Source organism: Garra rufa, chromosome 5 (assembly GCF_049309525.1).
Source record: "Garra rufa chromosome 5, GarRuf1.0, whole genome shotgun sequence".
In the NCBI taxonomy this organism is placed as follows: Eukaryota; Metazoa; Chordata; class Actinopteri; order Cypriniformes; family Cyprinidae; genus Garra; species Garra rufa.
In genome coordinates, this window is record NC_133365.1 from 3,552,749 (window position 1) to 3,676,331 (window position 123,583).

At 34.8% G+C, this 123,583-nt stretch overlaps 1 protein-coding gene across 2 annotated transcripts; it reads left to right on the plus strand.

Moving 5' to 3' along the window:
* Positions 1-9,590: 9,590 nt before the first annotated feature.
* On the plus strand, positions 9,591-80,968 carry LOC141334322 (disks large homolog 4-like). Of its 2 annotated transcripts, none has more exons than XM_073839375.1 (20): positions 9,591-9,720; positions 36,885-36,938; positions 37,616-37,666; positions 39,401-39,525; positions 48,127-48,296; positions 49,722-49,858; positions 52,890-53,064; positions 53,163-53,301; positions 60,378-60,534; positions 61,890-61,992; positions 64,029-64,143; positions 66,686-66,862; positions 69,253-69,295; positions 71,815-71,845; positions 71,960-72,007; positions 72,258-72,359; positions 74,044-74,216; positions 74,306-74,418; positions 75,795-75,886; positions 77,536-80,968. In XM_073839375.1, the coding sequence occupies exons 1-20, from the start codon at positions 9,631-9,633 to the stop codon at positions 77,640-77,642; spliced, it is 2,202 nt and encodes a 733-aa protein (XP_073695476.1). In that variant the 5' UTR covers positions 9,591-9,630; the 3' UTR covers positions 77,643-80,968. The 2 variants fall into 2 exon arrangements, with proteins under 2 accessions (XP_073695476.1, XP_073695477.1); XM_073839376.1 differs by having other exon boundaries at positions 52,890-53,034.
* The last annotated feature ends 42,615 nt before the right edge of the window (positions 80,969-123,583 follow it).

Genomic DNA, 123,583 nt, shown 5'->3' on the forward strand with positions numbered 1-123,583 from the left:
TCATTTTTTGAAAAATTTAATTGTACTTTTTTCTTTTCCACAATAATCTGCCATGTTTTTCCTCGAAAACTGCAAATGTATGTGTTTATGTGCATGCTTCTTTAAATGCAAATGAGCTGCTGCTCCCCGCCCCCTTTTCAAGAATAGGGCTGTGCCTTTACAGCTCGTAACTCAGATCTCTGTCAAAAAACATCTGTTTGGTTTTGATTATCGTTTGTTCATGTAAATGGACAACTCTGGTCACATTGTATGTTTGTTTTGAGTGCAGTCAGAAAAAACAGCAACAAAAATGAGTTATTTCCCTTGAACAAAGATAATAATTTGTTCATGTAAATAGACAACTCTAATCACATTGTATGTTTGTTTTGAGTGCAGTCAGAAAAAAAAAACAGCAGTACAGAAATGTGTTATCCTGGGGTTATCTCCCTGTTTCTTTTGCCATGATTTAGCTAGGCTAATGCCAAGGAGCAATAAGCAGTCAAATGAATTAGCAGGTGTGTGTCTTACGCATATGAATATACGTGTGAGTCTGTGGGTGTTGTGATTGCTGCTCTAAACATTATACAGACAGACGCAGCTCTGTTGCATAACCAGCTCCGCTGTGACTCCAGCTCTAATTGGCTGTTCGATCATTTGCATATCTGCATAGGCACAAATGTCTTTGCAGCGGTATATCCTTAAATTACAGCAATATGTGCATCTTGCAACAATGTAATTAATAAATGATCTTCTGTTCTCTTATAAATGATAGCGAATAAACGCTGAGATAATGAAAAACAAGAAATGAATTGAAGGAGAGGGAGACGCGAACGGACTACAGGGGAACATGATGTTAGATGAGAAGAAGGAGAGCAGGAGGAGCTGAAAGATAGAAGTGAAGATGAGTCTAGAGGGAAATCCGGGGAGTTAATAACCGGATCTAATTTACAGAGCCCCGATACTGTAGACCGCTGTTTGTACCTGAATTTAATTTTGCCCTCTCTGAATCCCACAAAGGTTTACTGGATTCAGAAATTAAGAAACCACTGGGTTTCAAACTGATAATTCATTGCATTCATTATGTTATTTTTAGTTATTTTTAGTATTTGTTGGTCAGGACAGTTTGTTTTTAGAGAAAAAAGCTCTAAATTTCTGAGGGAAGATGTAACCTCAGGTACCTTTACCTCTGTCTGTCCCTTCTTCAGAAGTGTGTCACTAATGGTGTGTGCAGGTGGCTAAACGCTCGAGTCTGGCCATCAGTTCAGCAGTGTGTGTGTGTGTGTGTGTGTGTGTGTGTCTATGCCAGCACGGCCGTCTGTGTGCCAGTGGGGGCGCTGGAAGGACTCTGCTATCCAGAATGCTCACATGAGCATCAATAATGCTTACGGATATACTGCAGAGTACAATACTACCTGTACTACTTTTACCAAAAAGAAGGATACTTCAAGTATAGTTAAGTAAAGTTCAAGTATATTTTTAAGTGTGCTTTATGTAGTGAGTATACAAATATCAGTTTACTCGTAGTATACTTTTAAGTGTACTATTTCAATACTCCTTTGGACTAAATTGGCCCACTTTCTAGTATATAAAAGTATACTTTGAGTTCACAACTAGTTTACATCTATGTTTTCAGTTTGTACTGCAAGTATACTAAAAGGTATACTATAGATTACTAATTAAATAAGTTTTATGCATACTTTTTATAGTCTCAGTAAACTACTAGTTTAGTCATTTATACTGTATACTTGTAAGTTTTCTTGAGTGAACTTTACATCATACTTTAGGTATACCACTATGTCTCTATTTAGTTATTAATTTGTATATATTTTGTTATATGAATATCTGAACAAAACATCAACACAAAGAACAGGGTATCTGCTTGCAAACAAAAAACATTTTATTCTAGCTTCATGCATTTTTTTTTATCAACACATGAATGTGGGTAAGTTTCATAAATAAAAAAACAAACAACATTTTGGACAAAAAGCTATTTAAAAAAAAAAAAAAAAGACTATTGATGATAATCAAAACGTAGATGGAGTTGATCAACACCTCAAAGCTTGACAGTCATTATTACCTCTTCATGGGTCAACATTTTATTCCATTACATTACACAGTTTGACATATCTATGGTTTTGATGCTGTTTTATGTCTGATGATTGTGTTGGATTACACGTAGAAGCATCTGTTGTTTCGGTTTCTTCTTCACTTGTGTTTTTGATGTGTAATAGCGCATATAATAATGAACACGCAGATTCTAAAAGCACAAGTAGAACTTAAGTATATTTAGACTTAAATATACTTAAATGTCACTTAAATGTCATTTTAAGTATATTTCTGAGACTGAAAGTATACTTTCCTATTTTTTAGTTTAAAAGAATTATACTTATAGCACACTTAAACTTTTTCTGTAAGGGTATCCTGCACTCTCAGAAAAAAAGGTACAAAAGCTGTCAGTGGGGAGGTGTCCTTTCAAAAGGTTCACCACTATACCTTATTTACCTCTAAAAGGGTGCATAAGACTACCTTAAACGAGAAGTCCACTTCCAGAATAAAAATGTCCTATTAATTTACTCACCCCCATGTCATCCAAGATGTTCACATCTTTCTTTCTTCAGTCAAATAGAAATCTGTGCATTGCAAAGCTAGTGCAAGATGAGCACTTGTGGTTAAAACGTATATACAATTTTATAAATATATATTTTAGAAAATGACTAGATAAGACCTTTATTTCTCAGCTGGGATCATTTAGAGCTCTTTGAAGCTGCATTTAAACTGCTGGTTTGGACCTTCAAGCCATGGCGCACCATTGAAGTCCACTAAAGTCCTGGAATGTTTTCCTCTAAAAACTTTATTTCTTTGCGAATGAAGATAGAAAGACATGAACATCTTGGATCACAAGGAGGTGAGTAAATTATCAGGAAATTTTTATTCTGGAAGTGAACTTATCCTTTAAAGGCAAATATTAGTACCTAAATGCTGACAGCTTTTGTACCTTTTTTCTAAGGGTTGTGATTATAGCAGCAGTATTATAATAGAATTATTTATATGGTATTTGATAATATTTTCAATATTTATTAATATTTTTGTATGCAATCATTTTTGTTAGTTTTTTTATATTTATTTTTAGCTTTTATTGTTTTAACTTTTTGGAATTTTGTTACTTCAAATTATTTTACTTCAGTTAGCTACACTTTTTAAAAATAAAGGTGCTTCACGATGCCATAATATCTGAAAAACCCTTCCGTTTCACAAAAGGTTCTTCAGATTATAAAAAAGGTAAGAGATGGTTCTTTAAAGAACCTTTGACTGAATGTTTTTTTTTTTTGTGAAACTAAAAATGCTTCTTCTATGGCATCGCTGTGAAGAACCTTTTGTAGCAAGGCAACATTTGACAGTTTACTCATCAAATTTTTATTTGTTTAACTGAATTTCAGTTATTATTTTAATTATTACAGTTAACATTTCAATAGTTTTTGGTAACAGCAGAAATATCATAGGGGAATTTTAATAGAAACTGCTATTTAGCTACTTTTGCTTTTATAGATTTAAAAAAAAACATTGCTATAATTTATCCATGTTTCTTCTGAACAACTACCTGAACACCAGTTTTACAGTATTTTATTATCATTGAGGAACTATTATAGTTTTATTAGAGTTTATGTAAGTAATTTTGTTGCATGTTTTTGTCGTTTTTATAATTTTTATTTACATTTTAGTTTTAGTAAAATTTAGTAAAACTAAATTCAACTATTTATATGTCCACTTTTGTAAATAGCTGATTTTTTTTAAAATTAATATTATTTAAATATACAATGAAACCAAATATTATTCAGACACCAGATATCATTTTTTAGTGGGTGCAGGGTGATAATGTGAGAAATGTTGAAGGTGTCTGAATAAATTTTGGTTTTAACCCTCCTGAACACCCTAGCAACCACATTCAGCCATAGCAACCATTCAGAATACCTTAGCAACTGCTTAACACCATGGCAACCACTTTAAAACAGCCTATGTCAAACCGCTTTTGGACAGACAAGCAGCTCTCGTGTTTTCTAAAGAAAATGTTGAAATGCAGATACCTTTATGTTTTGTTCTTCCCGTCCTGTGTAGGGACGTTATGCTGTGTTTGCGTGTGTGTGTTCATGTGCTCAGTATTCCCTCCTGCTCGTCGCCCACCACAGGTTCAGGAAAGCTGTTTATGTGTGTGTTTGGAAGTGATTCGATTACCTTTTGCTACAGCGATCTCCTCTAGGCACTCTCTCCACCTCTTTAGCATTTTCACCACTCCTTTTACAAAAAAAATACTCTGTGTGTGTGTGAGAGGCTTCTATATCTATTCAAAGTTTCTTGCTCACTAATGAATGTTTAAAGTTGTCCCTGCAGCTCTGAGGTAATTACTGAACAGACTTTCGCTGAGACAAATGGTCTGGGGATCCAACGCAAGAGAGAGAGAGAGAGAGAGAGAGAGAGAGAGAGAAAGAGAGAGTGGGTGGCAATGGAGGCAGAGAGAAGGACTGAGATATAGAAAGGGGAAGGAAGGAGAGAGAGGGGAGTCCATGTGATTTCTCATTTAGGTGTGCCTGTCAACTTGGAGTATCTTACGTAATACTTGTGTGCGCATGGAAAACACTTCTGTGGTGAAAAGCATTGTGGGGCATTTGTGTTTTCTTAGCTCAAAGCGGTTCGGCTGGCATGCGATTTATATTGATTAATGTCACATGACTTCATTACAATTCATGTTCACGTTGACATCATTATTTTGCATTTTTATCCAATTTTGTATAAAAAGATTGTGACTTTTGTGATTGTGATTCATTTTAAGTGCATCAGTACAGTATATTGGTTTAATAAAAAATGTGGTTTTGATGCATACTAAGCATCAAGGTCTTTCAAAGTCGTTTCTTTCATAAACTAAATTAAATATTGACTAACAAAATATTTTTAGTTTTATCTTGAATGGAAATTCTACTTTATAGCTAATTTCGCTTTTATTTATGGTGAAATCAAGCCCCAATTGCATTAAGTAACATTTTGGCTTGCGTCTAAAGAAAATATATTGATTAAGTATACGTTTTTTATAATAAATAATTGTGTTAGTTTGTATGAAAGTTTTTGTCTTTGAAAAATATTTAGGGGTTCAAGCTCGTATAAGAGGGACAAAACATCAAAACGGTTATAACTATGCAACCGTTTGTCCAAGTGACCTAAAAATTGGCATGCAATGTCTTTGTCCAATGTGTCACAAGGGTCTATGAGGACATTGGCATATCTCAGAAAACATGGCTGCCATTGACCAATGAATTTTGAGTACCTATTAGACAAGATTAACAAACTTTTAACGATCGGAACGAAACTCAGTGGACATGTTCGACTCTTGGTCCTAAAGGTTTGTAAGAAATTTCAAAGAAATTGGCCACTAGTTGGTACATGCATATCATCTGATAGATCTCCTCATGCTAAGCAACTTTCCATATCTGTCAATCAAACCATTCATTTATTTTCAAAAGTGTGAAAACCCTACTTTTGTGAACTATAGTCCTAATTTTTTTTTTTTTTTTTTTTTTTGCTAAATCTTGATCAAACCACTGCAGCACAATTCTCTGGACTCTCCAGATCAATATTTATAAAAAAAAAATATGTTCAGTTGTCTTTTGGTTGGCTGTAATGGGGTCATTTAGAAAAGGGGTGTGGCCAAGTATACCCAAAAGCCTATAAAACCTAAACAAAAACTCCAACCTTTATGAGACTTGTTGAAAACATGTGTCAGATAACTCTTAACAAGCATTGAAATTTAATGGAGTTCAGACCATAGGTGGCGCTATAACAGTTAAAAAGGCTTCAAAAACACACAAATTCAATGGTAAAATGCCTCAAATTGCTAAAATAATGCTCATGTATTCACACAAACACTAGATGTTCATATCATAAGATAGATCTCCTTATTCTAAACAACTTTGTTTCTTGAACCATTGCTGTCATTCCAGCTGTTCTTTAAATATTTGATATTATTAAAAAAAAATACTTTTGTGAATAAGTCCTAGGTTTTTAACTCAAAATTGCTACAGTACAATTCTCTGAACTCTATGTCAATAATTATCAAACAAACAAAAAATGTTGAACATTTGCATTTAGACTGTTTTAACAGAGCCATTTCTTAATATGCAAATGCAACCACTAGATGGCAGCAAAGGATCACTCATTGGCTCATTCTATCACTTATATAGTACTTTTCTCAGGTTTTATTTTGGTACTGACATTCAGATAGTTTAAAATCATAATTATTACATTTAAAATCACATTTTTTTAAAGTTTACCACTTCATTTGCATTGAGGGATCACATTTTGCAATTATGCCACATTATGATTAAAGTGAGACCTGAAAATTGCATTATAAAGAGAAGACTTGCAGGAAGCATTTTGATACCTACAACAAAATGTCTTTGCATGTCTGTGTATATGTATGCTTACTTTGTATTAATCTTTCATTTCAGGTTGAGTATGTGTGTGTTGCAATATTTTTCATCATGGATGTGTTGTGATTTCCCAAAATTTCAGGTTGGATGCAGTAAAGGCCTTAAACTGTTTGAACCCCGATAACTGCTGCTTGCAGCTATATTTTTTTTATATAATTTGAGAAAAACTATAAACATAGGTTTTTTTAATTGGTCCAAAGTATATATTTTTTCTAATGCTCTGTTCCTTAAAAAAACAGTTTTCCATTTTAGATCCTTTGTTTCATTTTCATCACGTTCGTTTCATCCTTCTTTGTTTTGACCTTTGCTATTACCCTTTACCGTTGACCTCTGACACGGCCATCATTACGCGTAGTATACTAACCATTGTGCATCTGTCAGATAAGCGTACAGAGATGATGCATTGCATCTGCTGACGCTCGGGCCTCGTCTTCAGCACAACCCTCCAACCTTTAAGCAATATTTATGTACGAGGGGAGGCGGTTAAAAGCAGGTCATTATCGTAGATCTTATTTCCCAGAGGACATCTCTGTTGTGGGCTGGATAATTCAGCGCTCTCTTGGAGTACTGCGTGTCTCCTCAGTAGTGCATATTAGCGGTGAGGATAAAGCCGAGCGTCAGTAGATCTGGCTGCAGATGTGCCGTCTCAGCACTCTCCTGTGTCACACACACTCTCCACAAATGAACCGGAAATACACAGTCGAGTATTGCTGAGTATTTTAGCACACCATTACAGAAGTGCTGTAATTGAACACAGAGGGTAATAGGGTACTGCAGGGATGATGGATTTTTATATGCTAAAAACCTGAAAATTGGTTAGCATTTTAGCATTTCTGGTTCCATCGTCCTGAAGTCAGTGGGTTTTTTGAATGGGTTTTTGGTTATATGTTTGAAATAGTCACATAGTCATGTTTTTTCTACATCAGTAAAACCCCTTTGTGGCTTTTGAAAGCTTTTACTTGTAAAAGTCAATTGCTAGCAAGTGGCTAAATGGGACTACAGAGGTTGTCGGGACATTAAACGTCATCATGCCAAACAGATAAACTCATCCATTCATTAGTTGCTTTGTGTTTATAGTCATGCTCTTGCAAACTATATTAACTCAAACTTTTAGGGAAAGTGATTTAAAATAAACACTGAAAGGTTACGTTTGATACGTCTGGGAAATAAGGTACGATGGCATTTTTTTGTTCCACGTTAAAGGATAAAAAATCTAAATTATGAGATTAAAGTTGTAATATTTAGAGAATAAAATCGAAATTATGAGAAAAGGGTCGAAGTGTTTCAAGAATAAAGCTGAAATGTTTTGACAATAAAGTCAAAATGTTTCCAGAATAAAGTCGAAATTCCAAGAATAATGTCAAAATTACAAAAATAAAATGTTTTGAGAATAAAGTTGAAATTACGAGAATAAAGTCAAAATGTTTTGAGAATAAAGCCAAAGCTACAAGAATAAAGTTTAAATTATGAGAATAAGGTTGAAGTTTTTCGAGAATAAAGTTGAAATGTTTTGGATTTCACTCGATATCTGGGCGCATTTAAACTCTTTGTGGGGAAAATCGAAGGTACAGCATTTGGTTTAAACCTATGCTTATATCCATCACCACCTGTAAGCTCTTTCAGTATGTGGTCATCATATCAATATTTCATTTTCTGAGTTCCCTGCTAAAAAAAAACAGCCAAAACCATCCTAGGCTGGTTGGCTGGTTTTAGCTTGTTTTAGTTGGTCTCCCAGCCTGGGAAGGTGGCCAAAACCCCTCTAAAACCAGCCTGTTGACCAGCTAAAACCAGCCAACCATCCTAGGCTGGTGTTAGCTGTTTTTTTTTCAGCAGGGTTGTGTATTCCGAGTTGTGTTGTGGTAGAAATGGCGTAGCTCAGTGCAAGTATCTCACTGAGTGCAAATGTTTTACGTAATCAAAATAATGACGCCCCCCAAAGTCCAAAATATGTACACAGTGATGTGGATTTTTTAAATAAAGTAAATCTTTAATTGGTTTTCTACAACGTATTTAAGTGAAAGACGTAATTTACCGTATATTAAGCCATACATATCTTAATACCTGGGTTCCCTTTAAGTTAAACTGGATGTGCCCCGAACCCTGCTGAAAAAAAAAAAACTGCTAAAACCATCCTAGGCTGGTTGGCTGGTTTTAGCTGGTTTAAGCTGGAAGTAGATGGTTTTAGCTGGATTCCCAGCCTGGCCAGCTAAGACCAGCCTGAAAAAAAAAAAAATCTAAAACCAACTTGCTGACCAGCTTTGACCAGCTAAAACCAGCCAACCAGCCTAGTCTGGTGTCAGCTGTTTTTTTGTTTTTTTTTCAGGAGGGCTGTGTATTCCAAGTTGTGTTGTGACAGAAATGGCGTAGCTCAGTGCTAGTATCTCACTGAGTGCAAATGTTTTACGTAATCAAAATAATAGCGCCCCCCATAGTCCAAAATATGAATAGTGATGTGGACTTTTAAATAACATACATCTTTAATTGGTTTCTACAACATATTTAAGTGAGAGACGTCATTGCCAAATATATAGCACAAAACATATCTTAATACCTAGGGTTCCCTTTAATTCTAGGCTGGTTGGCTGATTTTGGCTGGTCAGCAGGGTGGTTTTAGAGGGGTTTTGGCCACTTTCCCAGCCTGGCCAGGCTTGTCAGGCTGGGAGGCAAGATAAAACCAGCTACTTCCATCTTAAACCAGCTAAGACCAGCCAACCTGCCTATGCTGGTTTAAGCTGTTTTTAATTTTTCAGCCGACGCTATTTTATATTTAAAATACAGACCCAGTAAAATGACCACACATCATTACAAATAAGCGTCAAATCCCTCTCCTTTCCACAAATGAAAAATCCAACCGCATTCATAATAGACGCCCTACAATAACGATTGACCACTTGAAGTCGTTCATATTGATTTTACCGCTCCGCGTGACGCAATCCTCTCGTGGCTTGTTGCTTTATTAACTTTGCAACACGCTCCTCGAGATCCTCGCTTGTTTTATTCCGTGTAGCTAAACGTCATGCGTGAATGTCTTATTTTGCCACTGTCACATTTAAAGCGCAAGCGTGTCTCTCCTCCTCCTCTGCTCTGCTCTGCTCTCCTCCTTCCGCGCGCTCGTCTTGTGGAGAGGCGCGCGCTGTCGGTCTGAACGCTCGTCGGTGTTCAGCGCTCGGGCAGGATGTTTGTGTCCGTGTGGTACGCCAAGAAAATGGGCCGGCGTTTTATCAACAACGTCCGGAAAGCTAAAAAGCAACGCCACCGGATCATGGTAGGAATTGACGGCTTTCTAAATGTTCTGTCATTTGGGTTTGGAGGCTGTTCATCCCTGTAGTCATAAATTCTTGACGTAGTAGTAGTGTGTGCATGACTTCTGTTGGCATTTCTGATCTGATTTGGAAACAACCCGAGAGGAATCTATACTGTAACTCATTCCTACAAGATTTAGCCTATATTTGATATTTGTAGTGTGTGTAGACGAGTCCTGGAATAATAATGTATTTATTTTTTGAACTCTGTGTTCCATCTGAGTCTTACAGAGTTAGAGGAATCACAGGGGAGCTTTTAAACGAGCATTTTTGTATCCTTGTGGAACCTACAGGGAACCATAGCCTTCTTTCTAGTCTTATATATGATGTTAAAGATAAAACTGAGCTTTGAGGAGCGCCACTAATCAGATCCATAGTCTGGTCTAGTCTCTGTTCACAGCAGATGGACGCCTAGTGCGTCAGAAGTTGCAAAATGTGAAAAGTTAAAATTAGGGTGTCTGTGTGTGAAATGGTGCTTCTGACAAATGGCCCAGTCGCTTAAATAATAAATGAGATCATTAATGAAACTGAAGGGATTAAATAAGATAAAAATGGGGCACCTGGACTTGCCAACGCTTTATGATGTTTTTGGTGTTACTGCTTTTTGCAGTTTATTTTAAAGGGAAAGACCATTGTGTTCTAGAGTGTTCTTATTTTTTTCTGCGAAACACCGAGGGGACAAGAGAATTTTGAGACGCAGACTATATCATTATAAAGAAACTTGTAGTACTCTGTCGGTGGATGATGAAGAGAGACAAACACAATAATAACTGCCAAGAACAGATTGCTTGTGTGTTCCTGCCCTGGAGTGTGTGAGGGGGTGGATGCGTCTTCTCCTCTCATTGCTTTGTATCGTAAATTGTCGGTGTCACTTCTGTCTGATTGTTTTTGTGAGACGTTCATTTATTTATAATACACGCAGTCAGAGAAACAGAGAGAGGATTTACTGCCACAGGTATGTGTCAACTTCAGGTACATTCAGTGACAGTTGGACGGCCCAAAACATACTTTACGCAAGTAGGCAACATCTGTGTTTAGCTCTGCAGTCTTCACCCGTTATCGCATTTTGTAATGTGCCAAGCCACAATTTATAATGCAATGCAATTTGAGTAAGACCAACATAGCTTAATGTCATATGCACTACCAGTCAAAAAAAAAAACGTTTTTAAACAGTAAGATTTTAATGTTTTTAAAGAAGTATCTTCTGCTCAAAAAGCCTGCATTTATTTGATCCAAAGTATACAGCAAAAACAGTAACATCTTGAAATATTTTTACTATTTAAAATAACTGTTTTGTATTTGAATATATTTTAAAATTTAATTTATTCCTGTGATCAAAGCTGAATTTTCAGCATCATTACTTCAGTCTTCAGTGTCACATGATTCTTCAGAAATCATTGTAAAATGCGGATAAAATTGCTGTTCAAACATTTATTTATTATTATTATTAATATTTAAAACAGTTAAGTAATTTCTTTTTTGATGAATAGAAAGATCCAACGATAATCTTTTATCTGAAATCCAAAGCTTTTGTAACATTATACATACCATTCAAAATTTTGGGGTGAGTATCATATTTATTCATTTTTGGGGGAAAGAAATGATAGAAATTAATACTTTCATTTAGCAAGGATGCTTTAAATTGATCAAAAGTGATGATAAAGACATTTATAATGTTGCAAAAGATTTCTATTTCAGACTTGAAGTCTTGAAGTGCTATTCTTCTGAACTTTCTAAAAAACCTTAATAATAATAATAAATGTTTTTTGAGCAGCAACTAAGTATATTAGAATGATTTCTGAAGCATAATGAAATCACAGGAATAAATACAATTTTTAAATATATTAAAATAGAAAAAAAGTTATTTTAAATAGTAAAAAAAAATGTTGGCTATACTTTGGATCAAATAAATGCAGGCTTGGTGAGCAGAAGAGACTTCTTTAAAAACACTAAAATCTTCTTTAAAATTTTTTTGACTGGTAGTGTATATTTCAATTTGACTATCACCTAGAGAACAGAGATTTTGTTCGTAGCCTCTCAAGAGTGCCTGTTAAGTTCAACAGTTATTTTGTGAAGAAGGAATAGTATATAGAGACCTAAAGATCATTTAACTTGATGCTTATAGTGCAAGATGCTAAAAAACAATTCTCAGTCAGCATTCAAAAGACATCCATCTAGTTATATGAACTGAGAATTAAAAAATGGTGCACCGCTTTGATGTGAATGTCCCTAAACACAATTCAGTGCAGATTGTTTAGTGGACTTGGCATAGAGGCTGCTATTGAAGGATGAGGCTGTGTCAACTCCTCTGTATTGGGCACAACAACAAACCAGTGCAACAAATGCCTTCAAGTGGTTATTTATTATATAATGAGCTGAACTGCATTTAAGTTGGAAAAGTAATATAAAAGCTTTCTAAACTTAAAAAGTTAGAATGCAATCCCCAAATGTCAATCATTTATCCAAGTAACTTCACTCTCATTACATGTACAAACTGGGCAAATTAAATTTCTCAGAAAAAAAGAGACATATTTATAAATGCATACAATTTTAGTTGACCTAAAACGAGTGATGTATGGACCTCCAGTGCATGTTATTATGTTTTATTTTAATAATGATATAATTTTCTTTTTCACTTTTCCATTATTTGTTTATTTTTATTCCCATTACATATTTATGCAAACATCTATTTTGCATAAAGGAAACCACAAACTGTGAGCAATTAAATTTGCATGATTCTATAGGGTTTTTAATCATTATGCCCTTTAATTATTAAAACACAGCATGGCAAAAAAAAAATTAACTATCAAAACTACCATTCCCAGCAGACTTGTTTGCATCCATGGAGCATATCAACATGCCTCTTCCAAAGACACAACTCAGCAACTCATTTAGAGTTCATGCAGTTTAGCATCATTTTCCACTAGTTACATAAATACTGTATGATTTTTCAGACTTTACTTGAAGGCTGCAGAAATGCTGTTTTTAGCACTGAGACAAACATCAGGTATAGCACAAAGAAAGAGTTTTGAGAGATAAACTAAATTTAGTATGCTTTGTTGTGAAACACTTTGACTAACATTATATATTGACACTTGGAAGAAACATGCATAAAGCCTCTTTTTTAAAAATGTTATTGCATGCATTGCAGGTTTATGTTAGACTTTAGATTACAGACTTTTAAGTTAAGTAGTTTACCCCAAAAAATCAAAATTTGCTGAAAATGTACTCACCCTCAGGCCATCCGAGATGTAGATGAGTGCGTTTCTTCATGAGATTTGGAGAAATGTGTCATTCCATCACTGGCTCACAATGCAGTGAATGGGTGCCGTCAGAATGAGAGTCCAAACAGCTATAAAAACATCACAATAATCCACAAGTAATCCACACCACTCCAGTCTATCAATTAACATCTTCTAAAGAGAAAAGCTGCTTGTTTGTTACAAACAAATCCATCGTTAAGATGCTTTTAAATTTAAACCATTGCTTTTGGCTAAAATACATCACCATAACCCATAATATTGATTTATCCACTAAAAAGGTTGCCTTGTCTGAATCAGCAGCGAAATCTGCACAGCTCAAGCAAACCTAAACAGCTTTAAACAAATATGTGGATAGATTTTGATGTAAGAGGACAATGGGGGGTGAGCTTTTTCACTGGAGGCCTACTATTGATTTTTGAGGGTTAGGATTTAGGGTTAAAAGCGCTTTAAAGATGGCTTCAAAGATTTTTGCTTCACAAGACATTATTTGATGGACTGGAAGGATTGAAGTATTGTGATGATTTTATCATTCTGACGGCACCCATTCACTCCAGAGGATCTGCTGTTGAGCCAATGATTTAAAGGAGTAGTTCACTTTCAGAACGAAAATGTACAGATAATGTCCTCAACCCCTTGTCATCCAAGAGGTTCATGTCTTTCTTTCTTCAGTCATTAGGAAATTATGTTTTTTGAGGAAAACATTTCAGGATTTCTCTCCATATAATGGACTTCTATGGTGCCCCCAAGTTTGAACTTTCAAAATGCAGCTTCAAAGGGCTCTAAACGATCACAGCCGAGGAAAAAAGGGTCTTATCTAGCAAAACGATCGGTTAATTTCTAAAAAGAATTACAATTTATATACTTTTTAACCTCAAATGCTCGTTTTGTCTAGCTCTGTGTGTACTCTGTTTAGAGATGAAAAGTATATAAATTGTAAATGTTTTTAGAAAATAACCGATCGTTTCGCTAGATAAGACCATTATCATTTAGAGCCCTTTGAAGCTGCATTTAAACTGCATTTTGGAAGTTCAAACTCAGAGGCACCATAGAAGTCCATTATATAGAGAGAAATCCTGAAATTCTTCCTCAAAAAACAGAATTTCTTTACGACTGAAGAAAGAAAGACATGAACATCTTGGATGGCAAGGGGGTGATTATCTGTAAATTTTTGTTTTGAAAGTGAACTACTCCTTTAAAGCTACATTTCGTTTTTCAGCAAGTTTTTGTTTCATTTGAACATATGCCTAACATAAAAAAATATTATCAACCCTTGAGATCTTTTGATCTGTATCCTGTTATTACTCAGTAAGCACTAGCTGTGTTGAAAACATTCATTAAATAACATGGGGTTGTGGTTATATAGAGTGCTTTTCTAATTGTTGCATTTCAGTGGCAGTTTCAGGTGCTTGTGCGAGGTGTGGGAGGGGATTTCGTTCATTTTTTCCACACACGCACATCATCTCTGAGTGGGAGTTTATATAAGTAGATTTTGTTGAAATGCGTGTGTGTTGTTTCTGCCCACTGCTGTGTGGCAGCCCCCTCAGGTTTGCATGTGTTTCCAGTTTTAACTTCCAAAACAAGCTTGTCATTCAGAAGAACTCAAAACATCCAATATTCATGCACAAGCAGAGCTCGATAATGTCACGCTCTCAGGTCTGTGGGTTTGTGTAGTATCCTTGAAGCAAATACAATAGCAGTGTGTTAGTGTGCGTGTAATAGGGTACATGTGCAGCAGCACAGTTTGTGTGTGTGTCCTGTTTTCGGTTTTGACGAGCAAAATATAAAGAGCAGGCTTTTAGACTGATTATATTTTAATTAATTTTGTGCATCTAATTTTATGGATTAGTTGCTCTCTGACTTTGGATTAATTTGTTGAATAAATGTTTATTGAATATGAATGTTAATCATTAACTGTTCCTGTAAACGCTTAAAGTGTGTCATTTTTCCAGACAGTGGAGTGGTTCTTTTATGTGTTTCTCCTTTCCAAGCTGTTTATGCAGAGACAAGTGAGCCATTTGAGGTTGATTTCCTCTAAACAGTACTATTAAATGAAACATATGATAGTTAAAATATACATATATACAAATATTAATTGTTTTCATTAACGTTATTTTTTCTGCTACTACTTTTTAATATACCTTAAGTACTTGAAGTGCATATTTAGTACAATTAAGCTTGTTTCTGTACAATTTTATGATGTTTTTACTACACTCTTAAAAATAAAGGTGCTTCACGATGCCATAGAAGAACCTTTTTTGTCTAAATGGTTCCATGAAGAACCTTTAACATCTGAAGAACCTTTCTATTTCACAAAAGGTTCTTTGTGGTGAAAGAAGGTTCTTCAGATTATAAAAAGGTAAGAAAGAGATGGTTCTTTAGAGAACCTTTGACTGAATGGTTCTTTGTGGAACCAAAAATTGTTCTTCAATGGCATCGCGGTGATTGTCAGAAGTGTACTCAGACTCTAAAATGTGAGTAAAAGCATGCTAACGTGCTGCCACAGTTCATCAGTGTGCTATAGCGTAAATGTGTAACTAGCTGGATGTTAGCCATTTTGGGATGAGAGAAGGACGGCTCCATGGTGACCAGCTTCCCCCTCACTGGGAAAAGTACAATGTGCTTCTGGAGCGAGAGATGATTGATGGCGTAGATTAAAGGGAGCGAGCGAGAGAGTGGGAGGAAGTGTTGATACATAGAGAAAAGATGAGGGAAGATGTGCGTTGTTGAGAAAGACTGAGCCGGTGAAGGAGCATGTGAGCTTATCAGAAATGTATGCAAGGAAAGAACCAATAGATTGTTTTACAATGAGCAGTTTCTGTGATGCACAGTGTTTGTTAGCGTCAGTGTTGGAGAAGGCACCATAAAATGATCATAAAAGTAAGTTGTTTTAGTAAAAATGAATTAAAAATCCATGTAATTGCATTGTGTGAGGAAGAAAATGAAATTCCAGTTTATATTTAGCGATCCTCGTAACCGTCACATGACCATGAAGATTTACGTCAGTGATATCAAATGCTTTTTGACTCTCACCTGATTGGTCATTTAAAAAAAATATGCAACGAAGATTTTTCCAACACAACATTTCTAAACATAATCATTTATTTAGGAAGCTTGGAGTGTTTGTACTACAAATGGCAACAAAATCTGAACCAAGAATAAAAAAGTCTGCAGGTCAAAATTATTAGCCCGCTGATTTTAGTAGTCAATGGTTGCTTGATAACAGCCTTTAGTCGTTTGTTGTAGTTCTCAAGAAGTTCCAGTCGTGTCTACTGAGAATTTGCAGCCCATTCTTCCTTAGCAAATTTCTCAAGCTCCTTCAGATTTGTTGGTCTCCTGGCATTGACTCTGGTCTTCAGTGAGCCCCACATATTTTCTATTGGATTCTATTTCTTTTTGCAAGCCAGTCAAGGATGTTCACTTTGCTCAGTTGGAGGTAGTTCTTCACCAGAAATGAGGTATGCTTTGAGTTGTTATAATGTTGGAAGACAAAACTTCAACCCAAACCAAATTTTGTTGCAGACTGCCTGAGGTTGTCTTTCAAAAATCTTCTCGTAGTCTTTCTTTTTCATGATTTTTTTCAACCCTGATGGCATTCCACTGCCATGTTTCACTTTGGGAGCGGTGTTCTTTGGGTTGAGTGCCTCTCTCTTCTTTCTCCAAACATGGGCAACATCTCTACGGCCAAAGAACTCTAGTTTTGTCTCATCGGACCAAAGGACATGTTTCTAGTATGCATACCTTTTGTCCAGGTTGTCCTTCAAATGTCAGTCTAGCTTGGAGGTGTCTCTTCTTCAGAAGTGGAGTTTTTCTTGGTCGGCAACCTCACAGTCTATTCCTGTGTGGGCCTCTATTGACTGTCTTTGTTGAAACGTCAGTCTCGGACTTAGCTAAATCATCCATTTGTGTCTTACAGTATCTCACAAAAGTAAGTGCACCCCTCACATTTCAGCAACCATTTTAGTATACCTTCTCAAGGGACAATACTATAGACATGAAACTTTGACATATATTTAGAGTAGTCAGTGTGCAGCTTGTATAGAGGTATAGATTTACTGCCCTCTGAAAATAACTCAACATACAGTCATTATTTTCAAAATAGCTGGGAACAAAAGTGCACACACCCTAAGTGATAACAGCAGTATGTTGTTTAACCAGGCAAAGCCACATGTCCTATTCATCATGTTTATGTTTATGTCTGCTTGGCAGGACCATACAAAGTTGCTTTAAGTACAATTCTCTCATACTGACCAGTGGATGGTTCAACATGGCATCTCATGGCAAAGAACTCTCTGAGGATTTGAGAATTAGAATTGTTGATCTCCACAAAGATGGCCGAGGCTATTAGACGTTCAGTAACTGAAACCGAGTTACACTACAGTGGTCAGGGTCCAAGATGGGTTCCATTCGGAACAGGCCTTGCAAGGGTCAATCAACAAAGTTGAGCACTCGTTCTGTGCATCAGGTGCAGAACATGGCTTCAAAAAACAGATGCATGAGTGCTGCCAGCATTGCTTTAAAGGTTGCAGAAGTAGAAGGTCAACTTGTCAGTGCTCAGACCATACGCCTCACACTGCAACAATTCGGTTTGCATAGGCGTCATCGCAGAAGGAAGCCTCATCTGAAGCTGGCTCACATGAAAGCCCGCAAACAGTTTGCTGAAGACAACCAAGAGCTTGAATTACTGGAACCATGTCCTGTGGTCTGATGAGGCTATAAGATAAACTTGTTTGGCTTAGATGGTGTCCAGCATGTGTGTTTATGCCCTGGTGAGGAGTACCAAGAAAACTGTGTCTTGTCTGCAGTTAAGTATGGTGGTGGTAGCATCATGGTCTGGTGCTGCATGAGTGCTGCTGGTTCTGGGGAGCTACAGTTTATTGAGGGAAACATGGATTCCATTATGTACTGTACATTCTGAAGCAGAAACTAGGCCGAACAGCAATTTTCTAAAATGATAACGATCCCAAACACACCACCAAGATGACAACTGCCTTTCTGAGGAAGCTGAAGGTGATGGGGTAGCCAAGTATGTCTCCAGACCTGAACCCTATTAATCACATGTGGGGCAACAACAACCTATGCAGCTCTGGTCAATTCCATGTCCAGGATGATTAAGTCAGTGCCAGATAACAATGGTGCTAACACAATATATTCACACTTTGGACAAGTTAGGGTGTTTGACACTTAGGGTGTACTCACTTTTGTTGCCAGCTATTTTCACAATAATGACTGCATGTTGAGTTATTTTCAGAGGACAGTAAATCTATACTGCTATACAAGCTGCACATTGACTACTCTAAAATATATCCAAGTTTCATTTCTATAGTATTGTCCCTTTAGAAGATATACTAAAATGGTTTCTGAAATGTGAGATACTGTAGCAGTTGTTCTTGGGTTCTTTAGAAACTCTCATTAGTTTTCTTTTCAAAGTTTCTAAAATCTTTCTCTTTCTTCCTGTGCTCTCAATTGTGTGGGTCTCTTCAAACGTCTTGATAATACTTCTCGTGTTAATTCTTGAGACATTTTGTGTGTAATTCAATCAGAAAAAGAAAGGAAAAAACACTTAAGCGTCTTTAAATACTTACGTTACAACAGTAGTTGGCCTCATGCACTCCACTTCATTTTCACCCGTATACCATCTCCTCTTATTTTGCTGCTCCTCACATTTCCCTGGTTGGCTCTGAGTTCATTTTGCTAATATCCACTGCACTCCCTTCAACCTTCATATTCCTCTGAGGATCTCGCCAGCGCCTGCTGAATAAAGGCTGATGCTCAGCAATATTTGAGTGTGTGTGTGTGTGTGTGTGTGTGCACTGCATTTAAATGTGTATATTCAGATTTTGCATTGTAGGATGAATCTGCATGAAGATCAAGTTATTTCATGTTTAAGTTAAACATTAGTAGTAAACATTTAGTCGGTGTATTTGATTCTAAAGAAAACAAATGTTTGTCTTTGTAATCTGTGATCAGAATATATATAACCTGTTTAATCACTGGTCCAGACCACTTTTTATAATCAAAGTCCCATTTTAAACAATCCTGTCCTGTTTTACTCTGAAACATTTAACATTACGAAGTAATATGAATCGCAGACAGTAGTTACAGTGGTTATGTACTTGTATTTGCATGCTAAATTTAGCAGTCAGTTTCTGACCGGCGCCTCACCTTACCTTGTTCAGCCGACTGAAATAATGTTTTTGACAGCAAAACTGCCCTCCACAGACACGCACACACAGACACACAAACACATTATTTTTGACAGTGGCTAATATAAATGCTATATGTTGTATAGTATGTTGACATTGATGTTCCACCCACCATTCCTCGCTTTCATGTTGTGCAATAACTCCTGGGTAATTCAAGCTCTCCCGTCACGTTCCTTTCGACTACACACTCTTTCTAGTTTATTCACATTCAACAGTTTCCCTCACTATACTATACCTCTCTAACTAGCTCATTACCTTTTCTTACTGTAGGTTCTGCACTGATTCCCATCCCTATAGACTGTGAGGTTGTGTCATTATATTTGTATTCAATGAGCAAGTTGTTTTAGATACTTGACTAGAATCAAAGTGTAGCAGCAGGAATAGATGCTGAATTCATGTCATGACAGAATGATCATGTTTTAGACAATGTGAACCGCACAACTGGGATGTTCTTGAAGTCTGGACTCTTTGGGTTGGCAGCTGAAGTGCAGCTGAATGAAACTGAAACTTTATAGTCTGTACTATTTGGAATACAACTGATTTATCATTTAGGGTGCATGTTTGCCCTTTTTAATGTTAATGCCATGTGAATAAAGGTTTCTTCGAGTGCCTTGGTTTGATGAGTTTTTTTGAGGACATAAAAAAATCCAGTAACCAAAGAGCATTGATTTATAGATTTCACACCCCAGCAGCATTTGGCATACTTTTGGATTTACAATTTATTTATGATTTGGAATAAAAGAAATACAAACTCTTTTTTTCTTAGAGCTCTTAATCAATGACATACAGAACTTTCTTTCTTTCTTTCTTTCTTTCTTTCTTTCTTTCTTTCTTTCTTTCTTTCTTTCTTTCTTTCTTTTCATTTTTTGTTTGTTTCTAATTGGAACTCACAATTTAAAATTTTAAAATTTACAGACTTTTCTTTTAGGCCACATTTTTAGGATCTTAAGTAAAGATCATGTTCCATAAAGATATTTTGTACATTTCCTACCTTAAATATATCACAAATTCATTTGGACAACTTTACATTTAATTTTCTTTAGATTTTTCTTAGATTCCTGATTTTCAAATGAGTAAATATTGTCCTACTCCAAAAAAAAAAGACCATTACGATTGGTTTTGTTGTCCAAGGTCACATATTATTTTAAACCTATTACTATTAACATTTTACATAACATTTATTTATTTTATCTCACAATTCAGATTTTTTTTCTTGCAAATGCAACACTCTTAAAAATAAAGGTGCTTATAAGGTTCTTCACAGTGATGCCATAGAATAACCATTTTTGGTTCCACAAAGAACCATTCAGTCAAAAGTTCATTACAGAACCATCTCTTTCTTAACTTTTTATAATCTGAAGAAACTTCTTTCACCACAAAGAACCTTTTGTGAAACAGAAAGGTTCTTCAGATGTTAAAGGTTTTTTATGAAACAATTTAGGCAAAAAAGGTACTTTCACTTTGGCATCGTGAAACACCTTTATTTTTTTAAGAGTGTAGTTCAACAATTGTTCAGACTTTATAACTAGATTTAGCTCGACAATAGTACGTTTTATCAATTCTCAGGGGAAAAAAGCCGAGCTGATTAGAAAAATTGAGAGATTTTATCTTGGAATTTCAAAAATGATGTCAGAATTTTGAAATATAAATTGTATCTTATTTATTCTCATATGGCTCTTCAATGGCTCCATAGACTGCTACTTGAAAACCAACCAGATAAGCTCCGCCCACAAAAAAAAAAAACGTCATCACTGTTTGTGAACACTGAATTAGTCTATAGGTTATGGGAGGAAAGTTCATGTATTGTATTTATTTATTTGTTCACTGTCACTATTTAAAATTCCAAGTTTTCCATGACCATGTGAAACCCTGTCTCACCCGAGTTTTTTCCTGTTCAAATTGATTGCAACACTTCCGGAAGCCTCTGTTGAGTCCTACAGATGAGCGGTTGCGTCAGTGTGGTTTTTGACGTGGGTGCGTGTGGCTGAGATCGGCCCGTCTGTAACCCACTCGAGTGTGGGAGTACCTCGTTACCATGCAAACGTATTCATCTCACACACAGAGAGACTCAACCTTTTAAAGTCCTCTTGTGATTTACTAACATACTGCCTGCAGTAACCGTTCATATGTTTACATTGTCCAGAGAACTAATGATAATGATAAAGATGACCTGGTATTATAATAACAGAGAAATCAATGTCTTAGTTAATGACTACAAAGCAAATATTGAAGCTGGATACAGCACTTAACTTGAATAATCCTTGTTAACTCAAGTTTCCTATATACAGAAGGTGCTGCTTTGTGATTTGCGCAATGACTGACAGGCAGAAAGATTGGTTAAACGAAGAAAAAAAGGTATAATCAAAAAAAAGGTATAAATCTTCAAAGTCACTTAAAGTATAAAAGCTAAATGGTATGTTTTTGTACCTTTTTACCCCTAAATTGTACATAATATCTTATAAGGACATTTTAGTATTACATATTAGTACTTTTTGAAAGCCCAATGCTCAAGTGACAGTTTTGTACCTTTTTTTGCATGTGCAGGTGCAGGGTGCATGCAGAAACGGGTGGAAATTTTTCAGAACAGTTCAGTTAAATCTTTAATATCGTAGCATTAGTTTCTGAATGCCATTTTTACAGTAGTATAAGAAAATATTTTGGAAATAAGTATTTCATTATAGCAGTTTGAACTTTAAACTTGAACGCACTTAATGTATCAAAAGTGAAAGTGGAGACAGTAAAGATATTTATAATGTTAAATTATATTTCAAATAAATGCAGTTCTTTTGGAACTTTGTATTCAGAAAGCTCAATGCGAAAATTATCCTAAAATTAACATTTATCACAGTTGTCACAAAAATATTTGGCAGCAACTGTTTTCAACATTGATAATAATTATAAATGTTTCTTGAGCAGCAAATCAGCATATTACAATGATCTCTGAAGGATTGTGTGACACTGAAGACTGGAGTAATGATGCTGAAAATTCAGTTTTGCATTAGGAATTTGCATTTACACTATATTTATGAATTTGACAGGTGCTTTTATTCATTCAAGTTACTTTATATACATGTCGTTTAGTTCATGCATTCCAATTTATTTTTTAGAGTGTAGTTTATCATGTAACTGTTGGCTCATTGCTATTTTAACACATTGATATTTTTAATAGCAACTTGCCACAAATATTAGTGCATATATTGGCTATTATATTCGTAATAGGGTGTAATGTTATCACAAAGGTACGGTATGGTATGATAATACCTTGATATAAATTCCATAAAACTATTTTTATTGCGATATTTAAACTGTCAGCAATTTATACTAAACTTTTAAGCTTTTATTTTGATGGAAACTCCAGCTTCAGTGAGCTTACAAAATGTGTCTCTACTAAATCTAGGGAAATGCTGTAATAATCTGCCCATTAAAATGTTGGGAATTACTCTAATGTGAAAATAAAGCATAACTGGTGGCCGTTGCATTCTCAAATGTGCACTAAACTCACAGCACATGCAATAAATGTGTTCACTGCATTCACTATGAACAGAGCCAATCTGAGGGAAATGGAAAACACTGGAACACAAGTTTATTGCATGAACGAAGTGTGCACTTTGCTCTGAAATGCACAGTGAAAACAGATTTGATGAAAAGCCATCAAGTCTGTTTCATTGTGCTTTCGGTTTTAGTTCATTTGACAGACACTTCGCCAAAGCATAATGACCCAAAACACAACTTAATTTTATTTTTATATCGTCATGTGACCACAATGATGTTTTCATCATGATGTCAATTTTGCTATCGCGATACCACGATATCGATAATATCGTTACATCCCTAATACCTAAGGTTGTGCATTATGATTGGTCAATACAGTGCAGTGTTCCAACCATATAGCAACACCTCTATATATTCACAGTGTACTTTATTGCTTAACTTTACCACAGCTTTGAACATTGATTTTCTTGGAGCCAGAACTGTTTGTTTTATAAAGGACAATTTTAGACATGTTTAAATACTATAGTGTGGTGAAGCTAACACAGTTCTGAGATGCCCTGACCCACATTCTGCAGGCAGACTCTCCCTGAAGCCAAAACACAACTGAGATTATAAGAGTTAAATGGCAGTCAAGGCTGCTGAGAAACCAAGGGGCTGCTAAGACCTTTACTAGATGAGTCCACCGCTGGACTGTTGAAGAAATCAGTCAAGCAGAACAAAAAATGATTATGCAACTGTTCCCATTTTTAAAAGTTTAGTGCACTGAGTTTGGGCATTAAACATAAAAGTATGGCTTGAAGTTGTTTATGTAAATTGTTTGGTTTAAACTTTCCATATGCATTAGTGGTTTAATGAAGTGAAGTTTTTAGAATTCTGGTTTGGGTGGCCGTCAGCGCAAGCAGATTTCATTATAATAATAGTGCATAGAAATGATGCTTGAAGTTAAGGTCTGGATCAGGAAATGCTCATGTATTGCACATGCTTTACCACTATTTTACTAGTGCTTAGTGCTTACGTTTTAGTATCATTTTGGTAGTAAATAAACAGGTAAGATCCAACTTTTGTGAAATCCATGCAGTGCAGCTGTATAAGCTCTGCATTTCACAACCCAGGCCATTGGCAATATGGGCTTGAGGTGACTTTTCTGCAACACCAATATTATGTACCTACTGTACTTTTTAAATTGAAATTGTCAAGTGGGTTCAATGCATGGGTAAAATATGCATTCAATGCATGACCATGACATGTTTTACTATATTGGTTCCAACACATTCTCACTCATCAAGTCACATATTGACGCTTGGTCAGGACCCCATTGGCGTAACTTTTTGACACACAGTTTAGTGTCATTTTGTGATGTCTTTTTTCGTCTTGCAAAAGTTTGGGAGTATCTTTTTGATTGTGATTATGTGTGTGATATGTGATATGTTGATTGTGATATGTATTTTATATGTGACCCTGGACCACAAAACCAGTCTTAAGTAGCATGGGTATATTTGTAGCAATAGCCAAAAATACATTGTATGGGTCAAAATGATTTGTTTTTATGCCAAGAATCATTAGGATATTAAAGATTATGTTCCATTATTTACAACCATAAATATATCAAAACTTAATTTTTGATTAATATGCATTGCTAAGAACTTAATTTGGACAACTTTCAAGGTGATTTTCTCAAATTTTGGATTTTTTTTTTTGCACCCTCTGATTCCGGATTTTCAAATAGTTGTATCTCGGCTAAATATTGTCCTTTCCTAACAACAAGCTTTCCATACATCAAAGTAAAGCTTATTTGTTAAGCTTTCAGATTATGTATAAATCTCAATTTCAAAAAATGGACCCTTATGACTGGTTTTGTAGTCCAGGGTCACATTTGGAAACTGGATTTGAAATGAATAGGGATCAAGAAATCAATACTGATACAAATAACATAACAAATGACATTCAAATAAAGACATTCATTTTTATGATTGATCCTATTTGACATGCACAACACAGAGTGATGCTCACAGCACTGTTTAGATCCGGTTTGTGTTGAAGAGCCACTAACAAAGTCATTTATTCACATAATGTTCTTTTTCCTAAAATGTAAATGAGTGTGAATATTAACATCATCGTCATTGCCTAAAGGACTGAAGTCTGTCAAGTCTGCTATTTTATTCTGTTACTCCGTCTGTGAAGGCTTCTGTAAATGTGTAATGGTGCAACAAAAGTATTTAAAAGTGCGGAAGTTATGTAACTTACTGCACCTTTATGTCAAAACTAACATGCACACAGCTGATCACAGGCTATCTAGACCTGCTGTAGTTGTTCTATAGACACAGTCTATAGAGACTGCTCAAGTCTGATCTTCAGGTGCTGTGGATTACGATTGGATTTCCTGGAATTTGATTTCTTTCAGTTCTGTGTGAACTTCATGTTTAGTCCTAAACTCATGGGGTATACACTTCAGTCTCCACAGGGAGAAATGAAAGTGACATACCTTGTTTACCCATTAAAGGATGCTTAAAGGCGCGCACACACACACACACACACACACACACACACACACACACACACACACACACACAGTGCTTCAGTTTGCTCTAATTTTAGCACTGAACGCTGGCTTTTATAGACTTGCATTACATCATGTCTCCTTGATGTGTTTTCTTTTTTCTAAAAGTTTCCCTCTGTCTCTTTATTCTTCTGTGACATGGATAAATTGCAGGCTTATCAAGCTGTCTTAATAAGTGAAGAGAGGTGGAGAGACAGCGAGAGAAACAAGGCTGGAGAATGTAGAAAAACGAGCAGATGTTTCTTATAATGAGAGGACGAGTGTGAGCAGCAGACAGCTGTGCTGTTCTTACCCTCCCACAAACAAACGCTTCATCTTCACGCTACCACAAAACTGACCTTCACTACAGCTACACTTTGACTAAATAATAGCTGTTTTCTATATGAATATATTGAAAAGTGTAATTTATTCCTGTGATCAAAGTTGAATTTTCAGCATCGTTACTTCAGCCTTCAGAAATCATTCTAATATACTGATTTGACAAACATTTCTGATTATTATCAATGTGGAAAACACTTGTGCTGCTTTATTTTTGGTGGAAACCTTCATACTTTTGTTCTTTAATGAATAGAGTACTTATCGAAAATTTATTTTGTAACACAAATTAATTTACTGTCACTTTTGCTAAGCCATCAAAGCAAACATTTATTTATATAGCACTTTTCCAAACATGTAAATGCAGTTCAAAGTGCTTTTACAAGCAAGAACGAATCAAAAACTAAAACAATAGTATACAACAAGTACGAAATTGAAATAAACCCATTAAAATGCTAAGACTTGAAAAAGATTTAAGGAAAGCCATTTTGGTCAATTTAATGCATTCTATTCTGATTTAAAGTATTAATTTCTTTAAAAAATGTGGTCCAGGTATTTTAGCAAATTTTGTCGGATTAAAAATCACCAGCTGATATTAATTCCTCTGAGAAATACTGGTTTAGGGACGAATTCTCACTAATAACCAGTTGCTTATTACCATGGATATTTAATAGTGAGAATTGGTCCCAAACCAAAGAGTGACTGAAACATTTATTAAATATAGCTGCAAGCAGCAATTACGGGGCCAAGCACAAAATGGAAAATGAAGAGCTAAGCATGGCATGAAACACCAGACCAACTGCAACAATGAGTAAAAGGAAGCCATTTTAAGACGATTTTAGTCAAGATGACAAAAAAATAATATAGAACTGTTAGTAATGATTTAATGTCTTAGCAATTTTGACTAACAGGTGGTGCTGTTATCAAATCGATGTGGTGTGTTTAGTGTGAGGAGACAAAGGCACACACAAAGTTTAGTGTCATTATGTCAAAGCTTTGCAGAGATAAAGCCTCAGGGTCATTTTGGCATCACGCCTAAAATTTGTAGCAGTGCTGTATGGAAACGGTTTTATCTATCATCATGAAATTTATAACTTTCTGTCAGCACAGTCTGAAGATGATCTGACTTGAAAATCGGAAGAATGGTCTAGGAAATCAATATTGCGGACAGGAAGTTTGGCCAACAATGGTATAATTGCTATGTTGTCGGCATGACCCAAGGAATATTATGAGACCATTTTCATTACAATAGGCTAAAGCAGTCAACAGTTATTAGCTTTTTTGGACATTTCATAATTATTGGTTAATAAATGGTTCATTACTCTTGACCAATAGGTGGCGCTGTTACCAAATTGATGTGGTGTAATCAGTGTGTGAGGTGATAATGCCACATACAAAATTTGGTGTAAATATCTAAAAGTTTTGCAGTAATACAGCCTCAGATGCACTTTGGCATTTCCCAGCAAATTCGTTGATGCGTTAAACAAAAAAGTTTAATATATCCACTTAAAATCCATAACTTTTTGTCAGCATGGTCTGAAGATGATCAGAGTAAAACAACAGTCTAGGAGGAATTCGAAAAAGTATGTTTTGGCATAATTGGTATCAATGTTCTTAGCATGACCCAAGGAATATTTTGAGATCACTTTTATTACAATAAACCATTTTCATCAGAAGTTATTAGCATTTTTCAAAAATTCTTTATAACTATTGACCCCAAAAGCGCTGCCACCAAACATTTTGAGAACTGTCAGGGCATGGTGCCGAAGACAAATACTGAGTTTCGTAACGATACGTCAATGCGTTCATAAAATATAGCATTTTGGCTGATGCCCAAAATGGCTCACATGGGATAATTAGACATGGGAATTGCTGACTTTTGGATATGGTTTGACTTGGCATCAAACGAGACCAGTTTCAAGATTTTTGTCCAAACCATTGAGAAGTTATAAACAAAGATAGCCATTTTTCATATCTCCTGACCACTAGGTGGCACCTTGCAGAAACACAGCAGGTTGCCTCAGGTCATGCTTATTATAACACACACCAAGTTTGGTCTCAATACGCCAAATTATTGCGGAGATAAAGCCTCACATCCATTTTTGCATGCTTTTCGTAGAATTTGTTTGTGCGTTATTCAAGAACGGTTTGACGAATCAACTTGAATTTCTTAACTTTTTGCCAGCATGATCTGAAGATGATCTGAGCCAATTTTGGAGAAAATCAGACAAACCGTCTAGGACGAGTTTGAAAAAGTAGGTTTTTCAAACAATTAAAAATAGAAAAAAACTAAACCTTGCGATTTTTGAAATTTGGTGTCCATTCGACTCGGCATGAGCCAAAGATTCAGAGGAAGAAAGAATTTGAGTTTGGTGCCTTACGGTTTTAAAAGTTATTAACATAAACATGAGTGAAACTTTAGACAAGTGGTGGCACTAGAGAGTTTGATAAAATCATCATAACACACAGTCTTTTGGGACTTAATCACAGGTAGTTTGCTTCTGCATCAATAAATCTTTTGAAAAATACCAATAGTAATGATATTTAATCACTGTTGGATTATGTTTTGCATCATGAGAGACAGATGTGTCTGCTGCGTGAGGCCGTGTCAGTGTGTTAATGAGTGAATATGCGCTCGTTCTCCCTGTAGCAAGATAGAAATACTCTGGTTACGTAACCCTGTGGAAATCCTTGTCTGCTACATCTTTGTTAACATCATTGTCGTCATCGTCATCTTCTTAAAAGGCGTGTTTGAATAGAGCGCTTGGTGGAGGAACAGACAGAAAAAGCGGATTGAAACGAGAAGGAGAGAAGAAACGGTGTGAGAGCAGGAGGCTGATTTCATGCTTTAGCTACAGAGCATCTTCTCATGCTAATCAACAGACTACTGCGGCACAACAAATCACCAGAAACCAGAGATCCAACCAGGACTATGAGGGGGAATAAGGTGCAGAGAAACCCAATGAAAAACAGAGCAGAGCTAATGAGAAAGAGAGAGAGGAGAGCACAACATTACCGCCCACTCACTGAGATTCAATCCAGCTTCTCACTTACCCGTCATCCTCTCTTAAAGAGACAGTTCACACAAAAATTAAAAGGCTGTCATCATTAACTCACCCTCATGACTTTCTTTCTACTGCTGAACACAGAAGAAGATATTTTGAAGAACGTTGACGATAGCCATTGACTTCTATAGTGTGAAAAAAATGCAATGAAAGTCCAACCGCCAACTCTTTTATTTACCAAGATTCTTTAAAATATCTTCTTTTGTGTATTAAAAAGAACATTAAAGTCATAGAAACGCACAGCAGATTTTGTGAAGCAAGTGAGGCAGGTTTAAAAGCAGAAACATGAAGGTAATATTTTATTAATGGACTTACATGAATTCTTGAGTAAAAGTGTTCTTTGAGCATGGCTTTTCCAGGTGGATGAATGTCTGGATATGTGTTACCAACAGAATTCCTGTGGGTGGTGTTTGCACCATGTCAGCCATGCTTTACAGATTCTTACGTCATGCATGGAAGTTACCAAGTTGACTCTTTTAGCTTAAGTAAATTTTATTTTATCTAAGCAATCTTATATAATTTTTCAGTAGCCTTTTGAAACGTGATAGTTTTGAATGTTTTATCCATTGATCTGGTAGGAATTCCAGTGTAGGTGTATTTACTGTAATCGTGATTCCCATTGGTTTACACACGTTGAGACATATGCATGTGCTATGAATTACTGGCCATAAGTGCAAAATATTGAAATTCTGAAGACATTTAGAGACCAAAATGGTAAAATTAGCATTTTCAGACAATGTCATATTAATCATTTAGTGTATTTTGAACTTAAACAGTTCTTCCCTTATGAGAAACAAGTGTGCTTATTTGTATTGGAAGTGCTTTTGCTATGCACTTAATATCTTAAAAGTATATATAGAGAGAGAAAAAACTGTAGTTGCAGATAATTTAATATTAACCTGTTTAATCCCAAATTTTTCCTAGACGTGAAAATACCCAAATCATGTGTCATTAGTAACCCTTTGAAATAATAATATTTTTTTTGGAAAAGTGTTTAGAAAAATTGTGTTTTAAAATCGGGTGGGATAATGTATAAACTGAATTAACATATTTCTCCAGTCGTAAAAATTATTATATATCTTAGCCCAGCAAACTGTTTGATCACATTCTAAGGTACTACAATGCATAAACCCTTATGCAGCATTGATAGGAATACTGAGATCATCAACGCATTTCAAAATTTTTATTTTATTGTAACACACATCATCAGATTTTTATATTAGTGCTACCAGTATTGCAACATCAATATTGTAACTATTTGTAACATTTGAACTTTTGATTTAGTGCAATATTTTGTCATTGCAACATTTTAAGTGCAGTCTTCATTAACTAGATAAAAGATACTAGATAAATTTATATATGCTGTCTGAATAATTTTTGGTTTGACTGTATTTTAAAAGTACTAAATTGCAACTTCAACATAAATGTGTAATTGTAAAAATATTTAAATGCATAACATAAGTTTCAAAAGGAAATTAAATTACAGTTTATTTTAGTTCATTATGCATATTGTCAGTACATTCATCAGTACACTCTTAAAAATAAAGGTGCTTCATGATGCCATAAAAGAACCTTTGGTTCCATAAAGAACCCTAAACATCTGAAGAACCTTTCTGTTTCACAAAAGTTCTTTGTGGATAAAGATGTACGGAAGGCCTGCTTCAGTGAGTCAAAATCACTCTGAAGTTCAAATAATTGCATATAAATAAATACAGATTTAAACCATAATACATTATTATTTAATTGCAAATGGCATGCATTCACAGTAAGTGTCCAAAAACAACACAAATATATTCTTTTTAAAATCTATTATTTTCAAGTACTTTTTAAAAATGTATGCTGAAGTCTACTTGTTTTTCAATATGGTAAAAAATTCAGTGTTTGAATTTGGCAACATTTAATAGTGTGTTAAGTCACCTCTTGGTGTCCACTGTAACCTCAGTTCCTGAAGCAAATTCAGATGAGAACTACTGACATAGAAATTAGGTTAAAACTACTCTGACACCTCAGTGCTCATCACTGTAATCTCACTCACTTTCCATTCCACCTCTGTAATCTAGGGTTTTACTTTTAGGTTATAAGTGATTTCATGCCCTGCTAATACACTAATGCACTGCTTCACACATTTCACCATGATTTCTGACCTATCATAATGAAAATATTGTTGGATATAGTAAGCTTAAAAATATTTACCCATTGATTTCAAATAAGCTGAAGTAGTATTTCTGATAGAGTAGGACATGATTTTACATGTTTGGGGATTTTATCTCCCTTCTAAGCAATTCTCATTTTTTTTGCCCATTTTGTAATTTGCACAAGAGCGCTGCAAATGACATTACGGCTAATAAAACAAGAATGGTTTTGAATTAAGAATTTGTTCCCATGACTTATTAATCTGTTTCCTCATTTTAGTTAAATCATGGCCGTGATTTAACTATATTAACAATTTCTTCAGTTTAAAATCATTGCCACGATTAAGATAGAATGAATAAATGAACAAATGAATAAAATGTGGACACAAATCAACTTTGGATGGCCTGAGTAAATATTTAGCAAATTTTCATTTTTGGGTAAACAGTTCATTTCTGTCTGTCTACTTCTTTTCTTTCTTTCTTTTTTTTGTGTGTGTCATGTACTGAAATACTATCTGTTCATCTTTTTAGATTTCAGTCATAAATCTGGTGCGAATCTTTGAATATTTTATTTGAAAATTCATTACATTGCTGTGTTTACCACTGTGAAAATGCACAATTTTAAAGTACAGAAATAATATACTTAAGAATAATATACTGAAACACTTAATGGTTTATTTACGATAAATTGAAAATGTTTTATAGCTAAAATGTAGTACTTTTTAACTCACCTAAGTAGGACTTAAGTACGTTTATATATACATTTTATAATACTTTTAATGTCATTATGTATGTTGTGTATTATTACACATTTGCACCGATGAATTTAGTACATTTAGGCCTATATATTAATTTGAAATGTAATATCAAATTAGTTAAAATTACTGAACATTGTTAAATGTGTAGCGTGCTGGACGGACGAGACACGATACACAATAAACACTAATTTTAATATAATCTTCAGATCAACAGGCAGGAACATCCACACACGTAAACTTCAACAACGAATAAAGACCGACGGTGTAATGAACTCAAAGACAGACTTATAAAGACAAACTAATCATTAAACACAGGTGACGGGGATCAGGACAAACGAGGGCAAAACCAAAGCAGACAGATCGACGGGGGGAGACAAAGGGAGAAACCAAGTAGACAAACAGACAGAACTGTGACAAACATGTGCTTATCACATCAAAATGAGCTTCTTTAGAGCACAAGATTGTTAAAACACTATTTAAAATGTCTCTTAATTTTTAAAAGCACACTATTGGAATGTCTCTTTAAGTACAATTAAGCGGCCTTTTATTTATTTATTTAATGCTATATTATCTGCAAGTACAGATTAATATATAGATTGATGCAGGGAACAACAGGGCTAAAGGCACACCATAAGAAAAAAAAAGTGGTTTATTTAGTTTAAAAATCGTATAAATGAGGTGGCAAGCATGGGACAAAAGGCACACACTATTGATACAAATGTTTTTTTTTAACAATGTCTAAGTTAAAACTTGTTCAAAATAATCACTTTAGCAAAGTTTGTACTATTTTCTGCTTATGTTGATATATAAAAGATATATTTTGTTCAGTATATATACTGTCATTAAAATATGTTAAGATCAAAATATATATTTAAAATACAAACACAAAATAATTTTAGAAAATAAAGATTCTGAAAGCATTGTCAGAGACCCCACAGTAATTTAATATAGATTTACAGTAGTAATAACAAATTATATTTTATTTTATTATATGATATGATTAATAGCATGTTTTAAAAATGATAGTTTCATTCTAAACATGGTGATCATCTCATGTCAACAAATGGAAAAGTAAGGCATCTATGAATTATCATGTTAATTATTGTGGCTTTTAGCCCCAACAGCAGGAGTGCTTTTTACCCCAAATACCATACTTTTAAATATTCCTTCGCTATTTAAAAACCGTTGCTTTAATTATCTCAAACAAAACTGAAAATCATTTAGAAGACTACTTTAGAATGTTTAAAAACATCAAATATTAGATTAAGTAAGCACAGAATCAACTTTGCGCTGCTGCCAACAATCGCATCAAGGATCAGACAAATTTGCACGTGCATCTTGAAAAGCAAATGTTTTAGAAAGCACCACTTTTTTCTGCCATCAAATGATTTAAAGGAAAATAAAATCAAAGAGCCATTTTATCTTGGGGCACCTTTAGACCCATTGTACCCTCAATACAATACATTCTTCTACTTCTTTTACACAAGGGTAATGTGCAATTCACACACTTGTCTTTGGTATACGAAGGATGTATATGTGTATTGGATTGGACAGCCATAAATATATGTTGGGTTTACATGTTTTATGGGGACATTCCATAGGCATAATGGTTTTCATACTGTACAAACCGTATTTTCTATGGCCCTACACCTAAACCTAGCCCTCACAGGAGATTGTGCACACTTTTACTTCCTCAAAACTTAGGGGTGATATTTGACAATGATTTAAAGTTTGATAAACAAATTAACGCAGTTGTTAAAAACAGTTTTTATCATCTTAGATCTATCGTGAAGTTGAAATCATTTTTATCGCCTAAAGACTTGGAGACTGTGATTCGTGCATTTGTTACGTCTAGGCTCGATTATTGTAACTCACTTTATCTTGGTGTGTCTTGATCTACTTTATCTCGTCTGCAACTGGTACAGAATGCCGCTGCCAGGTTCCTTACCCGAAATAGGAAGAGGGATCATATATCACCGATTCTTGCTTCTTTACACTGGCTGCCAGTTGAATATCGCATTAAATTTAAGGTGTTGCTGTTTGTTTACAAAGGATTACATGGTCAAGCTCCTGAATTTATTACAGATCTCCTCCTCCCTAGAAACTGTGGTAGAGCATTACGGTTATCCGATAGTAGGTTGCTTTTCGTGCCTCGATCAAGTCTGAAATTAAAAGGTGATTGTGCCTTCTCGATTGCTGCCCCTAGATTGTGGAACGATTTACCAGCATATATGTGACCCTGGACCACAAAACCAGTCTTAAGTCGCTGGGGTATATTTGTAGCAATAGCCAAAAATACATAGTATGGGTCAAAATTTTTTATTTTTATTTTATGCCAAAAATCATTAGGAAATTAAGTAAAGATCATGTTCCATGAAGATTTTTTTTTGTAAAATTCCTACTATAAATATATCAAAATCAAATGTTTGATTAGTAATATGCATTGTTAAGAACTTAATTTGGACAACTTTAAAGGTGATTTTCTCAGTATTTTGATTTTTTTTGCACCCTCAGATTCCAGATTTTCAAATAGATGTCTCTTGGCCAAATATTGTCCTATCCTAACAAACCATATACCAATAGAAAGCTTATTTATTGAGCTTTCATGTGATCTATACATCTCAGTTTTGTAAAATTTTACCTTATGACTGGTTTTGTGGTCCAGGGTCACATATTAGGTTGTCTTCAGATATTGTAAGCTTCAAATCTCATTTTAAGACATATTTTTATTCTTTAGCCTTTTAATTTGTTTTTGTGTAAGTATATGTCACAGTCTGGCTGGGTTGAGGAGTGGAGATGGAGGAGGAGAACCGGAGTAAATGAATGAATGAATGAATGAAGTTTATTAAAATAAAAACTGCAAAATGAACAAAACCGGGAGCAGGAACATCAACATTGACCGACAAACGGGGTGTGCAAACCCAGACTCTTAAATACACTGAAACAGGGGCGTGGTCACAAACAAGATAACAGGATAACGAGGGGGAAATACAAATATGGGCAAGAACAAACCAACTGAACATGAACCAAAAGGGGGAGACAAGGACTAAACCAAAATGACTATGAAACATAAGGGGAGAAAACACTGGGAGAACAGAACAGAACAAGACATAATCCTGACATATAAGTGTATGCATGTGTGTAATTTTTGCATTGAAATTGTTGAATATTGTTTTGTGAAGTTACGTTTGAATTGTACAGCACTTTTCGCTGTTGTAAACGTGCTTTAGAAATAAAATTGCCTTGCCTTGCCTTGCCTCAATAAAACTCATTGTGCATGATTTATAAGCCTGTTTCGTCATGGGGACCTAAGAAATGTCCTTGTGGGGACATTTGGTCCCCATAACGTGATGAATACCAGGTGCACACACACACACACACACACACACACACACACACACACACACACACACACACACACACACACGTTCTTCCTGTGGCTGCTCATCTCTCTCAGATGTGTCTCTCCTTGGGCAGTGGAAGCCATGGGGCAGTGAGCACTTGAATGAGTTTCTGTCGGCGTGTGTAGTTGAGTGTGTGCTAATGTGATCATGTGGGCGGCTGCAGCACCCTGTAATAAAAGGCAGTAGTTTGGTACTGAGCTGGAGGCAGTACTGCTTGTTTGTGTGTGTGTGTGTGTGTGTGTGTGTGTGTGTGTGTGTGTGTGTGTGTGTGTGTGTGTGTGTGTGTGTGTGTGTGTGTGTGTGTGTGTGTGTGTGTGTGTGTGTGTGTGCCTCTAATCACATTTATTGGAAAGCAATAGAGGTGCTAGCAGATGTTACAGCTTTAAATTGCTTGTAGTGTGTGTGTGAGTTGTAATAGAGGGTTGTGCAAGTTGTAGTACAGCTTATCAGTTGATGTATGTGCTGTTTGCTACCGCATTATTTCAATGGAAAGACCTGCAAAACTGTTGAGTCTTCTAGAAATCTTGGCTGTTTTAAAAGAAATACCGGTTTACTGCTTATATATACAATAACCATTCAAACGTTTGGGCCAGTAAGATTTTTATTTTATTATTTTATTTGGCAAGGATGCATTCATTTTTATTAAAAAGTGACATTTATAATGTTAAAAAAGATTATGTTTCAAATAATGTATCACAGTTTTAACACAAATATTGGGGAGCACAACATGTCAACATTGATAATAATGAGTAATGTTTCTTGAGCAGCAAATCTGCATATTAGAATGATTTCTGAAGGATCATATGACACTGAAGACTGCATGAATGATGCTGAAAATTCAGCTTTGATCACAGGAATGAACTATGTTTTAACATATATTGATTTGTTTAACATATATTGAAATGAAAATTCTTTGCAAGCCGAAGTTAAAATTACACACTGGGCCTGAAGGTTGATTACTGAACATGGTTTTTCGTGTTTTTCCGCCATGCATTTTGCCAATTTATTTCACTATTGCATAAATCAAATAGCCAATATTTGCTTTTTACAGTTTTGTCTTGCTTTTCAAAGATAAAAAATTACGATTACAAAACAACAATTTAAAAATATTGATTTAACACTGAACATTTTATAACATTTTAGTAGAAATTGTAGCTTACCAACAAACCACAATTGAACTTAAAATGAATAAGTTAGTAAAATAATATTATTTGGCCATTTTTAAGACCCCCTTCTTGAATCAGGCATGTGTTTTCAATGTACAAATAAATACAGCCTTGCTGAGAAAATTAGAATGTTATAATAAATGTATTAATAGAGCTGTTGTTATGATTGTTATCATTATTTTTGTCTTACTTTTTTATTTTATTTTACAGAACAACAGTAAAATAATAATACTAACATTTATGAATGTTGACTTTTATTTTGGGTGGAAACCCGCAAGAAAACCTCAGTAGCAGCAGATTTATGAATGATTCTCATCTTTGGACTTTGAACCCCGGCTAATTCGCTGGTGCAGCGCTGAAAGAATAAATACAATTGGTGCGTGTATTAGACAACATAACATTCTGTAGTTTATTTACTAATGGTTTAAGGCCATTTGGAGATTTCAGTCACCGAAAGAGCTTTCTGCTATTTTCAGCCGAATAATTTCAGTTGCCAAACATTCGGTGCATCCCTATTGATTTGTACTGTGTTTTTGATCAAATGAATGCAGCCTTGGTGAGCAAAAGAGACTTACCAAGCCCAAACTTTTGAACACTACTATAGTAGGCCATCAAGATATTCAGCATGCATACCGAAAAATTGCTTACTGTGCACAGTGTGCATACTGCGTCCAGCAAATTAGGTCCAAGTAGTAGCGTTGTGTATTCCAGACATAGTCATTATGTGTAATAAGCACTGCGCTGAACATTCCCTCTCTCTTTCCTCCTGCAGGCGAACTCTCCACCGGTAGTGGTAAATACAGACACGCTGGATGGCTCACCTTATGTAAGTATTGTGCATATTTTAGTCTTTGCATCTAGAAATAATTAGTGGTGCAGACAGGAATGATAGCTCAAACCAAGAATACCCTGACAATGATAGTAATAATGCCCTGGCAGACACCTACAGTGCCCTTGTTGGAGCTCACAGCACCCTGGCAATCACATATCAAGTTCTGGGTTATGGGTTGGTGTGATTTTGCCACATTTTCTTAATCCTGAAACAGCATTTCTATCCAAAAACATATTCATAACTCACTAAATTGAACTTTAACCATAACTTACCCATTAACAGGTGAATAAGAATGGTGTAGAAGTCAACTGACACAAGTTTTGAACAGTAAAACAACATTTATATTTTCTACAGAAAATGTAAAAGCCTATTTATGCATCATAATGGCTGTTGTGGTCTCTATAAGGTGAAACGGACCACTTGCAGGAAAATAAATGCAATGCTCAATATAGAAATTGTAGGAATTCATTTAAAAATGCCAGTCGGGTTTGATAGCGGTATCACCTGTTTTTATTAGCTGGATCAGCCTAAAAAATACATTTTTAGCATGAAAGGAAAAACATTTATGATTCAGTTGTTGTTTTACTCCTGATTAAAAACTGCATGTCTGTTATATAATACATGTCTTGAGCTGACGTCTTAATGGTTTTGACTCTGTTCTTGTCTTGTAGGTCAATGGAGCAGAAGGAGAGATTGAATATGAAGAGATTACGTTGGAAAGGGTAAGTACAAACAAGTACAGTCATGTATCATAGCATTATCTTTTTTAACAGAGGTCATTCTATGTAATGGGTGCCTTATCTGCTTTGACAAATGATATATATTTTTAATTTTTTTACATAATTACATTTTAGTACGATTTGTACGATTTTAAATAACCCTTGTGAAAAAGAAGCATACTTATTAAATTAAATGTGCATTTGTTGTGTACTTCAAATCTTAAAAGTGCATTTTTTAAAATTAGAATATAATATAGATATAGAAAAAGGCCACTTAAGTGTGCTTAAAAAGAGACACTTTCATGACTTTTTAAAACACTTAAGTGCAAATGTAATCAAATTAAAAGACTTTTTGTTTTACTGGCTCCATTTTAAATAATTGTTTTGTCATGATTAAAAGAAGTATATTATGTAATATACTTTAAATGTAATAAATTACAACTCTATCCAAATCATAATTACATAATTACGTTACATAATTACACATACAGTCAAACCAAAAAATATTCAAACACCAGATATAATTTTTTTATATTTTTTTACCAGTGGGTGCAGGACACTATAGTTTATTTATGCAAGTGAAGATAGCAAAATAAAGAAAACTTTATACCCATAAATAGTATAATGGGTATAAAGTTGTATATTGTACAAATTTGAGACCAAATAATAGATTTGACACTTTGACCTGATTGTTTTGTTACATAGTTTTCTATCAAAGTTATCTAACATTATCAAGATGAATTTGAGTTCTTGTCATATTGTATTACCGTTTTCTAAACTATAGCAAATAAACTGTGATAATGTGAGAAAAGTTGAAGGTGTTTAAATAAATTTTGGCTTCACTGCATATATAAATGCTATACAAGTTTCAATAGAAATTATATCAAAGAAGTTTACCATAAATGCCTGTCGGTGCATTCAGAAGTACACTTTAACAAAGACAATGGAAGTACTTATAAAATCACACATAAAAATATACTTAAGCAGATTCAAAAAAGCACTCCAAAGGTTCATTAATGGCATTTAATATCATTTAATTACATTTTCATTGAACTGCAATTAACATGCAATTAAGTGCCTGAAAACATTGCATTTAGTTTGCACTTACATATATTTATTAATCACTTCCAGAACAAAAAAAAAAAATAAAAATACAGATAATTTACTCACCCCTTTGTCATCCAAGATTTTCATGTCTTTCTTCATTTGTAAAGAAATTGTGTTTCAGGAACATTTCAGGGTTTCTCTCCATATAGTGGACTTCTATGGTGCCCCTGAGTTTGAACTTCTAAAATTCAGTTTAAATGCAGCTTCAAAGAGCTCTAAACAATCCCAGCTGAGGAAGAAGGGTTTTATCTAGTGAAATGAAACACTGGGTCGGTATTTCTGCAGTGATGTAGGATTTTGAAGTTGGACAAGAAAATGAGATGGGAGTTTGACATACCCTAACTGTACTAAACCGAAATACACAGAGGACGCAGAGCTAGACAAGACGTGCATTTGAGATTAAAAAGTTATAAATTGTCTTTTTTTTTTAGAAAATAACTGATCATTTTTGCTAGACAAGACCCTTTTTCCTAGGCTGGGATCCTTTTGACCTCTAAAGCCAAGTGAACGCATGTGAATATATGTTGGCACCCATAGCAGAGCTTCAGTGTATGTAAATTAGAGACTGCCATTCAGTTGTATGTGTGTGTGTGTGTGTGTGTGTGTGTGTGTGTGTGTGTGTGTGTGTAGGGGAACTCTGGGCTCGGCTTCAGTATCGCCGGAGGGACTGATAACCCTCATGTCGGAGACGACCCCAGCATCTTCATCACCAAGATCATTCCAGGAGGAGCCGCCGCACAAGACGGGAGACTCAGGTAACGCACAGACTGTATGCAGAATGCATATAAAGTGACCCTAACATTTATTTATACACTTAAAGGGGTCCTATTATGCTTTTTCACTTTTTGAATTTCAGCCAGTGTGTGGTATGTATGTTTGGGCATAAAAAACATCTACAAACATCTATTTAAAACATTAGAATCACTTTACTAAAAAATCTAGTTTGCACAGTTATACACGGATCCTGCTGCTTTGTGAAGGGGCGTGGCAGGACTGAAACACCGTCTAAGCTGTCCACCAATCGCAACGCAGTAGCACTGCTGACCAATCACAACACATTTCGTTTTACGGAAGACGGACCTTCATCAAACCCGGAACTAATCGAGCCATTAGTGCCAGCCTGGGGAGAAAGCTATTGTAATAATGTAAATTATGTAAAAAATAAAGCATGCATGAGAGCATGTGCACAAAATAAAGACTTTGTATTAGAGCATAATAGGACCCATTTAAGTCACATTGACAAATGTATAAATGTCATTGCATTAGGTCATGCACTTTTTGTAAAATATGCCTTTCTTTAAGATTACTCCCACTTGGATTGACAGTAAGTTATCTAACACAATGACATTTATATATTTAAGTTATGACTTAGGTAAGACTGCACAATGAGTCATATTTGAATCATAACCACAATTTCTACTTCTCTCGATGTATTAAGCATGATTGGAAGACTGGTTATTTATACTGAAAATGTGCTAATTTAATTTAGAATTTGTGTTGTTTTGCATTGGTAACAAGCCTCCACAAGCTTTCATTATTTGCGGTTGCCAAATATCAAGAGTTTAAATCCCCCAATTAGAAAAGCTTTTTTCTTTAACTGTATCCACTGGCATGTAGCGAGCGAGGTGGAGTGTTTTCAATTCATTCCTATGGAAGTTGAGCTAAAACGCTCTTGTGGTGTATTATGGGATTGAAAGCGATTCTGAGAAAGTGTTGAAAGCGAATGTTTGGCATTTCTCAACTTTATGCAAATCACGAGCGCTAAACAACCAATCGTTGTGAAAAGTAGGCAAGGCAAGATTTTGACAAGTGTTTGCAGAACTGGTGGATTACTGAGCTGAAATCACATATCATTGAAAAAATCATGCAAAAGTAAATGCACTTTGCATGCTTTTATTACATGCCAGTGTTTCCTTGGCGAACCGCCGTTAAAAGAAGACAATGAAACGCAAACAGGGTGTTTTTCAGAGGCATGATCTGCCCTAAATTTGACACACCCCAAAGCAGTGGCGTTGTAGCGTTGCCAGCGGCACTGAGCGCGGATTTGACGCTGTGATTGAAACGCACCGTGATGAATACATTTTCTGCCTTGTGATTTACTTAATATTCCCAACCTGGCAATCGCACATGCTCTCTCACATTACAGAAAAAGTGCTGATGATCTGAAAACACTGCCAAATATGCAAGATGGAGTTTAATGATCTTTATTGAGATATTCTGCTCAACTAAAAGTCTAATACAGCCAGTGTATTTCTTTCACACAGTGATTTGTGCTGTTTGCTAAACTAAATCTGTGCAATTCAGTGCTTAATTTGAGCCAGATCCTGCTCCAGAAAATGTCCGATTTTGGATTTCTGCGTTCTGGTGTTTGTTTTTAAAGATTTGGTATAAACAAGTGCATTAGATCGTGACAGTGAGTGCGTGCATACGAGACAGAGCTAGCGCAGATATATGTAGATGTATTTAGAGGATTGGTATTCGACCAATCAGCTTTCTTAAGTTTTGATTTGTGTCGTTTTCTTCCTTCCATGTGACGACTTGCCCCAAAGTCAATGAGACAACTTGCCCCAAACTGACATGTATGCTAATGTTGGCTAAATGTCAGGGTCAGCTCAACATAGCACGTCAGCTAAAGTATCAAAAGACTCGTTACTGTCTCCTCTAGTTTGTGCAAAATAATAATTTTTAACATCTATACCTAACAAAGTTGTACTGAAGAAAATTTAAAGTGATTTGTTTTTACTTTTTAGGTCAAAAAATTTTAAAATTGTGCTCACCTCAGATTAGAGCAGTCTTGACCACATGTGAACAGGAGGTTGACTATAGAAGAAGAAGTGACACAAAGTGGCTATTTCATTTTTGAGATAAAGCCTCTGGTATTGGAGTTATGAACAGTGTGACAACTTACCCCGCTCTCCCCTATATTTAGTGAGCAGCGGAATGTTTACAGAGAGAGTGTAATATCAGAAATAATACCAAATCAAGCGAAATATTATAATGTATAAACATTATAAACACTATAAACATCACTATACGTTAGCTCCCCTGATTCCAAAGCAAATAATTTAAATGTAACGCTATTCAGAACAGAACAAGAATTAAAAAAAGCTAAGAAACCAAAACAAAGCGAAACTGAAAGTGCTCAATTGCGCTGTAATTCGGCACAAATCCAAACGTTTCCATATTTGCATTAAAACAAAACAAAACATTTGTGCTTTTGTAAAATAAAGCAAATGAACAGGATGCGCATTCTGTCATCTCGGTTCTGCAATCTTATGTAAAAGTACAATAGTTCTGAGTACAATTCAGTGCTTAATTTGAGCCAGATCCTGCTCTGGAAAATGTCCTATTTTGGATTTTTGCGTTCTTGTGTTTGTTTTTAAAGATCTGGTATAAACAAGTGCATTAGATCGTGACAGTGAGTGCGTGCATACGAGACAGAGCAAGCATGGATTTATGTAGATGCATTTGGAGGATTGGTATTCGACCAATCAGCTTTCTTAAGTTCAAAATCGCTCTCATTGATTGGTGCTTAGTCCTTAACCACTCTCTCCAAACGTGCACTGCTCGCAAAATATATTTAGTGAGCAGCGGAATGTTTAGAGAGAGATAATAATACCAAATCAAGCGAAATATTATAATGTATAAACATTATAAACACTATAAACATCCCTATACGTTAGTTCCCCTGACTCCAAAGCAAATAATTTAAATGTAACGCTATTCATAACAGAACATGAATGGAAAAATATATATATAAAGCTAAGAAACCAAAACAAAGCGAAACTGAAAGTAGCAGGCGTTATTTGCAATGAAACAAAACAGAACATTTGTGCTTTTGTAAAATAAAGCAAATGAACAGGATGCAGAAAAAAAATAGTGACTAATAATTGTGATTATATTTTAGAGCTAAATAATCGTGATTAACCGTTTAACCACTGTCGCACACCCCTTTATTTAATTTTACGGTCACTGTATGTGCACTGTATATGCTCACACTCATAATCGCATTGTCGCAGTTAAATATCTCAGTGGATGTACTAGTGATGCATTTATAATGGGACCAGCTGGGGTTCCTGCTAACAAACGCAGTTTTACCCCAGAGCTTTCCAGCACATCCACACACTGCAGGAGAAATTAAGCAGACAGAAATAGCACAGAAAGAAAGAGAGACAGAGAGACAGAGAAAAGGAAGAGATGGACAGAAATAGCAGATCGGTAAGTTCACCCAAAAATGAAAATTCGGTCATTATTTCTTCACCGTCATGTTGTTCCAAATCTGTACGAGTCGGATCTTTTCAGTGATCCAATTAACACGGCAGTCAGAGCGATCGCTGCTGGAGTGAAACAGCTCACTGGAGGTGAGGACTTTCAGTGAATAATGACTTATTTCGATCTGTTCATCAAATCATACAGGTTTGTAGTGACATGTTGGTTGGTTAATGATGAGAGAACTATTGGCTTTAACCACACAGCTGGAGTCAAACACACACACACAGTGTCAAAGCTGATGGAGCTGTTTTATGCTGTCCTCTGCTCTTCTCTGCAGACAGTTGAGGTTCATTACTTATGGCAGTGCTGGGACCAAACGGACTGTAGTTTAGAAAGACAGAAACATTTCTCTTTTCCCCCTACAGTGTGATTTTACAAGCGAATGAGAATACTCGCCGTTCCAGAATTAATGTGATACTTTGAAAAGATACTATGTGTATCTTCATTCTCTGCACTGCAAGTACACTCTTAAAATAAAGATGCTTCAGGATGCCATAGAAGAACCTTTTTTGTCTAAATGGTTCCATAAAGAACCTTTAACATCTGAAGAACCTTTCTGTTTCACAAAAGGTTCTTTGTGGCGAAAGAAGGCTCTTCAGAATCTAAAAAGGTAAGAAAGAACCTTTAAAGAACCCTTGACTAAATGGTTCTTTGTGGAACCAAAAATGGTTCTTCTATGCATGGCATCGCTGTGAAGAACCTTTTAAAGCACCTTTATTTTTAAGAGTGTTACACTACCAGTTAAAAGTTTTTGAACAGTAAGAGGTTTAATGCTTTTAAAAGAAGTCTCTTCCACTCACTAAGCCTGTATTTATTTAATCCAAAATACAGCAAAAGCAGTACATTTTTACAATTTAAAATAACTTTTTTCTATTTGAATATATTTTAAAATGTAATTTAACTCCAAACTTTTGCAACATTACAAAATGTTTTTATTTCAAATAAATGCTGATCTTTGGATTATTCTATTCATCAAAAAATCCTGAAAAATGCAACTGTTATAATAATAATAATAATAATAATAATAATGAAAATGTTTCTTGAACAACAAATCAGCATATTAGAATGATTTCTGAAGGATCATGTGACACTGAAGACTGGAGTCGATGATGTTGAAAATTCAGCTTTGATCACAGGAATAAATTTTAAAATATATTGAAACAGAAAGCAATTATTTAAAATAGTAAAAATATTTAACAATATTACTGCTTTTGCTGTATTTTGGATTAGATAAATGCAGGTTTGGTGAGCTGAAGACACTTCTTTAAAAACATTCAAAATCGTACTATTCAAAAACTTGAGTACATAGTACACATTATAAAATTATAATCAAATAATTGAATACACGTGATAATAATGATATTTCACATTCGTAGTAAACACACATATAACGTATAACACTGCATAATTGTCACATTTCACAAAAAATGAACTCTTTTTTTTAATGGTATGGATAAATTATATGTTTTCTTTAATGTGAAATATTCCTTCAATTATAGTATAAATGAAGTCCACACAGCAAAAATGTTTGTAATTGTTATAGAAAATGCTACAATTAAAACATGGTAATTAGTTAACTGTTATAATATACAGTGAAAAACTTAAAATGGTTTCAAATTGCATAATTTTACTGTAAAATAATGTCAAATTTATATGTGCATTAAAAACACATGCCTGATTTAAGAAGGGGGTCTTAAAAATGGCCAAAGAATATTATTTTACAATCTTATTAATTTAAAGTTAAATTGTGGTTTGTTGGTAGGCTATAATGTCTACTGGTATGGTAAAAATGTTCAGTGGTAAATAGATATTTAAAATTGTTGTTTTGTAATTATTATTTTTTTCTTTTAAAAGCAAGATAAAACTGTAAAAAGCAAATATTGGCTATTTAATTTATGCATTGGTGAAATAAATTGGCAAAATGCATGGGGGAAAACACGAAAAACCGTGTTTGGTCAGCTTCGGCCAAGAATTTCCATTTCGGTGCATCCCTATAAAATATCTTAATTCTATTTTTCTACTTTCTTGGTGATCAGTGGTAATTAGAGGGCTTTGTGATTAATATTTCTGAGCAGTTATTTCCAGAAATGTGTATTGACAGTCAGTCGTCACAGTGGCTCTTATACTCCCACTCTCTGTAATCTCTGCTTTATGTTTCTGCATGACAGCACAACGAGTGCTGCGTTTGCATTTCTGAAAGCTAAGGAATATTTGTGATGTTTTGTCGAGTTGTCAGTTTCAGTGAAATGTCTTTTGTCAGATGCTGTTGAGCTCTGTGAGAAAATGCTCTGCTTTAGAAAAGAGCAGGTAAAAAGAGAACATGGTGTAGTTTACTGCACCGTAATAAACATAATATTACTCTTGTATTAAAAAATTCATGTGTGTACTCACCCTCAGGTTATTCTTAACCCGTATCATTTTTTTCTTCTGTGAAACACAAAAGAAGACATTTTGCAGAATGTCCTGCCCGCTCTTGAATGAGGCCTATTGTGGTTGAACTCTACTAAGGACAAAATGTACTATAAAATGAGTCATGTACTGTAAAACAAATCTTCTGAAGTCATACAATAGCTTTGTGTGAAGAACAAGACATTTAATCCTGCTCTGCTCATAGCTCTCAAATCTCAAAGCATGACATAACTAGAATTATCCTGAAAAGGCAAAAACAAGACAACAAGAACAAATGTCAGAATCAAATGTCACGGGTGTGCACTCACTGACTCACAGATTTTCAAACAGTTTTACAGTATGTTATACTGTTTCAAAATGCATATATATATTTTAATATTTTGGTGGTTTATCACTAAGGTCAAAGTGTCAAATGCATTATCATAACAAAAGCATTTTCAAAATTGTGATCTGATAAAGCCATGAAGCTCATCTCAGTTTTGTAATGTTGGTTCAGTTTTATTAAACAGACATGTATTATAAAAAACAGAACGTGATGTATTTGTTTATACAAATCAATAAAACACAAACTATATTATTTAGATGATATTTAACACAAATTATACAGATACATCATATTTAACCCTGTATAGCCTGACTTATAAGAGTTTAAAAGATGATAAAATCTCTGGATATTTTATGGTGGAGGACAAACATACAATACAGTGCATTAACAAATAAGCATTGATTTATATTTGATGTATTCTATTTGCATTTAAACATGAAAAAAAAAAAAACATATGGCTTCATATGGTTAATGATTTGTACATTGCTGTTAATATATTTAATTGACTTCCTGCTCTTGGTTTGTACACAATTATTTTGCAATTGGTTTAGTTGTTTCAAAATTTTTACAAAACGTAGTCTCTCGTATCACTGTGATTTTTAACTGAATTAATGAGATTTTTTTGCAGGCCAGCATAAATGGTTGAAACAAATTGTTAAGAAAGTTATGTTTCCTCATTGCTAAATCAATGTCAGAACAATGAGAACTTATGAACAGAAGAATAGAACTTAAGACTTAGGAACCTGAACTTTCAGAATAAAAAGCATATCAAAATACATGTACTCCATGAAACCAGTGAAAAACAACTCACTCTGAAACAGTAATTTTTTCAGCCATAGATGCTAAAATATGTCTTTTTTGTTTTCACTAACTAGCTAAAAAAGTTTGTCAAGACCAACTTTAAGTTGGCTTGAGAAAGCTGGACCTGGAAGTTTGAAAAAGTGTATACGTTTTAGGTTTGATGGTTTTCAGTCTAAAATAGTTTGAAGTTTAAAGTAGTTTTAAAAGGTTAAAGTTTGAATATTTTGAAACCAATACAGTCTGTCAGAGATAGATAGATGTAGTTAACATGATTCTAGCATTAGCATGTTTCTAGCATGATTAGCATGTTACTAGCATGTTGTTAGCATGATTTCAGCATGATAAGCATGCTACTAGCATGTTTATAGCATGTAGTTAGCATTATTCTAGCATGATTAGCATGTTACTAGCTTGTTGTTAGCATTATTCTAGCATGATAAGCATGTTACAAGCATGTTTCTAGCATGTAGTTAACATGGTTCTAGCATGATTAGCATGTTTTTAGCATGACTAACATGTTACTAGCATGTTGTTAGCATGATTCTAGCATGATAAACATGGCACTAGCATGTTTCTAGCATGTAGTTAGCATGACTCTAGAATGATTAGCTTGTTACTAGCATGTTTCTAGCATTATTCTAGCATGATAAGCATGTTACTAGCACATTTTAGCATGTTTTAGCATGTTTCTAGCATTATTCTAGCATGTTTTAGCATGATTAGCATGTTACTAGCATGTTTCTAGCATGATTGGCATGTTACTAGCATGTTTCTAGCATTATTTTAGCATGATAAGCATGTTACTAGCATGTTTTAGCATGATTAGCATGTTTCTAGCATGATTGGCATGTTACTAGCATGTTTCTAGGATTATTCTAGCATGATAAGCATGTTTCTAGCATGATTAGCATGTTACTAGCCTAGTGTTTCTAGCATCTGAATATCTGGGCTGAGTTTGTAGTTTGTAGAGTTAAAGCTCTAGAAGGAGCAGCAGTCAGAAATGTTAGTCTCAGAATAAGAATAACTGTAAGTTTGAATAGCATTTCAGTAAGTTGGGTTTCTCAAGTCTACTTAAATATATCGAAACCCATGAAGGATCCAGTAACATAATCTCTGGCGTGGAGAAATAGCAGCATGCGGGATGAAATTGGAAACAGAACTTGTTTATTATACATTGACAAGCCTGTCATTGGATTCAGGAGCTGATGCTGACAGTCAGCCAAAGGCCATGGTTATTGCCTGATGTCCATAATCTCAGAATGGACAAATATCAGCCGATTTGTTCCAGTGTGAATACATTTCTACTGCCTCAGTGTGCTGCATTAGAAAGTCTGTGTAAACGCAGTGTATATTAACCGTGTGGTTGTGTATTCTGTGAGGAATTAATATAATTGAACATCTTTTATATCTTGCACATCAGAAAATAATGCCATTTTTAATTCAAAACTTCTAATTTTGTGGCAGCTGTCAGTTCAAAGGTTCATTTATGGCTGAGCACTGACAGATGTTGCCTTAATAACTTTTTTTTCCATTTCTCTCTCTCTCTCAGAGTAAATGACAGCATTCTCTTCGTGAATGACGTCGATGTTCGGGAGGTGACCCACAGTCAGGCGGTGGAGGCTCTGAAGGAGGCGGGCGCTATCGTCAGACTCTATGTATTACGCAGGAAACCCATCGCTGAGAAAGTCACCGAGCTCAAGCTCATCAAAGGGCCAAAAGGTAAAGTCTCTATTTATCATTCACGTATCATTCAGCAGATGCTATTATCCAAAGTGACTGACAAATGCAGAATACAGCAGAATGATTCATCACAATGACTTATAAACCTACTGTGAGATAGATGGTTCTTAATCAGTGGTGTATGCTTTTGTTGACACCATTTGCTTGCATTATTACAACACCAGTGGAATTTGTGGGTAAAAACTACATTACCCAGGATGCTGTGCAGAAAGCTCCACCAATCAGAAAGTCCCTGTAAGGAAACTGTGATCAAAAAGGTGGCAGGGAGCACTGAAGCAAAGTGAATGATGTGATCAAATCTCATTACACTCTGAAAACACTCTTACATTTTTTTTTTCTTTTATGTTGATTTTTCAAGGGGAGACACTGCACCTGTTAACTTTGAGATTTGGGGTTTTTTGGTTTTTCATAAAGTGTTTTTTCAGACTAGTGGAAAGAAAACACCCAAGAGACACCTTTAAGTGTTTCTTTTATAGCACTTTATCTATTTGTGTCAATAGATTTCAATTACAATACATATTTTAATCAAAATGAGTTTTTTCTAGTAGCACTTACACACACCAAACTTTACATGTTTATTCCTGTCTATATCCTAAAGGTTTTTACAGACGGATTTGTTCATATATAATTTGCTTGATTCTATACATTCTATACCCCCAAAATTTGAAAAAAAATATATATATTGTTTTCTGCCTGTTCTAAGTATTTTCTAATTCCCTCTGTAAAAACATTTCACCCTAATATGTCAAAAAAAATTTAAACAAGAATTTTGAAACTGATTACATCCAGTGTTAAGATTTTTGCACTAGAAATGTATGCAAATCAGTGCATATTTCATTAAATAATAGCTCATTTGCATATTAAAACCTAACATTTTAGAAAACTTGTAATACAAAAAATGATTGCAATTATCAATGTAATCAATCAACTGGGTAAGTAAGGTGATAACTATTAGTTATTTTTTTTACCCTGTTCACCTGCAGTGTCATTTTTACTTTTTTTTGCAATGCTTTATAGGATTGTTGTTCTTAGTTATGAAGTACACAGTCTTAAAGGCATAGTTCACCCTAAAATGAAAATTCCGTCATTAATTGTTCACCTTCATATCGTTCCAAACCCGTAAGACCTGGATTCATCTTCAAAACACAAATTTATTTTTGATCAAATCCAAAATCCGAAAGCAATGTAATTACCAAATTCAAGGCATAGAACATCAGTGGTTCCACCTTAATTTTCTAAAGCTGTGAGAACACTTTTTGTACACAAAGAAAACTAAATAACAACTTTATTCAACTATTTCTTCTTCCCTATCAGTCATGCATTCATGAAAGTAAAAAATTGTTGAATAAAATCATTATTTTTGTTTATGAAGAGAATATGTGACCCTTGTTGTTTGTGTCTCAGGGCTAGGCTTCAGTATAGCGGGTGGTGTGGGGAACCAGCACATCCCTGGAGACAACAGCATTTATGTCACCAAGATCATCGAGGGAGGAGCGGCACATAAAGATGGACGACTACAGATCGGTGATAAGATACTGGCGGTAAGACGACGCATATAAATCACTGATGAGAACTGACATGTGTAAAGATAGACTGTGTTAAACTGGAGCAACATCACTGTGCTGTCGCTGTGGGGTTGTGTGAAATGGGCTCTTCAATGCTGCCACCTGCCGATCACAGGAGGAACTACAGGCAGGTTGTGCAAAAGCAAATTTTATTTGATTTACATGCATTTTCTATAGGTTTGTTGCCACTATTGATGCAGAAATTGCAAACTGCAACTTTAAACACAACTTTAAATCTTTAGACGTAATTTCCGTAATCCATAAGTACTTCTATTGTCTTTGCAAACGAAAGTACTGACAAGCATTTATCATAAACTAGAATATACTTTAATGCCTTTTCTATTGAAACTTGTATGCCATGGCATAATTACAGAATTGTTATGATGAAGTTGCAGATTGCATGTGTTATTTTAGTGTCACTATTATAGATTTTATTAATATTTTGACTGATTTTATATTTTTTGTTTGAAGTTTTAGTAATATTCTTGTGTATTTTTGTCATTTTGAGTAGTTTTTGTTTAAAGGGAGACACTGCAGGCAAAAACGCAGTTTGAGATTTCAATTACAGGTTTTTCTCCTACACTGAGCCATAAATCTCCACTTCAGTAGCACTTTACAACTTTACATTTTTATTCCTGTCTGTATCCTGAAGGTTTTTACAGAGGGATTTGTTCATATATAATTTGCTTGATTTTATACAACACTTTATTTCCCCAAAAATGATTAAAAAAAATATAGTGTTTCATGTCTGTTCAAAGTTTTTTCTCAATTATGTCGTGACGAAATGAGATACCCAAAAAAGTCCCTCTGTAAAATCTTTTGACTCTAATATTTCAAAACAATTTAAACAAGATTTTTGAAACTGACTTCATCCAGTGTTTAGATTTTTGTACCAGAAATTTATGCAAATTAGCGCATATTTCATTAAATAATGGCTCATTTGCATATTTAAACAAATTTAGACAACGTGTAATACAAAAAATGTTTGCAATTACTACATTTTACTACATCAAACCTTTATTTTATTACATTTGTGTTTTATTTCAGTTATTGCTAATTTTAAGTAACACAAATGTTTTTCAGTTTTAGTTAACTATAGTAGCCCTGTAATTTAGTACATTTTAAATATATTAACATGTAATGTCAAATATCACACTACAGTTAAAATTTAATTGTACTTTACATGTATGTATGTATGTTAGTCAACACATCAAAATATGTGTACTTCTTTAAAGCACCACAAGATTATTAAAACGTTGAGCTTTTAAATGTACATTTAAATTTTAATTTACATTATTGCAAAGTGCTCTTATAAAAATGTACTTGAGTGTGTCAAGAAACATTCATGAAAGTTTAAAAGTTTACATTAAGTACACTGCAAGTTTTTTTTTTTTTCAATTATTCTTTTAAAGGAACATTCCACTTTTTTTGGAAATAGGCTCATTCTCCAAGTCCTCTCGAGTTAATAAGTAGAGTTTTACCGTTTTGAAATCCATTCAGCCGTTCTCCTGTTCTGGCGATATCACTTTTAGCATAGCTTAGCATAGATCATTGAATCCTATGAGACCAATAGCATCGCATTCAAAAATGACCAACGAGTTTCAATATTTGTCCTATTTAAAACTTGATTCTTCTGTAGTTATATCGCGTACTAAGACCGGCGGAAAATGGGAACTAATTTCAGGCGCTGCGTGATATTACTGCGCCTGCTTCGGCCATATTACAGCAGCAAACTTCCTTGACTATTACGCCAGAATGGGAGTGTAGTTCCTGATCTTATCGGCCTAGAAATTCGCATCTTAACATTTTCCGCTGGTCTTAGTACGCGATATAACTACAGAAGAGTCAAGTTTTAAATAGGACAAATATTGAAACTCGTTGGTCATTTTTGAACGTGATGCTATTGGTCTCATAGGATTCAATGATCTATGCTAAGCTATGCTAAAAGTGATATCGCCAGAACAGGAGAACGGCTGAATGGATTTCAAAACGGTGAAACTCAACTTATTAACTCGGGGGGGAGTTGGAGAATGAGCATATTTCCAAAAAAAAGTGGAGTGTTCCTTTAAAGCACCACAAAAGATTATTAAAACTTTATGCTTTTAAATGCACTCTAAAAAGTACAACTTTTAAATTTGACATTATTGCAAAGTACTCTTATAAAAATGTACTTAAGTGTGTTAAGAAACATGTTCATGAAAGTTTGAAATTTTACATTAAGTACACTGCAGTTTTTTTTTCAATTATTCTTTTAAAGGCACATTCCACTTTTTTGGGGAAATAGGCTCATTCTCCAACTCCCCCCGAGTTAATAAGTGGATTTTTACCGTTTTGAAATCCATTCAGCCGTTCTCCTGTTCTGGCGATATCACTTTTAGCATAGCTTAGCATAGATCATTGAATCCTATTAGACCAATAGCATCACGTTCAAAAATGACCAACGAGTTTCAATATTTGTCCTATTTAAAACTTGATTCTTCTGTAGTTATATCGCGTACTAAGACCAGCGGAAAATGGGAACTAATTTCAGGCGCTGCGTGATATTACTGCGCCTGCTTCGGCCATATTACAGCAGCAAACTTCCTTGACTATTACGCCGGAATGGAAGTGTAGTTCCTAATCTTATCAGCCTAGAAAAATTGCATCTTTACATTTTCCGCCGGTCTTAGTACACAATATAACTACAGAAGAGTCAAGTTTTAAATAGGACAAATATTGAAACTCGTTGGTCATTTTTGAACACGATGCTATTGGTCTCATAGGATTCAATGATCTATGCTAAGCTATGCTAAAAGTGATATCGCCAGAACAGGAGAACGGCTGAATGGATTTCAAAACGGTGAAACTCAACTTATTAACTCGGGGGGAGTTGGAGAATGAGCCTATTTCCAAAAAAAGTGGTGTGTTCCTTTAAGATCTCAAGTACACTACAAGTGCACATTCAATATAATGCATTTCTGTTTAATGAGAGACACTAGCCTCATAGAGTCAATCTGTGCATCTGCAGGTAAATAATGTGTGTCTGGAGGATGTGATGCATGAGGACGCGGTGGGCGCGCTGAAGAACACAGCAGAGGTGGTCTACCTCAGAGTGGCCAAGCCAAACAACCTGTACCTTACCAACAACTACAACCCACCAGACCTCACAAGCAGTGAGTACACAACAAACGGAACACTGAGAAGTATGTTTCTAGTAAAAGTCTTCAATAACTTTCAAGATTCAATGACAGTCCTTGGTAAATCCAGCTTTCACTCATTCCTGTGTGTGCTCACTCTTCAGCGTACTCTCCGCATCTGGACACGGACCTTGGACATCCAAACTTCCTGGCCTCGGATTACCCACAAGCCCTCACTCCCACCTCACCAAGCCGCTTTTCTCCTGTGCTGCATGGCTTGATGGGAGATGACGACTTACCCAGGTACCTGGAAGCTTATAATTCAGCAGTTCCTGCACGATCGATGGTTTCAATAAATGGGAAGGATTTAAAACAGAGCTCTTATAATCTTAGTATCACTGAGATACTGAATAATTATTATAGTTTTATTAACAGTTTTTATGAACATTTAGATTTTTTTGTATATTTTTTTAATAGTTTTTAATTTATTTTTTTACAATTTTACTGTTTTCATTTTAACTTGCTACTCATGCTAACAACATGTTAGTAACTTGTTAGTAACATGCTAATAAAATGTCAATCATGCTAACATGTTAATAACATGCTAATCATGGAATAATAAAATGGTAATTATGTTCGAACCATGCTAGCAAAATGCTAGTAACATGCTAATCATGCTAGTAACTGGGTAATAATGCTAAAACATGCTAGTAACATGCTAATCATGCTAGAACATGCTAACTGTGATAAAATGCTAGTAACATGCTAATAATGTTAGAAACAAGCTAGTAACATGCTAATCATGCTACAACATGCTTGCAAATTATGTTAACAATACGTTAGTAAGATGCAGCATGCTAGTAACATGCTAATCATGGTAGAAACATGCTAACTGTGATAGTCATGCTAGTAACATGCTAATAATGTTAGAAAACAAGCTAGTAAGAAACAATCTGCTAGTAAGATGCTGCATGCTAGTAACATGCTAATCATGGTAGAAACATGCTAACTGTGATAAAGTCATGCTAGTAACATGCTAATAATGTTAGAAACAAGCTAGTAACATGCTAATCATGCTACAACATGCTTGCAAATTATGTTAACAATATGCTAGTAAGATGCAGCATGGTAGTAACATGCTAATCATGGTAGAAACATGCTAACTGTGATAGTCATGCTAGTAACATGCTAATAATGTTAGAAAACAAGCTAGTAAGAAACAATATGCTAGTAAGATGCAGCATGCTAGTAACATGCTAATAATGTTAGAAACAAGCTAGTAACATGCTAATCATGCTACAACATGCTAGCAAATTATGTTAATACACTAGTAAAATGCAGAATGCTAGTAACATGCTAATCAAGGTAGAAACAATGCTAACTGTGATAAAATAATGCTAGTAACATGCTAATAATGCTACAAAATGCTAGCAAATTATGTTAACAATATGCTAGTAAGATGCAGCATGCTAGTAACATGCTAATCATGCTACAACATGCTAACTGTGATAAAATCATGCTAGTAACATGCTAATAATGTTAGAAACAAGCTAGTAACATGCTAATCATGCTACAACATGCTTGCAAATTATGTTAACAATATGCTAGTAAGATGCAGCATGGTAGTAACATGCTAATCATGGTAGAAACATGTTAACTGTGATAAAATCATGCTAGTAACATGCTAATAATGCTAGAAACAAGCTAGTAACATGCTAATCAAGGTAGAAACATGCTAACTGTGATAAAATAATGCTAGTAACATGCTAATAATGTTAGAAACAAGCTAGTAACATGCTAATCATGCTACAACATGCTTGCAAATTATGTTAACAATATGCTAGTAACATGCTAATAATGCTAGAAACAAGCTAGTAACATGCTAATCAAGGTAGAAACATGCTAACTGTGATAAAATAATGCTAGTAACATGCTAATAATGTTAGAAACAAGCTAGTAACATGCTAATCATGCTACAACATGCTTGCAAATTATGTTAACAATATGCTAGTAACATGCAGCATGCTAGTAACATGCTAATAATGCTAGAAACATGTTAGTAGCTTGCAAATTATGCTAACAATATGTTAGTAACATGCAACATGTTAATCATGCTAGAAATGTGCCAACAACATGTTAGTAACTTGTTATTCATGCTAGCAACACGTTAGTGACATACTAATCATGTTAACAACATGCTACTCATGCTAGAAACATGCTAGTAATTAACTAATCAAGGTAACAACATGCTAGTAACATCCTAATTGCAATAAAATCATGCTAGTAACATGCTAATCATTCTAGAAACATGCTAATTGTGATAATCATGCTAATAACTTGCTAGTAACATGATAATAATGCTAGCAACATGCTAGTAACTCGCAAATGATGCTAACAATATGCTAGTAACATGTAAAATCGAGCTAGTAAAATGCTAATCATGCTAGAAATGTGCAAACATGTTACTAAATTGCTAATCATGCTAACAGCATGCTAGTAACACTCTAATCATGCTAGAAACCTGCTAACAACATGCTAGTAATATGTTAATCATGCTAGCAACATGCTAGTAACTTATATATATATATATATATATATATATATATATATATATATATATATATATATATATATATATATAGTTTTAGTTTTCTTTTTTTTAGCACACACCTAAACTAAATGAAAAATAGATTTTTTTTACTACAGACAACCACATTTATGTCAAAAAGATCATCAAGGAATTACATTTTTAATTTCTGTTCATATTTATTTTATTTCAAGTATTTTTTTTTTATTGTTTCAGTTAACTACAACTATAACCCTGCCTTGGGTAAAATTAATATTAATTGGCAGCTGAGATTAATAATTGAATTTTAAATTGAAGTCACTCCAATGATGCAAACAGCAGCAGACACAAAGTTGTTTTCATGGCCTCTTTTAGATCTTATGTCATTTTGGGGAATTTATTCTCTAAGCAAAACTGATTCAGAGGCATGTTATATTTCTTATTAGTTATTTAAATAATCTTAGTATGGATGCCATTGATCCCAAAGGGTTCATTATATTTATTGTAATTATAGCAAATTCATGATTCATGTTCATGAAAGTAAGCCAATAAGTCAATCTTTCAGAATGAGTCTATTTCCAGATTTCCACAGATTTTCTCCATAATTAGAGCAGAAAATGTTTACTCTATCTAATTTGGTTCTGTGCCTCTGGCTTCCTCACTGAGAGACTGAAGGACTAAAGAATTACGGAATAACTTTCTAGTAGCTCCCTGATGAAAAATACTTAGAGCTGGCTTATAACACAAAACGACCAAAGGCTATAAAATTTTCTATCACAGTAGTGATGCATTAAATAGAAACTCACAGCAGCAAGAAAAATCTAAATTGCATGTTATATTTCACAGTTCTGACTTACAATTGCACATTTATAACTTGCAATACTGAGAAAAAATTTAATAATTGCTAATTTTTTATCTCTGTTTTTAATTCTGTAACAGAAACAAGCTTCAACAAGATTTTTTTTCTAAATAAAATGTATAGTCTTAAAACACTTGATGCATTTCATAATATTAATTTAAACATTTAACCTAGATAAATGTGTGCTGTTAGATACATATCCAATCGTTTGTGCAGAAAGTGTAAGCTCAAGAGTGATTTGCAGGACATGGAAGCACCAGCACTTGCAATTTTTTCTTAATAACAGTGAAAACCTAAAATACGCCATCATTTTTGCTCATAAAGATTAATACATCAAACAGAACTGCATAAGATTTTATTTGTGTGCACAATATCCACAAAAAGTTGTGCTTTTGTAAAATAGCAAAAGAAAATATCAAAATTGTGAGCAGAGTTCTTTCCTCAGAATTGCACTTTATAACTCTGAACACAAGTCAGAATTGTGAGATATAAACTCACAGAAAAAGTCAAAAATGCATGTTATATTTCACAGTTCTGACTTGCAATTGCACATTTATATCTTGCAATAGCAAAAGCTGTGCAATAATTGCAACTTTTTCTCTTTTTTTTTATTCTGTAACTTCCATAACATTTTTCTTTTTTTAACTAAAATGTTAAATCTCAGCTGGTTGATCATTAATGCCATTGACAGATATTATCATATCGCTGAGCCATAAAACTGCTTATGAGACATTATAGAAATAACAGTATTTTCAGTAAAGCTGTTTTGCTGTTCGGTTTTAATAAAACAGATTCTTTATTAAGTTAATTTAGCAATAAGTTTTGAACATTTTATGTTTGCAAATGTTTGATTCAAGCTTTTGTTTTTTAAAGTAACGACCAAGCGGCCAGCTGCAATGAGTTGAGTATGTTAGATCAATTTAGCCTTCTCAAATCAACACAACTTGCCTAAAATAAAAGCTATAAACATCAAACACTTGATGCATTTCACAATATTAATTTAAACATTTAACCTACATAAATGTGCGCTGTTAGACTCATATCCAATCATTTGTGTGGAGAATGTAAGCAGGACATGGAAGCGCCAGCGCGATCACTTGCATTTTTTTCTTAATAACAGTGGAAACCTAAAATACGCCATCATTTTTGCTCATAAAGGTAAGATTAATACATCAATCGGAACTGCAAAAGGTCTACTTTTATTTGTGTGCACAATATCAACAAAAAGTTGTGCTTTTGTAAAATAGCAAAAGAAAATATCAAAATTGTGAGCAGAGTTCTTTCCTCAGAATTGCACTTTATAACTCTGAACACAAGTCAGATTTGTGAGATATAAACTCACAGCTGCAAGAAAAAGTCAAAATTGCATGTTATATTTCACAGTTCTGACTTGCAACTGCACATTTATATCTTGCAATAGCAAAAGCTGTGCAATAATTGCAACTTTTTCTCTTTTTTTATTCTGTAACTTCCATAACATTTTTCTTTTTCTAACTGAAATGTTAAATCTCAGCTGGTTGATCATTAATGCCATTGACAGATATTATCATATCGCTGAGCCATAAAACTGCTTATGAGACATTATAGAAATAACAGTATTTTCAGTAAAGCTGTTTTGCTGCTCTGTTTTAATAAAACAGATTCTTTATTAAGTTAATTTAGCAATAAGTTTTGAACATTTTATGTTTGCAAATGTTTGATTCAAGCTTTTGTTTTTTAAAGTAACGACCAAGCGGCCAGCGGCAATGAGTTGAGTATGTTAGATCAATTTAGCCTTCTCAAATCAACACAACTTGCCTAAAATAAAAGCTATATACATCAAACACTTGATGCATTTCACAATATTAGTTTAAACATTTAACCTACATAAATGTGCGCTGTTAGACTCATATCCAATCATTTGTGTGGAGAATGTAAGCAGGACATGGAAGCGCCAGCGCGATCACTTGCATTTTTTTTTCTTAATAACAGTGGAAACCTAAAATACGCCATCATTTTTTATCATAAAGGTAAGATTAATACATCAATCGGAACTGCATAAGGTTTTATTTGTGTGCACAATATCAACAAAAAGTTGTGCTTTTGTAAAATAGAAAACGAAAATATCAAAATTGTGAGCAGAGTTCTTTCCTCAGAATTGCACTTTATAACTCTGAACACAAGTCAGAATTGTGGGATATAAACTCACAGCTGCAAGAAAAAGTCAAAAAATGCATGTTATATTTCACAGTTCTGACCTGCAACTGCACATTTATATCTTGCAATAATGAGAAAAAAGTCAGAACTGTGAAATAATTGCAACTTTTTTTTTTTATTCTGTAACTTCCATAACATTTTTCTTTTTTTAACTGAAATGTTAAATCTCAACTGGTTGATCATTAATGCCATTGACAGATATTATCATATCGCTGAGCCATAAAACTGCTTATGAGACATTATAGAAATAACAGTATTTTCAGTAAAGCTGTTTTGCTGCTCTGTTTTAATAAAACAGATTCTTTATTAAGTTAATTTAGCAATAAGTTTTGACCATTTTATGTTTGTTAAATTCAAGCTTTAGTTTTTTAAAGTAACGACCAAGCGGCAATGAGTTGAATATGTTTGATTAATTTAGTCATCTCAAATCAACACAACTTGCCTAAAATAACATTATAACATTAATAGACTAAAAAAAAAATTGATGCATTTCACAATATTAATTTAAACATTTAATCTAGATAAATGCTTGCTGTTAGAAGCATATCCAATCGTTTGAGCGGATAGTGGAAGCTAAAGCATGCTTTGAAGGACATGGAAGCACCAGCGCGATCACTTTTTTTTTTCTTAATAACAGTGGAAACCTAAAATATGCCATTTTTGCTCATAAAGGTACGAGTAATACATCATTCTGAACTGTAGAAGGTCTGCTATTATTTGTGCGCACTCACAATATCAACAAAATGTTGTGCTTTTGTAAAACAGCGAAAGAAAACAAACATGCACTTTCTGCCATCTCTGTCTTGAGGAGGAGCGCTTCACAAAAATAATCCGAATCTCAGCAAATATTTGCCTCAGAGACATGATAAATATCTCTATAAAATGCTAAATTACTACATTTTAAACAAAACAAAAATTCATGGAATAAAATTGTTATATTGAGTTAAGTCTATGTGAAAAATTCACCTACTCTGCCTTCCACAAAAAAAGAAGAAAAGTCTTCACATTTAACTTGAAAACAGCAATAAAAACAAGTCCGTTAACTGGCTGATTTATGAGAAAAAAAAATGTTGGCAAAATTATAGGCTTGTTGGCTTTTCTGAGGTAGGCTAAATGTTATATTACTATTATTATGACTTATTTACAAGATATTTTATTGACTTTTTTTTACTCTGATTGATTGATTTCATGAGACATTGTTTTTTTTTTAACATGCATTCAAATATTCAAATAAGTTATTTGGTGCTGCAAATATTAAAAAGGAAAAGATCATTGATTCACATGCCGCTTGATCTGAGGCGAATGTAGTTATCTCACTACAAATTAAAGAGTATAAAAACACATTTATTGTTTGTATTTTATCATAAAATTGACAGAATTTATAGGCTGAGACTTGCGTGCTACAAATAAGAAATTGACTTGAAAACATTAAATATTATTTCCAAGCATTTATATCGTAAATAAAACAGCTTGTGAATACTCACGTAACGTTATGTAATTAAAAAAAATCAACAAGTTAACTAAGTTGGAGCCCATAATGATTTGGGGGCCCAGACAAATCTTTTGCATATTGGCCCGGGGCTGACTTGCTACACCACTGCATAAATGCATGGTGAATCCGCACTTTACTGCCAATTCAGGTTCAGTCATATATAAAATAATGTGTATTTTACTGGAAACGATTGTTATCATCCTGGAATTCTCTTGTAATTTATCTCTACCTTCTGTTATTTCCTTGCTCTGTCTTGTGTGTCTCAGGGACCCGAGGCGTGTTGTGATCCACAGAGGATCGACGGGTTTGGGCTTTAATATAGTTGGAGGGGAGGATGGAGAGGGAATATTCATCTCTTTCATCCTGGCAGGAGGCCCTGCGGACCTGAGCGGAGAACTGCGCAAAGGAGATCAGATCTTGAGTGTGAGAACATGCAAACACATACACATGACCTCATGTGTGAAAAGAATGATCATAGTTTGAAATGAAAAGCTCTGGTTTACAGTGAAGAATTTTAACTGATGAATCTGACAGCTACATTTAAGTCTAGCCATGATGTTGGTCAGTACTGTTGAGGTCTGCAAATCAGATTCTGCAAAATGTTAATTATTTTACCAAAAATACAAAATGCATGTTATTTTTTTTATTTAGTAGTACTGACCTGAATAAGATATTTCACATTAAAGATGTTTACATATAGTCTACAAGAGAAAATAATAGCACTTAATATTGTGTTGTTACCTGAATGATCCACAGCTGTGTTTTTTGTTTAGTGATAGTTGTTCATGAGTCCCTTTGTCCTGAACAGTTAAACTGCCTGCTGTTCTTCAGAAAAATCCTTCACGTCTCACAAATTCTTTGGTTTTCCAGCATTTTTATGTATTTGAACCCTTTCCAACAATGACTGTATGATTTTGAGATCCATCTTTTCACACTGAGGACAACTGAGGGACTCATATGCAACTATTACAGAAGGTTCAAACACTCACTGATGCTCCAGAAAAAACCCCACGAAGCATTAAGAGCTGGGGGGTGAAAACTTTTGTAATTTAAAGGTAGTAAATTAACGGTAAATGTTACTTTTTTTGTCTTCTGGGAAAAGTAAGTATCTTCTGTAGCCCCTGAAGGCAGTACTAAATGAAAAAAATATGATATTTAAGCAAAATAGGAAAAATGGACAAATCTCCATTCTGTTCAAAAGTTTTCACCCCGGCTCTAGTTTTTCCTAGATTCAAGGGAATGTAAACTTTTGAACAGGGTCGTTTTTTTTTTTTTTCAAGTGTTATTTTTTTTTTTTGTGGACTGTATGTAAACATCTTTTATGTGAAATATATCTTATTCAGGTGAGGTTTACTAAATAAACAAAACATGCATTTTGTATGATCCTCTTATTTTGCTAAAATAATTAACATTTTGCAGATTCTGAAAGGGGGATGTAAACTTTTGACCTCAGCTGTAAATCAGTATGTTTAATGATTAGTTACTGCATTGCTTTTAATGGAGACTCCATCCCATTAGTCATGACTTGAGATTGACGGAATGACAGTTTATTCATTTATTTTTGGGTGGAATGTCCCTTTAAGAGCTATTTGGATTAGTTTATGCCAGCATGTAGGGATCTGAAAATTAAAATGCAATAAAGAAAAGGAAATTACAGTATTGAACGTGGTGTAGATTTGCTGCTGTGATCTTGTTGAAATGTAGTTTAGCAGTAATATTGCAATAATATGTTAGATGTGTGAGATCTGTGATTGTAATGATCTGCATGTGTTTCTCAGGTGAACGGTGTTGATCTGCGGGCAGCTACACATGAACAAGCAGCAGCTGCTTTGAAGAATGCAGGACAGACTGTGACTATCATCGCTCAATACAGACCAGAAGGTCAGAATACAAACACACACACACCTGACTGAACAATCTGTGTCCAAAGTTGACACTCGCTATATCCAGGCAAAAAATAAAATATTAATGGACAGTGGAGAGTTAATCTGTTAGGAATGTCAAAATAACACATTGTATGTCTGCTTGAGCTGTATTTCTTCTAAATGTCACTTTTATACATTTTTAATTCTGGATGAAGTTGAGTCCACTGTACTGTATACATTACCATTCAAATGTTTGGGGTCAGTAAGTTTTTTCTTTTTTTAAATAAATTGCAACTTTTATTAATCACGGATACATTATTCTAATCAACAGTGCCAGTACAGACATTTATAATATTACAAAAGGTTTCTATTTCAAATAAATGCTGTTCTGTTGAACTTTCTATTCGTCAAAGAATCCTAAAAAAAAAAAAACCATTTTTTCCCAAAATATTAAGCAGAAAAAAACTGTTTTCAAAATTGATAATAATCAGAAATGTTTCTTGAGCAGCAAATCATCACATTATAATGATTTCTGAAGTCTATTCGGTTCATTTTTGTGTGTAAGTCTCTGTAAATCCACTTTATGACAGCAGGTGGCACTTATGGACAAGCTGAAGTGAGAAAAGCACTTTAAAGTTCAATTTTACACTATAATGCATTTTCATGTAATTGCAATTACCATAAAATGAAATCTCAAAAAAGATGCAGTCACATTATGTATTTTCTTTTAAAGCATATTATTTCACTAATAAGTAGGGATGTAACAATATTGTCAATATCGTGGTATCGCGATAGCAAAACTCACATGGTCACATGACGATATGAAACGATATAGGTCTTCCGGGCAGAAAGTGTAGGTTTTTAAATATTCTAACTGTGTTTCAGGCCATTATGCTTTATGCAAATGAACTAAAACAAAAGCACAATATGTGACCCTGGACCACAAAACCAGTCATAAGTTTAAATTTTACAAAACTGAGATGTATATATAATATGAAAGCTCAGAAAATAAGCTTTCTATTGATGTATGGTTTGTTAGGATAGGACAATATTTGGCCGAGATACATCTATTTGAAAATCTGGAATCTGAGGGTGCAAAAAAATCAAAATCCTGAGAAAATCACCTTTAAAGTTGTTCAAATTAGGTTCTTAACAATGCATATTACTAATCAAAAATTACATTTTGATACATTTACAGTAGGAATTTTACAAAAAATCTTCATGGAACATGATCTTTACTTAATTTCCTAATGATTTTTGGCATAAAAGAAAAACCAATAATTTTGACCCATGCAATGTATTTTTGGCTATTGCTACAAATATACCCCAGCGACTTAAGACTGGTTTTGTGGTCCAGGGTCACATATGGCTTAATCCGTTCATTAAGTCTGTTTTTGCTGCGAGGTTTCAAGGCAAAATGTGCACTTTGTTCAGGCGATCAGCTTGTGATCCGGTGTTTTCCGCACCTCAGAAAGGCTCAGTTCACAGTGAATGAATGCAGTGAACTTGTTTATTGCATGTGCTATGAGTTTAATGCACATTTGGGAATGCAATGGCCACCAGTTTTATTTGCGTGTCAGATGATTACAGCATTTTACTAGATTTGTAGTAAGACAAGTTTTTGTGAGCCTGTTTTCACTGAAGCTGGATTTTTCCTTTACTGTCATTTCCATCAAAATAAAAGCTTAAAAGTGCAGTATGAAGCATCATGTGACACTGAAGTCTTGAGTAATGATGCTAAAAATTCAGCTTTGATTACAGGAATAAATACAATAAATTCACATTGAAAACAGTTATTTTAAATGATCAAATATTTCACAATGATACTGTTTTACTGTATACTTATGTGTATTTGGTGAGTAGAAGAGACTTCTTTCAAAAACATTTTTAAAAATCTTACTGGTCCGAAACTTCAAATTCTAGTATATATAGAATAGATATTTTAGACTCACGTCACATCACTGTCCAAACTGACACAAATGGTTCATTTCTAACAAATGTAGCTCTTCTGTGCTTTACAGTGTTGGCTAACAGCTGTGTTTGTTTGTGCAGAGTACAGTCGATTTGAAGCTAAAATTCACGATCTCAGAGAGCAGTTGATGAACAGCAGTATGGGCTCTGGGACAACTACATTACGAAGTAACCCCAAACGAGGATTTTATATCAGGTAAACATACAGCACACACACTACAACTCCAAATCACTAGCCCTTCAGTCTTTCAGTCTTTCAGTATTCTATTGAAGACCTCTGGACCAGCAGTTAGCGTGTACACACTATCCAGCTTACAATATTACACTGCAAAAAATGTTTTGTCTTGTTTCCAGACAAAATATAAAAATTTTCTAGACGAGTAAAAAAAAAAAAATTGTTTCAGAAAAAAACAAGTCAAAATTAAGTGCGTTTTTGCTTGAAACAAGCAAAATAATCTGCCCATGGGGTAAGAAAAATAATCCTGCTTTCTGTTTCAAATAGGATTTTTTTTTGCTTACCCCATTGGCAGATTATTTTGCTTGTTTGCTTGTTTTTTTGTTTGTTTTTTACTCGTCTAGAAAATCCTTCTTGATTTAAGAATTTTTTGATATTTTGTCTGGAAACAAGACAAAAAATATAAGTAAGAAAAGCATTTTTTGCAGTGTGTATATACCATATGCAGAGTCAGACTTTGCTGTAGAAGTACTTTTCAATTGTCTGTACTTTTCTTTATAAAACTTTACTTCACAACATTCCAAAGCATAATATTGTACTTTCTACTGCACAACATTCCTTAATTACATTAGGAATCTATAACTTTCTTACTTTTACTCAAGTAAAAGTAATTCAACAATGTTTTAAATTTACTTGAGTAACGTAAAAATACTTTACTACTGTCTGCCTCTGCCCATAATCCACTGCACTCAACTTGACCTTCCATTTCTGCTTTGAATGAACTGAATGCTGTCTCTTACGTAAAAGAAGTTTATTCAAGTGTGCTATTAGTATGCTTCTTTTAAACTAAAATATAGAAAAGTATACTTTCAATCTACTTTTTATGTACTTCTCAGAAGTGTGCTTTATATACTTCTCAGAAATATACTTAAAATGACATTTACTTGACTTATACTTAGAAAAAGTCTAAATATACTTAAGCTCTACTTGTGCTCTGAGAATCTGTGTTTTCATGGTAAATGCACTGTTACACATCTTCTGTACAGAATTTCTAAAACACAAGTGAAGAAGAAACCGAAACAACAGATGCTTCCACATGTAATCTAACACAATCGTCAGACATAAAACAGCATCAAAACCATAGATATGTCAAACTGTGTAACCTTATGGAATAAAATGTTGACTTATGAAGAGGTAATAATGACTGTCAAGCTTCGGGGCGTTGATCAACTCCATCTACGTTTTGATCATCATCAATACTCTTTTTTTATTTTTAGCTTTTTGGTCAAAATGTTTTTTTTTTTCTTTTTTTTTTTCTTTTTTTTTATGAAACTTACCCACATTCAAGTGTTTGTAAAAAAGAATGCACAAAGCAATGAACAAAATATATACAAATTAATACATAAATAGGGACATGTTAGTATACTTAAAGTAGTACACTTAAAGTATGATGTAACGAAAACCTATACTTGCAGTATAAAATTACTAAACTAGTAGTTTACTGAGACTATACTTCAAAGTGCACTAAAAATGCTTAAAAAGTATTTGATTACACTGCAAAAAATGCTTTTCTAGCTTAGCTTTTTTGTCTTGTTTCCAGCCAAAATATCTAAAAAATCTTAAATCAAGAAGGATTTTCTAGATGAGTAAAAATTATTGTCTTGTTTTCAGAAAAAAAAAGTCAAAATTGAGTACATTTTTGCTTGAAACAAGCAAAATAATCTGCCAATGGGGTAAGAAAAATAATCTTGTTTTCTGTTTGAAATAAGATTTTTTTTCTTACCCCATTGGCAGATTTTTTGGCTTGTTCTAAGCAAAAGCTCACTTAATTTTGAGTTGTTTTTCTGAAAACAAGAAAATAATTTTTACTCGTCTAGAAAATCCTTCTTGATTTAAGAATTTTTAGATATTTGGGCTGGAATCAAGACAAGAAATCTAAGGTAGAAAAGCATTTTTTGCAGTGTAGTAAACTATCAGTATACCTATAAGTTCACTTTTAGTATACTTGCAGTACAAACTAAAAACATAGATGTAAACTAGTTGTGTATTCAAAGTTTACTAATACTTAAAGTATACTTTTATATTCTAGAACGTGGGCCAATTTAGTCCCAAGGAGCATTGAAATAGTTCACTTAAAAGTATACTACTAGAACACTGATATTTATATACTTACTAAATAAAGTATATTTAATATACTTTTGGTAAGGGATATACACTGCAATTTTAACATCTTGTTCTCCCTATTTAAGTGTTCATTTTTAAGTGAGTTGCAACACAATGGGATCATGTGAGAACAATGTTTAGCTCTGCATACTGCATGCTGTTTAACACAGACAACACTGCACAGTGTGCAGAAAGCAGTTCCATTCTAAACGGAGCCAATGAATAAAAATGAAATGAGGCCAAAAATAAAAGGTCTGTGTTGCTCAATTTCAACCCAATTCCATGCTTTTCCTTTGATGTTCTTCCTTTTCAACCCCTCTCTCTCTCTCTCTCTGCCCTCCTTTATCCTCTCTTTTCCCCGTGACTTATGTTCTCCCTCTCTCTGTCTGTCGTTTGGCAGGGCTCTGTTTGACTATGATAAGACAGCAGACTGTGGTTTCCTGAGTCAGGCCGTGGGCTTTAAGTTTGGAGATGTGCTGCATGTCTTGGACTGTGGAGATGAGGAGTGGTGGCAGGCCTGCAGAGTCAGCCCACAGGGGGATGAGGAGGAGGTCGGCTTCATCCCCAGCAAGAGGAGGTGTGTGTGTGTCGCTGCTTTCTCTTGTGTTATCTCCTCTGTTGTCCTTGAACAAAATAATATTCAAACGGCTTAAAGAGGCTTTTTAGCTTTTAACTCTCTGTCGTTCTAACACAAGGACGTGCTCTAGAGACGTTTATCCGCACAAACATTTTTCTGCAGTCTTTTTAAAAGAAACTTCTGGGATAGTACTTTATTTAAGCTCTATTGACAGCATATAAAATGCTAAAAAATTATTTTGTCTCCCTCAGATTATAAAAACAAACATAGCTGCAAGCAGCAATTATCGGGGTTTGAGCATATAAGGCCTTTATTGCATCTAAGGTCTAGTCCAACCTGAAATATTGGACTGAAATCACAACACATCCATGATAAAGAGTATTGCAACACACATACTCAACCTGAAATGAAAGGTTAATACAAAGTAAGCATACGTATACACACATATACAAAGACATTTTGTTGTAGATACAGAGATTTAAAGTAAATGATAGGTAACAAAATGCTTACTGAAAGTTTTCTTGATAATGCAATTTTCAGGTCTCACTTTAATCGTAATGTGGCATAATTGCAAAATGTGATTGTTTAATGGAAATGAAGTGGTAACCTTTGACAAAATGTGATTTAAATGTATTAATAATGATTTAAAACTATCCGAATGTCAATACCTAAGTAAAACCTGAGAAAAGAGCTATATAATTGATAGAATACGCCCATGAGTGATCCTTTGCTGCCATCTAGTGGTTTCAGGAAAAGCAGTATAGATATGTAGTGTTATTAACCTTCATAACTATTAGAGTGTGAGTTATATATAAGCATTTTTATTAGCAAATTGAGGCAAATTGTATTTTTGAAGCCCTTTTAACTGTTATAGCACCACCTATGGTCCGATCTCTATGAAACTTTCCATGCTTGTGAAGAGTCATCTGACACATGTTTTCAAGAAGTTTTATAAAGTTTTGAGTTTTTGTTTAGGTTTTATAGGCTTTTGGGTATACTTGGCCACACCCCTAATCTAAATGACGCAATTAAAGCAAACCAAAAGACCAAATTCAACATTGTTTTGATCTAGAGACTCTAGAGAAATGCACTGCAGTGGTTTGATCGAGACTGAGCAAAATCCAAGGACTAGTTCGTAAAATTAGGTTTTTAACATATTTGTGAATAATTAATGAACGATTTCATTGACACCAATGGTTCTTGAGGCAAAGTTGCTTGTTATGATGAGATCTATCAAATGATATGCATATTGTATGGATGTGTGAAACACCACATGATTACAAAAGCTAAAAATCTTGTGCGCCAAATAGTTGCCGATTTCTTTCAAAATTCTTACAGACATTTAGGGCCACGAGTCAAACATGCCCACAGAATTTCATTCCGATCGGCCTCAGCTAACCTTGTCTAATAGGTGCTCAAACTTCATTGGCAGATAGTGGCCAATGTTTTTTGAGATATGCCAATGTCCTCAAAGACCCTTATGGCACATTGGACAAAGACACTGCATACCATTTTTCAGGTCAATTGGACTAATGCTTGCATAGTTATAGCTGTTTTTTCCATCTTATAGCGCCACCAAGTGGCAGAGCTGCATATTTTTTTATTTGACCAAAGATTGTGCTTATACACATGTGTACCAAGTTTGGTGAAGATATCTCATTCCGTTCAAGAGTTAAAGCCATTTTAGTAACAGTTTTGAACGTTTTGGCGCCCCTTTGCGAAGATGAGTCGAAAGTTCAACTTAAAAAAAAAAAATGGTATTCACTGTCCAGGGAACATTTCTGCACTGGTTTGGTTCTGATTGGGCAAAAAACCTAGGACTAGTTTGCAAAAGTAGGCTTGATCCTTGACCCAAGGATTCCAAAAATTATTATTTTTTGAGTCTACGTCAAACAGTCTACAAGTTATGAGCGTTTTTTGCATTTTCGATCACTGTAGCGCCCACTATAGGCCGATTGGGCCGAGCCTTTGGATCTGAGTAGCGAGCAATACTACTACCATCTGACAAAGTTTCAGCTCTCTAAGCCTTACAGTTTGGGGGAAGAAGAATAATAATAATAAAAAAAAAAACTTAAACAACAATAGGGTTTCTACACTACGTGCTCAAACCCATAAAAATTACACTTCTATTCAAAAGTTTGGGGCCGTTAGATTTTTAAATGTTTTTGAAAAAGCCTCTTCTGCTAGCATCAATCTAGCACTCAGAATCACAAAATGGTGAATTGCATTTTTTTAAGGGGTTGAGTGTTTGCTGTTGCCTCATTTGCATAATTAAATTTGTGTGTGAATTGTCCACAATTCATTCTTAGTGAATTCCCCCCTCAGTGTTCCTTTTGCTGTTGTTTTGTTATATATTGCATGCCGTTCATTCAGTTCGTTCTTTCTTCCAGGGTTGAGAGAAAAGAATGGTCGCGGTTGAAGTCAAAAGAAAGGGTAAGATCCCTGCTAAAACACAAACAGCTGCATGCAGCTCGTCCCATTCAAATATTTTTCTTTAAATTACTCCAGAAACCTTCGGCGGCTCTCCTGTGAGATTTGTTTTCCTTCACTATAATCAGTTGTGATTTGTGTTTAGAGTAGCAGTGGTGTGTGTTTGCAGCCCATGGGAGTCCATCAGGCAGTTGTTTTATGAAAGCGTTGAAACTCCTGGGCATTGTGAGCTTGTTCTGTCTGTAGGGCTCATGCTGCAGATACAGATCACTGCGCTCACAAACACACACACAAACATGCATTCAGCACATGTGCTCAGTGCTTTCTGTAGGTTTTCTTGGGAAATTAATATTTAAAGGATTAGTTCACTTCCAGAATAAAAATGTCCTGATAACTGACTCACCCCCAAGATGTTCATGTCTTTCTTTCTTCAGTCACAAAGACATTAATGTTTATGAGGAGAACATAGTGAACTTAAATTTTGGCCAACGGGTTTAAGGTTCAAATTGCAGCTTTAAAGGGCTTTACACAATCCCAGCCAACGAATAAGAGTCTTATCTAGAAAAACGATTTGTCATTTTCTAAAAAAAAAAAAGTTTACATACTTTTACCCACAAATGCTCATCTTGCACTAGCTCTGCGGAAGTCATGTTTATACATTTATGTATATTTTTACCGTTCTTTCTGAACAAGTGTGTAGTGCAAAATCTTAAAAGTACTTTAAATCTTAAAAGTAAAGTTTTAAATCATTACTTTAAAGCTGTACGCTTACTATGTGTTAACATGCTAAACTCATACTAAAGCGTATGTAAAGAACTTAAAACATTAACTTAACATTTAAAGTTATTAAATATTTTAAATTGTACTACATTAATCTTTGTTAAAATGTATAGTTACAAATATATTAAAATCCATGACATACAGTTGAGGTCAAAAGTTTACATCCATGTTAATTATTTGACCAAAATAAGAGGATTGTACAAAATGCATGTTATTGTTTATTTAGTACTGACCTGAATAAGATATTTCACATAACAAATGTTTACATATAGTCCACAAGAGAAAATAATAGTTCAATTTATAAAAATTACCCCGTTCTTAATACTGTTGTTAACTGAATGATTCACAGCTGATTTATTTATTTATTTATTTGTTTAGTGATAGTTGTTCATGAGTCCCTTGTTTGTCCCAAACAGTTAAACTGCCCGCTGTTCTTCAGAAAAATCCTTCAGGTCCCACAAATTCTTTGGTTTTCCAGCATTTTTGTGTATTTGAACCCTTTCCAACAATGACTGCATGATTTTGAGATCCATCTTTTCACACTGAGGACAACTGAGGGACTCATATGCAACTATTACAGAAGGTTCAAACACTCACTGATGCTCCAGAAGGAAAAAACATGCATTAAGAGCCGGGGGTGAAAACCTTTGAACAGAATGGAGATGTGTAATTTTTTTTTCTTATTTTGCCTAAACATCACGTTTTAATGAAGTACTGCCCTTCAGAGGCTACAGAAGATACGTACATGTTCCCAGAAGACAAAATAAGCTAAATTTACCCTGATCTTCAAATTTCAAAAGTTTTCACCCCCCGGCTTAATGCATGTTTTTTTCTTTCTGGAGCATCAGTGAGTGTTTGAACCTTCTGTAATAGTTGCATATGAGTCCCTCAGTTGTCCTCAGTGTGAAAAGATGGATCTCAAAATCATACAGTCATTGTTGGAAAGGGTTCAAATACACAAAAACTCTGGAAAGCAGGCAGTTTAATTGTTCACGACAAACATAGAGACTCATGAACAACTATCACTAAACAAAAAAACACAGCTGTGGATCATTCAGGTAACAACATAGTATTAAGAGTTTTGAACAGGATAATTTTTATAAATTCAACTTTTATTTAATCTCATGGACTATATGTAAACATCCTTTATGTGAAATATCGTATTCAGGTCAGTGCTAAATAAACAATAACATGCCTTTTATTTTGGTAAAATAACATTTTGCAGATTCCGAAAGGGGGATGTACTAATTTCAATAGAAATTATGTTAATAAAGCAATAAGCCCCAAGAAGCCATAAATTCCTTTTCAGTTCATTCAGCAGTAACACTTTGAGATGTACTTAAATCTTACTTGAGTCAAAAAAAACTCTCTAAAGTTCAGCTAATTGCATTTAATATAAATTAAGCATGCAGTTAACTCTTTTTAAACATTAAATTCGGTTCACACTTATGCATATTGTTTGAAAGTATATTTTTCCTTGCTAAGAACTTTTTTTTTCAAGTATACAAAAGTGTACTTGTTTTTCACAAGGATATTTATGGTTGCTCATCTCATAAACACAGTCATTTCGACAGGACTTGGGGGCAGCGTTAGCTCCACATCTCACACACTTTTATTATTGGCTGTTAACCCCTTTAGGCCATGACGAATAATGCAATAACTGCATGTTTACATCTAAACTGATGCAGGAAACAGTCTGTTACAATTTAATAAGCTTTGTCCCCTATATTTCCTTTCGACAGGACCGAAGTCGAGACAGCACAGGTTCACAGGGTGAGTTACGATCGTCTTTTTGCTTGTACGGCCCTGAATACTGAAACAGAGGGGATTGTTTCGTTGCATGTATTACAGACAGAAACTGATGTATGTGTATTTGTTTTCTTGCAGGACGGGAAGAGCCAGTACGGAGTTACGAGACAGTTGGACAAGTGGAAGGTTGTATACTTGACTGAGTCAAGATATCAGATATTTTAGTCTCTACTGATACTTTTCAGTTCCAAAACCTCTTTAGTTTTTGTGTGGAGTGTTTGATGTCTAAGAATGTGGTCTTTGTAGGCAGCTCACTAGGGTTGGGAACTGAGTCACTGACTTTCTGTCTGTGATGTGTTAGTATTCTTTCTCTTCACTTGCATTTTTGGTCTAGTCTTTAAGTGCATGCACTCATGTAGTCTCTCGGATTGTTTAGTGCACTACGCGAGGCCCATCATTATTCTGGGCCCGGTGAAGGACAGAGTGAATGATGACCTACTGTCTGAGTTCCCTGACAAGTTTGGCTCTTGCGTCCCTCGTAAGTATTCTTCAACTCTGCTGTCACTCTCAGATGTGTATTGCTCACAAAACGTGATAAGAGCCTTCCAAACAACAGCTAGCTCCAATCTGAATTGGGTTTATGCAATTTTCAGGAGTCAGGTCAAAGGTTTTAATTAAGTTTGTTATATTTGTGGAATGTTAGTAATTGCTAAACATGTCGAATTCATTGAAATCATGAATCGCTCATTATACAATATAAGAACTATATGTGACCCTGGACCACAAAACCAGTCTTAAGTCGCTGGGGTATATTTGTAGCAATAGCCAAAAATACATTGCATGGGTCAAAATTTTTGATTTTTTTTTTATGCCAAAAATCATTAAGAAATTAAGTAAAGTTCATGTTCCATGAAGATTTTTTGTAAAATTCCTTCTGTAAACATATCAAAATGTAATTTTTGATTAGTAATATGCATTGTTAAGAACCTAATTTGGACAACTTTAAAGGTGATTTTCTCAGTCTTTTTGATTTTTTTGCATCCTCAGATTTCTGATTTCAAATAGACGTATCTCAGCCAAATATTGTCCTATCCTAACAAACCATACATCAATAGAAAGCTTATTTATTGAGCTTTCATATGATGTATAAATCTCAGTTTTGTCAAATTTAACCTTATGACTGGTTTTGTGGTCCAGGGTCACATATATTCCAAGTTTTAGGGCTTTATGAAATCTGTTTGAATTTGTATGGGTTACATTGTAATGGTTTGATTTTAATAATCAAAAAGCACTGAAATGAGAAGTCTCTTTCCGTTTTGATTTTTGTGTATTTATGATTTAATTTAATTTTATTATGAACAATGTAATCAAATGAAGGCATAAAACAATACCATTTTTTATCTCTTAAAATGTAATCAAATTAGCACAACTGTTTTTTTAAAAACAGAAAAAAAAAAAAAAAACAGTCAAAATTAAATGAGTTTTTCTTAGAACCGGAAAAATAATCTGCCAATGGGGTAAGCAAAAAATCGTATTTTAAGCAGACAACTAGATTATTTTTCTTACCCCATTGTCAGATTATTTTGCTTGTTTCAAGCAAAAACGCACTTAATTTTTACTTGTTTTTTCTGAAAACAAGAAAATAATTTTTACTTGTCTAGAAAATCCTTATTGATTTAAGAATTTGTAGATATTTTGGCTGGAAACAAGACAAAAAATCTAAGCTACAAAAGCATTTTTTGCAGTGTCTTGAATTTTGGAGGAATTTTTTAATTTGAATTTAGATTTTTTTTTTTCTTTTTTTCTTTTTTCTTAAAGCTAAACCAATCTTTTGTTTTGACGAGATGTCATTAAGAAATTTTGAGTTTTTAGTGTGTATTTGATAAGGAGAAAAGAAATACTTGTGAAGTGACTCTAAGAGAGATTGTAGAGATTCAGTTCATGTTATAATCTAAATTCCACTTTTATGGCTAGATTCCACATTTCTGTCCAAAATCCATTTAGTCCAGATTCACAGTTCCTTAATCTTATTTCAGAAAAAAAAAAACAAAGAAGAAACCTCTCAGTCTTTAGATGCTTGCCCAAAATGTCTCATGAATGCCAACAGCCTCCTCACTAACTATAAGCCATACAAAATGAGTCGTTTTCAGCACACCTGTTATGTGCTGCCATTAGCCGTAACTGATACCATGTTCACGAGATGATGTTGGCTCTCTTCTCAGATACGACGCGACCTAAGCGGGAGTATGAGGTGGATGGGCGGGACTACCATTTTGTGTCGTCGCGAGAACAGATGGAGAAGGACATTCAGAACCATCGTTTCATCGAGGCGGGCCAGTACAACAGCCACCTGTACGGAACCAGCGTTCAGAGCGTCCGAGAGGTGGCCGAACAGGTTAGAACACAAGTTGATTTGGACAAAACAATGAGCTTGTGTATATATTTTGCAAATCTTAATGTGCATGTGTGTGTTTTTGTGAGCAGCAGGGAAAGCACTGTATTCTGGATGTGTCCGCAAATGCAGTTCGTAGGCTACAGGCTGCACAGCTCCACCCAATCGCCATCTTCGTACGGCCCAAATCACTGGAGAACGTCCTGTATGTAATGGCAAACAACTATACAAATACTTCAAATTACATTAAATCAAAATGCCTGTTTTTAAGAATACCTCAATGTATGTCTTTTCAATACAAAACTGACAATTGACCATATGCACGGAGCTTTCTTTAGAACTTCCGGCATAATGATAAGAAGCTCATTTTATATGTGCTATATATCTGGATACTCTTGAGACACCTCTACTGCCATGTTCTTATCAGAAACCGAGAAAAATAATAATTGCAACATCGTAAATAATGATAGCGGCATGAACATTCAGTTTCATATTATTTAACAACATATCATTTAAATCCCAGGAGAGTACCTGCAAATTTGTATATTTAAATACTGAATCTTAATGTGTTAAGGCTAACGTTAGCTAGCTAGCGATACTTCTCTTCAAGGACATCTTAATTGTATTTTTGATAATCGGGAACTTGCCTTCATAGATTTTAAAATCATGTAATATTTTAAAGCCATTAATATTTTTCAACTCTACGGCTGTGCAATAAAATTTACTTCAAACATTCACGTTTCATTCGTAAAGACGAATGTATTTTCACGGAAAAATAACGTCTTTTTAAGATGAAAATGACATGAAATGACCCAAATAACCAGAAGATGGCAGCAGAGGATCAATCATTGGCTGCAGCTGCCATTTCAACTCCCTAGATTTTTCAAGACGTCTTGCTTCTTGATTTATTACAAAATTACTAGTATAATAAATTGCAGTATATTTACTGCACTGAAGTATATAGTATAGCAAGTGCAGAAAGTCAATAAAATAAATAAAAAAATTAATAAGCTGAGGCACAAATAGCCTATAAGGGTGAATTATTTAAATACTTATATATAGTTCACTACAAATTAAATCAGTTAAACATTAACAGTATAATAATTAAATAATGCACTCAATATGAATCGATATGAATTTAAAATTATTGAATAACTATATCTTTTAAGCTTTATCTTGTAAAACTGTAAATGCTATTAAATAGCCTATATTTAACCAACACAAACGTGTTACTGCTATAGTTTTGTTACTCTGAATTTAGTCTGAATCATTTAATGCCCAGCTCTGTTTTTGACATCAGGTTATTATCGGTTGTTAGTGTCAATCATAGCAATGACTCGTGCGTATTTAGCCGATTTACTCACAATTTACTTTTCACGTTTGTCATTCTTGAAACGGTATATATGGACATTTGTTCCTCTTAGACAAACAAAACTTTTCTTTGATTGTGAATGGATTATGTAGAGAAAAAGAGCAAAGAACACTTCTATTATGGCACACTACAGTACATCTGGCTTGTCTAAAACAAGGAAGTAATCTGTGCATATGGTCAATTAATGGGGTTTCTGCTCTTTTATCCAGAGAGATCAACACACGTCTGACTGAGGAACAAGCCAGGAAAGGTATGGACCGCGCTATTAAACTGGAGCAAGATTTCCTGGAGTGCTTCTCTGGTAAGACAGTTTCACACTTTGCCTTCTAGTGTCTTGAAGGAAAACTGTTGCATTTATTAATTACTAGACAATGCCCTAATGTAACTCTTGTAGAGATTTATTAATTGACGTGACCTTTCCAGGTCTAAAAATCGCACGTTTATGATTCAATAATTGCAACTCTCTGAAAAGCATGTTAATAAATGTGTACACGCTATATTTGGTCTCGGCTGCTCTTGCAGAACAAGTACTTACCACTGCCAAAAGATGTAAAATATGCTGCTGCATGAAAAGGCAGACATAAGTCATGTAGCAGATCTAGACAGGTGGAGCTGGGGAAGGTGGAGGGTTTCAGAGAAACTCTAGAGCAGAGACTTTTACTCCTTGTCCTGGAGCAACCTTTAAACTGCATTCCAGTAAAAATCACAGTCATATAGAATATGTCGAGCATTTACAGTATCATTTACATGTACATTTATTCATTTAGCAGACGCTTTTATCCAAAGCGACTTACAATTGGGAATACAACAAGCGAGAAGAACGTTAAGTAAAGAGATCGAAATGAAGAGTGAAAAACGAATATAAACGAAAATAAAAATATCACCAACAATAGGCTATTAATAATACAAATATGGAAAAAAGATGATCAGTTAATAGAGGGATGGATTAAAATGTATATTGTAGGCCTATTTTATTTGATGTACTTTACGTAATGTTTATTCTTAAAAAAAATCATGCATAGACAGCATTAACATAGACATTCAAGCATTGCCTATTCATAATATGTGACCCTGGACCACAAAACCAGTCTTAAGTCGCTGGGGTATATTTGTAGCAATAGCCAAAAATACATTGTATGGGTCAAAATTATTGCTTTTTCTTTTATGTAAAAAATCATTAGGAAATTAAGTAAAGATCATGTTCCATGAAGATTTTTTGTAAAATTCCTACTGTAAACCTATCCAAATGTAATTTTTGATTGGTAATATGCATTGCTAAGCACTTAATTTGGACAACTTTAAAGGTGATTTTCTCAGTATTTTGATTTTTTGCACCCTTAGATTCCAGATTTTCAAATAGATGTATCTCGGCCAAATATTGTCCTATCCTAACAAATCATACATCAATAGAAAGCTTATTTATTGAGCTTTCATATGATGTATATATCTCAGTTTTGTAAAATTTAACCTTATGACTGGTTTTGTGGTCCAGGGTCACATATAATCATTTAATTTTTTATATATGTATAATTGTATTTATACATCATTTAAAAATTCTACCTTTTGTACTTAATGTTAACTGTTGTGCACCAAGGGTCTGAGAGTAACGCAGTTTCAATTCTCTGTATGTCCTGTACATGTGGCAGAATTGACAGTAAAGCTGACTTGACAAATAGTGTATTAATTTCAATAATAATTATTATAATAATCTCTTAATTTAAAATTAAATATTAATAAATCTATCTCTGATAATCCTGGGTTACTATGGTCGTGCAGTTTATTTATTCCCTAAGGCATAAGGATGTTGTTGCCTTGATAAAATGATCAAGTTCCCTGTATAAATAAGCACTTTAACTGATTCAAACATAATACTTTCACCATATATAAAAATGCATCTGTTGTAAATGCTTCAATGACTTATTTCTCTGCTGTTCTCTCTCCGTATGTCAGCGATCGTGGAGGGCGACAGCTTCGAGGAGGTTTATCACAAGGTGAAAACTGTGATCGAGGAGCAGTCAGGGCCTTATATCTGGATTCCCACCAGGGAGCGTCTGTGAGAGTCCACCCAGAGCCGAAGCACCTCGCCCAGTCACCATTTGGCCTGCCTGCCCTGGACTGCGGAGCTCCGACTCGTCGAACTCACGAGAAAGAGACAGAGAGAGAGAGGGAGAGATGGAGAGAAGTCACAGAGACGCCGGGAAATGATGGAGTGGAACAGCGACAGGAGCTGGCCACACCGCATCTGCCTCTCTTATCCGTTTCCTAGCTTTGTAACTTCCTTTTTCTGCTTTTCTCTGCCTTTCTCTCGGTCCTTCTCTGTTTCTTTCTGGCTTTCTCTCTGAATAACGTCCTTTCACGCAGGACTGGTGAGCTGTTTTTACTCTGTCACGAACTGGGATGCTACAAAGAAATTTTGTATATTGTCCGATTCCCTCTCGCTCTCTCCGAAACGACGCGGGAAGCGGAGAGAGTCGAACGACCGACTCGGCTTTTACTGGAATGAGACGTTCAAGAGCTGTTCCTGATTAAAGGAGCTCGTTTTACAATACTAAAGGTGAATCGAACTGAAATGTGAAAGTATATTTATCAGTATCAATAATGCGCTGAATTCTTCAATATCAAAGATATTACGACTACTCAGAGACTGACGTTCACTCACACTTATCAGCATCAAGGGCGTTTAATTCCTTTTAGAAATTTGAAGTGCTTGACGCGTGCTTCCCGAAACCCAGGAAGCATCTAAAACCTTTGCCTCAGTCCTTCGAATGTCCCCCTCTAATAGTTTGCAGCTAGTTCATCACATTGAATGGGTGATAAGGAAGGAGAAACGGAAGATGCAGACTTTGCCACTTTTTCGCTTGATGTTCATTCCGAGGGCTGTTTTCTGTTGATTTTCTCGCGCTTACATGTAAACATGCACATTTAGACTCATGCCAACATAGATTTTGTAACGTTTGCCTTCTTCTATCTGGATCTTCTTGCAACAGCCAGATTGATGTTTTCCTTTGAGCTGAAATTTATTTGCTCGGCTGGATTATTTCCCCGAGCGCCGCGGCTCTCAAACACAATGACTCCAGGCTGCTCTTTAATGTGCAATATCGGGCTCTTCCATAATCTTCTCATAATGGAACGAATTTTAGCCATGCTTAGATCTTGAAGTCATCGGTAAATTATCAAACCGCTTCAAATGTAATGCCTTTTTCTGGATTTCAGTTCGATTTTGATCTCACTTGTGACGAGTGGCTACGTTCACAACGCAATCCTATATCAAACAATTCATTTAAATGCATTTCAAAAAAATGATATATCGGGAGTGTTTATTAATTACGCCATCATGCCGTTGGTTTTGTTTTCACTGTCCTCTTTTTCTCAGCTAAGGTAAACCAAGCATCATATTCAGACGAGTGGATGTTTATTTTAATGAAATATAACTTAAAAATGATTTACATCTTAAACATTTCATTGTATAATAGTAGATGTTTTGTTAGTGGCCTTTTTTCGTCTCACAGCTCAGGATAGTTAAGTGAAGGCTTTGGGAAGGTCAGAAAATACGCAAACTCACGCCAGTTCATAACTGTTTTGATCAATTGCTGGCTGATTCGTATGAATTCGTACTATCCTATTCATACGGTTCATGCTTTTTTTCTACCACCTTGTAAAACAGTTATGTTTTCTCGTGAGGTTGGAACAATAGAAACATCAAGCCATTGGAATGATTGGATTGGATTGGAGTTGAATTCAATGTGATTTTTCCCCATTCAGCTGCAATGTGAACGTAGCCGTACTGGCCTTTCATCTCTGAACTCTCCACACACACTTCCACACACACACGAATACTATCAGGAAAAACGGTGTATTGTATGAGGTTTTTTATGCTGTGTATCAGATTCTAATTAACTCTTGTAATCAAACCAATGAGGCTACTTTGATGCATCTCAATGGCCGGTCAGCGGACATCGTCACACCGGTTAATTGGTGGGTCGATGATGTCGCCGTCACCCAAGTGAAGAAGAGCGGGACTTAATGATGCCAGAGTTTTATTGGAATACAATCGTGGGTTCATTATGTTTGATGAGATAAATGAATGGCTGTAATGGCAGAGAATAATCAGCTTAGCCAGCTAAGTTTAACAATCTTAGTCCTAATTACCCTTCTCAGAGCCAAACGCTCATTTGTAAACAATTTCACCCATAACTCTGCACTTCAACCCTGGTCGAGGAGAAAGCGGAGGAATGATAAATTGGCTTTTTTACCCTTTTGTGCCGTGACAGCGATGCGGTAAAAATCGATACGGTGCTTTGAGCTCAGAGGGCGTCATATTCAAGGTCTAAAGTGGGGATGAAAACCACGGTTTGTCTTGAACACAGTCCAGGGGTTTGCATTTGATTTAGAGAGATTTCCTGTAAATCGATGCCATGAACATTACTATGGTGATTTATGGAAACGGACTTTGATTGAGACTGTTGTAATCGAAAAAACTGGCACCGGCCAAATAAAAAAGAGAGAGTCTGCTAAGAAGATGAAGTGAAACACATTTGCACTTATTAAAGGGAAGATTCGATCAGACGTGATGAACGGCGGAAGAGCTGAGGAATACGGAGCGGTCTGCTGGCTTGTTTACTTTCACTTATTTTCTTTTGACTTTTTGCGTTTGAATTTCGATATTTCAGTGTGTTTGGAGTGCAGTGACAGTTCTTTTCTTGCCGTTATTTTTAATTTATAGATTTTATATAATTATTTACTTGTTTACTGCTTTGTTTACATCGGGGTTTCGTGTGAAGACTGAGACGCTTTTGCTGTGGTTTCCAAAGTGGAGCTGCACACAATCAAATGTGAAATCTGAAATTAAAATCTTACTGTGAAATTATAAAAAAAATAATAATCATTTAAAAAAATAATTAACTATAATTGCACGCATTACACATACCACATACTGATACTTTCACAAACCCATAAAAAAAATGTCCCAAATCTAATTATTGGCCACATAAGTAATAAAAAACAAGAACGTACATTGCATACACACACACACACACACACACACACACACATTGTATTACCAAGAGAAATATATGACTTCACTCTTACTAGAATGAATTATGAGTTGAATTTATTTATTTATTTGAAAGAATCAAATGTATTTTATCGATTTGTATTTGCCATAACATATTATTCTAATTATCCTGAAGATATTGCTTTTATTTTAAAAAAAGAATAATTATGAAAATACAACAATGCCATCAGATGCAAAAGTATATTTAAATGATTTATCTTAAAAGAGAGATTTACCAATGACAGTATCGGATTATACAAATGTTTAATTTCAGTGAGATGCTTGTTGTAAATTAGCTACAAAAATAATAAAACTAATTATGTTAACAAATGTCCTGTTGAAGCTTTTGTTGCCGTGTGGATGGGTTCTCAATTGCATACATGCTACACATACTGTTTTTCCAGCATGCATACTGTATTCCAAAATGTACACTGTAAAAAGGTTTCACCAGTTTCAACTTAAAAACTTAAGTTTAGCAGCTGCCTTAAGGTTTTAAGTCATTTAGTTCAACTCACTTTTATTGTAATAAGTTAAAATGAATTTTAGTTTTAAGCAGATTTAACTTAAAATCTTAAGGCAGCTGCTGAACTTAAGTTTTTAAGTTGAATCTGGTAAAAACTTTTTACAGTGTAGATGACTTTGTTTCTTCAGATTTGGTGAAATCCTCTGCAGTGAATGGGTGCCGTCAGAATGAGAGTCCAAACAGCTGATAAAAACATCACAATAATCCACAAATAATCCACACCTCTCCAGTCCATCACTAAATGTCTTTTTAAAGCCGAAAGCTGTGTGTTTTTAAGAAACAAATCCATCTTTAAGACAATTTTTAATTTAAACCATTGCTTTCAACTAAAATTCCAGTCCTCTATCCATAATATTGCTTTTTACAGCAAATCAGGAGAGAAATCTGCACAGAGCAAACACTGTTTACAAGCCAAAACAGCTCTAAACACATATGTGGGAGGATTTTGATGTGAGAGACAACAGAAGATGTTTTTCTTTTTTCTTTTTTTATGGGTTATGGACTTTAGTTATTTATTTTAATTAAAAACTAGTCTCATGATGGATTGATGGCGTTTTTGCACCAGTAAGGGCAAGATTTTGAATGTGCTGCTATATATTTATTCATTCATTTTATTTAAGTGATTGTGATGGCAAAGTCTTCTATATATAAGTTACATATGTTCTGTATGATGTTCTCAAATGTGTACGTCATAAAATATGTGCTGTAGTTCTGTCTGAAGACAAAGCACAGGACAAAGGTAAGGCATTATTGCTTATTTCATTTTTGCTGTCCTATTATCATAAAGCCTAATATGTATCAGTGAATAACACATTTTTGGTGTGCATGAATGAGAGCAAAAATGCCAGCTAAATTACATTGCTATTACTTTATTGTGCATTTTTTGCTCAAAACATTGTGCTTATTTTTACTGTGGACATTGAAAATGATGCATGTGTTTTTCAAAGGGTTAAGTTTGTCAGAGATTGCCTCTTTGAAAAGATTTCTGACATTTTAAGCATATTTCTGGACTTAAGCATGTTTTGAGCCATATTCCTGTGAAACTGGTTTATCTTTGTTTTATTTTGTTAAATAAAATTAAAGAGATAAAAAGGGTCCTTATCAAACATGACTAACATGGCAATACAATTCTATATCATTATTTTGCCATTGACAGTTAAAATTTGGGGCTGTTTTTTGCTGAAGTTGGTGGGTTTTTATGAGCTTTTGGCCTGGAAATCATCAACCCAATCTGGCAACACTGATTGATTTGTTTCTTTTGGCTTTTCAAGATGTTAACTGATGGACTGGAGTGGTGTGTTTTTATCAGCTGTTTGGACTCTTATTCTGATGGCACCCATTCGCTGGAGAGGATCCATTGGTGAGCAAGTAATGACATGCTACGTTTCTCAAAACCTGATGAAGAAGCAAACTCATAAACATCCTGTATGGTTTGAGGTTGAGTAAATTTAAGTCAAATTTTCATTTTTGGCTGAACTGTTTCTTTAGGGACCGTGTACTTTGCGGGAAAACAGATTTTTGTTTTGAAATCAGCAAACCAAAATCAGGAATCGAGCCACTTCCAGACTGTCACTGTTCCAGAAACAGGAGAGCAAAAATAAGAAAACCGCTCTTTTATTTGTTTTTTTGTTTGTTCAGAAAATGAAAAAACAAGATTTTGGCTCGAGTTTTCCTTTTTTGGTTTACAGATAAACGACTTTCAAAATCCGTGGGCCACTTTCCGCCGATTGGTCAACAAAATCTGGACCAGTGACGTCATCGATTGTTTCAAAAAACATATATATATATATATATATATATATATATATATATATATATATATATATATTTTTATAATTTTTTAATTGCAGTCAACAAACATACAAGGGCAATAACATTAATTACATCAAAATATAATAAACTAAGACTTTTTTAAGTCAAATTTATATATATATATATATATATATATTCATAAGTCTCATATTTTAAAACCATACAGCAACATTTTCCTATTTAAAAAAAAAAACAATGGGAATAGCAATAAGAAATATGTGTGTATATATTTATTTATTTATTTATTTATTTATTTATTTATAACTCCCAGATTTTCCTATTCTATTTTATTTTATTTTATTAGTTTATTATATTAATTATTAGTATGTTGTTTTAAAGACTGCAATTAATAAGGAATAAAAAAAATTAATAAATGAGTCTATTGCTTTGTTGAACGAACAACTGAAAACGAAAAATCGAGCCGAAATCTTGTTTTTTCATTTTCTGAACAAACGGAAAAACAAATAAAGGAGCCGTTTTCTCATTTCTGATTCTTGTCATGTAAATGACCACATCCGGTCTCGGGAAAATAATTTTTTTCAAATTTTGTTTTCTAGTGATTTTATTTTTTGTTATTCGAAATATAAAATAAAAATCAAACCTTTTTTTTTACTTTGCTCATCTGTTTTTCAACATGAAGAAGAAAAACGCCTTGTATTGCAATTTAAAATAGTTGTACTTTAAAACAAAAATCAAATAGCCACTCTTTTTTTTTTTTTTTTTTAATACCCGTTTCTAAAAGGAAAATCAAATAACCAAAAGATACACGGACCCTTTAGTTTAGAGAATGTCATTCAGTAAGCATCTTAAAAATACACACTTTTTTGTAATGTTTGAACATAATCATCAAGAGTTCACAACTCAATGTCAACCATCACAAAGAAAATGTAAAACACTTTGCAAAAGTATAAGTGCTATAGTACATGTATCGTAAGGTCACTTTGTTGTACCAGCCAGCAGGGTGAGCTGTCGAGCTACTTGTCTACAACTTCCCCTGTGCACTTTCACTGTCCAGAATTTTCCAGGCCTCTTTTGAAAACCAGCTGAATTGAATCTGTATTGATTTGATACTCCTAATTTACTCTGAACAAAGGCCTGAACCAAAAAAAAAAAAAACAGTCTATTCTGTGCTTGCTCAGCTTGAATGTGTATATATTCAGTGAGTCTCTCCATCAGCTAAGGGTGCTGCACCCTCTTCCTGTGAGGAAGTCAAACAACAAAGATGCTTCCTTACCGCCCTGATATACAGTAACCTGTGTGAGAGTGTTTTTCATGGCCACTGCTAACCTTCAGGGCACCTAGGATGAATTATCAGCCAACATGTGCCTTTTAACCTATCAGTGCGGTTAAATGAGATTAGCTGCAATACACACACAAACAAACATTTTGTGGTACATGCATTTCATTTACTGCACGACTCAAATCAAGCAGACGTCTTGCAGTTTTATAGTAGGTGAAATGAAATCATGTGGTGAGATTACAGTCAAAGTGTGAAGGACGGATTGGACGTGTGTGTGTGTGTGTGTGTGTGTGTGTGTTGGGTCTCACCTGAGGGAAGCATTCAGACTGTCAATTGCTTTATTTATCAGCTATGGCTGTCAGAAAGCATTCAGTCATGCCTCTCAGACTAAATGTGAATGGAACCGAGAGAGAGAGAGAGACAGGACTAGAGTATAAAAAGCAGAAAGACTGGAAAAGAGGTCAAGGAGAAACATAAAGAGTGAGGAACATGAAATACTGCTTTCTAACAAACTTGCGCAGGGATATGCAATAAAACACTGAAATTAAAACTAGTGATGTTATGATTTAGTCATCATCATAATTAAGAAAATCTAATGATGACTAGATAAGACAGTTCTGTCATTTACTCACCCTTCGGGTTATTCCAAACCTGCATTACTTTTCTTTCTTCTGTGGAACACAAAACATGTTGGACAGACTGTTATGGTCTGACAGCCTTGTTCTTCATTAGCTTTCACAGCAGCGTTTTTTCCATACAGCGGTGAACGAGGCTGTCATTCTTCCTAATATTTTCCTTTTGTGTTCTTTAGAAGAAACACATATGGGTTCGGGAGTACATGATGGCAAATAAATGATTCTGCTAAATCACATTTTCATTTTTGGAAGAACCATTCCGTAGATACAAAGCAGTGAAAAAATGACATTTTTAAAATGAACCGACTTACGTAAGTATAAAAGTAGAACAGTGAAATGCAAGCTGGATGAGCATTTTCTGATATTCAAATTTTCAAACCAAAAAAAGTGGTTTCTACCGTATTTTTTTTTTAAGTTAATGTTGCTGTTGTTATTCCGAAATGTAATATCTAATTATATTGTTAATATTAAAGCCACACCATATACCTTTTTTGATTAATTAATTCAATATTATTCAAGAGAGAGGGCAAAAATTCATTTTCCAAAATTAAAAAATGGTCATTTATGTTGTTCCCAGCAAACAAAAAGGTGTTTAAAAGCTGTCTACAGTTTCATTATTATTGTTGTTATTTAAATTATATTAAGTGATTTAATATTTAATTATAATAGTATTATACATAATTAATTACAATAATAGTAGTATGGGTATATTTGTAGAAGTAGCCAAAAATACATTGTATGGGTCAAAATGATTTCGGTTTTCCCATATCCGTCACCCTTTCCTATCAAAAATGCTTGTTACGGTTGTGAAAACGCAGAAAATCGAACTTGATAAGATGTTTTTTTTATGACGAAAGTTTCAGAGGCAGTATGTAAACTCAACTGACACAATGTAAGGTTATTTTTTAACATGCAAAATTTTGAGATGAAAATTTCATATTCAGTGTGCAATGGCCCTAAGTGTCAATTTTGTAAAAAAAAAAAAAAGGTTTATACATTATGAACAAAATATGCGTTGCACCCTTGGAGCCTCTTCCACAGCTGGCCATATTTGAACCATATTCATATGTCTAATCTTAAAGGGATAGTTCACCCAAAGCAAATTCTGTCATTACTTACTCACCCTCATGTCGTTCAAAACCCACAAGACCTTCGTTTTGCGGACAAAAACTATTCTCCTAGCTTCTTGAAATCATGGTTGAATCATGGAGTATTTTGTCAATGTTCTTGGTAGCCTTGCTGTCTATGGAGCATTTGGAAAGCTCTCAGATGTCATTAAAAATATCTTAATTTGTGTTCCAAAGCTGATTGAAGATCTTACAGGTTTGGAACAACATGAGTGATTAATGACATAATTTTAATTTTTGAGTGAACGTTCTCTTTAACAATTCAATCAGTCAACATAATTTTGCACGTTCTAAGGAATCTAAATAAAGACATATTAAACATTCTTATTTAGGCTAAATGAAATCAAATAAATGCAAATATTTAATAATAAACAATGTCATAATTTTTTTTTTTTTTTTTTTTTTTTTTTTTTTAGCATAACTGGCAAACCTGGTTGGACGGTATTGGAAACAATGAGCAGTATCTCCTCTCCCGAGTTCATAAGTATGGTGTTTAAGCTGGAGGGGAACCGTCCCACACACACATTCTCACAAACACAGTTTCCAGTGCCTTTGGATTGGGTCATCTGCCCATTGTTTGAAACAGGAAATAGGTCATGTGGTGTGAACAGTTGGGGGGTGGACAGTGGTAAACGTGTGTGTGTGTGTGTGTGTGTGTGTGTGTGTGTGTGGGAAGGAACTGCCCCATTGCCCTTTCTCTAGATGGTATCCAGAGCTCAGTAGATTACTTACAAATTGTAATCCATTACTGATTCCAGATTACATGACAAAAAATTGTAGTCAGTAACGTAATCCATTACATTAGATTACTTTTAGGTTACTTTTGACCTGATTCGTTTATCACATTGATAAATGTGGGATTATCTTATAATGATTTAAAATGCAAAAGGAAGGAAATATGTTCCATTTTATTGTAATTTACAACATGAAGTGCATTAAACATTATATTACAGGTTTCCCAAACTAGGGTTTGTAAAGGAACTGCAGGGGTTTGTGAGTTTAATGAAAAGCTAACAATGAATTGAATCATAAAAAATGACAATGAAAGTCTCTTCACTTGGTGGCCATATTTGCAATGCCGAATCCTATCTTAATGAATGGGGGAATCCTAAAAATCTCAGAAACTGCTTGCTGAACTCACAATTAAATTATGTCAAATCAGCAACAAAAATCTGAAATTAACTGGCCCATTTCTTGTGCTCAAGTAGCGTTTAAAAGCTTATAATGCGCATTGGCTTGTCTAGCCTCAGGTTTTTGGCTCTTTCATTTAGAAGGTGGGACTATTCCTCCAAATTGTGTGTTTCAGTTTCTCCCATTCTTAAGTATAGGAGTGAACCGTCTTTGTATTTCTGTAGTCTTTGTTTTAAAATTGCAATTCAAATAAAACACTTACTAAAAAAGATGAGATATTTTTATTTACCTGCATGCAATGTTTCCATTAATCAACGTCAAAGAAACCGTGAGGATGTAAATATTTATTTAAAATCTCAGGGGTACTTAAAGTAAATATATTTGGTGAATAAGGTTTAGATGAAACAACCAAAAAAGTTTTGGAGTGCCTGCATTACATGTAAATAAGAAATAACTTGAGTATGTGCAGTTTAATGAGTTTAAAAGACAAAAGCCTTCCAAGGACATAATAATACAATGATTAAAAAAAAAAAAAAAAAAACTTACAGAATGTTCATTCAAATAAAAGTGAATGTGTTCTTCCCTTCTTAAACCTTAAAATGACTAATGACTACACTCTTAAAAATAAAGATGCTTTAAAAGGTGATTCACAGCAATGCCATAGAAGAAACATTTTTGGTTTCACAAAGAACCATCCAGTCTCTTTCTTACCTTTTTATAATCTGAAGAGCCTTCTTTCGCCACAAAGAACCTTTTGTGAAACAGAAAGATTCTTCAGATGTTAAAGGTTCCTTATGAAAACATTTAGACAAAAAAAAGTTATTCTATGGCATCATGAAGCACCTTTATTTTTAAGAGTGTAGTTTATGTGTAAATGTCCACAAAACTGGACTTTCTGAATATATATAAGCAGCAGTGTTGGGGAAAGTTACTTTTAAATGTAATGCATTACAATATTGTGTTACTCCCTAAAAAAAGTAACTAATTACATTGCTTAGTTACTTTTTATAGAAAGTAATGCATTATGTTACTTTTTAAATCAATTTGGTTTTAATATAAAAAGTTCTATTTTTGTCAAATGTACAAGCCTTTTCACACCAAAAGCCTCAGGCTTAGAGAAAAGTAAATTGACGTCTGTACAGTAGACCGCAGAAGAAAAAATGTCAACTATTCAGCAATAAAAAAGAAAAACAAATGTTAGATTATCTTGAGTAATTTTTGCTTATTAGTACGGATGAATTGGATCACTGAATTGGCAGCAAAGACATCGGTTAATAAAATGGGATTAAATACATAAAGGATATTTGTATTATTTAACATTTAATTATTGCAGGTTTGTGTTGAATTTCAGTGTTTTTATTCATTTTGAAGAACACTGGATCTGTTTTTGTGAATGAGATTAAATAATGCATGTTCACATTTACTCTAGAACTAAAGTTCAGGAGAGCTTTTAATCAATAAATGTAACTGGCGTTACTTATTTGAAAAAGCATCTCAGATATTTTCTTGTCAATTAAAAAGTAATGCGTTACTTTACTAGTTACTTGGAAAAAAGTAATCTGATTACATAACTCACATTACTTGTAATGCGTTACCCCCAACACTAAGAAGCAGTAGGCTTTTTCAAAAGGAAAACTGAAAAGATGAAAAAGAGAAATTAGGGAGAATCAATAAATTATGAATAATTTATTGCTATAGTGTGAATAATAGGTAATCATGTAATCAATGTTTACTGTACACTGATTATGAGTATTGTGAAAAGTAACTCTAATTACAAGTACTTTATTTTTGGAATCTGATTACATAATTCAGATTACATGTAATCAGATCACAGTTCAGCTTGTAAAATGGGCTCTTCAATGGTTCCTTGTGGTTTAGGGCTTCTTGAGTTGGCTATTTGAAACTTCTGAAATCTGTCATTTCTCAATACGTTATTGAACTATTCTTGCAGTGTTCAATATGAGGACTCGAACCAGTTTAACTATTAATATTTCTCAGGTTTCAGGTTGTTCTTTCCGCTCTTGAGGTGTTTGTAGTCAGAATGGGGTCAGTCTAACATAGCAGCAGTGTGTTCTGGGTAATCCTGCAGGAAGAGTGAAATCCAAACACATGTTTCTATATCGGTATGCCATCAAACAGGTATGATACTGATACCTGTCACCAGATCGGGTTGAAACGAGCTTTTGAGAGTGTGTATGTGTGTATTTATGTGTGTGTGTGTGTGTGTGTGTGTGTGTGTGTGTGTGTGTGTTTGTCCCACAGACACACAGAAAATTCCCCTTGCTACACCTCTCCATCCTGGCTGGTCACCATGGCAACAGAGCATTTTCATGTGTCGTCTCCATTCTAACGTCCCTAATTAAAATGGGTCTGGTTGGGTGTAAGCCGGCGTGTATGTTTTGCGCAGACATGCGTGCCTGTGTATGCAGATGTTTAAAGGCTACTAAGGAAAAGTGTATGTGGCAGGTTTGCTGCATTAAAACTGCAAACGGACTGAAACATTTACATAACATTCCCGGCTGAGGCGGCAGACAGCGATTCCTCCCTCTGGCACAGAGAGTGTACAGTCCAGCAATTAAAAATGACTAATTAATTACACATATTTATGTAGCAATCACATTCAACATTCAAATATAATGGCAAAAGTATTTTCACATTGAAGGCCCAAACTGCAAATTGCCAGGTTGTTTTTATTTCTATAATTAAATTGCATAACATTCGAATAACTTTGTGATCTTCGAACAGCGTTCACAGAAACCTGTTATAATGAATGTCACATTTAGCTGTGCCTTTTAGCCCGTAGTGTTTTGTGGTGTTTCTCTCAGCTGTTTGACTGTGAGTTTTAAAGGTTGTATCAGCGATTTCTAGGCTGAAAAACAAAGTGTCAATTTCAGCTGACCTTTCTTCACGATCCGCTCGCTGCCTGCCCCATAAATTGTCTGTGAAAAAAACGCGTCTCTCTGGTCAGCCTAGGGTCCGAGATATGCCAAAAAAAACAATCGGCACTACCAACCTTTCCACACATAAACAAACATTGTTCCAACCAATCAGCGTCAGGGGTTTGGTGTTGTGGACTTTCCTACTGGTGCAGGGATGTGAGGGAGGCGGAGCTAAAGTCCACAACACCAAACCCCTGACGCTGATTGGTTGGAACAATGTTTGTTTATGTGTGGAAAGGTTGGTAGTGCCGATTGTTTTTTTGGCATATCTCGGACCCTAGGCTGACCAGAGAGACGCGTTTTTTTCACAGACAATTTATGGGGCAGGCAGCGAGCGGATCGTGAAGAAAGGTCAGCTGAAATTGACACTTTATGTTTTAGGCTAGAAATTGCTGATACAACCTTTAAAGGAACACTCCACTTTTTCGGAAATAGGCTCATTCTCCAACTCCCCCCGAGTTAATAAGTTTCCATATTTGTCCTATTTAAAACTTGACTCTTCTGTAGTTATATCGTGTACTAATACCAGCGGAAAATGTAAAGCTGTGATTTTCTAGGCCGATAAGATCAGGAACTACACTCCCATTCCGGCGTAATAGTCAAGGAAGTTTGCTGCTGTAATATGGATGAAGCAGGCGGAGTAATATCACACAGCTCATGTGCAAATGCTAAACTAGCTGGGAACTAATTTCAGGCGCTGTGTGATATTACTGCGCCTGCTTCGGCCATATTACAGCAGCAAAGTTCCTTGACTATTACGCCGGAGTAATAGTCACAGGCTAATCAAGTAAGAAAAAACCTGTTAAAAACAGCTATCAACATGCTAATCATGCTGGTAACTTGCTAATAACTGGCTAATCATGCTAGAAACATGCTAACAACATGCTAATTAGGTTAGAAACATGTTAACAACATGTTAATCATGCTAGTAACTTGCTAATCATGATAGTTATGCTAACATAATGCTAACAACATTCTAATCATGCTAGCTACAAGCTAGTAACATGCTGATCATGCTTGGAAAATGCTAGCAACATGCTAATGATGCTAACAACATGTTAGCAACACACCATTGACATATTAATCCTGTTACAAACACACTAAAACATGTTAACACCATGCTAATCATGTTAGAAACATGCTAGCAACATGCTAGTAACTTGTTAAAGGATAACTATTGCCAAAATGCAACCTGTGCTGTTTTTTTTTTTACTGTAAACGAGACAAACGTATATCTAAAAGCATAATTACGACAAACGAGCCATTTTTGAGATTGAGCATGTTACTAGAATGTAGCTAGCATGATTAGCAAGTTATTAGCATGTTGCTAGCATCTTTCTGGTATGTTTGTAACATGATTAACATGTCAATAGCGTGTTGCTAGCATGTTGATAGCATGTTGTTAACACAATATGTTGCTAGCATGTTTCTAGCATGATTAGCATGTTTCTAACTTATTTAGCATGTTACTACCATGTAGCTAACATAATTAGCAAGTTACTAGCATGTTGTTAGCATCTTTCTGGTGCTAAAACATGCTAAATAAGTTAGAAACATGCTAATCATGCTTGAAACATGCTAGTGCCTTACTAATAATGCTAGAAAAATGCTAGCAACATGCTAATAACTTGCTAATCATGCTAGCTACATGCTAGTAACATGCTAAATAAGTTAGAAACATGCTAATCATGCTTGAAACATGCTAGTGCCTTACTAATAATGCTAGAAAAATGCTAGCAACATGCTAATAACTTGCTAATCATGCTAGCTACATGCTAGTAACATGCTAAATAAGTTAGAAACATGCTAATCATGCTTGAAACATGCTAGTGCCTTACTAATAATGCTAGAAAAATGTTAGCAACATGCTAATAACTTGCTAATCATGCTAGCTACATGCTAGTAACATGCTAAATAAGTTAGAAACATGCTAATCATGCTTGAAACATGCTAGTGCCTTACTAATAATGCTAGAAAAATGTTAGCAACATGCTAATAACTTGCTAATCATGCTAGCTACATGCTAGTAACATGCTAAATAAGTTAGAAACATGCTAATCATGCTTGAAACATGCTAGTGCCTTACTAATAATGCTAGAAAAATGCTAGCAACATGCTAATAACTTGCTAATCATGCTAGCTACATGCTAGTAACATGCTAAATAAGTTAGAAACATGCTAATCATGCTTGAAACATGTTAGTGCCTTACTAATAATGCTAGAAAAATGCTAGCAACATGCTAATAACTTGCTAATCATGCTAGCTACATGCTAGTAACATGCTAAATAAGTTAGAAACATGCTAATCATGCTTGAAACATGCTAGTGCCTTACTAATAATGCTAGAAAAATGCTAGCAACATGCTAATAACTTGCTAATCATGCTAGCTACATGCTAGTAACATGCTAAATAAGTTAGAAACATGCTAATTATGCTTGAAACATGCTAGTGCCTTACTAATAATGCTAGAAAAATGCTAGCAACATGCTAATAACGTCCTAATCATGCTAGCTACATGCTAGTAGCATGTTAAATAGGTTAGAAACATGCTAGCAACATGCTAAGACATGCTATCTGTCTATTCATCCGTCCATCTGACAGACTGTATTGCCTTCAAAACATTCAAGCTTTAAGCTTTAAAACTACTTTAAACTTGAGAAAGCCAACATGCTGAAATGCTATTTAAACTTAAGGTTATTATTATTCCTAATAGACTACAATTTCTGACTGCTCCTCCTCCTAGAGCATTTTCAAGCCAACTTAAAGTTTATTATGACGAACTTTAATTATCTAGTTTTGATGTATTATCTTAATTATGAGCACACTGGTTTGTAGTGCAAATTGTTTTATCGTTTACTGCACTTTGTTATTCTTCTCATTATTTCCTTATAGCAGATAATCAACTGGAAGTCTCGCCTATAAGCATATTTCCGTGTTGAAGACAAAGGTGGATAGCCTTCTGTAATGAGGAAAAGATACCACCGTTACGTTTTAACACACCAAAGATGATTTATGCAATTATTTATTTAATTACCTAATTGCATGACTTATTTTAATGCATTTAATGCGTTAAATCAAATATTAACTGCAGAAATTAACACATTATTTTTTGCCTCAAGTTACATCATGTACAACAAAACAACATCGATCAAAAAGTCAGTTTGTTATAAAAATAGTACATCTCAAGATTCTCAGCACTTGTTTCACAGTTATGAACAAATGTAACATTTAGAAAACATTTATTCAAAGTTATGTTGCCTTTAAAAACATTATGTATTATTTATACATTGTTTATGGAATATTTCAGTTGGAAGTTCATCTAAAAACGATTTTGAGAAAACACTGAGAAGAAACATTCCCATTAAGTTTGCAATAAGAATTTGTAGCATTCTTCTAAATATTTACAACTAAAGAATTTTTTTTTAACATTTAAAAAACAACTAGACATTTTGACCATTCAGTGAACATTCAGAAATAACGTTATTCTTTGACTTAATGGGAACTATTGGGAATATTTATGTTAGCTGTGTTTAAATCATTAACAAATCAACGTTTCTGAAGGTGTTTACTTGACCATATTCATCAACTATGTTTAAGATTATGCATAAAAAAACACAATCGAGCTTGTTTTGTAAGTAGTTTTTAGAGTTCTCTATGGATTGTAGTTTTGCTGATCCCAGTGTTTACTCACCAAATATTTAATCCTAACCATCCTAAGAGAAAACTTTGGATAAAAGATAATTAAGTCACTTAATTCACTTAATATTGAGGCGATTACCCCGGAGTAATCAAGGGCACACTGCTGATAGCTCATGGTTTCCTCAAAATGTGGAAATTTCATAGCTACTGTGGAGGGATTTTCAGAGAACAGTAAACTCAGGCAAACTATTATATAGACCAAAAGTCATGTTGCCTTTCAGTCATTTTGACAGCCTTCATCCTCATTCACTTCCACTGAATGGATAAAAGTGATTTAGCAGACATTCTGCATAAAACTTTTATACAACATTTAGTACCGGCGCTCAATATTTTCAATGACGGAGCTACAACAAACAAAGGTTGAATTCAGAATAGCATACTTTAAATATTTCAGCCATATTCATGCCATACACTCTTAAAAACATAGGCTCCAAAAGGGTGTTTTTGCATTTTTTGGTTCCCTAAAGAACCTCTTTGACTATAAAGAACCTTTTCTGCATCTGAAAGGTTTCGTGGATGTTCAAGGTTCTTCATGGAACCATCGGCAGCAAGAAAAGAACCTTTATTTTTAACAGTGTATATATGGCAAAACAGTGTAGTGTGCTAGTATGCTATTTGAATTCAGCCAAAGCAACTGGCAATGTTGTGTCTAAACTCTTAAAAATTAGCGATCCCATGGAGGAATCATTTTTGCTCCCACAAAGAACCATTCAGTTAAAGGTTCTGTAAAGAACAGTCTGTTTCTTACCTTTTCATAATCTGAAGAACCTTCTTTTGCACCAAGATCCTTTTGTGAAACAGAAAAGTTCTTTATAGAACAATTTTGGCAAAAAAGGTTCCTCTATGGCATCGTGAAGCCTTCATTTTTAAGAGTGTATAGGCATATTTCTGTGTTGAAGAAAAAGGTGGATAGCCTGTAATGAGGAAAGGATATCACCGTTATGTTTTTACACATCAAAGGATGATTTATGTAATTATTTAATTGCTTTTTTTTAATGCATTTTCATGTTAAATCAAATATTAACTGCAGAAATTAACTCATTATTTTTTGCATCATGTACAACAAAACTAAAAAAAGTCAGTTTGTTATAAAAAAAAATATTACATCTCAAGACATGTTTATATATTTTTTTAGATTTGTTTTTCCAAAGACAAATCAAAAAAGATTCTCAGCACTTCCACTTTCACCGTTATTTACAGTAACATTTAGAAAATCTTTATTCAAATGATGTGGTCTTTAAAACATTGTTTTTAACAAAAACATTATTTATGCATTGTTTATGCAACATTTTGGTTGGAAGTTCATCTGAAACGATTTTGAGAAAACACTGAGAAGAAACATTCTGATTAAGTGTGCAATAAAAACATTTTTAGACATTTAAAAAACAACTGGACATTTTGAACATTCAGTGAGCATTCAGAAATAATGTTAATGTTAGACTTAATTTTGTTAGTTAGGTTTGTACATTTTTTAATAAATCCTCATTCAGTTTCATTGTATGGATAAAACTTTTATACGTCATTTAGTACCGGAACTGACGGAGCTACAACAAACAAAGGTTGAATGCAGAATAGCATACTTTAAATATTTCAGCCATATTTATGCCATACACTCTTAAAAACATAGGCTCCAAAAGGGTGTTTTTGCATTTTTGGTTCCCCAAAGAACCTTTCTGCATTTGAAAGGTTCCATGGATGTTCAAGGTTCTCAATGGTACCATCGACGCCAAATAAAGAACTTTTATTTTCAACAGTGTGTATATTGCAAAACAGTGTAGTAGTAGTCAGTATGCTATTTGAATTCAGCCAAAGCAAAGTTGTGTCTAAGATTATTTAAAATATATAGTATTTAATGATTTTTATCAAAGGTGCATTCAGTAGTTTCTTAGGTAGCATTAGCACTGCTGTTCTTTGTGTACTTTAAGACGCTGCACTACCCTCTTTCAGCATGGATCAGCATAATTATCTTGAGTTTTATGTAAATTACACTGATACTGGTGTGTTGTAGATAGCAGTCTACACAATAATTAACTTACCTGCCCAACAAAAACTGCAATTTGAGCAAACTCAGGATAGTTCTACCTTACAGTATGGGTGCCGTATTGATGTTCAAGCTTGTTTCTTTCTTAGTAGCACCTAAACAAATATCCAAACCATTTTTATGTTTTCCCTTTTAAATGTCCTTAAAAAGATGCATCTTCTGTTCCTCTCAAGACTGATGATCACATTTTTGACTCTGGACCACAAAACCTTAAGTAGCACAGGTATATTTGTAGCAATAGCCAAAAATACATTGTATGGTTCAGAATGATTGATTTTGCTTTTATGCCAAAAATCATTAGGATATTAAGTAAAGATCATGTTCCATGAAGATATTTTGTAGATTTCCTATACTGTATATCAAAACTTAATTTTTAATTAGTAATATGCATTGCTAAGAACTTCATTTGGACCACTTTAAAGGCAATTTTATCAATATTTAGATTTTTTTGCACCCTCAGATTCCAGATTTTCAAATAGTTGCATCTCAGCCAAATATTGTCCTGATCAGATGAATCTTAATTCCAAAAAAAAATTCCCCTTTTGACTGGTTTTGTGGTCCAGGGTCACATTTGATACTCATCAGTGTTGTTTTTGACAACCATCTTAGATTTAGTCTTAGTCTTAGTCTTTTGGACTAAAATGCTTCTTAGTTTTAGTCAAATTTTAGTCACTTCTATATGTGATAGTTTTAGTCCAATTTTAGTCGACGAAAAGTCAAAAAGGTTTTAGTCTAGTTTTAGTCGACGAAAAGTCAAAAAGGTTTTAGTCTAGTTTTAGTCGACGAAAAGTCAAAAAGGTTTTAGTCTAGTTTTAGTCAAAAAAAGGGGAAACAGTAGTCTTTTAACAAATTAATGTAGGTCAGTAAGTATTTTGCTGTTGGGTAGATCTATAGTAGATATAGTTCTACACAATGTGAGCTTCTGGATCGACTATTTTCACCAATAATTGCAATAATGAAGGAATGTTTTAGAACATAAAAGACAAACAAGGATGGAATGCTAAAACGGCTTGCCATACTAGTATAGCAAAGAGTATTTAATTCTAAAACGGCTTGCCATAGCGTCAGATACTTTTTAAGTTTTAATTGGCATGCACAATAAGCGGAAATGTCATGCATTTTAAACGTCTGACGGACCACCCACTAACATTTTCGTCTATTCTCGTCTCGTCAACGAAAACTCACACACGTCTCGTCATGTTTTAGTCATCAACGAGCCATTTTTATCTCGTCATTGTCTCGTTATCGTCATGAAAAAAAGTGGCGTCAACGAAATGATTTCGTCATCGTCATCGTTGACGAAAACAACACTGATACTCATTATGGATAATGACGTAAACATAAGTTGCTTCAGTCTGGTAAATGTTCATCTATAGAAATATTACTTAAAATCTATATGTTATTCTTACATTTGCGTTATAAAATACACTTGTTACACAAAATTGGTAGAATTATAGCTACTAAACAGCCTTTTACACTCTTTGTAAAAGGTGCCTCACGATGCCATAGAACCTTTTTGTATAAATGTTTCATAAAGAACCTTTAACATGTTTCACTAAAGGTTCTTTGTGGCAAAATAAGGTTCTTCAGATTATAAAAAGGTAAGAAAGAGATGGTTCTTTAAAGAACCTTTGACTGAATGGTTCTTTGTGGAACCAAAATGGTTCTTCAATGGCATCGCTTGAATAACATTTCCAAGCACCTTTATTTTTAAGAGTGTAGTAGCTAAAAAACTATCATTGTGACAACAGTTGGCATGTGGTAGATAGTGTAAAACAGGTTTTTCAGCAACGTTTTGATCACGTTGATAATTTAGGGCTTAGAAATTTGTGATACAGCAGGTTTTATAGAGTTAAGGCAGTGCCGTCATATGAGATGCAACTGTAGCTGCAATCCAGAGGAAATGGTATCCGCAAGCAGAACAAAAGCTTTAGGGTGTGATCAGCTGCTCTGTATAGACGACAGTATAGGGCCAGTGGAGTGTGATTATGCATGTACAATATCAAAATTATTATAAAAAGTTATCTTATAGAATAAGAGTAAGACAATATGTCACTCCTAGACGGTGTGAAGAAAACTATAACAATGCAGGTTTCTATCTGTCCTGTCCCTTGCCTCACACACACTGTAGTTGAACTCGTCCATTCACGCTTTCCTCTCGCACCTCTCTCCCTGTGACTCCCAGGTCTTCACGCCGGGTTTCTCCTCAGGCACGTTTGTCATTATCCCGCTCTTCACACTTACTGGAGTGCAGCACACACTCCAGACAGACAAGAGAAACTGTGTGTGAGAAACCACCACAGGCTCAGACTGATACTACAACCATCATGATTAGTGCTGTTTGCATTGATATTAAAGGAGTAGTTCACTTTCAGAACAAAAATTTACAGATAATGCACTCACCCCCTTGTCATCCAAGATGTTCATGTCTTTCTTTCTTCAGTCGTAAAGAAATGGTGTTTTTTGAGGAAAAACATTTCAGGATTTCTCTCCATATAGTGAACTTCTATGGTGCCCCCGAGTTTGAACTTCCAAAATGCAGCTTCAAAGGGCTCTAAACGATCACAGCCGAGGAAGATGGGTCTTATCTAGCGAAACGATCGGTTATTTTCAAAAAACATTTAACTTATATACTTTTTAATCTCAAACGCTCGTCTTGCTGAGCTAGACAAGGCAAGCATTTGAGGTTAAAAAGTATAGAAATTGGCTTTTTTTTTTTTTTTTAAATAATCTATTGTTTTGCTAGATAAGACTCTTCCTCCTAGGCTAGGATCCTTTAGAGCCCTTTGAAGCTGCATTTAAACTGCATTTTGGAAGTTCAAACTCGGGGGCACCATTGAAGGATCCATTTACTAAATGTGTCCACCCTGTTTTCTGACTTAATAGGGTAGACACTAACAGAGTGGACATTTTGGCCTAAAATCAGCCTTTATTATTATTTTTTATTAAGTAAATACTTGGAAAATATATATACGTTAGAGAAAACTTTTACTGATATACCAAACAGTGTGAAAAAAATATATATATTAAGTGTCGTATGTATCATCAAATGGCCTGGGGACATAGGGAAAATTATGATATTTGGTGGTTTAAAATGTTTAGAATTATTAATATATATATATATAATATATATAAAGGTTACTTATGGCAAAGACAACATTAAAATTGATGTTGTTAAAAAATCTTAAGGCAATAATATCATGAATTTTATGGGGACACAAAAGGCACCGAATCCCAGAAATGACCCGAGAATTTTTTAAAGTTGTGATTTCCTTTGTTCAGTCCTGGAGATCAATTTAATATACCTCTTAAAAGGTCATTATCTGCTCATTGTGATTGGCTGGAAGGATTATGGACAATTGATCAATTTATCGATCAAAACTGCATCTTGGAGTTCCTTAAAAGCACTTTACCGTAAATGATAATAATTCAGTTCCAAGGTAGGTATAAATCAGACTATCACGGCATTACCGTCACCGCACCGCCGCAGTACTTTTTGTAAACAAGCCTTATCAGCGCTTGGATCAGCTGTTTCTGTTGAAAACCTAGACCACATCAACTACTGACTTTAGTGCGAAAGCGCTTCAGATAAGCTGTCACAACCTTTTTTCTTTAAAAAGTAGGATGAAACCACACACGGGGAGCTTTTCTCCCCCTTTAATTCCGATGCTAATGCATCTCTGGAGCCCTCTTCATCACACCTATGTGGATTGGCGTGTTATTTGGCTCAAGGATTGCACATTCACTCAGGTTCTTGTCATGCTAATTCAAGCACTTGTCTTCTCACTGTAAACCATTAGCTGCTGCAGGAAGGCCATGAAGGAGACGTGCGAGACTTGAAAAGCTTGGAGGGAGAAAGTGCGAGGGCCTTTGAGAGAAGAGCCGCTGGAAAAGGAAGCCAAATCATGCCATGACACGTTTTATTTTATGTTCAACAAGTTGTTAAATGCATATACCACTAAGTGTGAGAAATCTGAGGCTACCTCATGTAAAGTATATCAGCATTTAATGACAGAATGTGTCTTTGCACTTAAATGTGGCTGCTGTCGCAAATCTTCTGAATAAGCTGCTTATGGGTGATAAAGCAGCTAAAGTGTCTTACTATGATTTCTTGTCCTCCTTCAAAAACTATTTATAATCATAACTTTGGTGAATAAATAGTCCAAAACCAGTAATCCCACACATGCATCAATGAGAAATGCATATTTTTACACACACTTTGTTGCCTTTACTAGTTAATGCTTTTAGCATGAAAACAAAATAAGCCTATTTACATTATTTATTCATTAGTGTCTTATTCCCTTGTTGTTGTTGTTGATTTTTTCATAATCTGTGATGAAAATATAATAACTGACTTTCCATTTCGGCTGACATTATGCTGACAGCATGGAGCACAGCCAAACATCCACTTTATCTGCTGCGACCAACATAAAACTAGGATGCAATGCAAAGATTACAAGAAGAAGGACAGAAATACTCATGTTTGAGACGTTTCACTTGTGAATACATAAAGTTAAAAAAATAAATAAAAGAAATGGGGTTTGCTCAGAGCTCTGCCCATAAAGTCAACATCAAAACGGACCCTGTTTTTGTTTTTAAAACACACATTTTCAGGAAATTTTGTGGTGAATACCATTCATTTAAACTGGAATCAGTGCAAATGGTAGTTCTGCATGAGGATGCAAAAGTTCCCGTTCCAAATTCACCGCACTGACCAACAGAAAGCTGCTTGGTTTGAAAGTGACGTCTGTGTGAGCGGTGCTTCATACTTTGCTACACACTTTTGACCATGGAAAATGTGCCTGCGAAATGTAGTCTAGAGTTTGTTAACATGATCTCAACTTTAGTGTGCATGACTGTTGTTCCAAAAAGAAAAATGTTTGTCTTTGTGTCTGTCATTAAGACCCAATCTCATGTGAAAATGTAACTTCTATTAGTTGGCAATTTTGTATTTGATGAGAATTGTTTGAAAACATACAATTTTTAGAAGAAAGTGCACAAAACTTTGGCGATATTTCATAAATGTTGATTAAAAAGTGTTGCGAAATGATGTTTCCATTAACCAATGTTATGCGACTAAAGTGTATTTTTTTCCTCTCGCGATAAGTGACGGATTTTAGTGGGATTTTGGCTATTTTTAATCGAATGTGATCTGTAAATGTGAAAAGCCATTTCCATTGCTGTTTTGCAAAATATTCCTTTTTCAGTTCCTGAAAAACTACCTCATGCAAGCATACAAAATAATAAACTGCTGGAATACTATATGTTTTAAAATAAAAATGGAGTATTAAATAAAAATACATTTATTTTTAGTATTTGTTTTATTACTTTTTAATCAGAATTTGTATAATTTTCAAACCTAATTTAGCTAGCTTTTATTTTGGCGGGTTGCCGGCAAGTACATATGCGAATAGCCTAGAATTATGCTTTCATAAAGGTAAAAAACGATATAAATACTGTTCAATTTCTCGCAACAACCGATCGTTTCGTCTCTTAGGACATCATTGTATCGTCACAAAATACAGCGTAATTTGGATTTGTCTGTGCATGTTTTGTTTACTTTTAAAGGTTTGGTGCCCATCCACTGCCACTGTATGACTGACAGACTGCACTGCTTTGAGTTAAAAATATTCGTTTGTGTTCTGCTGAAGAAACAAAGTCACCTACATCTTGGATGCCCTGGGGGTGAGCAGATAAACGTCACATTTTCATTTTTGGGTGAACTATCCCTTTAAATTTATTAACCTAAGATTGATTGATATATATATATATATATATATATATATATATATATATATATATATATATATATATATATTTTTTTTTTTTTTTTTTTTAGGTGTTATGATGTCAAAAAGGCACTGAATACTGGGAATGACCCATTAACAGGGTGGAAATTGAAAAATGGTGATATTTAGTAGTGTGTGTAAATGTAAATGCTGTAAAATGTATATTTTTTTAATTACACATGCTTAAAGTTCAAAAAGTGTTATTCATGTCAAAGACAACTTTAAAACTGATGTTAAAAATATGAAATCATGATCTTTACTAGGGACACAAAGACACCAAATCCCAGGAATGACCCGAATATGGTAGCCTACACTCCTAAAAATAAAGGTTCCAAAAGGGTGTTTTTGCAGTGATGTCATAGAAGAACCATTTTTGGTTCCCCATTTTAGTTCCTGAAAGAACCATTTAGAAGAACATTGTAAAAAAATAAAAAATAACCTTTTTTAGGCTACTTTTTGAAAGGTTCCATGGATGTTCAAGGTTCTTATACCATTGATGCCAATAAAGAATCTTTATTTTTAAGAGTGTTGATGTCCAAAAGAGTTATAAAGTAATGAATCAATCTTTGATTTTTCTGATCAGGGTGCAGGACTAACATTTTGTCAATAGCAGAAAATCAGTTTAAAGGTTTGTCTAAACGGTTAGCGAATCATTACAGACCAGTTTTGGGGGTACTGCATAACAAGTAACGCAAATTACGTAAAAATATTACTTCTTCCAAGTAACTAGTAAAGTAACGCATTACTTTTCAACTGACAATAAAATAATTTCAAATAAGTAATGCCGATTACCAGAAATTGTGAGTAAGATGTTACTTTAGTTCTGGAATAAATGTGAACATGCATTAATTCATCTCACTCACTAAAAAACAGATACAGTATTCCTCAAAATGAATATGGTAGCCTACACTCTTAAAAATAAAAGGTTCCAAAAAGGTGTTTTTGCAGTGATGCCATAGAAGAATCATTTTTTGTTCCCCATTTAAGTTCCTGAAAGAACCATTTAGAAGAACATTATAAAAATCTAAAAAATAATCTTTTTTGACTACTTTTTGAAAGGTTCCATGGATATTCAAGGTTCTTATACCATTGATGCCAATAAAGAATCTTTATTTTTAAGAGTGTTGATGTCCAAAAGAGTTATAAAGTAATGAATATGAATCTTTGACTTAAGAGTGCAGGCATAACTTCAAGAGGAACGACTGTAAAAACTTTACACAACCAACAAACAAAGACCTGACTAACTAGACGGATAAATTATTATCATACACGCATCTAGTTTTTATCCAGATTGGCTTTTTTGACCGGCGTGATGAATTGGCCTATAGTGGAAGGGGTGCTCATGGAGGAGGTGCTTTGAGAGGAGGAGACTGCTCCTCAGTCGCATTGACCACCTCACATCTACTGCGAGCGCTTCAAGACTCAACGCCTCGCACCAACTTCTAGGATTTGCCGAGATTTTTTCCCCCGTCTCGACCGCGCATGTTTCGTTATTATTTTGACGAACTGCTTTGCGATTTGCCTGCATTGGCCATCGGATAAACAGCAAGGTGTTCGCTCGTTGAGTTGGCGTACGATCGCGTCCAAGCATCGCTTTTATTTCGCAGGATATTCATGTTTTTAAAGATACAAAGGGACGCGGTGGATTCACTGACGGAAATCAGAATTCGGTCGCAGGAGGAGGACGTCGATGCGATTTAAACCCCAGCCGAACACGAACATTTGTTTTCGCACTGTCAGTAAACCAAGTGGCCTGTCGGATTTGTTACATTAGGTGGATTTTAAAAAGCCATCCCGTTTCAGAGTGGGAAATTAGGACAAGTCGACCTACACCCCTCACAAAGGGGTTCCACGCAGCCGAGCGCACGGCATGTTGTTGCTCCTTATGTTTTTGGCAAAAATGGCACATGTTTGCGCGTAGATAAAGAGGTCGTTTGGGAGATTTTTGTTATTTTGACAATATTTTACCATTGTGTTAGTGCATACAGTTATCAATTCGTTTTTCCACACTACCACTCCATGTATTGAGCTACTAAATCTGTTTTTCATACCAAACTTAACTGATACAGTAGTTTTTGTTTCTCCTCATTGAATTCAACTTTTTTTCTTAGAAGTTAAAAAGTTATTTTCTTATGAATTGCTGGCTTTTCTCAGTCCTGTGACGACTCCCACCGTGCAATTGTTCGTTCCTGATGGGTACAAGACCCAGCTGACGATTCTTGAACCTTTGCACTGTTTGCCCATCTTTGTAAACATTCACCAGTAAAACACTCGTGATTCCACCATGGAGCTCTTCTCCAGGAATGTGGCCGCGCTCTGGATTATCCTGCTGGAGTTCCTGCTCCAAACTGTGGCGGAGGAAGGTAACTCAATCATTTTATTAAAGGCAACTACCTGTTGGCTCCTCATGGAGGAAAACCTGTTACATATAAAAGTGTTGTAGCATTGGGTGTTAACGTATGATCTTACAACAGAAGCAATGTTATTTTATTCACTATGCATTGCTTTGACTGGGCGTTATGCCCACTGCTTTGTGTTTGTACAAGCTTATACGATTCCCTGAGAAAGCTTTTATAAATCAGATGACTAGTTAACAGTAGGCTACTCTGGTAAAGATTGGTCTAATACTTTGTGACCAGAGGCACCGCGAGATTGAGTGTTTGAAGAAGGCTTCTGTTTATTGTCGTTGGCGTAATTGTTGAGCTTTATTGATGCAAGACACAATTGATTAGCCTAGATTTGTTGGATTGTTTTTTCCTAAACGAATCAGTTTTTACAAAGCAACTCCTCCAAACGAAACGAGTGGGGTGTTGCTTTAAAACTAATAATTATCTCCGTGAAAGTGGGGATTTTTTTTTATTTTTATAAAAGTGCACTTCTAATGCTTGCTACGCCCATGCTTTCAATTTAAAGTGCTCTTTAATAATCAATATAATTACTGTGGCCCTGTAATCACTATAGACTATGCACTTAATAACATTGATTTCATTCTTAAGGCATTCTTTTGTCGTCTTTCCTTTTTGAAAATCGCCCTTGGGTGGATCAAACAGAGGCACAATAAGTGCATCTCAAGTAACACGCAAATGTTAAATTACAAAGAGGATGGGCGAAGTATGGATGTCTCGGGTCGATAGAAATTTGAGTCGTGTATTGTCAGGGGACATTCCATCCAGTAACCTCAATAAGTAGTCATTTGGATCAATAGAGTGATGAATGTCTCTTCATGGAGATTTCAGTCTGGCGGTTTTGGCTAAAGGTGATTACGTACCTGTAGAAAGTCTATCAGTTTGCCGCAGGCGGCTTAATCGATGGCGGACGGACGATTCGGATTAGTTCCGCATTATATGGCGCGGTGCACACACCTGCTCCCCGCTTGCCGAAATCAATTAACCGACCTGTGTGACAGACACACGCAGGTGATGCTCCTCCAACAGCAACACTGGGTCCAATTAATGAGTTATTGACGCATTTCTGTCGCGGTAATTAGCTGATGAGTGTCAGAAATCCCGTAGCTTGTGCTCTCAAGTGAGAAGGCGATAAAGCGTTTAATCCGGAACGGAGAGGCTGTCTCGATCTGTAGAAAAGATCAGTTTATGCTGTTTAAGAACCGAAGCAGTATTTTGCAGTAGGCTACTTACATAAGACACTTGATGTATTTTAATATAATTCAACAAATTCTTTTTTAATATTATGTGAAAAAATTGTGAAGTCGGTTTCACGGCTCTCCATTCCTAACGAAAATTTACCATTATTTTTTTAACCTATAGCAAAACTGTAGTAACCCTGGTTTAGGTTTATGTGGCAAAACCATGACTTATTTGTAATTACCATACCATGTTTTTTTTAGTTTTATTTGTAGTAAAACCATAGTTAATTTTCGTAAGGGTAGAATTATTAACAATTGGTTCTAAAAGAAAAACTTTTTGAGCTTACTAGACTGGAACTCTTGACTAGGATAACTCTTTATTGTTATACGTTATAGTTCTAACCACTTTCCTTTTTGATTTCTATGCAGCAGTGTGTTTTAGGTGGGTAGTTTTTTGGAAAATGTACTGAAACGCTGCTGGATAGTAGTTTTGAAAGTGGTGTGAAAACTTAGTCACTCATGTTTTGACTGTTTTTAGGCCTTGCCTGTCTTGTATGTGTCATTTCTTTTAGATTTTTCATTTTTGCTCGCCTTTGGCAAGTGTTAATTTTGGCCCTCGTTTCATAGAATATTGCTAAAATCAATACAACCCGATTGGGTAACTGTACCTGATAATTCACAGAGATGGGAGATGGGGACTGGGGGGAGTCTTGTAAAGACTAATATGGTGAAGTCAGTAACAGAAGCAGCAGGGGGGAGATTGGATTTGATTCTGTAGTAACTCAAACCCCTGCGTGAGATTAAACTAATGCCAGATCTGTGAGGATCACTGCACTGATCTCTAATTCCCTTTGTGAGGAAATATCAGCTAAAAAAGAGAGAGGTAACAATGGCTTTCATGTGAGGTCAGAGCTCAGGAACTCTTCTGTCTTCCGTCTTCTGTTAGCCTGGAGCAAAAAAAGCTTATCCATTGCACCTTCTGTCACTTATTCACTTATTTCTCTCTCTTCTCATCTGTGCTTCTCTACATGCATTTACTCTTACAGTCATGGATTGGCTATGTTAGGAATGGAATACATGTGGGGTATACTGTAGGCTAGTTTTTTAAACAGCATGTGAAGCGGAATGCAATGAAGTTTTCATGCGGTATCACATGGCCAGACTTCAGGTTTCCAAATATTAAACATCAGTTGATTTTGCTTCTGTTTCAAAAGTAGCAAGTCATCCTTGTAAGAAACTTGCTTGCTGTGCAAAGTATTCATAATAGTTGTGTGATTATGTATTTTGAACAAACATGTTGCAAAGAATTGATATTGCCACATGGTGCATTTTATTCTTCTCTTCTTTTTGTAGTTGACTTGGCTGTGTCGAAGTTTCCTCTACTTCTCTCCCGCTGCAGAAATGCACATCCCTCCTCAGAAATCCTATTAAATGGAACTGATTTTTATAAGACAGGGATTTGCATTTAAAGCAGCGCTCTCCTCTCTCCCCCGCTCCTCACTCTCTCTGTGGTTGTTAATCCTGTGATTAGCCGCTTGAAGATTTAAACTGCAGCTCGGCGTCTCATCTCTAATCATCAATCCCGCACCTTTACTCTCTACAGAGTTACCACAGTACGTTTGTCTCGAACCCAGAGAGCTTCCAGTTGCGTATGCATGGTGGATCTCATGTGGAAGGAACCCTTTTTCAACTTTCATTCTTTCATGTGTGTTTCTTGTGTTTGAGTGTGTGGTGTGACTCTGCATTGCCCCGGTTGCAGATCCAAACACTGTGCAGATTGATAGGATGATAACAGCGCTCGAGCAGCTCTTGTTGGGATTGGACTCCCTCTTTCTCCCTCCCTCTCTCTCTCGCTTTCATGTCTCTTCAGCCAGTGCATCAGTGTCAATACCGCCCTGATGGATGAGGGGCTGACAGCCTAAGAGTCTCTCGTTTTATCTTTTTTCTCTCTGTCTCCATCGTTCCCTCCTACACGCCTCTAAAAGCGGTTGAGAATCGCCATTTAGCATGAGAGGAAACCTTTGACCTTACAGAGGCAGACACAATCAGGGCAGAAGGAAGAGAAGCGATCAGGTGATGGAGGAACGCCAATAATGTAGAGGGTCATTTTCGTAAGTGGACAGGCATTTGTGTGGAGACACATTTCATAATAGAGTCGCAAAGAAAGGTTTGGAAGGAGTGTGCTCATGTAATCCAGCCAATTACATCTTAGTTCGCTCAGCAGTTGTCCAGGATTGATTGCGACCAACTTATAGAGCCGTTTAGAGACACTTTACAGCCTTGATTGGATTCTTGGCAACCCTCATGCAGTGCAAAAATTATATTTTCAGTCTTGTTTCCAATAAAAATGTCTAAAACTTTAGCTGAGCAGCAAAATCATGTAATGTAATCAATTTTTTTTTTTTTTTGAGAAACCTGAATTGAGTTTTGTTCCTTGCTTTAAGGATGTTTAGATATATGTGGAAACTAGGGCTGCTTGATTTTGGCAAAAATCATGATCATGATTATTTTGGTCAATATTGTAATCACCATTATTTAACACGATTATAAGTGGGTCTAAGACTTTATATGATTGATTAATTTAAAGGTCGCAATACAATTTAAAAAAAAAAAGCATGATCTTTGATTTGCTTAACATTAAGCACAGAGACAGCAGAAGGAATATTATTAATTACTTGTGGCCTCTTTAAGAGCTGCACGGATCCAATATACTGTTACACACGTTTTTTCATTCTCAACTGTTTCCTTTAATTTGAGACATAGCTGACAAAGGTTTACACAAATAACCACCAAATGCCACATTTTTACATATATTTGTGTGTATTATTGCATATTTTTCATAATCGCCGAAATCAAAACTGAATTTCGATTAATTGCACAGCCCTAGTGGAAACTATTTAGTGGTAGGAAGTTAAGAGAAAATGTGAAAAACTAGGAAAACGGGCAAGGTGTGGGAGCATATTTCTGTATTTCTGCTTGTCCAAAAGCGCCACCTGCAGTCAGAAAGTTAATTAGCATTTTCATTCATCCCATCTGCTGCTTGTGTTGCCGTCATTGTTGCAAATTTTAACCATTTGATGGAAAATAAGAGCAATTTGAATTATTTGACTCTTTTTTTTTTTTTTTAAATGGAAAAAGTAAACGGTAAAGTAAAAAGTATTTTAAATGGACAGCATACACAATGTTTTTGACTGTCCTCTGAGGGCTTTGTACTTTTAGACTAGTTGACTACAAAATTTTCATTTAAACATCAGTGAAATTATTCACAATGCACATCCCTAGGAAGTTAGTGGGATGATAGCGATTAGTTCTGCCTCTAGTCAACGCTTCATGTCTATTTCAACTAGCTGTGTCAAGCAATGCAATGTGCCAGGCTTAAAAGTTCAGTTCACTGAAACATTTCCAGAAAATTCTGTCACATCATACCATTCACCAAACCCATTAGACTTTTGTTTATCTTTGAAACACAATTGAAGATACTTCAAATGAACCCTCTGAGATTTCTGTTTTTCCACTAAAAGCCCATTTAAGTTAACCAGAACCCTCGATTTAGTTAAAAATATATTCATTTGTGTTTTGAAGAGGAATGAACGTCTTATGGGTTTGAAGTAACGCAAGGGTGGGTAAAAGATGACAGATTTTTTATTTTTGTGTGAACCAATCCTTTAACACAGTTTACTCGAGAAGAATAAGTTCCAGTATTCTTGTTGGTCCTGGAACGGCTTTCTTATTAATCAGGGATTTGGGGGCTAGACATTAGTCTGCGGTTAGAGGCTTGAACAAACCGCCTGTACGGTTTGTGGTAGGACTAGGGTCGTGATTGGGGTTGAAACTAAGAGCGTTTGATAATATTGTTCCTCAACCAACAAAAGACTTGTCCAGCTTTTGTGAAACGCATTGCACCTTTTTAAGAGTTAGATGCCACACTGTTTGTAGTTTCACCCTAAGGAGTGTCTGAAATCACTCCCTTGTTTTCAGTTTATCGAGCAGATCCTGAAATATACTTTTTGCAAAACGCTCAGCTTGTGTAATATTCCACCACAATTAGATTGTGTATTGATTAGGTGCTCATACAAAGACATCAGCCCCTGAATTCATTCTTTTCCAAAACAAGCCTTAATTGGCCAACACACTTTAAACACAAACCATAAAAGCTGTTTAGTATATTTTATATCCACATGTACAGTAGGGGTGGGCGATATGGTAAAAATATCATATCACGATTTTTTCAAGAAATATCACGATTCACGATTTTATCACGATTCTTTGTCATGTTGGTTTTACTTTTTTACAAGTTGTCTGAGTAGTACAGCCAAATTAATTTTTCTATTTTAAAACCAAAACCTTACAAGGTAACAAAATATAAAATAAAAAGAATGGCAGATATTTAAGCCAAAGTGGGCGAAGACAAAAAATCTTTGTCATTATTTTCTTTGTTTTTAAAAATAAGAACAAAGATAAGCTACATGTTACAAATACACATACTATACAAATAAAACAAACAGTGCTTTAATCTTCAGTCCATGTATTTATCAGTAGCATTCAAGAAATTTAATTAACAAATATAAAAATAAAACACTATATACATTATATACATAAATTATACATAGAAGCAACATTTAAAGCAACTGTATTGAAGTTCTTCAGTCAAGAGCAGTGAGTGATTTTCCTTTGTGTTTTGTTTTATTAGTGTATCATCACCCAAAAATGACAATTCTGTCATCATTTACTCATTCTCGCATTTTTTTAAGCATAAAACATGCTGAACATAAAACTTATTTTGAATAATGTGGGTAACCAAACAGTTGCTGGGTCCCCAGTTACTTCCATATATTTTATTTATTTATTTTAAGTCAGTGGGGACCAGCTACTGTTACCCACATTCTTCAAAATATCTTCTTTTGTGTTAAGCACAAGAAAAAAAAATTAATAGAGATTTAGGACATGTGAGTGACAACATTTTTGGGTGTACTGTCCCTTTAATAACGATCGACAGCATGTTTAGCTCTGTCGCAGAGCTGTACGCATCTTTACAAGACGCGCATCCGTTTTTCTCTTAACTGTTTACTTTCACTTTAGACAACCGACTGTGTTTATATGTAATCCTTGCGTGTTTTTGACAGTATAAGCAAATTAAACGCCAAAGATAGCTCAGTTTAGTAATCAGGTGCTGTTTGACAGGCTTTTAGCGCACGTGCTTCAGGTTTACGCGCTCATGAAGCGCATGCCAGAACAGCGCGCGGACCAAATGGCGTTATTTTACCGGCAAGACTTTGAAGCACATTCAAATAATGTACTTTTGTGATCGCGAATATGAATAAGTGCAGTGTCCCGTGAGTGAATGTACATTATATTAAGACGGAGGCACACTGTAGCACGATACTACGATATTTATTCAAAAGCAGATCGTGGAGACATTTTAATCGTCCACGATCAAAAATCGTCATATCGCACACCCCTAATGTACAGTTTCTGTCTAGACCTCTAAAGAGTTCTTGAAACATTTCAACCTCTTTCAACTCTATTAATCTCTCAGTTGAACAAATAGACCAGTTTTCTCGAAGAATTGTATCACGTACATCAACAAATCTGCAATCCCGTCATGCTTCGCAGGAAGTTTTGTGAAGAGATAAACAGAGCAATGCATTTCCAAATAAGGTACAAGAACCTTCTAATCCTGTCATATATCACGTTATGCTTTTCAAACAGAGCGCAAGCTTTCTCGTCTGAATCGCGTGTTAGTTCCCCCATTAGGGCTCAGTGTGAGATCTCTCTTATCCCAAAAAAACCGAGCCTCGTTCTGTGCCTCTCCTGAGCTTGCACTCCCCCACTTGCCCCCCGTTGGCGACTCCACATTCAAAGCCATTCGTCTTCTCTGCAGTTCACAGCACGTGCCTCCTGCTTCTGCGCTTATTCTCTGTCTCCATCCTGTATACCTGCACGACCCCCTCCATTTCCTTCCCTGGTTGCGTTTTTGTTGTTTCTTAATTAAATCCATAACCGGCCGTAAACCTTAGACTAAAATTTGATTGGTTTGATAGGGATGTTGTACACATTCTACTTTGATAAATCACATTAAACACTGTGAACATATTCCCTTGTGAATTAATAACTCTCATTAATGCATTTACAGATAATCCAGAAGGATAATTCACTCATGAAGATCCTTTGTTTAGATGGATAATGTAAGATAGATGAGACACGTATTATTAAAAGATCTGCACTAAGGTCTCTGGGTGCTCTTAAAATAGGTCAGGTGTGTGTGTTCAGCGGATGAAGTGTGGGCATTGATGAAAACATGGACGCTTGTTTTTACACACATAAGCTGCTGTGTCCACAAGCATTTTGGGTGAGGCTTGGTTTGCTTTTAAATGCACTTATGATGCATTCAGATTTTAAACTATTGTCCTAATTGTTCCACTCCTTTTGCAAAATACAATTAGTTTGTTCACTCAATGCAAAATAACTCATTCATCAAGGCAACTACAGATATTGTGTTCAGCAATTTTTCCAGTTAGTAACACACTTAATATGTTAAATTAACTATCTAATCTAATTAGATATCTAATATATGTGGAAGTAGCACAGGTATATTTGTAGCAATAGCCAAAAATTAAACTATTTTATAAAATGCCAAAAATCATTAGGATATTAAGTAAAGATCTTGTTCTATGAACATATTTTGTAAATTTCCTACCGTAAATATATCAAAAGTTAATTTTTGATTAGTAATATGCATTGCTAAGAACTTTATTTGGACAACTTTAAAGGCGATTTTCTCAATATTTAGATTTTCTTTTTGCACCTTGCGTCCAGATTTTCAAGTAGTTGTATCTCGGCCAAATATTATCAATGGAAAGCTTGTTTATTATACAGTTATCATGTATAAATCTCAATTTCAAAAATATTGACTCATATGATTGGTTTTGTGGTCCAGGGTCACATATAGTTTTAGATATTTGTACAAAGACACACATTTGACACACAGACCTGGTTAAAAAAATGTTAAAAGATGAGCTCTTAACATCACAACACAATAACTAATAATGACAAAACAACAGCAAAAGTTTCACTCACAAATGCATTTCAGTGTTCAAACTGGGTTTGATGGCATATGGGAGAATTCTGTTGGGTTTTTATGTACTTTAACCCTTGTTTTGTGTTCCAGAGATGCATTTATTTTCCTTAAAATCACATTTTAGTTATCACATTGGACTGCAACCTACTAAACTTCCCAAAATAGTTTTTTGTACTTTTTTGAGATTTTGTCCCCACCTTGTTACACTTGTGGTGCTCAAAAATGACTTTTGATCTACAAAGAATGTTTATTGATTTTTCTTGATGCTGTGAATTTATTATGAGTGAATATTGCCAAAATCATTCACAAATAATGTTTTTTCACTCAATATACCGAGTGACCAGTGAGGCCTATGATCACAAAACCTGTACTGATTGAAAGAAAACAAGTTGACCAAAAGATTTAAGTTTTTAAAGTTTTTTTTTCCACCAAATTAGGAAGGATTTTCAGTACAGCAAAATGGTTAAAGTAAATTAATTTCTCACTGTTTGTGACCCAAAAAGTCTTGTAAACTAGAAAATATGTAGTTGCTTTGTTTACAGTGCAGAACAGCAATCACATGGACACACATTTATTTAGCTGAATGAGGACGTGTCAAAATTATTTTTCATATTCACTTAATTATAAATGCTACAGAATAGCGCACACCCCAAGTATATCCCATTTCCATTTAATTAAAAGAAAAACATTTAATATATGACGCATTAGGGCGTCCCCACAGGGAAAGCTTTTGTCATATTACGCTCGCTTCTGGGGACAAATTTGTCCCTAAAGAACAGCTAAATAAACAGACGTGAATGCAGAGGTCAAATAATACTTCATTATAATGTATTTTTATGAAATTGCTCTGCGTAAGCACAAACGTTTTCATCCTGCTCTCGCTCTCTGATCTTCAGTGAAAGCTTGGTTAGAAATTGAGGGATCAGGGAAGAAAGGAGATGGAGGAAACAAAAGATTGAAAGAGGAGAGTCATGCAGAGAGTGTATTACGTATCAGATATCTGCTGGGGTTATGCTGGGCCAATGTGCGTGTGTGTGTGCGTGCAACAGACAGGAACAGTCTGCTTTCTCTGTTCACACACCGATCAAACCAGCACGCCTCCTGGCTCCCACTGACACTTACTCAATGAGTGTGTGTGTGTTGGAGTGGATATGATTAAGGGTCAGTTTGTGTGTGTGTTCATGAGGTACCGTGTGAGTAGCCATATGGGGATGTAATGATGATAAAAGCTGTGATGGTAGCTGATGGCCTGCACATCAATAGAGTTTAAGAGTTCAACAGATTGCAAAGGAAGTCCTTGGCTATGCTGGGAATGAAAGATTAGCTACTATATCCTACAAAGTACACTTGAATGAGTAGTTTTTGCTTTTTATCCAATTCAGTGTAAACACGTTCCACTTATACAAGCTTTCCAATTAATAAGTCAATTGATATTTCTTTTGGTTAATTAATCAAAATAAATGCAAGGTCAAGAATCTGCAAAATGTGAATTATCTTAGCCAAATAAGAGGGATCATACAAAATGCATGGTATTTTTAATTAAGTACTGACTTGATTAAGATATTTCACATAAAAGATTACATAAAAAGTCCAAAGTTCAGTGATAGTTATTCATGAGTCCATTGTTTGCCTGCTGTTCTTCAGAAAAGTCCTTCAGATCCCACAAATTCTTTGGTTTTTTAGCATTTTTGTGTATTTGAACAATGACTGTATGGTTTTGAGATCCATCTTTTCACACTGAGGACAACCGAGGGACTCATATGCATCTATTACAGAAGGTTCACTGATGTTTCAGAAGGAAAAACCATGCATTAAGAAGTTTTGAACAGAATGAAAATGTGTGAATTTGTCTTATTTTGCCTAAATATCATATTTTTCCATTTAGTACTGCCCTTCAGAAGCTACAGAAGATACTTAAATGCTCCACAGAAAACAAAATAAGTTTAATTTACCCTGATCCTCAGATTCAAAAAGTTTTAATGCATTGCCTTTCCTTCTGAAGCATTTTTCTTCCAAATGGAACTCTTAACGCAATGCATTCAAACTCAATAGTGTGCTGCACGGATGATTTATTTTTGTAGGCCAGAATCTGCAAATTAACCATTTTGATTTCTACTTCAAAATGCATAAAAGTTCTTTATTTATGCGGATTACAACGATGAGCAAAACCTTCGCTGATCGCAGACGCAGAGCTTGTTTTCTCCACTAATCCAAAAGGCAGTGGAAAAATCCTGCTGGGTTTTTGTCAAGGGAGCCAGGGTGATGAAACTTGCATGTTGGCCTATGAAAAACTTTTGCCTCTAAAGTACTGAAGTTTGCTACTGCCACAGTAAATAAGCACCACAAAGCATACGCTTTCAATGCACTTGGCTAACATTTGCGTTTGCATACTTGGAGTATGTTTCTGGCCGTACAGTTTTTTCGTGTCCAAATGCAAACAATTTCAGTCTTTTTCTCTTTGTCATTTTCTCCCAGCAGCGATGCAAGTGCAAACACCGTCTAGTGTGCGTTTGCTCATAGGCTGACTGCTAGGAAACCAATCCACACTCAAAGATGCGTCAGACTAAATGAAGTATGTAAACAAGTTGAGACGAGAGAAGTGTTGTTCATTTGTTTAGCGTGGGCTTAGGAGCGATCCGCTTTCCTTTCACATGTCCCCATCCATCGACAGCGTAGTAACAGGAGCAAATTATTTCTCATGGTGGTCTCTTTCAGAGACAAAGCCTTGTTTTTATATGACAGCTTGAGAAGTTGGATTTTTGTCTGTACAAGCTGCAGATGTTTCAGTGCTTTCAGCGAGTTAGGCAGGTCGGCTTATCTGCTTATGTTGTAAAAGATGTGTGTTTGGGTAAAAGTGATCAAATCCTCACCATCTGTTCTTTTAAAGCTTAGTAGCTGAGATATTAAACATATCTTATTTGAGCTTTCTCTTGTGGAAGCTAACTTTCTGTCCAGTACACAGTATGCCATAGAAGAACAATTTTCAGTTCCACAAAGAAACATATAGTCAAAGGTTCTTTAAAGAACCATCTCTTGCTTACCTTTTTATAATCTGAAGAACCGTATTCGCCACAAAGACCCTTTTGTGAAACAAACACATGTTAAAGCTTCTTTATGGAACCATTTAGACAAAAAGGTTCTTCTATGGCATCGTGAAGCACCTTTATTTTTAAGAGTGTTCCTGGCTAATTGATTAGTAAGGTTGACTACTGAAAATATCTAGATTTTTCTTAGTCTTAGGTGGAGCTATATATGCATACTGTCCTTTAACATGCTAAAACCTGAGAAAAATATTTTTCTAAATTCATCTTATAAAATTATTACTCTGTAAACTGTTTCTTTACACACTTTTGAAAGTGCACTTTGTAATAATGTTAAAAGGTCTGCTCTAAAGTACATTTTGCATCATTATTCTTTAATGTTTTAAAGAATTATTTTGAGGTGTTGGCAAACATACTAAATGCACATGCAAAGTATTTGATTAAAATTTTAACTCTAGTCCCTAGTAAAAATGTAATAGATTTAAAATGCATTTATTTATATAGAATAATAATTGAAAAATGTATTTAGAGTACTACTTGTGCACAATGCACATTGCTTAATATTAAGCCCAAATTTATATTTCAATGTCACTATTGATACATTTTTTTAATGCTAAATATTTAAAGTGTACCTAAAATATACTTAAAATAGTTCCACTTCATCACAATCAAAAATACTTAAGTATATCTTTAGTTAGACTACTTCTAGACTACTAAAAGTGCGATTGCAGCATGTTTTTATTAAGTACATACTATGTAAATGTATTTCTAGCATACTTGGCATTAAATAAATATATTTAAAATACATATTTGTATTTTTGTTTTTCACTAGGGGTGTGTTGTTTGATTTTACAATTAAAGTTAATACATTTTAAATGTACAAAATTGCATCTACACGATTAAAAATATAAAGTACAGCTTTCAATAAAACATTTAAAGTAAGTTTTAGTGCATTCAGCAGTGCTTTAAAAATTTACTTTAAAAGTAGGTCACAAAAGCACTCGGAAGTTCAGTTAATTGGATTTGATGTAAATTTAAACTGCAATAAATTTAATTGCAATTAAGTTTATTTTAAGTCATAATAACTCTGCTAATAAAAAGCATAAAATTGTACTTCCTTACAAGGGTACTTCAGCGTATCTGACAGTTAAACAAGATATTCAACAAGAAAAGCTGTGGCCAAGACTTTATGCATCATAAATTAATTGACACATGAAAAATGGGAATTACATATGAGTGCAGTCTGGTGGTTGGAGGGGAATGAAAAATAAGAGGCCTTGATGATATTAGCCGGAACAGAAAGTCATTTGAGAGGCTGAATAAGTTATCGCGCTTGATGAAAGATTACAAAGACGAACTTTTGTTTTCTTTGGAATAACGCGTACAGATGAGTTGCTCACAGAATGTGTACTGAGAAAGTAAATATGGCCCATTTTGATCTCCGGCTAATCGTTCAGACAGTGTGGTTTGGTTCATTCCTAGTGGAAGCATCTGTAGTCCAGGTGTGCGTCAGTAATAAACCATTAGACACACAAACTCCCCGTCACGCTACAGTACTCGTATTAAATGCTCATCTCTCTTTGCTATCTGTTCATCTCCATCCATCTCGTCCTAATCCCTGTTTTCCCTTTCATCTCCCCTCTGCCACTCTCTTTCTCCTTGGCCTCCTTTTTTTTCATTTTCTATCCCTCCCCCTCCTTTCACTCACTCTCTCTCTCTCTCTCTCTCTCTCTCTCTCTCTCTCTCTCTCTCCTTCATTTCAGTTTTAAATCCTGATGTTGATCACGATTGTCCTTTCTGTCTGCAGAGAGAAACTGTATTTCATGCTTTCATGCAATGTTCTAGACTTGAGCCTTTGTTTACTGCCTTACAAAATGTATTTTTGTGTTTTGGTGTGACTTTTTCTACTAAGACTTTTATTTGTGGTGTCAAATATGCTCAGAGGAAACGTTTTAAATGTCAACTTTTGAACTTTTTATTAGGTCAAGCTAAAATGGCTGTCTATATTACTAGGAAACACAAAATTGAACGAAATGTGAGTTATAGTTTATTGGCAGTTTTTTTTTTAACTCAGTAAAATCTAGAATAGTTATTGATTTTCGTTATTATAAAGCTATGGATGATCTTATTACCTTTGACTTGGTTTGGTGCTATGGTGGAGTTTTGTGCAAGGTTTTTGAAAACAACCTGGTCTTTGCCCCTATTTTTGTTTAAGTTTTGGTTCTTATTTTCCTATTTTTTTATGCTTTTTTCTGACTAGATTGTCTGGATAACGTGTTTATGTTTTTGTAATAAAGGTCTGTTGAAATCTCAAAAAAAAAAAAGAAATCTCTCTCTCTCTCTCTCTCTCTCTCTCTCTCGCTCTCTCTCTCTCTCTCTCTCTCTCTCTCTCTCTCTCTCTCTCTCGCTCTCTCTCTCTCTCTCTCTCTCTCTCTCTCTCGCTCTCTCTCGCTCTCTCTCGCTCTCTTTCAGTAATTGGCACTGTCTCTTTTCCGTAATTAAAGTGAAAGACTAATTGTAGCCCAGTGCTGGTCTTCTGTCATTTACCTTTGAGAGAAAGTGAGGATGTGTCTATAATTAAAGAGGTCTGGAGTGCACACAGGAAACACTCAAGGCATGATATCAGCTCAAGGTCACGTACAAGATTCCTGTGAACCCCTCTGCTGAACATCTCAACTGTTTTTTTAAGATAGCTATAAGATTCAGTAGAACAAATGAAGACTTGCTTAAGTCTTCGGAAAAATCGTAGTCATTTCACAAGATCGTCTCCGACGTATCAACGGTTGTTTCATTCGATTATAAAAATTGTTATTTTGATGAATCATTTTGAGAGTCAACTTTTCCGTACGTTGAAAAAGCAACCTCTGGGCAATACAAATTTCCGGTGAGCTTCTCTAGACACACACTCATATAGAAAATAGACGTAGACATCAGACAGAAACGTGAGGCAGACGAACACTCATACTTTATTTGCTTAGCTGAGAAACAAAATAGACGCTCATGCACACGTCTAAACACGCCGACATGCTCAGGCACAAATGCAGAGTCACGTTTGCCATTATTCATGCAATAATAATCAGGAGATATTGCACTATTGAAAACCCACCTTAAGTTTCCTTGGTTTATTGTTTGCTTTCTGCATTTTTAAATTTTCAAAAACTTTCAAAATGTCCTCACAAGGTCAAAATGTATTGGTATAACTGTCCTTGTGGGGACATGTTTCTGCTTTTTTTCAATTTTATGTTTATCAAATAATCTGGTATAAAATGTATCATGATTTCCACAAATATATTGGTTAGCACAACTGTTTTTTACTAATCTGAAATCTTTCTTGAGCAGCAAAGCAGCATGTCCCTCTTTCAGAATCTGCAAAATGTTAATTATTTGACTCAAATAAGAGGAAACATACAAAATGCATGTTGTTGTTTTTATTTAGTACTGACCTGAATAAGATATTTTACAAAAAATATGTTTACATAAAGTCCACAAGAGAAAATAATAGTTGAATTTTTGAAAATAACCCTGTCCACAAGTTTACATACACTTGATTCTTAATACTGTCTTCAGTAAATCTTCAGGTCCCACAAATGTTTTTGGTTTTTCAGTATTTTTGTGCATTTGAACCCTTTCCAACAGTGACTGTATGATTTTGAGATCCATCTTTCCACACTGAGGACAACTGAGGGACTCATATGCAACTATTACAGAGGGTTCGAACACTCACTGATGCTCCAGAAGGAAAAACCGTGCATTAAGAGCTGGGGGTGAAAACTTTTGAACACAAATGGAAATGTGTACATTTTCTTATTTTGCCTAAATATCTTTTTTTTTTCAGTTAGTACTGCTCTACAGAAGCTACAGAAGATACTTACATGTGTCCCAGCAGAGAAAATAAGTTACATTTACGCTGATCTTCAAATTCCAAAAAGTTTTCACCCCCGGCTTTCAATGCTTTTAATGAGTTTTTGAACCTTCTGTAATAGTTCAAATGCACAAAAATGCTTGGAAACCAAAGAATTTGTGGGACTTTTCTGAAGAACGGCAAGCGGTTTAACTGTTCAGGACAAACAACTGACTCATGAACAACTATCACAAAACAAATAAAACTGTATTTTTGATCAAACAAATGCAGCCTTGGTGAACAAAAGAAACATTTTGAAAAGTACTATTGAATAGTAGCGAACACACCCGGTCAAACCTACTCTCGTTCGTCACAAAGGCCTCATGTTAGCTTTCATTTCCTAACACACTGGAATATTTTAGTGCTCAGACGTTGTTCTTTCAGAGCTGGGGAGAGATAATGGAGTGCATGGTTTCTCAGACCTTTCTCTTAAATAAGAGACAGTTGTCTGAATAACATGGCTCAGATAACTTAGACATTCTGATTTGTGACCCTGGACCACAAAACCAGTCAATTTTCTGAGATGTATACATAATCTAACTGAATAAATAAGCTTTCCATTGATGTACGGTTTGTTAGGATAGGACAATATTTGGCCGAGATGCAACTATTTGCGAATCTGGAATCTGAGGGTGCAAAAACATCAAAACACCAAAGTTGTCCAAATAAATTCTTAGCAATGCATATTACTAATCAGAAATTAAGTTTTGACATATTTAGAGTAGAAAATGTACAAAAAATCTTCATGGAACATGATCTAATGATTTTTGGCATAATTTTGACCCATACAATGCATTTTTGGCTATTGCTACAAACGTGCTACTTAAGACTGGTTTTGTGGACAGTTTTGATTGCATACCTTGGCACATTGGCAAATCTGAGTGTAATTTGAGACATTAAGATCTCTAAGACTCAACACAGAGATAATCAGGCTGTTTTTCACACAAACCGGTTTGAAGTCACCATTAGCTCTCCATTTAATTGCACTGGTTTCTATGAGCCGCGGCTGAGATATAAAAGAGTCTCACTTGTGCATTTGCTGCAGGTTTATCACTGAAGCGCACTGAGGTGAGATTTAGTGTTAGAGCCGGTGTGTCTAAACGGGACCACTGCATTAAACGGGTCAGAAAAACAGGCTCGGACAGAAATTGCCCACCGGGAGCCTAATCCATCAGAACAGCGGCAGCTACTGATGATATCAGGCCTGAGACTCACAGACAGATGTGCAGGTGTGTGTGTGTGTGTGTGTGTGTGTGTCAGGTGAGTGATAATCCTGGTGTCAACTTTGGAGTCTCGCTGTGTCTAACCTATTTTTTGAGGCGAGGCATAAGGAGAAACACACCACACTCGCTCACACAAACACATACACTTTTCCTGCCCCATTATAAGTAATGATAGAGTAGACTGCAGGATACAGACCACTGTAATTACATACAGGAGCACACACACACCGGAACAGACCATAATCTATCACATCACACACCGTGGTCCTCACTAACCTGGTGTTCATACACACAAACTTCACGGATGAATCTTCGCCACATGTTTTATACCAACAAGAAAAAGAACAAAACAAAACCAAAACAAACAAACTAACTAAAAAATTATATTTTGAAAATGTTACCTTTTTTATTTTATTTATTCATTCAGTTTTTGATTTTGGTCATTTTTTTTTTTTTTCATTTCAATTATACAGTAAAAACTAATTTTAAATTGTTAATTATAAAAAATATATTTCAAAACAAAAAAGTGCTATTAGGACCAAAAATAGTACAATTTATTATTGTTTTGTAATTTTATTAAGTACTTGTCATTCTTGTTTTTTTTTTAAATCTATATGCAGTTTTTATTACGTTTTTTAATTTTAGTTAATTTACCACTTCTAACCTAGACAAAAATAAATAAATATATGGCAGTTTTTAAATTTAAATAATAATGCATTTTTAAATTAAGTTTTAGTTTTAAAGTTGTGTTGTTAGTTCTAGCTGTTGACTAAACTAAAATGAACAAATTTGGCAACTAGATGAAAAATATTTTTATTATTTTAATTTAAATTTTATTTCAAGCTATGAAAATGTTATAATTATTTGATCAAACTGCCAAAAGTTAGCGCATTGTTACAGAAATCTGTATAAAAATGTATTTCAAAACAAAAATAGTACTATGATACTGTAATAGTACTATTAGTGCCAAAAAAAGTACCATTAACTATAAATAATCAACAATAATTAATTATTTATTCACATCAGTGTTACTTTTATAGTACTTCTGTACTATTATGATTTCTATTAATATTTTAAATTAACCATTATTTTAATATTTACAGTTTTTTGTTTAATTTTATTAATTTTGTTTTTAAGTTTTTACTCTTTTTAAGTTAAGTTAGTTTTTTGTTCAGCTGTTAGAAACTTTAGTGCTTAAACTCAAAATGTAATCACTGAAATGAATAAAAAAAGACTAAAATTAATTTTAAAAAATGTAATTTTATCTTAAATTAACATTTTAATCATTTTAATCTTACATATATATTTTTTATGCGTTATGCAAATGAGAGTTTGAGGTGAAAGTAATAAATTTTTTGAAATGTCACAATGCAAAAAAAAAAAAAAAAAAATTAACTAAAAGCATGCTTCACTTTTTCTAATGCATTTTTATTATTTGTGGGGTGAAATCTGAGCCAGGCATGTTCTGGACAGGTTTCATGAGACTCACCTGTATGTGTGCGTGTGCATTTTAACGTAAACGAGCCTGTAATTTGTTTTTCCTCTGAACTCGGAGCAAAACTCACAGTGGGAAATCACCGTCAGATATCCATCCTGTCTCATCCCTCTCTCCCTCTTGCTCTTTTTTTGCCCTCTCCTCCAAAAGCTCCCGCCCCGTGTCCTCCCTCGGCCGGCACTCTTCCCCTCTCATCCCTCTTTCATCCTCCCGTCCGGCCTCCCGGGCGCCGCTCGCTTTGATTCTCGGAGCTGGACGGCGGTTATCAGCCGGCCGCAGCCTCTCCACATCAGAGGCGGGAGAGGGATAGAGGGAAGCGCGGAGAGATAAAGAGTGTGACGGGGACATATGGAGTTATTGAGCAGAGAAATGGAAACGGACGGATGGCAAGAAAGGAATGTGAAATTTAAAAGCGGGGAAAGCAAAAGTGATGGGGAGAATAATGAAGGCGAGAGGGAGAAATGTCTGGAAGACGGATGGCGTGAGGGAGGAGCGTGTGGAGGTGTCACTGCGGGAGAAAGAGCACATGCCAGTGTTCTCCCGCAGGGCCCTGCAAGCTCAAATATGGGCTTTTGATTATTATTTTGAATATTGATGCGATTCTGAGGTGAAAACCAACAACAGGAAGCTTCCAGTCCTCAAGACAAGTTCCGACCCAGATACATACAGATAGAGGCTCATCGTCTGCGGTGTTAGAGTGATACTGTACTACTCATACTAGTTTTGCAGTATGCATGCTTTGTGCAGTTTTCTGGACACACAAAAATCTACACTTGCTATATGTGACCCTGGACCACAAAACCAGTCATAAGGTTAAATTTGACAAAACTGAGATTTATACATCATATGAATACTCAATAAATAAGCTTTCTATTGATGTATGGTTTGTTAGGATAGGACAATATTTGGCTGAGATACATCTATTTGAAATCAGAAATCTGAGGGTGCAAAAAAATCAAAAAGACTGAGAAAATCACCTTTAAAGTTGTCCAAATTAGGTTCTTAACAATGCATATTACTAATCAAAAATTACATTTTGATATGTTTACAGTAGAAATTTTACAAAAAATCTTCATGGAACTTGAACTTTACTTAATTTCTTAATGATTTTTGGCATAAAATAAAAATAAAAATTTTTGACCCATGCAATGTATTTTTGGCTATTGCTACAAATATACCCCAGCGACTTAAGACTGGTTTTGTGCTCCAGGGTCACATATATACAAACAGAGCCAACCATTACTATTATATGTGACCCTGGACCACAAAACCATAAAAGTCATAAGGGTCAATTTTTTGAAATCGAGATTTATATATAATCTGAAAGCTGAATATATAAACTTTCCATTGATGTTTGGTTTGTTAGGATAGGACGATATTTGGAAAAACTGGAATCTGAGGGTGCAAAAAAAATCTAAACATTGAGAAAATCACCTTTAAAGTTGTGCAAATGAAGTTCTTAGCAATGCATATTACTAATCAAGAATTACATTTTGATATTTATGGAAGGAAATTTACAAAATATCTTTTTGGATCTTTACTCAATATCCTAAAGATAAAAGAACGTTTGATTCTTAAGTTCTCCTTAAGACTGGTTTTGTGGTCCAGGGTTTTATCAAGTTTTTATCATTTGTATTCGTTTTTTTTTTTTTTTTTTACGTTAATCTAATTTTTTTTATAATGT

Bases quoted from the DNA above. Each gene is read 5' to 3' on its own strand.
- LOC141334322 (XM_073839375.1), top strand. From the start codon at position 9,631: ATGTTTGTGTCCGTGTGGTACGCCAAGAAAATGGGCCGGCGTTTTATC. The intron at 71,846-71,959 runs GTGAGTTACGAT...GTTTTCTTGCAG, and splicing joins AGACAGCACAGGTTCACAGG to GACGGGAAGAGCCAGTACGG. The intron at 72,360-74,043 runs GTAAGTATTCTT...CTCTCTTCTCAG, and splicing joins GTTTGGCTCTTGCGTCCCTC to ATACGACGCGACCTAAGCGG.